Here is a 141,975-nt window from a genome sequence, read left to right on the forward strand (position 1 = left end):
AATGGCAATGCTTTCTATTACTGCAGATTCCTCTATGATTGCATACCTTATGGTCACAGTCATAATTTATTGCTTCTATAGTAGCATTGCAGCTGTTATCAAGACAGAACGTCCCAGAAGCACAGGGGGTACCATTTCTCACATGACTGACATCAGTTATTCCTGGGGAATAGTGTATGCCTAATCCCCAACACCAAACAGCTGACACCTCTGACTGAAAGAGTGAAACACCTTCCTGCAATCAGATAAGAGGATGTTGACACATTGCAGCCTTCCACGCTTTCGGTCATTGGCACCACAAGCACGGAATCTCAAAACCTATCATCTCTTGTACACTGTCCAAATCGTCTGCCTCTGCTATTTATTGTATAGCATTCATCATTACTGTTACCAGCGTGTCTTCCAAAGATTTCTCTGCAGGGCAGAGTGCGGTAAGTGCAGTTCCCACGATAGCAGCGGCCTTCTTCAGTACAGGGTGTTCCATCCTGCATATAAAAATCTGCTGGACATTGATTGGTTGTTCCAAAACAGTACTCCAGAAGATCACATATATTCTGGATTGTTCTGCAGAGTGTTCCAGGTTCAGAGTACATACAGTTTGTACAGCATAGTCCTGTATTACAAACAGCATCTCCCTGAAACTTACAGTCCTGTTGACAGCATTTCTTGTTATAACACTGCTTGAAGGAGCCACGTCACATTGCTCCCCAGCCCACACTATAGTGTTTCCACAATGAGGTTTTGTCAGACTTTCATTAAAATAATGCACTGTTAGGTTTAACATACAATTGCCCCATATTCCTACTATGTATTGCCAATGTGCAACGCAACAGTTACTGAAGGAATCTGACAAGACTGGGCATGGTGCCATGGAGGCAGGCTGTGCATCTCATGAAAAAGCAGGTAACATTGTTATACCACAGACTCACACTTCTCACAAGTAAGTTGTGCTGTTACAACAGCTAACATGTAATAATGCCTGCCTAAATAACCAACAGACAGTAGAATATTACTATCTTTACATACACTATACAGTTTTGGCTGAAAATAACCTTGTTGTGACCCATCATGATTCATCATGAAAGACATAGAGAGATATATAACTGGTAGCAAATTGTCTCCATGATAACGAGCATATGTACCACCTGGTACATTATAATTATTCACGACAGCTGGATCTCTTGCAGTGGACAGTAGCACTGCAGTGAGATAGTACCTTGTAAAAAGAGCTTGAGAAAAAGTGTCTATTTTACTACTCATACATATCAAGACTTCTATACACTTAGTTACATTATTGTATACACAATACATTGAATTAGAAAACTGAGCAAATCCTCTTAAAACTCCTTCATGTGCTGCAAAGAACCTAGGACTAGCCCTAGGGGCTATACTGACATTCATTAACTTCAGAGAGCAGTGGCTGCCTATCCTCCTCGTGTCCCGGTCTATACTCAGGACCTGTTGCATTGGCGTCTGCCACAATCTGAGAAACTACATGTTCAGACCTTTCAGAATACTTAATGGGTTTTATTTCATAGGTAAGGTCATCCAACTTCATGATACCTTTGAGACCCCCCATAGCAAGTGTCCAAAGTGATGGACAGAGGAATCTCCTCCAGGTAGCCGAGGTAGTAACAGTCTGAAGGGACGAAAGAGTAGTCCATCTGGAGGGCTCCTTGGTAATCCTGAGTCACCAGTGGCAGTTGTCTGGGCCAGATAATTTCTTGCACTGCATGTGGATAAGTGCCTCTGGCCCCCAAAACGCAGGCTTAGAAGAGCCAGCCCAGCACCTGCACGCCCTTGCCTCGGCGCAGCTCCTTCCTGGGAATCACCACCTCTGAAGGGCTGTAGTGCCCTGAAGGACATCCTAGAGAACACTGGACAGAAGCCAGCACTGCCCAGAGCCTGAGCAGCCAGAGGGCTGCCCTCAAGGTGACCTGGTCCTCTGCCAGCCTGGGGGCCCAGCTCAGGGATATCTGTCAATGAGAACTGTTCAAAGTAGGGTCCCAGAGCAGAGTAGCCGGATCTGTACCATCTGCTGTGGCCACTTCCTACCAAGGAGATATTGACAGACAAAAAGGGGTTGTTGGGTGGGTCTCCTAATGGGATTAGGTAACAATATCAGGACATGAGTTTGAGCAAGCTCTGGCAGTTGGTGATGGACAACTTGGAATGGAAGTTTGGAATGCTGCAGTCCATGGGGTCACAAAGACATGACTGAGTGACTGAACTACTAACAGTTGTAGGGCAGGGCAGAGGGTAGGTCGGGTTGTGAACTCAGCCAGGGCTGACGTGGGAGAGTGGAAGGGCTGTGTCCCTGAGTGCTACCGGGGAACAGAGGACTTACCGGGTCAGCATTTAGCGTAGGACCAACATTCCCCCAGTGCACTGTGAAACCCTTCAAAGTCCTCCATCTGATGTTCCCCTCATTACCAGACTGTGTTCCCCTTGCCCCAGTGGGTGAGGAGAGAGGATGCCCCTGAGCATGGGAGAGCCCCTGAGGGTGTTCCCTCTAGTCTTTGTCCAAGGAGCTCTCCTGGACTGTGAGAGGTTCCTTCCCCCTACCCTGGGCATGTGCTGATCCCCTCTCAGCTGAAGACACAGGGGACTGTCTCTTGGTGCCCAATATGAGACAACAAATATTTCACTCTTGTGAAAATTCTATACTTGTTTTCAGGGGAGGAAAAAAATCTACTACCAGGTCATGACCAGAAGAAAAACATGTCATGGTTCTCCAGATTAAGAATATTTCCCTTTGCAGTTTTGAACATACTCCCAACATTTAAACTGACTGTGTTGGGGGATGAACTTCCAAGGCAAGACATTTATTCCTTGCCTTGGTCTGGCAGGACTCCCTAACCGCCACCCCCCAATCCTACCTGGGCCTTCTCATCTTGGGTGGATCTAATCCATTGGCTAATTTTCCTCTCTGATAGCCTGAGACTTAGATGCTCTTTCACCTTCACATTAGGGTTTTCACAGAAGATAACTGAGCCATAGAAATCTAATGATGTTTCCCTTTCCCCTTTGTTCTGTGCATTCCCAGGGCTTCAGTGTTAAGTGCCCACAGTTCTGCTCTCATGAGAATTCCCATTGACCTTTCAAATATTAATTCTACACTTTTAATACGTACCCTGTACAAGATGTTCTCTTCTCCCTCTACTCAACATTTAATTATGCCTATGCACATGGCTTTTACTTGTTTGCTTCTTGTTTCATTCTTCTTTTCCATCTTCTATCTGGGCCCATTTTCTTTTTACTCTAAAATTATGTCTCATAGTCTCCTTTGCTGCCTGTCTGCTGACAATGGACTCTGTCTCATGTTTTCATACTTCCTCTTCCATTACTTTCCTCAGCATGAAACTTTCTAAGGTCCAGTGTCAAAGGTCCAGTACTGCAGACTTGCACTTCTTTCCCCGCCTCGTCAGAATTCGGAGGCCACACCCATTCTGTCTGCCCATACATCATGATGCGGAGTCTGACTTCTCTGTGGGTCTCCAAATCTAATATCATACACTGAGGGGTATGATAGTACCTTTTAGTTTATCAACTGTGCCTTGGTTATGCTGCGAAATATTCCCTTGGCATCTTTTTTGGGATGCTGGTGTGGGGAGCCGCTCTGCACAGCCTGCGGGATCTCAGTTCCCTAAACCCAGGCTCCAGTAGTGAAAGCCAGGAATCCTAACCACTAGGCAACCAGGGAACTCCCTCTCTGTACCCGTTTTGAAAAGAGAGTTTACAGTGAGTGGACATGGAATTTTGTCAAATGCTATTGCTGCATCTGTTGAGATGATCATGTGGAATCCCCATCACTTGTTCACGGTAGATGGCCCATGCAGACTCTTGGTGAATTTGGTGTGCTGAAAATTCTTGTATCAGTATAGAAATCTCATCCAAGACTATGAGTCTTGGTGCTCCAGGATTAGTGGTAAATCCAGCATGGAGGCTGTAGACAAAAGTGAAAATTTCCTATTGCAGACCAGTAACTCTGTGCCCTGGGTTCCCAGGCTGAAACAGGGAAAATTTCCTATTTCAGGCTGGCAACTCTGTGCCTTTCTTTTCCTTTCTCCCTTCCTTTCAACTTTTTCCCTTCAACTTTCAACTCTTCCTTTCTCCCTTCTTTACTTCCTTTCCCATATACATGGAAATCTGTACCTCTACCCTATACATGGAAATCTATATTACTAAGAGAGAATCCACAGAAATTATCTCCTACCTCCCTTCTTTGTATACACAGAAAACTGTATCTGAGTAACATAATCTACCAGCACCTGATGCTCACCACTCTGTTTGATCTTCTATGACAAAAAATCCAAAAAAGAATAAACATATCTCATAGATACGTTATGCCTGAAACAGGTGGGCTATATACAACAACAATCAGAACGTTGCAAATCGACTATACTGCAACATAACATTGGCATATTAAAGAGAAGGAAAGAGAAACAGTGCCTACTTTATTCCCCCTGACCTCCCTGGCTGGCACTGCTACCCCATCCCTGGAGCTTACTGCTGGGGTGAGTTTGACACAGCCTGGCAGGGTGCCCTTCATTGAACCTTTTTTAAATATTTACTATCTGCTATGCTGTGGCCTGGACCAGACTCCCCAGTGGGATCCAAGCCTCCAGGGACTTGGAAGCAAATATTACAAGCCCTGAACATGCCCTGGTATGAGGCATTCCATCTCAAGCCTCCTTTCTGGAGTGCGGCCTCCTAGGCACCTAAGCACACTCAGCAGGATGCTGTGGACCCAGTAGTAATTAGTCCGGTGTGTGTGTATGTGTGTGTGTGATGCTTTACTGGGGAAAAGTAATGAAACACAAGCCCTTAGGTGTTTGCTCAGGAACAATTCACTCTAATCCACAGCCCAGGATGCTGACTTTCCCAGGAACCAGAGATGTGCTTTAAAAAGTGCAGTCGCCTGTAAACGTCTCCTGTAACTACAACTTAACCAAAGAGGCTGACCAGTACCTCTAATTCACAAGCCCTGGGGTTTCTGTTAATGACAGCTGCCCATAGGAAATCTCCCAAGGTAGGGGATTGCAGGAATAAATTCCAAACACAACAGAGTTTCAAGAAGCCAACTGCCACAGTAAATTTTCTTCACACCCTTTAATGTAAAGGAAACAAGAAAGAAAAAAAAAAAAGCAAACCTCCACCCACAGGAGTAGATGCACAGCGTCCCTAATTGCTGCAGGTATGCCAATCAAAACAACAGTGGGAAATCGAATTCCACCAGTCAGACTGGCCATCCTCACGAGTCTACAAACAAGAAATTCATGAGAGAGCTGGCAGGTGAGGTAACCCCACTGCATGTTCAGTGGAAATGGACATTGACAACAGCCACTAGAAAGCACAGCCTCTCAAGAGAGCCAATCCCAGGATTAGACATCTCCACACCTGGGCCGATATCCTGAGAAAGTCATTATTCAATAAAACACATGTACCCCAACATTCACCGCAGCTCTACTTGCAACAGCCAAAACAGAATCTGCAAAATGTCCACTGACAGATTAAAGGGTAAAGATGTGTTACGTATAGACAATGGACCATTACTCAACTATGAAAAAGAGCCACTGAAACTATGAAATTATGCCAGGGGTCATGAAGGAGGAAACAGACAGCTGGACTCCATCTTAGGCCAGGCTGCGAACATTAGGCTACACATATGGTCACCCTCCCAATGGACTCTGAACTTTGTGCCCAGTGTCTATAGAAATGGTATACCAATGGAAAACCAGAACCCCTGGATAAAAGAGCCTCAGGACTTTTACTTGGACTCTCCGTTGCCTAAAAGAATATGCTAATTATCTCTATAACAGAACAAAGTGGTAAATGCCATTATGTTTATCAGGATATGACCACAGGCCTATTGATAAATATCCACTGTTTATCTAGTTTTGTGACACATGAATCATGGGTTTGATCGTATCTCTCTTTTACCTTGTCCAGACTAGTTTCAAGGAATTTGGGGAGGTGGGTTTGAGCAAGTACACTTAGGGTATATAAGGTTTTCACAAAAACTGGTCAGGGTTCTTGGCTAAGAGGAGACTCTGCCTTGGGCCCGCGGGTGTAATAAACTGCACTCCACCATCTGCATTGTCCTGAGTGAGTTTGTTTCCCGGGACGCATGGCTACAACATTTGGTGCATTGGCCGGGAAACTCCTCACTTTGAGGAGACAAGTCCCATTTGGGACTACTCCGAGGCCTTGCAGCTTGAATCTTATAGAAGGGGGAGGCTGCTTGCCTTTCTGGAAGGATTCTGCTTCTCAAAATGCCCGGACCTTTCACGTTAGCAGGTAGTGGACGGCAGCAGGGGAACTGAGTGCTCAGGTGAGGAGGAACCCACCCAGCAGGGTGGAAGAGGGGGCCTGATCACCCCCCTGGGAGGGACTAGAAGGAGCAGGAACCCACAGGAGCCTGGAATAGGCAGGAGGCGATTGCTTGGTACACAGGTGTGCTAGGGCTTAGGAAGGGAATTTGTGAAGGTCATTTAGGAGGTGTGTCCACGCTGTCTCAGGGAAAATTATTACCAGCAATCGCCAGGGGATTTTTAGGATAGGAAACTGGTCCTTGTGTGCTCATATTCTGCCCTCCCCCAGGAGGTGTCCCATCTGCTGTGAAATTCTTGACCCCCTTGGAATCGTCAGGTTAGAAGGAGGGGGATACATAAGTGAGTATGAATTGGCTTTTCCGGAGAAGGCCTGGGACATGGGATATTTAACCCATCTATGTTTTCATCCGCACCTGATCAAGTCCACCAAGGCAGAACGGACTTTAAGGGAGAAACAGTCTTGGACCACGTGGTGTTCTGGTTTGGCCTTGCTGACCGGCAGGTGAAGACAGGCCGATCCCCCTTCTCCCTCCGAGATCTGACAGGATTTGGATGAAGATGCTCTGTCCCTCCCCCATACTGGATGATGATGCGCCCGCCGCCCCAGCGCTCCACCAGGATCAGAGGCCACCTTAATGCCCGATCCATGGCCAGGTGAAGTTCCTGCAGCAGCCGCTGCTCCTCCGCCAGCTCTCCTGGAGTTCGTAGAGCCGCCGTTTTGGCAGGCTCCAATCCCTGTGTCAGAAGCCTCTGGCCAACACTTCCAGGATCCAGCTCCAGCCAACCGCCCAGGCTATACCCGCCTCTCTCGGTGAGTACTGACAGGAAGGGGAGGGAGACGTTGGAATTAAGCAGAGACTGCGCTCTGCCGGAGAGCCGCAGGGAATGAAAGAGAACAGACAATAGATTTACAATGCTAGCTGCTGCTCTGGGAAACCTCCTGTGCCCCAGGGACAGGACAGTCCTTCAACTGGTCCCAACAGAGGCCCTGGGCCTGTTACAGCCAAACCAGTGTGCCTGGTGGTGAGATTTGGGCCACTGGCAGAATGAATGCCCTAAGGCAAGGAAGGAAGAGGAAGCTCCCGCAGTTGTGGGGCTTGCTGGCTTGGAAAATTAAATAGGGCTGCCGGGGCTCAGAGATATCAGGTTCCCAAGAGCCCATGGTAGTCTTAAAAGTGGGGGACCAAAACATTGACTTCATGGTGGACACAGGAGAAGTGTCGGTAGTAACAAAACCTGTGGCACCACTGTCCAAAAAGACTACCACTGTAACTGGGGTATCGGGAGAACAGATGATTAAATCCTTTTCCCAGCCCAGAAAATGTCAGATGGCGGGGCACCAAGTGATTCGTGAATTCCTCTACATTCCTGAGTGCCCAGTACCCCTGTTGGGAAGAGACTTGCTCTCCAAACTAGGAGCACAAGTGACTTTTTCCCCTGAGGAGAGGCCCACCTTCCGGATGGGCACTATGACTTATTTGCTCTCTCTCTCTCAATACCCTCCCAAGATGAGTGGAAATTGTATGAGTCTCCGAAGGAAGAGCATGAGAGAGAGCTAACTCAATTATCCCCTGAGGTCTGGGTGGAAGACAACCCCTCCTTGCCCTCCAGGCTGGCTAAACATCAAGCCCCAGTGATAATAGAACTCAAACCAGGCACCATCCAGGTTAGAAAGTGCCAGTACCCGCTACCGATAGAGGCCTAGGCCGGCATACTGCCCCACATCAATAGATTGAAACAAGCGGGCATTCTAGTAGAATGCCAGTCGGCTGGAAATACACTGATCCTGCCAGTCGAAAAGGAAGAAGGACAGGACTATAGGCCTGTACAAGATCTCAGGCTAGTCAACCAGGCTATTGTAACTTTACACCCCACTGTTCCAAGCCCCTACACCTTACTTAGCCTCTTCCCACCGAGGACTAACATTTATAAAGTATAAACTTTATAAAGTATATACTTTACACCCCACTGTTCCAAGCCCCTATACCTTATTTAGCCTTCTCCTGCCGAGGACTAAAGTTTATACTTGCCTAGATCTCAAGGATGCCTTCTGCATACACCTCGCCCCAGCATCACAGCCGATCTTTGCCTTTGAATGGGAAGATCCAGTCAGGGGCACCAAACAACAGCTCACCTGGACTCCCACACAAGGGTTTAAGAACTCCCCAACCATCTTTGGGGAAGCCTTGGCTTCTGACCTGGACTCATTCCATTCGAAAGAGAATGAATGTTGGCTCCTATAATACGTGGATGACCTGCTGCTGGCTGCCAAGACCAAGGAAAAATGCTGAAAAGGGACAAAAGCACTGCTCCAGCTGCTGATGGAAGCAGGTTACCGGGTGTCGAAGAAGAAGGCACAGATCTGCAAGGAGGAGGTAAGGTATCTGGGGTTTGTTTTAAAGAAGGGCACACGGTTCCAGACCCTAGTTGGGTCCTATATACTGATGGCACTAGCCTGATAAAACAAGGACAACGGCTGTCGGGTTAGGCAAAGCAGAAGGGGTCATCAAGACTGAAAAGGGATGGTGGGAATTGCCAAGTGGCAAATTATTGGTACTGGAGGAGCTGGCACACACTCTGGTAAGCCAAACACACCAAGTGACCCATCTAGGCCATGCTGCCTGCTTACAGGTTAATGCTGCCTCTCGGGTATTCAGACAAAAACCTCCAGGTATTTAGCTGAAAGGCACACTGCCCCTTAAACACCTGGGAGTGGACTTCACTGAAATGAAACCTTACTGACACTACCATTACCTGCTGGTCGTGATATGTACATTCTCGGGAAGGGTAGAAGCTTTTCCTACCTGGACTGAAAGAGCATCAGAAGTAGCCTGATGTCTGCTTAGGGAAATAGTTCCCAGATTTGGATTTCCTACTGCATTGGATCAGGCAATGGCCCAGCTTTTGTAGCTGATTTAGTACAACAAGTAAGCAAAACTTTAAACATCAAATGGAAACTGCACACTGCATATAGGCCCAGAGTTCTGAGATGGTGGAATGAACCAACCGGACATTAAAGAGACTCTCCAAGTGGATCATAGAGACTGACTGCTTCTGGGTGGACTTGCTTCCGAAGGCTCTGCTCAGACACAGGATGACTCCACGGTCCCAAGGCTATTCTCCATATGAAATTGTGTATGGGAGGCCCCCTCCCATAATAAAACAGGTGTCAACAAATTTGCCTCAGGTAAGGAGGAATAGGATTTTGCAGCAGATGGAACTGGGTAAGGTAATAAATCGGGTAACTAAATTTGTACAAGAAAGGGTGCCATTCCCCCTGGGGGAACAGATTCATGAGTTTACGCTTGGTGACCAAGTATGGGTTAAAGATTGGAAATTTGATTTACTAGCCCCTCGGTGGAAGAGCCCTTATACTGCTATTCTAACTACCCCTACTGCAGTTAAAGTTACAGGTATTGCCCCTTGGATCCATCATACGAGGGTGAAGAGAGCATACCATGCAGACCCAGAAAACGCTGAGTAGACTGCACAGAGGGACCCCGCTGACCCTTGAGAGACTAAGACCATCCTTAAGAAGGAAAAGAAGATCCCGGACAAGCCTCTTGAGGATGAAGCCCCATAATCAACTCCTGCTGCTTGGTCTCGTCAACGTGCACATTCCTATGCCAACTTCCACAATACCTCCAACTGTTGGGTATGTGGGGCTATGTCTCTGTCTGTGATGGATGGACTTCCCTGGTGGCTGTCACTGCTCCACCAAGGAGATTTTAAACCACTCTGCTCTTTTCTGGGACACAATCATAATCTCTCCCTGCTCTCTGGGTGTAAGCCAGACCTACTGTCAATAGACTTGGGTCATGGGGTTACATTTGATATAAATGACAGTGTAACAAAAGCCTAACCTACAACAAGCCCCGGTAAATCCACCTTATTTGCATGCCAAGTGGACAAGATATGTGTTTCAATGGTATGAGTATATTGCCACCTTGTTCCTACCCTCTATAGGGACAACAGATATTATGTTTAAAGTAGAGGCCTTGACTAATTTCACAAAACAGGCCCTCCTAGATAGAACAAAAGCCAACCGAGCTTTAAATGAAGAGCAAATCCAAATGAGAAAAGTGGTAATTCAAAATAGAATGGCTTTGGGCATACTCACAGCTGCTCAAGGAGGGACCTGTGCTATAATTAAGGTTGAATGTTGTGTATCCATTCCTGACTTATCTGGCAATGTATCAACTGCTTTAGATGACACGAAAAACCAGGTAAAAGCAATGTCAAATGAAAACATTCCTTTCTGGACTTCAGTCCTATCTTGCGTGAAGGGTGATTGGTGGAAAACTATATTTACCATTGTTATAGTTGCCTTGATAGTTCTGCTTTGTGGACCCTGATTTTAAAATGTATTATGAACTTTGTAACCCAAAGGTTGATGTCATTCTCCCAAATTGGCGGCCTGAGAGCCAGGGTGCAACATATCCCTATGAGTGATGCTCATAATATGAGTTAAGAGCACCAAGAGCAGGGAATGAAGGAGGAAACAGACAGAGCTGGACTCCATCTTAGGCCAGGCTGCAAACATTAGGCTACACGCATGGTCACCCTCCCAGTGGACTCTGAACTTTGTGCCTGGTGTCTTTAGAAATGGCATACCAATGGAAAACCAGACCCCCACCACCACCCCACCCCCCGGATAAAAGAGCCTCAGGACTTTTACTTGGACTCCCCGTTGCCTAAAAGAATAAGCTAATTATCTCTGTAACAGAACAAAGTGGTAAATTTCCATTCTGTTTATCAGGGTATGACCACAGCCTATTGATAAATATCCACTGTTTATCTAGTCTTAATCAGCACAGTAAATACTGAATAGCATTATTGAACACACTGTATTCATCTATATGTGAAAGAGAAACCAAAAGAGAATAGATAAATGTCTATATATTAATATAACTGAATCGAGTTCCTCTACATCTGAAACAAACACAACATTAGAAATCAATTATATTCCAATAGAAAATAACAAGGAAATTACAGTTAAAAAAAAAAAAAAAAAAGTGCGGTATGGGAAAGTGCTGCCACCTTGTGGCCATTTTCTGTAACAACACCATGAAGAGCTGCACAGAAGCGCATTCACAAGGATTCAAGGTCTGTACTCCACACATGGACATCACCAGATGGACAACACCAAAATCAGATTGATTATATTCTTTGCAGCCAAAGACGGAGAAGCTCTATAAGTTAGCAAAAACAAGACCGGGAGCTGACTGTGGCTCAGATCATTAACTCCTTATTGTCAAATTCAGACTTAAATTGAAGAAAGTAGGGAAAACCACTAGACCATTCAGGTATGACCTAAGTCAAATCCCTTACGATTATACAGTGGAAGTGAGAAATAGATTTAAGGGACTAGATCTGATAGAGTGCCTGATTAACTTTGGATGGAGGTTCGAGACATTATACAGGAGACAGGGAGCAAGACCATCCCCAAGAAAAAGAAATGCAAAAAAGCAAAATGGCTGTCTGAGGAGGCCTTACAAAGAGCTGTGAAAAGAAGAGAAGCTAAAGACAAGGGAAAAAAGGAAAGATATACCCATTTGAATGCAGAGTTCCAAAGAATAGAAAGGAGAGATATGAAAGCCTTCCTCAGTGATCAGTGCAAAGAAACAGAGGAAAACAGCAGAATGGGAAAGACTAGAGATCTCTTCAAGAAAATCAGAAATACCAAGGGACCATTTCATGCAAAGATGGGCTCAATAAAGGACAGAAATGGTATGGACCTAACAAAAGCAGAAAATAGTAAGAAGAGGTGGCAAGAATACACAGAAGAACCATACAAAAAAGATCTTCAGGACCCAGAAAATCATGATGGCATGATCACTCACCTAGCAGCAGACATCCTGGAATGTGAAGTCAAGTGGGCCTTAGAAAGCATCACTATGAACAAAGCTAGTGGAGGTGATGGAATTCCAGTTGAGCTATTTCAAATCCTGAAAGATGATGCTGTGAAAGTGCTGCACTCAATATGCCAGCAAATTTGGAAAACTCAGCAGTGGCCACAGGACTGGAAAAGGTTAGCTTTCATTCCAAGCCCAAAGAAGGGCAATGGCCAAAGGATACTCAAACTACCTCACAATTGCAGTCATATCTCATGCTAGTAAAGTAATACTCAAAATTCTCCAAGCCAGGCTTCAAAAGTACACGAACCATGAAATTCCAGATGTTCAAGCTGGATTTAGAAAAGGCAGAGGAACCAGAGATCAAATTGCCAACATCCACTGGATCATAAATATCTATTTCTACTTTATTGAGTATGCCAAAGGCTTTGACTGTGTGGATCACAATTAACTGTGGAAAATTCTTCAAGATATGGGAATACCAAACCACCTGACCTGCCTCTTGAGAAATCTGTATGCAAGTCAGGAAGCAACAGTTAGAACTGGACATGAAACAATAGACTGGTTCCAAATCAGGAAAGGAGTACGTCAAGGCTGTATATTGTCACCCTGCTTATTTAACTTATATGCAGAGTACATCATGAGAAACGCTAGGCTGGATGAAGCACAAGCTGGAATCAAGAGTGCCGGGAGAAATATCAGTAACCTCAGATATACAGATGACACCACCCTTATGGCAGAAAGTGACGAAGAACTAAAGAGCCTCTTGATGAAAGTGAAAGAAGAGAGTGAAAAGGTTGGCTTAAAGCTCAACATTCAGAAAGCTAAGATCATGGCATCTGGTCCCATCACTTCATGGCAAATAGATGGGGAAACAGTGGCTGACTTTATTTTTCTGGGCTCCAAAATCACTGCATATGATGACTGCAGCCATGAAATTAAAAGACTCTTACTCCTTGGAAGGAAAGTTATAACCAACCTAGACAGCATATTGAAAAGCAGAGATGTTACTTTGTCCACAAAGATCCATCTAGTCAAAGCTATGGTTTTTCCAGTAGTCATGTATGGATGTGAGTTGGACTATAAAGAAAGCTGAGCACCGAAGAATTGATGCTTTTGAACTGTGGTGTTGGAGAAGACTCTTGAGAGTCCCTTGGACTGCAAGGAGATTCAACCAGTCCATCCTAAAGGAAATCAGTCCAGAATATTCATTGGAAGAACTGATGCTGAAGCTGAAACTCCAATACTTTGGCCACCTGATGCGAAGAACTGACTCCTTTGAAAAGATCCTGATGCTGGGAAAGTTTGAAGGTGGGAGGATAAGGGGACGACAGAAGATGAGATGATTGGATGGCATCACCGACTCCAAGGGCATGACTTTGCGTAAACTCCGGGAGCTGTTGATGGACAGGGAGGCCTGGCGTGCTGCAGTCCATGGGGTCGCAAAGAGTTGGACATGACTAAGCAACTGAACTGAAGTTGTCAACTTAAAAATATAGTCACAACCTGAAAGTAGAAAGTTATTTTACTTAGTGGGAATGTTTACAACTCCAGTACTGGGAGACAGCATCTCAGTAGCTCTGAGAAAACTGCTCCAAGGAGGTAAGAGGAGTCAGGCTATATACAAGTTTGCAACAAACGGAGCAGGCAGTCTGAACAGCAAAGATCAGATATACAGTTAAGGAATTTAGCATCTTGTGTATGGGAAGATGCAAGCCTCTGGGCGCACTGCATTCTTTCCTTTCTATGCACCTCAGCTGTCTGGGGTCAATCCTGTTTCCTACTTCACCTTGCTTCTTGCATTGCCCCAGCTCCTCAGCAATCACAGTGGCAGGTGGCAGCATCCTCTGGATTGCAGTTTGGGGAGCCCTCATTCACATTTGCAGGCCAGAAATTACTGATGGCTGTGACATTTCTTGTTTATTAGTATGGCAGGAGATATTTTCATTTCACAAAGTAAAAAACACCTGCCCTCCTAAGGCATGGAGAAATGCCTTAGGGGTAGTCATTGGAAAAGACTTCAAAGCAAGGCAGGCATTACTGAAGCCAATTTCAAGAAGTAAGTTTAACTCACATCCTTTAAGATAATCACAAGAAAAGATGTCAACATAACTATTTATTAGAGATGCAAATCTAAACTACAGCGAGATATCACATCACACCAGTCAGAATGGCCATTGCCAAACACTAAAAACAATAACTGCTGGAGAGGGTGTGGAGACAAGGGAACCCTCCTCCACCCATGCTCGGGATGTAAATTGGTAACAGCCTCTGTGGAGGACATTGTGAAGCTTCCTTCCACCATGAAAATGAGAATGATGTTAGAATACTCCATACACAAAAATAAACTCCAAATAGATTTAAAAATCTGTAAGGATGGATACTATGAAATTCTTGAGAAAAATATAAACAGGACACAATTTGACATGAATGCAGCGAGTTCTTTGTGGATCTACCTCTTAGAAAAATGAAAAATAAATCATAAATCAGAAAATGGGACCAAATTAACCTTAAAAGCCTTTGTATACCAAAAGGAAACCCTCAAGGAAAGACAAGGACACCCCTCAGAATAGGAAGAAATATTTGTAAAGGAAGAGACCCTTAGGGAATTTATCTTCAAAACATACAAACAGCTTATGAAGCTCATTATCAAAAATACATACAAACAAAGAAAAAAAATGGGCCAAAGACCAAAATGGATATTTCTCTGAGGAAAGCCTACAGATAGCAGATAGGCACATGAAAAATGCTCAGCATCACGAAATGTTGCAGAAACCGGTACTCGAGAAACTAAGCATCAGACTTGAAGAGTTGGAGAACTCAGGTTTATTACGCCAGTGGGCCCAGAGGAGTTACCACTCCAAGCTCTGAGCCCACACAAAGGGTTACAGAGTTTTTATACACGGACAGGCATGATTAAGCGGGTTTGCTGGGGCTAGGGTGATTGCAAATGGTAGGACAAGGGTGAGTGAGACAAGCCGCATTCTTCATTCAAGAAGAGGCAGAGTCCTCCCTTTTCAGCTGTCAGTAGGTCTAGCCCTCTCTTATTCTGCAAAACCACCTCTGCCAGGAAATCTAGTTGGTCCTGTAAGGCCACTAAAGATTTGGCTACTCTCTCAATGTTGTCTGTGAAGTCTGTGGATCAGTTCAGTTCAGTTCAGTCGCTCAGTCGTGTCCGACTCTTTGCGACCCCATGAATGGCAGCACACCAGGCCTCCCTGTCCATCACTGAAGTCTTTGGATAGTGAATGGTTAAAGGTGGCTGATGAAGCAATTCTTCCTATTCCCCTACCTGTCCCAGCCGTGATTCCTGGACCAACCAGTAGGGGTATAAACTGGATGGCTCTTTTTGACCACTGCGTATGTGCTGCCAGAGGTACATGTGAGAGTCTGGTTGTTAGGGACAATATTCATCTGGGGAGTGAGGAGCGCTAAGGTGCAGCTAGACTAAGGTGCAGCTAAGGTGCAGTTAACTGGTAGACATAAGCAGGCATCTGTCCCACAAACAAAGAAAAGGCCTTGGTGGGGGCGGCACCATATTGCGTTTGTGGGGGATGAGTGGGCCGCTCATCAATTAAAAGTTTGATTACATTTGTCCCTGGCTAAATTGCCTACAGATTCAGTTCCTCCATCATTTGTAAAGCATTCTGGAGCCTTTTGAGTTAACTCAGTTGCCCTTAAGACTGGCCCTTGTAAGGGTGGATCTACAGGAGTTCCCATGGTTCTTGCACTATTTAATGGTACGGGTGTAGCTAAGTACTGTGGAGCGCCTAAGCAAAACAAGCAACCCCTGGCCAGCTGGGGGTTGGTGTCATTAAGAAGGCGATGAGTTTCTTGAGAACCTAGTACAGACGGGGGTCTAAGGGGGATTTAACTGTGTAACCTGGGTCTTGCTGCCAACAGGCAGAGCCTGATTTTTTAGGGCAAAGTTGGTCCGTGATTTCATTTGTCTGCATTATTGTCCCTGTCTAGTAGGTTTTTTCCATTTATTTGGCAGACAGACACCTGTTCTGGGTTGTAACATCTGCGTGGCATTTGGGGGTGGATGGAGGCACAGGGGCCTGATGGCAACGCCATGGTGTCGAGATACTGCCCGGGGTTTGGATCCTCTGGTGGCAGAAAGGTAGCAGCAGCTGGGGGCATAACTGGAAAACATTTTTTCACCCAGGCCCCTGGATATACATCGAATGGTTATGGAGGCAGTAGGTGATTGGCCTATAGGATTGGCTATCTATACATTGTTCTAGCTGATGGTTGAGTAAGAGATTTTTCAAGGGTTGACTGTAATGTTGACAGGTGTGTGATGGATAAGGAATGGCACCACCTGTTAGAGCAAGGGACACTAAAAGGCTGCAAAGCAGCCTGCACATAACAGATAACTGAACACTAGCAAAAGGCTTTCTCCCCATCTTTGGGGTGTCACGGCTATAGCAACTAAGCCTATCGTGAAGGGGGGAGAGCTATACTGTGAGCAATTTAGTTAATAGGGAGAATCGATCTTAAGAGATATCTAATAAGAATGAGGCTTTTCACTACAGTGAGATAATAGACAGCTAGCCACAGCTTCTGACCCAAATCCTAGTCCTAGGGTGTGACTGAAGCTAGTCCAGTAGTGAAGAGCATAGCAATAATACCAATCAGGGATAGAGTCCAGGGTTGACAATGAAAATCCATTGATATTTTGATAGCCGGCTCCTCAAGCTTCCACCGTGCGTTGACCAGCCAGCTGCCAGAGTGTGGCTGGAGCAAGGCTGAAGAATCCTCAAGCTTCTGCCATGCATGGACTGGTCAGCTTCCGGAGTGACTAGAGCTGGGTTCAGTGTCTTTTGTGGGTGAGGGCCGTTGTTTTTGGAACCAGACCTTGAGGGGATTCTCAGGGTCCCAGACTGTTTTCCAGGTGTCCTCATTACAGGAAGCCACTGTCTTCTTGACTCTGGTGTGGTGGATCCAAGGGATGAGACCTGTAACTTTAACAGCAGTAGGGGTTGCCAGGATGACCGTGTGAGGGCCTGTCCAAACTGGCTGAAGTGGTTCCTTTTTCCAGTCCTTAACCCATACTTCATCTCCCGGCCGAGAAGGATGAACCCAGTTGCCCAAAGGAATGGGTGTCCTTTCTAAGGTTTCTCAGGCGATGTGGTGGAAGACTTTTCCCAGGGCCTGGAGGTGTTGGGACATCTCCAGGCCACCTAGTTTTTGGGGGTTTCCCTTGAGTTTTCCTATCACTGGGGGCATCCTCCCACATAAGATCTCAAAGGGAGAACAGCCTGAGGACCTCGGGGTGCATCGGGCTCAGAGTAAAGAAAAGGGGTACATGTCGACCCAAGATAACTGGGTCTCCTGACAGAGTTTATCTAATGTAGTCTTGAGGGTCCAATTCATGTATTCAACTTTCCCTGAGCTCTGTGGCCTATAAGCAGTGTGAAGCTTCCATTTGATTCCCATTTGTCCTGGATAAAGTTTGGATTATCTCAGACACAAAAGCTGGCGCATTGTCAGACCCTATGGAGAGAGGCAGCGCATGTCTCAGGATTATGTCTCTTGTAAGGCCTTGGCCACTTCTTGTGCCCATTCAGTGCAAGTGGGGTAGACTTCAGCCCATTCTGAGTAGGTGCAGACTACCACAAGTAAATACTTACAGCCCCTATAGGGCTTGACTTCAGTAAAGTCCACTTTTGATCTTCAAAGGACAGTGTCCCAACGGTCTGCACCCCTGGGTTGGGTCTTGGTCCTTCGCTGGCATTGTTTTGTGCACAAATCACACATCTCGCAATGATCTGGGCACACAGGGTTGGGAGCTTAGGAATGAAATAGTAGCAGTTCAGTATACTCTCCAGCACAGTTTTTCCTAAATGAGTTGTCTCATGATGTTGTTTTACCAGCTGGACTGCTATATTGCTGGGAACAAAGAGTCTTTGGTCTGGGAGCTTCCTCCAGCCCTCTTTTTCTTTTATTCTTCTCTCATTTAGAGTCCATTAATCTTCTTCCTTGGTGTATCTCGGGGACAGAGGCAATTCTGGCTTCAAGTGGACCTTAAAGATTGACTCAGGGCCCACTGTGGGGCTCAGTTGGGTCACCGCCTCCTTGGCTTCCTGGTCAGTCAACCGATTTCTTCTGCTGATCGGATCAGTTCCTCGCTGATGGCCTTTAAAATGGATGACTGCCACTTGGAAAGGCTTCCAGACTGCTTCGAACAGCTGAAGGATTTCCTTTTTGTTTTTAATCTCCTTTCCCCCTGCTGTCGATAGTCCCCTTTCTTATAAATGGCTTCATGTACATGTAAAGTAGCAAAGGCATACTTTGAACCAGTATAGATGTTGACTCGTTTCCCTCCGGCATGCCTTAGCACCTGGGCAAGTGCCCGTAGCTCAGCCCGTTGTGCTGACCACCCTGTGGCAAGGCCTCAGCCTTCACTCTCTCGTCAGTTGTTATGGCATAGCCTGCTTTGTGCTGCCCATCTTGGATGAAACTGCTTCCATCAGTGAACAGTTCCAGTTCCAGGTTCTGGAGGGGAATGTCTGTCAGGTCCAGCCTGCTCAAGTAAATCTCATCTATGACCTCCTCACAGTTATGACCAGGGGTTTCTGATTCCATAGGTAAAAAGGTGGTGGGGCTCAGCGTCCACATAGTCTCGAGTTGGACCCATGGGTTTTCACAAAGCAGTCCTTGATAGTGAGCCATCCTGGAGTTCGTCAACCACTTATGCCCCCGGCTGTTCTTCAGGGCAATAGCAGCATGGGGAGCGTTTACATTTATATTTTGTCCTAGAATAAGCTGATCTGCTTCTCTGACCAAAACCACAGTTGCAGCTCATGCCTGGAGGCATGGCGGCCAACCCACAGCCACTGGATCCAGTCGTTTGGACAGATATGCAGCTGGGCTGCCACAGCCCAACTGCCTGTGTGAGGACCTCCAGGGCAGTGTGATTTTTCTCATGTACAAAGAGGTCAAAGTCCCGTGTCACATCTGGCAGCCCTAATGCTGGAGCACTGGTCAAGAGTCTCTTTATCTCCTCGAAGGCCTTTTTCTGTTTAGGCCCCCACTCCAGGGGGTCCTTACCAGATCCTGCTGTGGCTTTAAACAAAGGCTTGGCAATTTCAGAGAAACCCAGTATCCAGATTCGGCAGAATCCAGCAGCCCCAAGGAACTCACGGACTTCTTTCTTAGTGTTCAGCCGAGGTATTGAACAGATGGCTTGCTTCCTCTCATGTCCAAGCACCTGATGCCCTTTTGTGATGACAGACCCCAGGTATTTGACCTCCTGTCTGCAGAGCTGAGCCTTTTTCCATGACACCTTGTACCCTGTGGTGGAGAGTGGAGCCAACAGGGCTTTGGTGCCTCTCCTGCAGTCCCCTTGGGTGAGGCTGGCTAGCAACAGGCCATCCATGAACTGGAGTAGGGTGCAGTTTAAAGTTTCTCCAGGAAAGGCAGCAAGGTCCACACTTAGGGCTTCACCAAACAGGGTAGGTGAGTTTTTGAAGCCTTGTGGCACTGGAGTCCAAGTAAGCTGTGTCTTTCTCCCAGTGTGGGTCTTCCCATTCAAAGGCAAACAATGGCTGGTTGGCTGGTGACAGCCAGAGGCAGAAGAATGCGTCCTTGAGATCGAAGCAGGTGAACCAGCTTACCTGGGTAAGAGACTCAGGAGAGAGTAGGGACCACCGGATGGATGGTGATCACTGCACTGTTGACTGTGTGGAGGTCCTGGATGGGGCTGCAGTCATTCCCTCCAGACTTTTTGACAGGTAAGAACGGAGTGTTCCAGGGAGACTGACATTCGATTAGGATCTCGGCATCTTGTAGGCGCTGGATGTAGCCCCAAATTCCCAGGCATGCCTCCCATGGTAATGGATATTGTTTTTATCTAACAGGAGTGGCTCCTGGCCTCAGGTTCTCCACAATGAGGGCATGGTTTTTGGCCAAATCTGGGGGCCCCTTCTCTGCCCAAACATCAGGGAATTCTTTTAGCAGTCTGGGGGGATTTATTTGTTCCTTCCCTGAGGAATAGAAATGCCATTCATCTTCCCTGGGCATGGTCACGGCCATCATCAGAGCCAATTGGCTCCCCAAGGTGAGGCTCGCAGGCTTTCTGGGGGGTAAAGGTGATTTGTGCCCCCAGTTTTGTCAGTAAGTCTCTACCCAGCAGGGGAATGGGGTATTCTGGTAAGTACAGAAATTCATGAGTCATCAGATGGCCCCCTCGCTGACACAAACCGGCCTTGCAAAATGAGAGGGCTGTCAAGTCCCCTATGGTCCCAACAATAGTTGCTATTTGGCCTGTGAGGGGAGCCACAGGTGTGGTTACCACGGAGTGCTCAGCTCTGATATCCACCATAAAATTCATTGATTGGCTCCCCTACTTTCATCATGACCTTGGACTCCCAGACACCCAGGATCAGGAAGTCCGGTCTTCCCTAGTCTGATACTGCTCCAGCCAGGTGGATAAGGTTTTGGACAGCCATCTCAGGCGGTACCTTTCTTTGTTGGGTTGACTGAACTTCTTCGACCCTTTAGATGTCCCTGTGCAATGGGGGTGCTCATTCCTCCAGTGTCCAGTCTCTTTGCAATGGGTGCACTGGTCGTAGCATAGTGGTGGTCTCTTCTTAGTTTCCCCTTTCCACAAGGGAACAGTCTGTTTCACTGGATCTAAGCTCCTCAATGCTGCTGCTAGCAGGGCTGCTTTCTGCTCATTTTTTCTGAGTGGTTGGGCCACAAATACCCTACGTTGTCCCTATTCGTTTGTGCAAAATCTTGGGGGTAGGGTCGGTGCTATTAGAAGCAAGGAGTCTGTATGGAAACTTATCTGAATGTCCTGGAGTCCCAGTGACTACCTGGTGTACTGCTTGGACAGTCAGCAGGTCAAGAGTGCCCTCTGGCGGCCATCCAACGTCAGTTCAGTTCAGTTCAGTTAGTCAGTCACGTGGGACTGAGAGGTTAGGCCTCCCTGTCCATTGCCAACTCCCGGAGTTTACTCAAACTCATGTCCATTGAGTTGGTGATGCCATCCAACTATCTCATCCTCTGTCATCCCCGTCTCCTCTTGCCTTCAGTCTTTCCCAGAATCAGGGTCTTTTCAAATGAGTCAGTTCTTCACATCAGGTGGCCAAAGTATTGGAGTTTCAGCTTCAACATCAGTCCTTCCAATAAATATTCATAACTGATTTCCTTTAAGATGGACTGGTTGGATCTCCTTGCAGTCCAAGAGACTCTCAAAAGTCTTCTTCAACACCACAGTTCAAAAGCATCATTTCTTTGGCACTCAGCTTTCTTTATAGTCCAACTCTCACATTCATACATGACTACTGGAAAAACCATAGCTTTGACTAGACAGACCTTTGTTGGCAAAGTAATGTCTCTGCTTTTTAATATGCTGTCTAGGTTTGTCATACGGAGAAGGCAATGGCACCCCACTCCAGTACTCTTGCCTGGAAAATCCCATGGATGGAGGAGCCTGGTAGGCTGCCGTCCATGGGCTCACTAGGAGTTGGATACAACTGAGCGACTTCACTTTATTTTTTCACTTTCATGCATTGGAGAAGGAAATGGCAACCCACTCCAGTGTTCTTGCCTGGAGAATCCCAGGGACGGGGGAGTCTGGTGGGCTGCCGTCTCTGGGGTCGCACAGAGTCGGACACGACTGAAGTGACTTAGCAACAGCAGCAGCAGCAATATAACCTTGAGTAAATAAGCAGGATACAAACTGAATATATATTATCTTTTAAAGGAAAAAAGCCTATAGGAAAACAATTTGGGGAAAAGTTTTCAATTAGCAATAATCGCGCCTCGGATAAACCTCATTGGCTACGATACTGCCACTGCGCAAAGCTAGGAAAACAATTTTGTTGTTACCAACAGTTATCTCTATATAGTATGATTCCAAATATTTAATGTTATTCTTTATATACATACATCGTTATTGTCAAATTCTCCACAATGAGCATGTATTAAGAATTTATATCAATCAAATAAAATTAGAGTATCAACCCACTTCAGTACATTGTGCATAATAAACCCTCTATTACTGCATGAATGAAAAGGAAACAGAAAGAATTAAATGAGATTTGTTACATTCTTACATAAAAATCTATTACAATAGAATTCAAATTTTATTTTTTAATCAAATAGTTTCTATTTCTTATTAGAAAACAAAGCTTTGATGAATATGGGCTAGAATTACAACAGGTAACATTATTGGCAAGTTACCACTGGCCAGGCATGTGCTAAGCATATCATATTCTTTACCTCATTTATTCCTCAAATTTATATTTTGAAACAAGATTATACCCAGTTACGGGAGAAATGGCAACCCACTCCAGTACTCTTGCCTGGAAAATCCCATGGATGGAAGAGCCTGGTGGGCTGCAGTCCATGGGGTCGCTGGGAGTCCGACATGACTGAGCGACTTCACTTTCACTTTCATGCATTGGGGAAGGAAATGGCAACCCACTCCAATGTTCTTGCCTGGAGAATCCCAGGGACGGGGAGCCTGGTGGGCTGCCGTCTATGAGGTCGCACAGGGTCGGACACGACTGAAGCAACGCAGCAGCAGCAGCAGGTTTGTCATAACTTTCCTTCCAAGGAGCAAGCGTCTTTTAATTTCACAGCTGCGGTCACCATGTGCAGTGATTTTGGAGCCCCCCAAAATAAAGTCTGCCACTGTTTCCACTGTTTCCCCATCCATTTGCCATGAAGTGATGGGACCAGATGTATAGCCCAATATATACCTAAGTCATCTGACTTAGTTTGTTCCATACCAATTCTTATTTTTTAGAGAAACTATATACTGGCATTGTCCATAAGGCACCCAGCCTAGTTTTCTAGTGTTATTAGACTGATTATCCATAGAATGATTTAATTGTTTCCAGTATAGAGGAGACTTTAAATGCGTGCAAGGTGCAGCTCCTGCAGTTAGAGGGCAAGAAAGCAAACTTAGTTACAGACATGCAGAGCCAGGAATGGCTTAAAATAAAAAAAAAATAAAAAAAAAAAGGAATATTCAGGTCTGCTCATTGTTTTCTTTATCTTCTTTGTTCTCAGGAAGGGGAAAGAGAAAAACTCATTTCTCTCTTTTTTATCCCTTTTCACTGCAACACAAGTACCTTAGGATCCAGCAGTCCCACAGCTGGGAATAAACCCAGAGAAAAAATTTTAAACATTTAAAAGACAAAGAAACCCCTGCGATCTCAGCCCAAAAAGGTACAATAGTCAAGTCTGGGAAGGAAGCTAAATGTAGAAATTACAGACGAATGGAAACAGAGGATGGGGCACAGGTACACAATGCAATATTTCTCAGTGATAAGGAAGTAGGAAATAATGCCAAGTCCAGCCACAGGAAATAAAGTAGGGATGATCATTCCGAGTGAAGTAAGGGAGACAAGTATCATGTGATTTCAGTAGGTGTAACCTAAAAATGGATACAAATGAAGTTCTTTCGCAAAGAGACACAGCCTCACAGATTTAGAAAAGAAACTCCTGGTCACCAAGAAAATCAAGATGCAGTAGATCGAAAAGAAAAAAAAAGTAGAAAACCCCACAAGATTGTAATTCACTCCTGTTCAAATTATAGGGTAAAAACAGAAAAATATGGAAAAAGAAATGTTGATTCTATCCCCCTCAGGCCATAGTTACCTGAGCTGATGTCACATCCCTGGAGCCTGACTGGCTTCGGTACCAAGGCTGGAGTGTCCTGGGGCTGAGGGAGCTGGGAGCATGTAGCAGGCAGTGTACCTCCACAATGAACCTGGAGTGCCTGTTGCCCTCTGCAGAGCCTCCATCCTTCAGAAACAAGTGGGAGAAATTAAGAGTTTGGAATTAACACATACACAGTAATATATACCAAATAGATGATTAAAAAGTAACTACTGAATAGCATAGGAAAGTCGATGAGCACACTGTAATCACCTATATGTGAAAATGAACCCAAAGAGAATAAACATCTATGCATAACTGAAACATGTATCTGTACAACTGAAACAAACACATCAGAAATTAACAATATTCCAACATAAAAATAACAAGGAAATTACAGGGAAAAAAAGAAGAGTGGGACATGAAGAACTGCTGCTCCCTTGTGGCCGTCTAATTTAACACCACCATGAAAAGCAGTACTCATGGGTATTTAATATGCACAAGGATCAAGGGGCTGAAGGTAAATAATACCTGCCTTCAAGAAATGTCCTAGGTGTCACTGGAAAAAAAAAAAAAAACTCAAAACAATGCAGGCATTCAAGTGGTCAATTTCAAGAGGTAAGTTTAACTCACACCCTTTAAAAGAATCACATGAAAAGATGTCCACATCACTAAATATTAGAGACATGCAAATCAAAACTACAATGAGGTATTTCCTCACATGGTTAACAATGGCCATTGTCCAAAAGTTGACAAACAATAAATGCTGGAGAAAGTGTGGAAAAAAGAGAACCCTCCCACACTTAGTGAAAAGGTAGATTTGTAGCAGTCACTATGAAGAACAGTGTGCAGGTTTTTTAAGAAATGGTCATGAGAATGAAATTAGAATATTCCCTAACAGCAAAAACTCCAAATAGATTAAAGACCTAAATAAAAGGACAGATAATATGAAACTCTTAAGGGAAAAAGCAGAACACACTTTGACATAAAATGCAGCAAGTTTTTCTTTGATCTACCTCTTAGAACCATGAAAAATAAAAAATAAATAAATGAAAAAAATAAAAATAAATGGGACCTAACTCCCCTTAAAAGTACTGGCACAGCAGAGGAAACCATAAACACAACAAAAAGACAGACCCCATAATGAAAGTAATATGTGCAAACGGAGACACCCACGAGGAATTTCTCACCAAAACATACAAACTGCTTATGCACCTCAATATCAAAGAAACAACCCAGTCAAATAAGGGCACAAGATTTAAATGGACCTTTCTCCAAAGAAATCATAGAGATGGCCATGAAGCACATGAAAAGATGCTCAGTATCTGTAAGTACTAGAGAACTGCGAATCAGAAGTGGCGTCATCTCACACACGTCAGCATGGTCAGCATAGAAAATCTATGAGAATAAATGCTGGAAAGGGAATGGAGGGAAAAGAATCCTCCTCCCTGTTGATTGGAATGAAAGTCGCTAAATCCACGAAGGAGAACAGGACAAAGGGTCATTAAAAACTAAAGAGTGAAGTACCGTAGGACCCAGCAATCCCAATCCTGGGCACAGATCCAGAGAAAACCATAACTTTAAAAGACAGAGGCACCCAATGTTCATGGCAGCACTATGAACAATAGCCAATACAGGGATGAAGCCTGAGTGGGTAAGCACAGATGACTGGGTAAACAAGATGCATACACGCACACAGAGCAGTTACAGCTCAGCCGTAAAAAGGGGGACATCATGCCACGTCCAGCAACAAGGAAGGAAGTAGAGATGATCATACTAAGTGAAGTAAGACAAAGGAAGACAAGTATCATATGATGTTTCTTGGAGGTGGATTCTAAAAATGGATACAAATGAACTTCTTTCCCAAAAAGAAACAGCATAACATAGCAAAGCACCTTATGGTTACCAAAAGGGAAAGGTGATGGGCAAAGGAAATGAGAAGGTGGACACGGACATACACACATGACTCTTTGTAAAATAATCAACAAGAACCCACTATAGGATGAGTACCCCGAATCAACACTGCATAATAAACTATATGGGAAGAGAACCCAAAAAAGAACAGGTACTATGCATCACTAGAGCATTTATGCATCACTATGCATGAGTGAATCATGTTGCTGTACACCTGAAACAAATAAACTCTACAACATTGTAAGTCACCTCTGCTGCTGCTGCTGCTGCTAAGTCGTGTCAGTCGTGTCTGACTCTTAGCGACCCCATGGACTTCAGCCCACCAGGCTCCTCTGTTCATGGGATTTTCCAGGCAAGAGTACTGGAATGGGTTGCCATTGCCTTCTCCGAAGTCACCTCTACACTATTACAAAATACAAATTACAAAAAGAGAATGCTGACTCTATTCCCTTTAGGCCTTAGTGATCTGGGACGCTGCCATATCCCTGAAGCCTGGGCAGGCTTAGGTCCCTTGGATGGACTGTCTTGGGGCTGAGGGAGCTGGGGAGGATGTGCCAGCTAATGAGCCCTGCCCCATGGACCTGGTAAGCCAGTTCCCCTATGCACCGGCCCACAACCACCAGATCCTGGCAGCCTCCTGCAGTCAAACTACACCTACTGCACCCAAAGGATGTGGAGCCTCTGGGCTGGAGGAGCTTTGAAAAGCCCCCTTGACTCCATGTTTCCAGGTGATGCAGTTCCCACCTCCAGATTTCTTCCCCACCTATGATTAAAGTACCCTCCACAGAGTAGTGTTGCAGGAATTGGGATGTGTCCAGGGGATAGGGATAAGGAAGGAAGAAGGAATTGGACACAAGCTTTGGGTATTTCTTCTGGCACATTCCACTTTAACGGACAATCCAGAAACAGGACTTTCCCTAAGGCTCTGGTTCCCCTAGTAACCAGGGTAGGGGCATGAGACATGTTGCCACCTGGTGGCCATTTCCCATAACAACTTTAAATCCTTTGCTCACCAGCATTGTGGTGCCACTAGGCTGCACTAGACCTGCGGGCTGTAAGTAAAAAACATCTGCTCTCAAGAAATGCCCTCGGGGACGTCAACAGAAAAATATTAAAAACAGAGCAGGCATTCAAGAAGCCAATTTGAATAAGTTTAACTCACACTGTTTAAAAAAAAATCACATGTAAAAATGTCAATATCGCTAAATATGAAAGAAATGCAAATCAAAACTTCAAGAAGGTATCACCTTGTAAGAGTCAGAATGGCCACAGATGGAAACTCTACAAGCAATAAATTCTGGAGAGGGTGTAGAGCAAAGGGAATCCTCCTGCACTGACGCTGGGGATGGAAATTGGGAGCAGCCACCGTGGAGAACATCGGGCAGCTTCCTTAGCGATGAAAATGACAATGAAATTAGAATGCTCCCTAACACCATACACAAAAATAAACTCCAAATAGATTAAAGATCTAAATAAAAGGGCAGATACTATGAAACACTTGAGGGAAAGAGCACATGCCTTGACATAAAATGCAGCAAGTTCTTTTTTGATCCACCTCATAGAATCATGAAAATAAAACAAAAATACACAAATGGGGCCTAACAAACATTAAAAACATCTGTAGAGCAAAGGAAACCATCAGTGAAAGAAAAAGACAACCCTCAGAATGGAAAAAAGTTCTTGCAAACAAAGATACCTATAGGGAATTTCTCTTCAACACATACAAACCATTAGTACAGCTCAATATCAAAAATACAAACAATCCAATAAAAAATGGGCCAAAGAATAAATGCACATTTCTCCAAAGAAGTCATAGAAATGGCCATAAAGCACATGAAACAATGCTCAGCATCACTGGTTCTTCAGTTCAGTTCAGTTGTTCAGTCGTGTCCGACTCTGCAACCCCAAGAATTGCAGCACGCCAGGCCTCCCTGTCTATCACCAACTCCTGCAGTTCACCCAAACTCATGCCCATCGCGTCGGTGATGCCATCCAGCCATCTTATCCTCTGTCATCCCTTTCTCCTCCTGCCCTCAATCCCTCCCAGTATCAGAGTCTTTTCCAATGAGTCAACTCTTCGTATGAGGTGGCCAAAGTATTGGTGTTTCAGCTTTAGCATCAGTCCTTCCAAAGAACACCCAGGACTGATCTCCTTTAGGATGGACTGGTTGGATCTCCTTGCAGTCCAAGGGACTCTCAAGAGTCTTCTCCAACACCACAGTTCCAAAGCATCAATTCTTCAGTGCTCAGCTTTCTTCACTAGTTCTTAGAGAAAGGCAAATCAAATGTACAATGAGGTATCACCTCACATTGATCAGAATGGCCATATTGAAAACCCTACAACAATCAAGTCTGCAGAGGGTGTGGAGAAAAGGGACCCCTCCTACACTGTTGGTGGGAACGTAAGTCACTATACCCACTAGGGAGAACATTATGGGGGTTCTTAAAAAACTAAACAAAGAAGTACCCAGTGAGCCAGCAGTCCCATACCTAAGCATAGATCCAGAGAAAACCAAAATTAAAAAGACACCTGCACCCAACGATCATCATGGTGGCACTAGGTACAATAACCAAGACACAGAAGCAGCTTAAGTGTACAAGGACAGATGAATGAAGACAGAAAATGGGGTACATATACACAATGCCAGTATTACTCAGATGTAAAGAAGGATGAAATAATGCCATTTCCAGTTACCGGGAAGAAACTAGAGATAATCATACTAAGTGAAGTAAGTGAAAGAGAAAGACAAGTATAGGATATTACTTCCTGTGGAATCTACACATGGATACAAGTAAACTTCTTTACAAAAGAGGAACAGCCTCACAGACTTAAAAAAGAAACTCATGGTTACCAAAAAAGAAAGGCAGAGGGACAGAGAGTAATTAGCTGGTCCAGATCAATATATACACCTTAAAAGAGATGCTAAAGGGCTCATAAGTCACAAGTCTAAGAGGGCTGTAAATGACACCTGTCCTCAAGAAATGTCCTGGGGTAAATCACTGGAAAAAAATTCTAAACAGGGCCAATTTTGAAGAAGCCAGATTGAAGAGGTAAACTGTTTTTACAAGATGTAAAATAATAATAAAAGCACATGGAAAGATAGTCCACATCAGTAATTATTAGATTAATGCCAAACAAAACTATGAGGTATCACCTCACACTGTTCACAATACCCATCATCGAAAAGACCTACAAAGAACAATTACTGCAGAGAATGTACAGAAAATAAAATCCTCCCACAGTCTTGGTGGGATATAAATGGTGAGGCCACGACGGAAAACATCATGGAGTTTCCTTGAAAAACCAAACATAGAGGTATCATATGACCCTGCAATCCCATTCCTCAGCTTAGGTCCAGAGAAAATCACCATTCAAAACTACACGTGCACCGTGATTTTCAGGGCAGCACTATTTACAACAGTCAAGTCACAGAATCCACCAAAATGTCCATTGACAGAAAAATGAAGACTACGTGGTACATCTAGACACTGGAATGCTGCTCAGCCATGAAACAGAACGAGATAATGATATTGGCAGTAGCCTGGATAGACCAAGAAATTATCATACTATACATACTTTTCAGAGAGAAAAGGACAAACATCCTAAGATATCACGTACAGGTGAAATCTATAAGTTTATACCAATGAACTAATTTACAGAATAGAAACAGACTCATAGACTGAGAAAATCAAATTATGACTATCAAAGGAAAGTTAGAAGGGACAGAGAAATTAAGAGTTTGGGATGAACTTATACATCAAGTTGATAATGAAAAAGGACCTACTGAATAGAACTGAGGACTCTACTGAACAAACTGTAATAACTTATATGAGGAAAAAAACAGAAAAAGAACAGATATACATCTGTGTATAACTGAATCCAATTCATGTACATCTAAAACAAACAAAACATCAGAAATCAACTCTACCCCCAATATAAAATAACAATAAATTACAGATTAAATTACACGAACTTGGTCTAGAGGAAATCAGACAGTGCTGACTCTATGAATTAGATATATGATATGCTGTGATATTAACATGACACCACCAAAGGTTTTTTCACTCAGCAGAATGCAGAGCAGCAACTCACTCAAAGGTGCCTGACCTCATGTGAATGTGACAATTTGAAGAAAAGAAAAAGGACCACAGGTTAATCAGGGCAACACCCCCAATTCAGATGTTTGAAATCTCAGAGTGGAATAGATACACTGAGGTAAGAACACATGTGGGGTCTCTGCACAGGATCCAGAGCCATGTGGATGGGGTGAGACCCACGTGGATGGGGTGAGACCCACGTGGATGGGGTGAGACTCGTATAATCCCCAGACCCTGCACCTGGGGTCACATGTCCACAGTCTCAGGGTAATACATCTCCCAGACTCTGTACCTGGGGTCACAGGTCCACAGTCTCCAGGGTGACCCCCACTCCCAGACCCTGCACCTGGGGTGGCAAGACCCTTGGTTAGGATACCAGGTCTCTGCTGGTTGGGCCCCTATGGTGGAAATGAGTGAGTTCCTATAACCTCCTGGCTTGGTAGATAGAAGTGTTGGGTTGGTCTCCTTCACCCACACTTGTTCCAAAGAAGTCCTCCTCTTTTCCCTTCGGTTCTATGTGATATTAACTGTTTTTACAGCTGTCATGATAATACTGAACACACTACCTTTGTGCTGGCAGTCTCGGTCTTTTGTTGTCCTGCTGAGGTGCTGTGAAAACACACCAGATGCTGGGCTGGAAGACGAGGGGCAGGTCTGGTCTCTGCTGAGTATGGACGGTCTACTGGAAGGAGATCACAGCAGCAACCTCACCTGCTGCTCACTGGCTTTTTGCCTGATTCATGTGCCCTGCAATCAGTTGTGAAAGTAAACCTGCTCCCTTCTTGCCATGCTCGTGCTGGTGAATTGGAATAATGACCAGATAGCTCACCTGAGGAGTCTCCAGGAGCCCCAGGGATGGGGAACCTTGCAGGGGTAAACAGGGAATAGGCACAGGCCTGTATGAAATGATACTGTAAAGCATTAATTCCTAAACACGAGGCAAGTGAAGCTCACATGTATTCTTCCCTTTTTCTTAGCTTTGAGTGAATGGTCTCCCTCTGTACATGATTCTGACCCATGCAGATGGGGTGAGACTCACACAGTCCCCAGACCCCTCCCCAACTGGGGTCACACGTTCCCTTGGTCAGGACACCATGGCTATGGTCGATGTGAGAGTTGGACCACAAAGAAGGCTAAGCACCAAAGAACTGATGCTTTCGAACTGTGGTGCTGGAGAAGACTGTTGAGAGTCCGTTGGATAGCAAGGAGATCAAACCAATCAATCCTAAAGGAAATCAGCTGTAAATATTCATTGGACGGACAGATGCTGAAGCTGAAGCTCCAATACTTTGACCACCTGATGGGAAAAGCTGACTCATTGGAAAAGACCCTGATGCTGGGAAAGACTGAAGGCAGGAGGAGAAGGGGGCAACAGAGGATGAGATGCTGGATGGCATCACTGACTCAATGAATATGAGTTAGAGCAAACACCAGGAGATAGTGGAGGACAGGGAAGCCTGACAGGCTGCAGTCAGTGTGGTCACAAACAGTTGGACACGACTTAGAGACTGAACAACAACAGCCAGGTAGCCTACCTGAAGTGTCTCGATGAGCCCCAGGGGAGATGAACTTGTCAGAGGGAAAGACTAAGAGCCCTACCTCAGCACTGACCCCTGGGAGGGCCATGGAACCCCACGGTTACCCAGAGAAACCCACCTCAGCTCCAGACCCCAGACATCTGAGCACTGACATTCAGACACAGGCACGGAGTTTTCCAAGACAGAGGCCAGGCCGGGTGTCTACCCAGGTTTCCGTGTCCTACTGCACAGAGAACCCAGTCAGGTATAAACGTTCTCACTGTAGAAGCACACAGTCTCATCTAAACATAATCAGTGTAGACAGGACTTGGAGAGGTCTGAATCTACCATATAGAAAGAACTTGGCAGTAGCTTAGGGCTGTACTCCCAGGAGGCACAGGTCACACACCTGGGGTCTCTCATCTTTGGACAGGGGGCTCACCTCTGTGTGGGAATTAGGATCTTTCTTGAAGAAATCATCACTGGTTTCACACTTCACCCACATCAGGAAATGGAACAAAAGCTTTGTCACTAAACATTTCATCGGATAAAACAAAACTGTAACCAGTTTCTGCGGACACATAGTGGTCAGGGACCAGGGGAGAGCCACGAACTTCCTGGAGCTCAGTCCAGTGTTCAGCAAGGACAGACCGGAAGTGGCCTGGCTGCAGCATCCCAGGCTCCCAGCAGGAGGCGCTGCAACAGTCACCCAGGCAGGACTGTCCTGCAGGGTCTGGCCAGGACAGCGGGTCAGTCCATCCTGATGGTCAGTTAGGGGTGGAGCGTGTTCAGGTCCTGTTTCCCCACAGAGTCATGGGGAGGGGGCCTGACACCTCCTAGGCTCCCGGTCAAGTGATTTCGTGCAAGGGTTGACGCCCACAGGGCCCAGCACTGAATCCAAGCAGAGAATTCAGGCAGAGGTAGGGCATAGACGCCTCAGAGCAGAGAACCCACGGGGAGCTCCCACCTGTACCTGCCTGCCCACCTCAGGCCCCAAACCCCCAGTCCACGACCCATTACCACACACATACACACACACACACACACACACACACACACATGCCACACATATGCGCTGAGCACCTACACCGTGCACACAAACAGTACATGTGCGCACACACAGGCATAGCACACACAGGGGGAATAAAATGAATACCCTAAAGCGTGCCTTCCTAAACACAAGTGAAGCTCATATTCATTCTTCCCTTCTTCTGAGCTTTGATAGTTTTCAAAATAAAAGGTTTATAAAGTAGTTCATGGTGAACGACTTTTGGTTCATGGGACTTTCTGAAGTTATTCCACAAATATTAAAGACGTGAGAGATAAATGTAGATATTCCATGTGTCCCTCAACAGAGGAATGGACAAGCAGAACATGGTCCATCCACACAATGAATGTTGTCCACCTGAAAGGAAGGCAGTGCTGACACATGCTACAGCATGGGTGAACTGAGGGCATTATGCTCCGTGACATAAGCCAGACACGAAGAGCAAATGATGTTTGAGTCCACTCATACAAGGCCCCTAGAGCAGTCGGCTCCATATTCACAGAAAGCAGGATGCTGGGTGTCAGGGGCTGAGAGAGAGGAAAGGGGACTGGGTGGCTCATGGGGACTGTTTCAGTTTTGCAAGGTAGAAGTAGTGGCTGAACAACAAGAAGAATGCCCACAAGCATGCACTGCAGCAGCATTAACAACAGCTGAGACATGGAAATAACCAAAATGTACATGGACAGATGAGTGAATAAAGAAGTCATATATACATAGAATGGATTATGATTCAGCCTTGAAAAAATAGAATGCCATTTTCAGGGATAATCTAGAATTATCATAGATTAATCTACAACAATCATAGTAAGTGAAGTACTTCAGAAGGAGAAACTGATACCAATGAGCTATTTTATAAAAGCAAAATATACGCAGTCTTAGGAAACAAGCATGGTTACCAAAGGGGAGTTATGGGTGGAAGGGATAAATTAGGACATTGGGATTAATGTATACTCACAAATACATATACAATATAGGATTAACACGGACGTACTTTAGAAAGGGTGGTGTGCTACACACCCTATAATAATGTGTATGTGAACAAAAAAGATGAATCAATATATGTATGGAGATAACTGATGAAGAGTCTCTCCACCTACAAACACAACATCGTAAGTCAGCTATCCTCCAAAAGAAGTAAACGTTAAGTTTAAAAAAAATAAAAAACAAGGATTAATGAGACACAAGTTTCTGGCATGTCTTAGAAGAAACTGTTAGGTTAGGTAGAATAGGGAAAAGGAGTCCAAAATGGCGGTGGCTAAAAGACAAGGAGGGGGAAAGCCCGTGAAAATAGAACAAAAGAAAGTCCGAGGACCGGAGTGAGGACCTCAGGAAAAACAAACAACACTCCTGGCTGGCCCAATTTACATAGGACAGGCCCAGGGAGAGATAAACAGATAAATGGAGGAGCCAAAGCTTGCTCGCTCGCTCTCTCTCTCTCCCGAGTGCTGGGGCATTCTTCTCTTTGCGTTTTGGGATCAACGGGCCCTCACGCCTCGAAGATGGATTTTCCTGCTATCTTCTAAATAAAATAGAGCTGTAACACTGAGCTGTAACACTGATTTGTCTAAGAGCTATAACATGGTTCATTTGAGACCTGAGAGCTATAACACGGTCTATCCAAGACCTGAGAGCTGTGACATGCCGAGGGGCTTTAATGTCCGTCACTCCAAATCTTTGTTGTGACGATACAAAGAACCGAGGAACATACTCTGGAGTGAAAAAACCGTGGACTAGGAGTAACCCTAAAGTTCTGGTTACTATAGTAACAGGAATAGAACATGAAGAAATCCTGTCTCCTTGTGGCCATTTCGCACAACAGAAACTTTAAAGCTATTGCTTATGCTGCAGTAAAATAAGAAAAACTTTTTTCTCTTTGGTCTTTTGATTCCTTCTCTACTTTTGCTGTTCCTGATCTACAGTCTGCATTGATAACTAAGTTTCCTTCTTTTCAGAAGACTAACCAATTGACTGTTTTGAAACAATGCAGGAAGGAACAAGAATATAGGAACCTTATACCTTTGTGGAAATAAATGTTTCTGGAAGGAAATAAAAAGATGGCTTTAATCCCCAAGCTGGCAGAGGAGAGAACGCACTAGGCTTGTGCCTCAAGAACTGTGTCTCCCCCAATGGGGAATCAAGGAGATCACACAGTTGGGCCTCATACTCAGAGGCTGTAGATAAAGGGCAAATATGTAAGGATCCTGTATTCTTTCTTTTTGCATTGTTTCAAAAAGAGTCAACAGGCTGGCATCAGGGAGCCCAGTATCTTGGGTCTAACAGGCGGTCCCAGGAGTTGGGTTCATTGCTTTTTGTGGACTGCACTGCAGCTTTCTTTCCTTAAGGCAAAAAGAGGGACAAACAAATGACAAGGGATGGTTTGCAGTGTAACATAAAATTAACCATCATTTAACTTAAGGATGTGACTAGCATGAAATTAAAAAATAATAGATGCAAAGTATGGTTCATGCACAGTTAGAGGGCACGGGGTATCTCTGGAGAAGGTCGTAGTAAACCAACTCCAGTATTCTTGCCTGGAGAAATTCATGGACAGAGGAGCCTGGTGAGCTACAGTCCATGGGATCACAAAGAGTCAGACACGACTGAGCAACTAACACACACACACACACACACACACACACACGCAGGTGCAGGACATAGCTTACATAATGGGTTAGTCTTCTGAAAAGAAGGAAACTTAACAGTGCAGACTGTAGATCAGGAATAGTTAAAATAGACAAAGATTCAACAGAGAAAAACACTATTTCTTATTTCACTGCAACACTTATAAACACTTCATATTCACAAGGACTGCTGGGCTCTAACATGGACGGAGGAGCCTGATGGGCTGCAGTCCATGGGGTCGCGAAGAGTCGGACATGACTGAGCGACTTCACTTTCGCTTTTCACTTTCATGCACTGGGGAAGGAAATGGCAACCCACTCCAGTGTTCTTGCCTGGAGAATCCCAGGGACGGGGAAGCCTGGCGGGCTGCCATCTATGGGGTCGCACGGAGTCAGACACAACTGAAGCGACTTAGCAGCAGCAGGAGCTGGGCTCTAAATGATACCAGCACTTTAAAAATGTCCATGGGTAACTAACTGAAAATAAATAAAAACTGGGCAGACTGTGAAGAAGAAAATTTCCACAATCAATTCCATACACACTGGTTAAAATCAAAGCCTATGAAAACGTGCTGCACATCAGGAATTGTTCAGTTCAGTTCAGTTGCTCAGTCATGTCCGACTCTGCGACCCCATGAACCACAGCATGCCAGGCCTCCCTGTCCATCACCAACTCCCAGAGTCCACCCAAATCCATGTTCATTGTGTCAGTGATGCCATCCAACCATCTCATCCTCTGTCATTCCCCTCTCCTCCTGCCCTCAATCTTTCCCAGCATCAGGGTCTTTTCCAATGAGTCAGCTCTTCTCATCAGGTGGCCAAAGTATTGGAGTTTCAGCTTCAACATCAGTCCCTCCAATCAATACCCAGGACTGATCTCCTTTAGGATGGAATGGTTGGATCTCCTTGCAGTCCAAGGGACTCTCAAGAGTCTTCTCCAACACCACAGTTCAAAAACATCAATTCTTCGGTGCTCAGCTTTCTTTATAGTGCAACTCTCACATCCATACATGACCACTGGAAAAATCATAGTCTTGACTAGACGGGCCTTTGTTGGCAAAGTAATGTCTCTGCTTTTCAATATGCTGTCTAGGTTGGTCATAACTTTCCTTCCAAGGAGTAAGCCTCTTTTAATTTCATGGCTGCAATCACCATCTGCAGTGATTTTGGAGCCCAGAAAAATAAAGTCAGCCACTGTTTCCCCATCTATTTCCCAAAAGTGATGGGACCAGATGCCATGATCTTTGTTTTCTGAATGTTGAGCTTTAAGCCAACTTTTTCACTCTCCACTTTCACTTTCATCAAGAGGCTCTTTAGTTCTTCTTCACTTTCTGCCATAAGGGTGGTGTCATATCTGAGGTTATTGATATTTCTCCTGGAAATCTTGTTAGAAACGTGCAAATCAAAACCACAGCAAGGGAACGCTCTGCACCTGTTTGAAAGGCCATCCTCAGTCTACAAAGGAAAATGGTGGAGAAGACATGGAGGAAAGAGAACACTTAGGGTGCTGATGAGATGTAAATGCTAAGAATTACTGTTGAGAGGAGTATGGAAATGCCTTTGTTAATTTTTAGTAAGATAAACATATTGATTCCAGATCAGGTCACAGGAGGACTTAAAACATGTCCTGCTCAGCATTCCCTCATTGTCAGCACCAGCAAGGGAAGAAGGTGCCTGAACAGCAGCTCTGCCCAAAGCCGGAAGACAGCCTCAGTGAGGGACACAGCAGTCAAGTCTCTTCCTCGTCAGGTGGTTAACGAGGCATAACTCATAGCAAAGCACTCCTTAACTCCAAATTTATTTTGCACAGAGACGAGGAAAGAATCAGACATAAACTATAAACTAAATCAAGTATCTCTATTTTTAAATTTAAATATAAAAAGTGAAGGATAAAATCAGTAAAAATTACACTTTAAGTGAATAAATTACAAACTAAATCAACTATATATTCTGACATATAAAAAAGAGGAGGATGGAAGCCACACAAATTACTGTAAGTGAGCAGCCTTTGACTATGTGGGTACCACCCAAGTTCTCCAGTCGACTCCACCGCTAGACTTGCCTGCAGACACCATCCGGGAACCAGAGCTGCTCTTTTCATCACACCAGAAGGAGCCTTCTTTGTCCCCAGGGTATGAAGAGAGCCCAAGTCTGTGCCTTCATGCACTTCTTCTGCCGGGCTCCAAGCAGAAGGCTCAGCCTGAGTTGCATTCTTCATCTTCTTCTCCTGCAGGTTAATGGCAGTAAAATGAGGCAAAGGAAGTGCCTAGAACTTGGACACCTCCCCTTTCTGCAGCTGTTTTATTTCCTTTTCTTTCTGTAAGTGACTTTTTTGAATCAAAAGAGAAAGAGCGTATTTCCACAGTTCTCCTCACCGGAATTTTGGGCTTAAAATGTACTCCATAGTGGGGCAATTGTTAAGCTCTTATCACTCCTGACTGCTCCTCATCCTCACCCTCTTGGGTGGGTTTTGGGGTTCTTGTCTTCCAAAGGCAGGAGTCCTGGGGACAGTGAGCGGAATTTCTTTCTTAACGGGAACACCCACAACACCTAACAAGATACAATAAGGGCAAGGCTTTGCATAAATTTAAAGTGTATCCTCCAATGTCCTCTTTGTTTCTCGCTGTTTGATTCTTTTCTCCGTTTCAAAATCAAAGCTAATAGGAACGGTGGGTGGCTTCTCTGGCAGTTTCTTAGGGAAAACGTGCCCACTGTAAAAAATTTCGGAATCCAGTTTCCATGCTTTAAATTTGTAGAGCCCTGCTTTACAGGATTACATTTTTTTGGATTTTGCATTTGTTTCCAACACCTCCACCACCTCTTGCTGCATTTTTATTCCCTTCTCTGATGCTTGTTTCTCAGTACTTTTTAGGATCTTCTGTGTATGGGAAGAAGAACCTGAAAAAGAATAGATATGCACTTATACATGACTGAATTAAGTTCCTGTACGCCTTATACAAACACAACATTGGAAATCAACTCAATTTCAATATAAGATAAAAATGAAATTGCACAGAATGAAAAAGAAAAAAGGGCCGTGAAAAATGCTGCCACCTTGTGGCCGTTTTCCATAACAACAACGTTGAAAGCTGTGCTGATGGGCACTTAATATTCAGAAGGGCCATGGGGTTGTGAGTAAACAACACCTGCCTTCAAGAAATGTTCTCAGAGTGTTCATCAAAACACCAGGCAGATGTTCAAGAGTCAACTGCAAGATGTTTCACTCATATCCTTTAAAAAAAATCACAGGAAATAATGTCAACCTTGCTAAATATTAGAGAAATCCAAAACTACAATGAGGTATCACCTCACACCAGTCAGAATAGCCATTGTCAAACACTCTACAAAGAACCAAGACTGGAGAGGGTGTGGAGAAATGAGAACCCTCCTCCATCGATCACTAATGGTCAGTTTTCATTCCAATCCCAAAGAAAGGCAATGCCAAAGAATGCTTAAACTAAACTACCACACAATTGCACTCATATCACATGCTAGCAAAGTAATGCTCAAAATTCTCTAAGCCAGACTTCAACAGTACATGAACCGTGAACTTCCAGATGTTCAAGCTGGTGTTAGAAAAGGCAGAGGAATCAGAGAGATCAAATTGCCAACAACTGTTGGGTCATCGAAAAAGCAAGAGAGTTCCAGAAAAACATCTACTTCTGCTTTATTGACTATGCCAAAGCCTTTGACTGTGTGGATCACAACAAACTAAGGAAAATTCTTCAAGAGATGGAAATACCAGACCACCTGATGTGCCTCCTGAGAAATCTGTATGCAGGTCAAGAAGCAACAGTTAGAACTGGACATGGAACTGAAGGAGGAAACAGACAGAACAGGCTCCATCTTGAAAGCAGGACTCCATCTTGGGCTGGACTGTGGACTTTGAGCTATATGCCCAGTATCTATGGAAATAACATACCAACTGGAAAACCAGAGCCCTCAGATTGAATAGCCCCAGGGCTTGTACCTTCTCTCCCTTGCCTAAAAGAATACCCTAATTATCTGTGTAACTGAATAGAATCATAAATTCTATTATGCTTATTGGGGTATGACCACAGGCCTACTGATAATTGTCCACCGTTAACTATCTAGGCTTAAGGCATACAAATCACAGGTTTAAGGTATACGAATCACGGATTAACTTTGATTGTATCCTTCTTGTCCTTTGTTCAGACTAGTTTCAGAGAATCTGGGGAGATGGGTTTGAGCATGTACACTTAGGATATATAAGGTTTTCACAAAAACTGGTCGGGGTCCTTGGCTAAGAGGAGACTCTGCCTTGGGCCTGCCGGTGTAATAAACTGCACTCCACTATCTGCACTGTCCTTCTGAGTGAGTTTTTTCCTGGAATGCATGGCTACAGTAGAAAAACAGTCTGGTTCCACATTAGGAAAGGAGTACATCAAGGCTGTATATTGTCATCCTGCTTATTTAACTTATATGCAGAATACATCATAAGAAATGCTGGGCTGGATGAAGCACAAGCTGAATCAAGATTGCTGAGAGAAATATCAATAACCTCAGATATGCAGATGGCACCACTTTTATAGCAGAAAGCGAAGAACTAAAGAGCCTCTTGATGAAGTGAAAGAGGAGAGCGAAAAAGTTGGCTTAAAGCTCAACATTCAGAAAACTAAGATCATGACATCTGGTCCCACTACTTCACGGCAAACAGATGGGGAAACAGTGACAGACTTTATTTCTTTGAGCTCCAAAATCACAGAAGATGGTGACTGCAGCCGTGAAATTAAAAGACACTTGCTCCTTGGAAGAAAAGTTATGACCAACCTGGCAGCTTATTAAAAAGCAGAGACATTACTTTGTCAACAAAGGTCTGTCTAGTCAAAACTATGGTTTTTCCAGTAGTCATGTATTGATGTGAGAGTTGGACTATAAAGAAAACTGAGTGCAAAAGAATTGATGCTTTTAAACTGTGGTGTTGGAGAAGATTCTTGAGAGTCCCTAGGACTGCAAGGAGATCCAACCAGTCCATCCTAAAGGAGACTCAGTCCTGAGTGTTCATTGGAAGGACTGATGTTGAAGCTGAAACTCCAATACTTTGGCCTACTTGATGTGAAGAACTGACTCATTTCAAAAGACCCTGATGCTGGGAAAGATTAAAGGTGGGAGGAAAAAGGGATGACAGAGGATGAGATGGTTGGATGGCATCACTGACTCAATGGACATGAGCTTGAGTAAGGTCCAGAAGTTGTTGATGGACAGGGAGGCCTGGTGTGCTGCAGTCCATGGGATAGCAAAGAGTCGGACACAACTGAGCGACTGAACTGAACTGAACTGATCACTAATGGTTAGAGGAAGGCAAATCAAAAGTCCAATGAGCTGTCACCTCACACTAGTGAGAATGGCCATCTCAGAGAATCTCCAACAATACATGTTGCAGAGGATGCAGAGAGAAGGGAACTCCCCTGCACTCTTGGTGGGAATGTAAATCGGTCCATCCATTAGGCAAAGAGTATGAAGTTTGTTTTAAAAAACTAAACATAGAAGTACCTTAAGATGCAGCAATTTCACACCTGGGTGTAGATATGGAGAAAACCAAAATTTGAAAAGACCCTACAGCCCTATGTTCACAGCTGCACTAGGACTATTAACAAGCTGCTGCTAAGTCACTGCAGTCGTGTCCAATTCTGTGCGAACCCATAGATGGCAGCCCACCAGGCTCCCCCATCCCTGGGATTCTCCAGGCAAGAACATTGGAGTGGGTTGCCATTTCCTTCTCCAATGCATGAAAGTGAAAAGTGAAAGTGAAGTCGCTCAGTCGTATCCGACTCTTAGCGACCCCATGGACTGCAGCCCACCAGGCTCCTCCATCCATGGGGTTTTCCAGAGTACTGGATTGCCTTTTCCGAGGACCATAAACAAGACACGGCAGCAATCAAAGTGCAAAACACAGATGAACAGATAAAGAAGATGGCAGACCTAGACATAATACAATATTCCGTTCAGCTCAGTAGCTCAGTCCTGTTCGACCCTTTGCAACCCCATGAATCGCAGCACGCCAGGCCTCCCTGTCCATTAACAACTCCTGGAGTTCACTCAAACTCATGTCCATCGAGTTGGTGATGCCATCTCATCCTCTGTTGTCCCCTTCTCCTCCTGCCCCTAATCCCTCCCAGCATCAGGGTCTTTTCCAATGAGTCAACTCTTCGCATGAGGTTTATTGGCGCTTCAGCTTTAGCATCAGTCCTTCCAAAGAAATCCCAGGGCTGATCTCCTTCAGAATGGACTGGTTGGATCTCCTTGCAGTCCAAGGGACTCTCAAGAGTCTTCTCTAACACCACAGTTCAAAAGGATCAATTCTTCGGCGCTCAGATTTCTTCACAGTCCAACTCTCACATCCATACATGACCACAGGAAAAACCATAGCCTAGACTAGATGGACCTTTGTTGGCAAAGTAATGTCTCTGCTTTTGAATATGTTATCTAGGTTGGTCATAACTTTCCTTCAAAGGAGTAAGCGTCTTTTAATTTCATGGCTGCAATCACCATCTGCAGTGATTTTGGAGCCCAAAAAAATAATGTCTGACACTGTTTCCACTGTTTCCCCATCCATTTGCCACGAAGTGATGGGACCAGATGCCATGATCTGAGTTTTCTGAATGTTGAGCTTTACGCCAACTTTTTCACTCTCCTCTTTCACTTTCATCAAGAGGCTCTTTAGTTTCTCTTCACTTTCTGCCATAAGGGTGGTGTCATCTGCATATCTGAGGTTATCGATATTTCTCCCAGCAATCTTGATTCCAGCTTGTGATTCTTCCAGCCCAGCATTTCTCAGGATGTACTCTGCATATAAGTTAAATAAGCAGGGTGACAATAGACAGCCTTGACGTACTCCTTTTCCTATTTGGAACCAGTCTGTTGTTCCATGTCCAGTTCTAACTGTTGCTTCCTGACCTGCATATAGGTTTCTCAAGAGGCAGGTCAGGTGGTCTGGTATTCCCATCTCTTTCAGAATTTTCCACAGTTTGTGGTGATCCATACAGTCAAAGGCTTTGGCATAGTCAATAAAGCAGATATAGATGTTTTTCTGGAACTCTCTTGCTTTTTCCATGATCCAGCGGATGTTGGCAATTTGATCTCTGGTTCCTCTGCCTTTTCTAAATCCAGCTTGAACATCGGAAAGTTCACAGTTCACGTATTACTGAAGCCTGGCTTGGAGAATTTTGAGCATTACTTTACTAGCGTGTGAGATGAGTGCAATTGTGCCATAGTGTGAGCATTCTTTGGCATTGCCTTTCTTTGGGACTGGAATGAAAACTGACCTTTTCCAGGCCTGTGGCCACTGCTGAGTTTTCCAAATTTGCTGGCATATTGAGTGCAGCACTTTCACAGCATCATCTTTCAGGATTTGAAATAGCTCAACTGGAATTCCATCACCTCCACTAGCTTTGTTCGTAGTGATGCTTTCTAAGGCCCACTGGACTTCACATTCCAGGATGTCTGGCTCTAGGTCAGTGATCACACCATCGTGATTATCTCAGTCATGATGATCTATTTTATACAGTTCTTCTGTGTATTCTTGCCACCGCTTCTTAATATCTTCTGCTTCTTTTAGGTCCATACCATTTCTGTCCTTTATCGAGCCCATCTTTGCATGAAATTTTCCCTTGGTGTCTCTAATTTTCATGAAGAGATCTCTAGTCTTTCCCATTCTGTTGTTTTCCTCTATTTCTTTGCATTGATCCCTGAGGAAGGCTTTCTTATCTCGCCTTGCTATTCTTTGAAACTCTGCATTCAGGTGCTTATATCTTTTCTTTTCTCCTTTGCTTTTCGCTTCTCTTCTTTTCACAGCTATTTGTAAGGCCTCCTCAGACAGCCATTTTGCTTTTGCACATTTCTGTTCCATGGGGATGGTCTTGATCCCTGTCTCCTGTACAATGTCACAAACCTCCATCCATAGTTCATCAGGTACTCTATCAGATCTAGTCCCTTAAATCTATTTCTCACTTCCATTGTATAATCAATCATAAAGGATTTGATTTAGGTCATACCTGCATGGTCTATTCAGCCATTGCTGCTGCTGCTAAGTCACTTCAGTTTTGTCCGACTCTGTGCGACCCCATAGACGGCAGCCCACCAGGCTCCCCCACCCCTGGGATTCTCCAGGCAAGAACACTGGAGTGGGTTGCCATTTCCTTCTCCAATGCATGAAAGTGAAAAGTGAAAGTGAAGTCGCTCAGTCATGTCCAACCCTCAGCGACACCGTGGACTGCAGCTTTCCAGGTTCCTCCATCCATGGGATTTTCCAGGCAAGAGTACTGGAGTGGAGTGCCATTGCCGTCTCTGATTCAGCCATTAAAAAGGATCAAATAATGACTGGAATCCCTTCCAGCCACAGGGAGGAAAGTAGAGGTGATCATTCTAAGTGAAGTAGGGGAGACAGGGCAAGACAGAATCATATGGTATCACTTCTAGGTAGAATTGAAAAATGGAGACACATGAACTTCTTCACCAAAGAGAAACAGCCTCACAGACTTATGGTTCCCAAGAAGAAACTTATAGTTCCCAAGGAGGAAAAGATGAGGGCAGGGAGAAATGAGCTGGTTCAGATTAACATACACACACTACTCTTTATAAAATCATCCACAAGGACTCACTGCAAAGCATAAGGAACCTCCTCAACACTCTGTAATAACCTATATGGGAAGAAAACCTTTAAAAACCAAGTATATGTCTGCTGCTGCTACTGCTGCTAAGTCGCTTCAGTCGTGTCTGACTCTGTGCGACCCCATAGATGGCAGCCCACCAGGCTACCCTGTCCCTGGGATTCTCAAGGCAAGAACACTGGAGTGGGTTGCCATTTCCTTTTCCAATGCATGAAAAGTGAAAAGTGAAAGTGAAGTCGCTCAGTTGTGTCCAGACTCTTAGTGACCCCATGGACTGCAGCCTACCAGGCTCCTCTGTCCATGGGATTTTCCAGGCAAGACTACTGGAGTGGGGTGCCATTGCCTTCTCCGAGTGTATGTCTAGGTATTCATGAATCAAGCACCTGGAAGGACATTACCCTCCCTCATTACTGTGCTCAGTCACTCAGTTGTGTAGGACTCTTTGCAACTCCATGGACTCTAACCTACCAGGCTCATCTGTCCATGGGATTGTCCAGGCAAGAATACTGGAATGGGTTGCCATTTCCTTCTCCAGGGGATCTTCCCCACTCAGGGATCAAATCTAAATCTCTTGCATCTCCTTCACTGCAGGCAGATTCTTTACTGCTGAGCCACATAAGGGAAGACACACTCATTATTAAATCGATGCAAATAAAATCTACACTGAGAATCCCCTCCCACTGGTCAGAATGGCCATGATCAGAAAGATCTCCAAAGAATAAATGCTGCAGAGGACGTGGGGAAAATGGAGTCCTCCTACACCCTGAGTGGGGATGCACAAGGGTGCAGCCACAATGGAAAACTGCATGGAGGTGCCTGAAAAAAGTAAACAAAGAGGAGCCATGGGATCCGGCAACCTCATTCTGGGCTCAGATCTGGAGAACACCACAATTTGAAATGACACGTGCACCCCTGTTTTCAGGGAAGCAGTGTTTATAATGGCCAAGACATAGAGTCCACCAAAATGTTCAGCAACAGGAACATGAAGACTGAGTGGTGCATCTATGCACTGGACTACTCCTCAGGCTCTGGGGGTGGAATCAGGATGGGGGAGCGTGGGCCTCTAACCAGTAGCTGGTTGGAAGAAGAGAGACAAATCCTGGAGGCAGGGGTTCCCTGAAGTCTGTGGGCCCCAGTGCCCTGATGGGCTTCATCCCCAGTGGGGATGTGGGCAGGGCCTGAGCCCCTTTGATGAAGCCACAGCAGCACTGGACTGAGAAGTCTCCTGAGGGTGCCTCAAACTCTGACAGTGTTTTACAAAAGAGCAAGAGGATGAAGCTGAGCTTCTGTGGGTCAGTCCTTCCAGCTCTGAATTGCTTCCAACAAGACCACTATCACCTGCATGTAGGTGCTATAACCCACCTGCCCCCTCCTGACCTTTCCTCTTCCTCCCAATGATTCCAGTGACATTTCCAGCCTGGATCCCTCCCCCAGCTCAGATACATCTGTTCATCCACTGCCTCCCCGTCACACCTTGGGGACTAACAGGCCCCTCAGAGGACTGTGATCCTGTTGCTCCCCACGCCCCGGAGGCAGCCCCACCTTCCTCGGCTGCTGAGCCCAGACACCTGGTGTAACCGAGCAGGAGCCTATGGGGCCTTCCCAGAAGAGACCCCGTCCCATATCCTCTGCTGTAGCTCCTCTCTGAAGTATGGAGATAACAGTATCTGAGGCACACTCCCTGAGTTGTTTTACAGATGCTAAAACCCCCACTGAGTGGAAGAAGTTAACTATTTGATGAGCATGAACACATAACCAGAGCTTCCAGTGCCTGAGAATTTGTGAGTTTAGCCACCTGTTACCTCACCAATCAGAGAACCATGCACCAGAGGGTCACATACTCTATGACCCCCTCCCTCATGTGGCCTGTACAACTACTTTGCTGAAACACTTCAGGGAGTTCAGGGTTTAGAGCACAAGCCACCTTTCCTCTTTGTATTGGTACTTTTAGAATTATCACTTCACTTTCCTTCACCACAGGCTTCCCTTGTGGCTCAGCTGGTAAAGAATCTGCCTGCAATATGGGAGACCTGGGTTCGATCCCTGGGTTGGGAAGATCCCCTGGAGAAGGGAAAGGCTACCCACTCTAGTATTCTGGCCTGGAGAATTCCATGGCCTGTATAGTCCATGGGGTCACAAAGAGTCATTCACGACTGAGTGACTTTCACTTCCCTTCACCACAACCTGGCACCAGTAGACTGGCTTTATTGCACTCAGGAGTGTGGGCCCAAGTTTGGTCAGTAACACTGGGGCCTCCCAGGCTCCCAATTCCTTATGCCCCAGTGACTGTCAGCATCTCCTCCAGAGCCCATGGCCAGTCCCCACACTAATTCCTCCCTACCTCTAAGCCCGCAGTTACTGGTTATATGATGGTATTGATGATGACATTCAGAAAAGCCAGCTTTGCAAGGTAGACACTTCTGGGCTTGACACTGGGACCCTTTCCATGGGTAGGATGGAGTGACTGCTCTCTCAGGCCCTATGGAGGAAGAGCTCACCTTCTGATGAAGCCAGGACTTGATCCTGCCCAGGGGATTCCATGGTCTTCATTCTCCCCAGACCCCCACCCACATGGCTGCTGTCTGTGCCAGTCTATATGGGACCTTGGTAATCTCCTAAAATGAGGGTGATTTTGTACACAGCTAATGGGTTGAACGGTGGCGTCAAAAGATGTACAAGACCGCATCTGGGAAAAGGGCTTTTGTAGATGCATTTAAAGATGTCAAGGTGAGGTCATCTTGGGTGTGGGTGGCCCTCAATCCAATTGGCTTACAGGTTCCTTGTAAGAGACAAAAGAAGGGAGATACAGACACAGAGGACAAGCTGCAGGAAGACAGAGGCAGAGATGGGAGGGAGGAAGCCACAAGCCCAGGGACTCTTGGAGCCCCTGAAGCTGGAAAAGGCAGGAAGGACCCTATCCTGGAGCTTCTGGAGGGACCTCAGCCCTGCACCACCTTGATCTCAGGTGTCTGGTCTCCAAGACTCGGGGAGGATGAACTCCTGTTGTTTTAAATCACCCAGCTTGTGGTCATTTGTTAGAGAAGCCACAGAGCAGCCACACAGACCCTGCTCTGTAGGATCCTAGAAGTGTGGGTCTCACCAAAGGCAGATGGAGGCTGGATTACAGAACCCTTAGAGTCAGCATTGGTCCCCCCAAAATCCTAAAGCAGTGGCTGGACACCAGAATGTTGAGGGGTCAAGTCTGAAGCCCATCCCTCAGGGTACCAGCTGCACACACTTCCCCAGGTTCTTACACTGTACACATGGTGTAGTAAGTATTTAGTCCTGACTGAGGACATTTAATGTCACCGTTCACATTGCTCATTAAGAAGTCACGAGTTACACAGGTGAAAACCCAGTCAGGACGCTTGCTACACCAATGAGCAATTCTGAAGATGGTCAGGGGTGGGGACTTAGGTGCAGCCAGCAGCCCTTCCTCCCTCCCCACCCCCTCCTCCACCCCTGTATCCCCTTCACCCCCTCCTACTCCCCTAAGAAGAGTCCTCATTGGGAAGCTGGGATAACAAGCAGAGGCATCTCTAAGAAAACCTTGGCTGACCCCCAGGCTAGCTGTTCCTGAACCTCATCCACCCTTCCCAGGTAAAACACCCGAATACGAGGAAAGACTTCACAGGCGGGAGCCACCCCAGCAACAGCACGCTTGCTGAGTGGGCTCGTGCAGGCCAGGCAGGATGGTCCTGGCCCCAGGGGCTCTTCTGTAAGCTTTCCATTTCCCTGCCTGAGTTATCCTCCCCATCCTGGCTCCCACTGCCTTTTCTCTTGTTTCCTCACCCCCGCCTGGGGAGGTCCGACAGCAGGTACAGGTGACACACCCCTTTCTTACCTGGTCTACAAAAGACCTGACCACAAACAGCAATCCACAAGGCCCTCTTGCCAGCCCAGCTCCACACTTTCAACAGAGTATGGCATAGAGTATAGCTGCAGGCACTCATACCCGCTTACATAGACCTCAACCTAGGCATATCTGGGAAGGGCTGGCCAGCCAGGTCAGATTAGCCAAATCCTCACCCATCAGGGGCTCACAGTTGCAGAAAATGGGCCTTGTTGTGCGTGCCAGGCACACAGTTGTGGGTCCACAACTGTCATTTTATCTGGCCCACGAGTAGGAGGTAATTTCAAGAAGACCCTCTCCTAAAGAGAGGAACCCAGGAGTCAGGGAGAGGAAGGGTGGTGGTGAAGACAGGGGCCCAGTGCCCGGGAGCAGTGGAAGCCTCTGGAACACCCATTGGAGGGAGGCTGCATAGTGAAGCCCAAGGTTACTCACCTGTCCAGGAGTAGCTGTTTGTTAGTTCAAGTCCTGCTCTGAGGGGCTCAGGGTCAGGCCTGACCAACAGGTGGGCTGGAAGTGCTCTGCAAAGAGGGCTCTGTGCACAGTTCCTAGGTCATGAGCCCTGTAGGTACCTGCTCAGGTGAGCCCCATATCCTGGGAGGAGCCGGCCCACCAGAACCCCGTGTTCCTGGGAGGGATGTATGAATGAGCATCCTATCTGTGCAGCCAGCACAGAGTAGCTTAGTGACTGACTCCCGTGTAGGCAGCGCTGGGATGAGATGAGAACCAGGACATGCAGTGGGGCCCCTGAACCCACCCTGGGCCCATCCAGAGTGAAGCAGTCAGTAGGCGGGTGCTGGCCACTGTGTTGTGTATGGGAGGCCCCACAGGTACCTCTTGTTTCTTCCTCTTGACACCACAGAGGCCTTCCCAGGACACAGCAGACAGCTTGCCCTGGGTGGTGGGAGCTTCTGGTGACTCTGAAGGGGGTGCGAGAGAGAAGGACCAGACAGGAGGGAAGTGGGTGCCCTGGCAGAGCCACGGGGCTCGGGACCCGAGGGGGCCTTTCTGGTCTGAGCTGAGAGTGGATGAGCAGGTGGTGAGTGTGGGCCAAGAAAGCAGCCCTGGTGACATAAGACTGACCCTGCTTCAGAGTGACAAGCCTTCTGGATGATCCCAGAGACAGAATGTGAGACAAGAGTCCTGGTAAAAGAAGATGAGTCAACCCCCTAAGAGGAGGCTCTGTGAGCTGCCCTGGGAGGGGTGAAGGGGACAGGTGTGAACCTCTGTGAATAGGCAGTTACCCTGTGCGGGCAGCGGGCACACACCCCACTCCGTGGCCGCATGTCTATCATTCTGGGTGGGTTACTTGGCTTCTCAGAGCCTCAGCCTCTCATCCTGCTTGTGGAATGATGGTAGCATGGACGGACTAGTCATTTGCTCAGGACAGGGCAGAAAAGGGTCTCATGGAAATTCCACAGAACACCATCAATATGGGACTCACAGCCCGCTTCCTGCAGGTCTGTCTTAGGAATCCAGAGAGCAAATGCGAGCAGACATGTAGCAGAGCCTGGGATGGGCTTGGTTTTGGTGGTTGGTGGAGTGATGCTCTCATCCCCAGGCCCTGCCAGCACTGGCCCTTCAGGCTTTGGCTTGGGGAGCCCGTGGAGTGTGAGTCCAGCTGTGCCCACCAAGGAAGCCTGGAGGACTTGGCAAGGAAGCACTGGTGTGGTCATCACCTGTACAGAAGCTTCCAAGCCAGGGTCTGCTGGGAACTCGTCTTGCACATGGGTTTCAAATCCAGAGCATACATCAGCTTCTAGCAGCTGTTTGTTTTCTAGAAACAATGTCCTAATATCCAGTATTACCACTGCCTGTGAAAAGACACGTCCGATCTGGCTCCAAGTGCTGCTTCTGGATCCCTCCTGACTGAAGGCCCAGCAGTCAGTGTCAGCGAGTCAGACTGCCAGGTGGTGTCAGGGGTAGGGGGCAGGAGCACACAGTCCAGGCCCATGAGGGGCCATGCTGTCCATAGACCAGGTGCTGTGCTTGAAGGTGTGCCCTCCCCCCACTCCATGGGACACAGACCACCATCCCCTTACAGATTGTTACCAAGTTAAGTCCTGTGGACCCTGCTCGGGCCCTAGCCTGGCCGAGGCTCTCTGCCTCAACAAGGAAGGTTTCCTTTCTCCAAGCGGGTTCAAGTAGGTGATTATGAAACCAAAGCCAAGACCAACACAGCACAGTCTTTACTCAGAGGTCAAAGAACAGAGAGGAAAGCAAGTTCACAGCTCAGCTTCTCGCCCTCTGCAGAGAGGGATTTAATTCTCCAGAGTAAAGAAAAGGAGGAGGACTGAGGCTAATGCTGGGGAGGCACATGCATCGGGAAGGGGAGAGGAAGGCCACCTCCTTTTTACTGTTTAGGTTCTTCCTGTCTGGTCACGGTCACTGGTAGACGTGTCACTGAATACGATAGATCAATTCAGTTCAGTTCAGTCGCTCAGTTGTGTCTGACTCTTTGCGCCCCCATGGACTGCAGCACGCCAGGCCTCCCTGTCCATCACCAACTCCCAGAATTTACTTAAACTCATGTCCATTGAGTTGGTGATGCCATCCAATCATCTCATCCTCTGTCATCCCCTTCTCCTCCCGCCTTCAATCTTTCCCAGCATCAGGGTCCTTTCAAATGTGTCAGTTCTTCACACTATGTGGCCAAACTATTGGAGTTTCAGCTTCAGCATCAGTCCTTCCAATGACTATTCAGGACTGATTTCCTTTAGGATGGATTGATTGGATCTCCTTGCAGCCCAAGGGACTTTCAAGAGTCTTCTCCAACACCACAGTTCAAAAGCATCAGTTCTTCAGCGCTCAGATTTCTTTAAAGTCCAACTCTCACATCTGTACATGACCACTGGAAAAACCATAGCCTTGACTAGACGGACCTTTGTTGGCAAAGTAATGTTCCCGCTTTTTAATATACGATAGATAATACAGTAAAATCAACATACAATGAAACTCAGGATCTGCTGGAGGTCAGAATAGGTTGCCATCTTGGTCCTAGCTGGCTCCATCTGGTTTTCTTTCTTTGTAGCTTCCTTTCTTCTCTCTGGACCCTATGATTTAAAGACTTCTGTTAACTCTTGCTAAAAGAGGTGCTTGGAGGGTTGTGAGCAAGGACACCCCTATTAAAGTGGGTTCACGGGTTTTGACCAAGGGCTGCAGCAGCTCTGACAACACAAGGGAGAGGCTGAGAGGGCAGTCAGTCTTACACCTGCCCTGGGCCCATGGCCAGATGTGGAGGCGGTTAGCACGGGGCATGAGGTCAGGGGAGGTTCTATGTTTACAGGGAAGAGGTGAACGTGGGTCTGTGGCAGTTTCGCAATGAACAATTCTCACAAACACACAGCATTGTTAAGAGACAATGCAGGGAAAGCTCTCAGAGAAGCAACTTCCTGAGAAAATGCTGAGCATCTATTTATTGGTAACTTATCTTGTAATCTTTAACTAAGAGCAGTAAAGCAAGACAGAGACCAGAATGCAGGGATTAAGGAGGCTTCCTTCTGGAGGTCCAGAGGTAATCACACGAGAGTCATCAAGAAAGGTCTTCGAAGATAAGGGAGCTTGTTCCGCATGCAGAACAGCATCTAACTAATGCTGACAGGTCAGCCAGAACGTCTAACTTAAGGGTAGGGGAAAGAGATCAGGAAGAGGGAGTGAGTAAGATTAAATTCCAGGAGACAATTTCTGAGAAAACAGTAAAACTTGGGATTCCCACATGGGTCCAGACACAGACTGCCTGAAGACCCTGCTACAGAATCCCTGACTCTTCCTGTGGATACTGGGTTGAGGGAGGAGGGATTCAGGCAGCAAAGCAGACATCCAGAGCTCTGGATGCTCGTATGGGGAAATGGGGGCACAGCAACAGGGGCTCAGCCTGCAAAACCCCAGAACCACTCCCATCAGCTCCAGAGCCGCTCCTGGAGTACCAAGGAGAAGCGGGTCTCCCACCTGCTAGATGTGGAAGAAGAGGTGGAGTCTGTAGGGCCACCTCACCTAATGGGAGGGAGGCTTTAGATCAGGGCAGGTGCTTCCCACCAGCTGCATGAGCTTCCTGGGGCAGATGGTCAGAACAACAGAACAACAGAAGCCTGTCCTCTCTCAGTCTCGGACACCAGACATCTGAGATCAAGGTGTCCCAGTGCAGTGCTCTCTCCAGAGGCTCCAGTGGAGAGTCCTTCCTGCCTCTTCCAGCTTCTGGGGTCTCCAGGCATCCCTGGGCTTGTGGGCCCCTCCATCCCATCTTCGCCTTCACCTGGTGTCTCCTCTGTGTCTCTGTCTTGGGGAGGGAAGGAGCCTTGCTCTCATGGTCCTGCCTCAGTGGACCTGGGGATGGTGGTGGAGGTTGGGGTGCAGCAGCCCCAGGATCTCTTCTGACAGATGCTGTCTTTCTGTGGACAAGTCTCCCCTCACTCCTCTATCCTCCCTAGAGACTCAGGAGCCCAAAGCATGGGGTACCTCTGGCACCAGGATCCACCCTAGGGAATTTCTCAGAAGCAGGGACCAGGCCTGGAGGCTGAGGGGAGGAGGGAGCTGGTCTGTTTATGATGCACCAAGGGGACTAGGATGCCTCGTACCCAGGAGGGCCTTGGACTCGGCTAACTACCACCTGGGATCTCCTGCCCCTCCCTGGTAGAGGGCCCCATGATGCACCCGGCCCCCCATCTGCTTCTGACCCCAGCTACAGAGTCAGGGATCCAGAAACCCCCTCCTCGGCTTCTTTTTACGTGGAGGCTCCCAGAAGTCCCTGAAGCTGTTATGCTGAAGGTGAGTTATGGTGAAGGATGAAGATTAAACTCAGTGAGGACAGAGGTGAGCACGGGCTCAGCAGTTGTGGCTGGTGGGCTCTGGAACACAGGCTTCTCTAGTTGTGGCACACGGGCTTAGTTGCCCCGAGGCATGTGGGATCCTAGTTCCCCGACCAAGGCGGGAAACCTCATCCCCGGCCTTGGAAGGCAGGTTCTTAACCACTGGGCTACCAGGAAAGTCCCTAAACTGTCATTTAAAAAATTTATTTCTGTTCAGCCTGACTGACTCCCACTATGGTCTTCCAGTTCACCATCCATTCCGCTGTGTCATCTAATCTGCTACTGTTTTCTTTAAGTGCATTAGTGATTTCATTCTTCAGCTCCATTGGCTTCTTAATATCGTCTCTGTTAAACTTCTGTGTTCACCCAGCCTTCTCCAAAGATCACTGAGCATCTTTATGATCAGGACTTTGAGATCCACTGGGTAGACTGTGATCCCCACTTTACTTAGTTCTTATTTTATCTTGATCCATTGTTTGGAAGACATTCCTCTGCTGCCTCATCTTGCCTAAATCTCTGTGCTTATTTGTATGTTATGTAGGTTGCTTATGCCTCCCTGTTATGGAGAAGTGGCCTCATACAGGAGACACTCTATGGGGCCCAACAACACACTCCCATCAGGTCACCTGTAATGGAGCTGTATGGTCTATGGGAACTCTATGTGGGCAGACTATTGTGGGCTCCCCAGCAGGCAGGACTTGGCCTTGGCCTGGGTGGCTACTGGGGATTGAACCCATGCCCTTCACCCTGTGGAGTTCCAACCACTGGATCACCAGTGAATTCCTTACAATACTACTTTTAAGGAAAAAACACGGGTTTTTTTATAGATATTATAGATATAGATACACCCAAAGATATTGGGTGTACATGCTGAAGAAGTCTGGGGCGGCAGACAGCAGGGGTACATAGGGATGAAATAACAACAGACCTCAAGCCCTCAAAACAAGATCACAGCAAAGTTCACACAAGGTCAGGCACCAGGCATCACGGTGAACTTTGATTTTTGGACAAATGGATATATGGCTGAGTAAGGGGGCACTTTGGAGAAGAAACAAAATAGCATAGAAATCAGCTACTTCCAGAGACTCAAGTCAATTGATTCTTTGTCTTCTCCTTCAATCCAGGACATTAAAAATGATCTATTAGTACCCTTCCTCTTTAACTTGGAGTCTACGTGTAACTTCTCCCTTCAGTCTCTTTGATCCATAATTTCACTCCTCAGTACCTACAGAAATATTTACTCATGTACAAAAGCACATCTAAAGGTACTCATTCACTCTGCACTTTAAATAGTGAAAAAATGGGAATGCCCTAATATTTACCAATATGGGAATGGAAAAAATATAGTATATCTATTTATGGAGTAAGTTTAACAATTCAAAAGAATGTTTTCCATTTACATACAGACTTGGAAACTTTCCTAAGACGCTATTATGAGAAAAAACAATGAGCAGAATAATGTTTCCAGTAGAATTAATGATGTAAAAATTATTCATATCTGTGAATATGCATGCCAATGCCTAGAATGAGGCCTAGAGGGATCAATACATTTTACTACTCTGAATAGGGTCCCCCTAAAATTCCCACCCACCTGGAACCTCAGAATGATGAAATTAGCCATGTGAAGGTGAGGTCATGCTACACTGGGATGGCCCCTAACCCATGGCTGGTGTCCTTGACTAACACACGTAGGGAAGACAGCGCATGAAGATGGAGGTGGAGGCCAGAGGAACTCAGGTCCACGCAGGGGATGAGAGCAGGGCTGGCACGACCAGGCGCCAGAAGAAAGGCAGGACAGACTCTCCTTCGCAGCCTCCTGGAGAAACCAACACTGTGACACCTTGATTTCAGACTCCAGCCTCCAGATTGCAAGAAAAAAACACAGCTTCTGTGGCTTTCAGCCAAGTGCTTTATGATAGCTTGTGACGGTAGAGATAAGAATATACACACACCTGCTTAGCAGCGGTTAGCACTGAGGAAGAGGATCTGTCCATGACTACATTGTTTGGCTATTATACGGTGAGAATTTACTCTCACGTGGCTAAATTCTTGCGAATAAAAAGAATAAATCACCCTCATTTCAGGTTGGAGGTTTCAGCTCTGCCACTTACAAAATATGAAATCTCGAACAAGTCATTAAACACGTGAATGACTGAGTCACTTCCTTTGTTGGTGGGAGGTGTCCACACACTTCTTCCCAGGTTGGTGCAGGGTTTCCCTTCCCTGGACACCCCACGATTCACATTCTTCCTCTGACATGGCTCCAGGGACTGTGCACGCCTGTCCACCCATGCTGCCAACCTGTCTCTAACCCATGTCACCAGCAAACCCATTTTACTGAAACACCACTAAGTGTTCCTTTCCTTTTTGAACACTTTCCAAAAAAAAAAAAAAAATCCTCATTACTTATTAAGCTAGACCCAAACTTCTGAGCCTGGATCAAGATCAACGTGCTGAGCCCCACCTCCCTTCCATCCGGGTGTGTGGAGGGTCCTTGAACCCTGAGCCTTGCCACTGGGTCTGCTTCTCCCTGTAAACAAACTGTCCTCATTCTCAGTCCCCTTCCAGCCTTCAGGCTGCTCCTGTGGGTGCACAGCGCAAGCATTTTCATTTATTTTCCTTTGAGTTCCTGTAGCACAAACCCTCAGTATCGTGTATTTTAATCAACCCCCATTAAATTAAAAAGTTCTTTTTGAGAGAAAGAATTGTATTCATTACTGTCTGGCATACCATTTCACAGAGTTGGTGATCAATACATATTTATCAAATAAATGAATAACAATTACAAAGCACTTGAGTTTCATGTAATTGATACGCATTTAAAATTTTTTCTTTTTAATTTTTGGCTGTGCTGGGTCTTTGTTGCTGCGAGAGCTTTTTCTCGTTGCGGCGAGCAGGGGTTACTATCTAGCTGGGGTGCACAGGCTCCTCACTGCAGTGGCTTCTCCGGTTTGGAGCGCAGGCTCTAGGGCGCGTGAGCGCCGTCCTTGTGGCTCCTGGGCTCTAGAGCACAGGATCAGCAGTTGTGGTTCACAGGCTTAGTTGCTCCACAGCATGTGGGATCTTCCCAGATCAGGGATCAAACCCATGCTTCCTGCATTGGCAGGCGGATTCTTTACCCCTGAGCCACTAGAGAAGCCCTGAAAGTTTTTAAAATTATAAACAGAAATGATATACAATCAGTACCTATCAGTATAGTCACATTAGCTGTAGAATATTGAAATAATTCCTGACCACAGCCCTTTGTTACCCAACTGCGTCTTGCTACCAGCACTGGCCTGGTCTCTCCTCCCCTGGGAGCACCCGGACTCTGCAGCTCCCAGCTAAAGGATCACTGCCTTGTGCAGCAGGAGCAATCCAGACCTGACCCAGCCATGAGTCCACCAGTGGCACCCGTTCTGACCTATCCAGACCTGTGTAGTGTCACTGCTAAATATTTTAATAATCACCACTTATTATAAATAAAATGTAAACAGCTTGAAAATGGTGCCTCTCCTCACTGCAGAATCTCTTACAATCTGCAGAGACAGGAACAGAAAAGGAAGATGATACTCTGTAGGTCTCTGAAGGTTTAGGGAGCATCCATTAGGACTCAGTCTTCATGTAAAACAGGAGATAGGCAGTCTCCCGCCTAGAAAGAAAAAAAGTGCAAGGGCATCACTGAGACGAAACATTCAGAGTTCATTACTACATCATTACTTCTTGATAGAACACCCATCAGAAAACTTCCCGGGTTACTGGATCAGGTCTTCATCAATCTATCAGCTCAGAGCAGACAAAACTGGGGACCCGGGTAAATAACTATTAGCTAACATCTCAAGCAGGGGTTGACAAACTATGAGCCCAGGAACTTAAGTAAATGTAACCGGAACAAAGCCACATATGCTCACTCATGTACCACCGGTGGCTGCTTTTGTGTTGCAGAAGCAGAACCAAGGAGCCGAGACGCAGACTGTGTATCCCAGAAACTGAAACAGTCACTCTCTGGCCTTTGACAGAAAAAGTCTGCCAAACCCTGATCTAAATAACGGGGGATCACTGACAACCAAAAGGTGACCAAGTGTATATCTAAGAGTGTATCTAAGGGAGATGCTTAGAAGAAAAGGAAAAGAAGCAGGTAGTGGGGGGCGGTGGAGGGGGGCAGGATTTCAAGCACAAATTTCACCCAATTTATCAGTTTCCAAGTGAAGACTTACTCGTGCGGCTGGGGCCACATCCCACACCACGCTTAGTGTGCAATGTCACCTCTAACCCAGAAGCTCTGCAGAAAAAACCTGCAAAGTCTCTGCTTTATCTCTGCCAAGCTTTTTCCTCTCCAGCCTCCCCTCTGTGTAGTAACTGATTTTCAACAATATATTTACTGTTATTATTGACTAAATTCAAGCCTCCATACCAGACAACGGAGGAGGACAAGAGTGATCCTTGCTTCCGAAGAGTTCATGGTTAACGTGAAAGAATGTTATACAGGTGAACAATGACCAAGCAGCGTGGTCCTGGCTGTGAAGAGGTGAGCACACGATGGAAAACACCTGAGAGGCTCCTGCACACCTGCCTGAATGGTGCTGGGAAGGCATTACAGGGCAGGTGGGCATAAGCAGAAGCACGGAAGCATGAAGGTGGTTTGCCTCAGGGACAAACTAGGAGAAGGGACAGCACGTTAACGCCAGGGATGGTGTGATGTTTGGGAGCCTCAGACACTTGAGCACTGCTGGGTCTAAACTGCAAGAGGAGGACCTCCCTGGCAGTGCAGTGGTTAAGACTCCACCTGCCAGTGCAGGGGACACGGGTCCCATCTCTGGTCTGGGAAGGCTCCGCGTGCCATGGAGCAGCTAAGCCTGTGCACTACAACTGCTAAGTCTGCAAGCTCTGGAGCCTGTCCTCCGCAACGAAAGAAGCCACCACAGTGAGAAGCTTGCACACCTGCAACAAAGAGCCCTGCTCACCACAACCAGAGAAAGCAACGAAGACACAGCATTGATAAAAATTTTTCTTAATTAATTTAAAAATACATATGTAATTTCAAACCTTTATCTATGAAAAAAGTTTAAAAAATAAACTAGGAGAGGAGCAGTGCAGTTGATGGGGCTGAAAAACGAGGCTGAGCATATTCTCTGGGCCTCCAAAGGTGAGTGGCAGCCCTTTCCTACAGCAACAGATGCCCTGAGTGAGCTCATGGGACCTACGACCCAGCCCTCCTCACCAGCGGTAGCTGTGATTCCCATAGGTACACTGGACGTCTTCCCAGGATACCTGCAAGGACAGAGACAAACCAGGTTAAGTGGCCAGAGAGTGATGGTGCTGCAGCTGCCCTCCCTCCCCTAGACAGTCCAGTCTGACTACTCCCAGGCCTGGTCACCCAGTGACAGGTGCTCGGCACACCAAGTCCCTCAGGTGCATTGTCTACACTTGGTTATGCTGGGCCCAGATTTTGTAACTCTTTCTAGAGCTTCTTGCCTTCATAGGTTAGTCCAGAGCACAAGGTTGCAGGGCCCTGAGCTGAGAATTCCAGAAACCGGGACGCTAAGCTAAGCAGACCGTAGCAGAGCTGTGAACCAGACGGGGCTCCATGCAGTAAAGGGCTTCAAATTTCACAAAGGCCCCCCCGCCACAGAAAACAGGACCTTAGTGTGTCTGGGTCACAGTGGCCTCCAGTCCTGGCTCAGAACCCATTAGAGATGGAGAACCCACGGCAAGAGGCAGTTTGGGAGGACGCTTCTCACCCAAGAAACATTGGAGTCGTTGAAGCAGAACCATTCTCCATCTTCAGAACTCCGGATGTAGGCACAGTAGTGACCATAGTCAGCGTTCCCCAAGTGGGCGATCACAGCAAAGAGCTCATAGTGCCCTCCACACTGAAGGACACAAGGATAAAGGGACCCCCATCACACCTCCTCTTCTGATCCTCTGCTTCTCAGTGCCTCTCTGCCAGGCACTGGTGTGCCCAGGGCCCCAGAAGACCATCTCTGACCACAAGATGCTCATACCTAATTACAGCACAGCTGTGAAGCGAGGTTTCACACCAGGTTTACAGATAAATCTGGGAAGCAGTCTCTACCCCAAAACAAGAAGGAATGAGCAGTTGAGAAAAGCTCCCCAGAGACAATGTGCTTAAACTGACCCTGAAGGATCTGTGGAGGCCCGGCAGCACGCCCTGGGGGAGGGTGGTGGGGGATGGGGTTGAGGGATGGGGCAGGGGTGCAGGGAGCCACTGAGGCCAAGTCAGGAGTCAAAACATCCCAGCAGTGGCAGCCTTGGAACGCTCTGCGCAGAGGAGCAGCAGCATCAGATTTGTGTTTGAGAACACCAGAGTGAAGGCATATGAAAATGGCTTGAGAGTCCAAGTGAGGCAGAGTCACAGCTGAGAGTGGAAGAAGTGGGGAGAGACTGACCACCTGCAAGAAGCACCACGAAATGACAACAAGCATTATAAACATGATAATTACTAGCTAGCTTCCAGCATTTGGCTAAGTCTTCACAAACATTACTTTTTTTTATCCCAAAAGTGAACTAATATTTTATTTTTCCATGATTTAAATACAATATTTCCTGGGAGCTCAGCTGGTAAAGAATCTACCTGCAATGCAGGAAACCCCAGTTTCTGGGTCAGGAAGATCTCCTGGAGAAGGGAACAGCTACCCACTCCAGTATTCTTGCCAGGGTTGCAAAGAGTTGGACATGACGGAGCGACTTTCACTTTCAAATATAATATTCTTCTACATATTACATCATAAAGCACCCTCAAAGAAAAAAATTACTTTGCATTGTGAATTAAATGTTTCTTATTCCTCCTGACCAATTAAAGAGTCATATCTAGATGCTGAGTCTATAATTTTTTTCTTTAGAAGCCTAAGGTTCATACGCTGTAAGAAAAATAATGAGCATAAATATATAATTTATGTGCTACAATATTAAGAGCATACTTGAATTGTTATGATAGGTGATAGACAAATGTATATATAATGTAAAATTTGAAAAGTGATATTTCCATTAGCAATACACTCAAATATTTTATGACATACTTGCTCAAGTGAACTACTTCAAAACAAGCTTAAACATTATTATTCTGGTTCTTTGTTAGATTTGTATTATTTATTGCTTTGCTAAAAGTTACAGCTTTTTATGATTTTACAGTGCCTTTAGCAGTCTCGTGATGACAATTTTATTAACTGCAGACATACTCACACACCTACGCTGTATATAAAAAATATGCCTAAATATGTCTAGCCACTGAGAGAAAACTGTCTTCACATCTTTCATGAGAAGTGTAAGAATTAGAAGCAGGAAATACTTTGCACTTCACTTAATAATACATCTTCAGGGACTTCCCTGGTGGCACAGTGGTTAAGAATCCAACTGCCGATGCAAGGGACACAGGTTCGATCCCTCGTCTGGGAAGATTCCACATGCTGCAGATCTAACCTGCGAGCCACAACTACTAAGCCCGGGTGCTATAATTACTGAAGCCCACGCATCTAGAGCCTGTGCTCCACAACGAGAGAAGCCACCACAATGAGAAGCCCATTCACCACAATAAAGAGTAGCCCCTGATCTCCACAACTAGAGAGAGCCAGTACAAAGCCACAAAGACCCAGTAAAGTCAAAATAAATAAAATTAAAAAAAAAAAAAGATGCTATGGGAACTTCCCTGGGGGTCCACTGTTTAAAATGATAATAATACATCTTCAAAACAAGACATTCAAGGCTCATAAGACAATATGGTATGTCTTCATCTAACATGATGCATTCTGAAATGGATTTTGCATCTGATGAGAGCTAATGACTAAATAGGATTCTATGTTTAGAGATAAATGTGATTCATATGCACCATTTCATTTAATATCCACAACGAACCTGTACACAGGGTGTTGGCATCAATCCCATTTTGCAGACATGGAATCTGAGCTCAAGGAGTAGAGTAACTCACATCAGATTCAGAGCTTATCAAGAGGTGGGACCTCCACCCAAGCCTGTCTGGCTCTGAAGCGCCAGCTTTTGACTCCAGTACTGAGGAAGTGGGGGACAGATTTGTGCAAAGTCAAGGAAAAACAGTAAGTCACTCGGCAACTGATGGATACGGTGGGGAGGAATAAGTAGGGGGCACTGCAAGGATGAACCCCAGATTCTTGGCTTGGAACTTAGGAAGACGTTGGTGCTATAAAGTTACACATGGAACAGAGGTGTCTGGGGATGAAGACAGCGAATTTCTCAGGACTCAGCTGGAGGTGGACACCCTGGTTTGGGGATCAAGAGTGAGACCTGGGTAGGGGACAGGGACTCGAAAGTCCTCAGTTTCAGATGATCGAAACCATAAAAACTAATGAGAAGACATTTGAACAATGGGAAGAAAAAGGAATGCGATGAAAATTAAATACCAATAAAAATGGGCAGGAAAGGATCCAGAAGCAGAGAAAGAAGCCCCAGGAGAGAGGCCTGGAGGAGACAGATTTGAAGCAGAGCAGAATCAGTAAGAGAGCATCACGGTAAGGGAAAGACCAGCATAGTCACCAGGTTTGGGGTAATTAACCCTGCTCCCTTTGGTCTCAGAAAGGCTAGATAAGAGATGATTCTCTGTGAAAAGGGAACAGTGGTGAGAGTCTTCATTTTGAGCAAGATCTCCACAAGAGTCAGGAAAATTGTACTTTTCTTCTCAATACAGTCAAATAATGTCCCTTACCTGAGACTCTGAAATGGGATTATGAAGGGGACAGGATGAGGGTGGTACAAACTGTGAAATGAAAATATCTTCTCCTATTAATAAACAAGGAATGTCACAGCCACCAGTGATTTCTGGCCTCCAAATGTGAATGAGGGCTCCCCAAAACTGAGGTCCAGCAGATGCTGCCACCCCACAGTGACTGCTGTGGGGGGGTGGGAGCAGGGGGATGCAAGAAGCCAGGCAAACGAGGAAACAGGATTGGCTGAGGTGCTCAGGTCACTGAGCTGCACATGAAAGGAGTGAATCCAAGCCCAGAGGCTTGCACCCATACACAGAATGCCAAACTCCTTAGCTTCATACCTAATCTGTGATGTTCAGACTGCCTGCTCCCTCCATTGCAAACTTGTATGTAGACTGACTCCCTGGTGGCTCAGATGGTAAAGCATCTGCCTGCATTGTAGGAGACCCGGGTTTGATCCCTGGGTTACGAAGATCCCCTGGAGAAGAAAATGGCAACCCACTCCAGTACTCTTGCCTGGAAAATTCCAGGGATGGAGGAGCCTGGTAAGCTACAGTCCATGGGGTTGCAAAGAGTCGGACACAACTGAGCAACCTCACTGGTTCACTGCCCTCCTGCCTCCTTGCAGCAGTTTTCTCAGAGCTACTGAGATACTGTCTCTGGGACTCTGAGTCCTAAACATTCCCACCAAATAAAAAACTCTCTACTTTCAGGTTGTGACTGTATTTTTTAGTCGACAAAACAAAGCTTTGTCCCTAAAAGGGAGGGCTCAAATCATTCTCTGTTCTCACGTGAGGACATTACACTGGGTTTTTAATATTACTCTGGGGCAAACTCTGGATGGAACTATCAGTTTACAGGAAATACAAGGAGAGAGGAAAGCGCCAAACAAGACCACCAGCCAATTCTGGGTGTACACAAAACCCTTCAAACAAATGCATCTCAAGGAAAAGAAAAGGAGAGAGAACAACAAAGAAACAGAACCTATGGAAGAAAGAAAGGCCAAGAGAGGGACGGAGCAAACCAAGGCAAATGCAAGTATAGACTTTATGTGGATCTAGATTCAAACACAGCAAACGACTTACAGGACAGTCAGGAGATCCACATACCGACTGGATATTAGAGGATATTACATAATCATGAGATGGAACTGGTCATGTTTGGAAAAAGTGTGCTTCTTCTTTAGAGAGACATGTGCTGTGCGCTTAGGTGCTCAGTCATGTCCAACTCTTAGAGACCTCATGGACTGTAGCCTGCCAGGCTCCTCGGTCCATGGGGATTCTCCAGGCAAGAATACTGCAGTGGGTGGCCATGCCCTCCTCAAGGGGACCTTCCTGACCCAGGGATTGAACCCAGGTCTCCAGCATTGAAAGTGGGCTCTTTACCGTCTGAGCCACCAAGGAAGCCCTAGAGAGACATAATGAAATACTTGCAAATGACATGCATGGCATCTGAGATTTGCTTCAAAATAACCCAGTAGAGGTTTGGAGAAGGAAGAGGATGGGGTGCAAATAAAGAAAGACTGGTTGTGAGTCTGCACAACTGTTTAGGCTGTTGGTAGATAGGGAGACATTATATAATTCCTCACACGTCTTTTCAAGGTAAAAGAATTTTAAGATACTTCATTAGGTAGGCTGTGCAAGTGGAAATAAGGAAACTAGAAGGAAAGAACAGAATCCTATGCCCCAAACAGGGAAGGAAACCCTATTATAATAGGAGCCACTAAAACACATGGTCAGGCCTCAATTTTTCAAAAAAAAACACAAACCCATAGTTGTAGAGCATGGATAGTAAACAGCCCAGGGGAACAAAACAGACAGTCCAAAAACTGACCCATGTATATATGGCAATAATTGTAGGATTTTAAACCTATGGAGAAAAGATATTTATGTCACTTTTCTCAGAATCTCCCAACAACTTACTAGCTCAAGACAACTGGATTCAACTTTACTCTAAATCAATTTGGCCCCAAGTGCTGGCTCCTTTAAGGCAAGTGTAATCTGTCGGGAGAAGGAAGCAAGGCTGGTGCTGCTTAGCACCCAGGATGTGGGTCGCCTGTGGCACACCCTACGTAAAAGGAAGGTTCTGAAGTATGGTTCCTTCTGTCAGTGCTGGGAGATAGCTGAGCACAAATCCAGTCATTAGAAATAAAGTCTTCTGAGTCTTAACAGAAATGCAGCTGCCAACACCAACGTTGGTGGGAATGTGAAGCGAACAGCCCCATGGCTGTTATTCGAGAAGACTCTAAACTCCTTATTGAAAGATCAGTGTTTCTTGAGTGTGTGAGTATGTTTCCACGAATCACACTAAGCGTTGGTGAGTGTTCCTCCCTGTGCGTCCTGAGCTCGGCCACAGAGGAGAGGATGGCGCCCCAAACCCAAAACGCATCTCTGGTGAGTGTGATGCTGGGCAGCTCAGGGGAAGGAGACAGACAAAGGACGTGGTGTCTGATAGGGGTGGGGAGGGAGACAGACAAAAGACATGGGCTCTGATGAGGCCAGGGTGTGTGTGTGGGGTGTGTGTGTGTGTGTGTGCGTGCGTGTTTGTGTGTAAGGAGCATGAGGGCCCTCACCTGCTCCTCAGCACTGCAGGGCTCCCCCTTTGTCTCAAGGAGCTTGGTTAGATCCAGATTCTGGGGGAAATATAATGAGTGGCAAACTTTTTCTGCCCGCAGGTTTCTGATGGAGAATCTCATGAGGTGGATGGTCAGTGTCTGGGGCAGATGGGTCAGTGTCAAGACCTGGAAAAAACACAGTCACCATGGAGATGAGTCCCAAGCACTTGAAACAGGTCAATTCCAAGGAGCACCAGGGCCAACAGGATGTTCTTCCTCCCCAAAAAGAAGGGAGTGGAACAGCACCCCTCCTCGGAATCTGCTGGGTCTCCCACAGAAGGCTTGAGCAGCCCAGGGCTCCACAGGGGTCTGTAGGGGACTGTGGAGTCTGCTCCCTGAGCCCAGGCGAGGGTGGGCCTGAGTGTGGCTCTTGTGTCCTCCCCACCCCTACAGTGATGGGGCCCCAGGAGCGCATCCACAGCTCTGGGTATCAGAAGCCCCCAGGATCCTGGACCCAGCCTGGCAGATTCCCTCCCTCAGCATGCCCCCTTCCCAAGGGCCCCCACCCCCCACCCCACAGTCCAGGGACGCCTCTGATCAGCAACGAGTACCTGCTTCCAGCGAGTCTTCCTGCCACAGCTCCCACAGAAGCACTTGTCTTTGCTGGACAGCTCCTGCGGCTGGAAGAAACAGTGGAGGGCATCCTCCTGCCCCAGAGAGCAGGGAAAGCCAGGGTTACTCCACCTGGGGTCACCCCTTTCCCCACAGACGAGGGTTCTCCTCAGGTTCCCCTAACATCAGCCCACGTGGTGCACGTGCCAGGATCTCAGAGAGGATCTACTTGTTGAGGAGCAGGAAGGACAAGGGGAGCAGGAGGAGAGACTTATTTTTCCTGCAAATCAAAGGAGAACTAAGCAGACCCATGCTTAGGAAATGGAAATTAGTTTTTAAAAGCCAAGGGTGCATTAAAGAAGCAAGGGAGCACTGACAACATTGGGCTGCAGGGAATAGCAAACTCCCCAGGAGGAACCTCACCAGCGTTTTCAGGGGCTTCCAGTGCATATCAAAGACAGACAGGGGGAGGGCCAGCATGCTGCTGTCTCTGCTCATCTCTGAGGTACATTCAAGACAGACAAAGGACTCCTTCAACCGGATGGTGTAGAGGGCTTGCAGCCTTGCCACCTGCAACGTGGGGCGGGGGGTAGGAGGAAGAGGGGCAAAGAGAGCCCGAGTGAACAGGTCAGCCACGTCCAGAGCTGGAGGCACCACACAGAGCTCCAGAAACAGCGGCTGCCCCTGCCCCTGCTCACTAAGGTGCAGAGAAGTCACAGCGGCCACACTGCACAACTGTGGTGAGCATTCTACACGTTTCCTCTTGGTTTCCATGTGCACAAGGACAGCATCCTCCCTTTCTGAGCTCTCTGTTCTAGGACTTACCAAGTCCACGTCTGTGATCTGGTTCTTGATCAGGTTCCAGACTGTGAGGTAGAGCTGGGCAGCATCGTGCTGGACAAACACTGGCCAAAGAGAAAAGCAACTCCCAGGGTAAGGGCCCAGGATGCCGGTCATGCCCTCCTGCCCCAGCTACCAGACTAAGAATTCATACCTGTTAACACCATTTCCTTTGTGATACTTATCACAATTTGTACTCAATGTTTGGGGGTTTTATTTTGTTTTGGCCTGTCTCTCCTCTCAATTGTCAGCTCCATGGAGGCAAAGACTCTGTCAGTCTCATTCCCTTACCAACTCAACAACCAGCACATAATCAGTGAGCATTACTTATTAGATCTTCCACCTAGGGATCGAACCCGGGTTCTCCTCCATTGCAGGCAGATTCTTTACCATCTGAGTCACCCAGAAAGCCCAGCTGAATGGTTAATCAATCCAAATTCCAAGTTAATAATCCCAAAACAGGGATTAACAGGCTAGTAGCAGGTTGAACTGATGCTGTCTCCAGAGAATTACTTTCAGCAGGCTGCCTTCCCCAGAGCCAACACAGGACATGAAGAGGGTCAAAGAGACGTCCTACCTCATCTGCCCATTCCAGAACCAGGAGTCCCAATTCATCTGAGACATACCGGGGCCCTGCCCAACCTATAATTTCCTTCACTCCTGCTACATGCAGGTACTGCACAAGCCAGAGAAAGTTCCTGTTCCCAGGAAACCTACATTCTAGCAGAAGGTGAGTATCCATGTACTCACATCTATGGACTCACAATTTAGAGAAGACTTCCCCAGGCATACAAACTGTTAGGAAAACTAGAGAAACATGAGCTATACCTGGGGCAGCAGAGAGAGGGTCTCTCTAAACCCACTCCTCCACACAAGCAACAAAACCAAGAGTTTACAAAAATCTTAGGAATTCAGGAAAAACTGCAGAGCAGGGACTGCAGCTTCCTCAACTTGGCTGGTTCCCACACATTCTTCAATGCTCTGCAGAAGGCTTGAAAACGAGAAGTCTTGCAGTTGCCACAGGTGACAGGCTGGGGCTGGACTGGGCACCTAGGAAAGCCCCTGGCCAGGAGCATTCCCACAATCTGACCTGTTTGCAGCAGCTCCAGGGAAAAGCCCATTTAAAGGAGGTTGCTGTTATTTAACCTGACTCAGAGCTGAAAGCCTGTAATATTCCCAGGGTGTCTGTGGAAAATGCTCAGCGACAATAAACAACTCAGTTACCTAAGGCAACCATGCCAGCTGAGGCAAGAAAAGCCTGGCCAGAAACTCAAAGGAAAGATCTTAAAGGGAATAAGATGTTCACTGCACACTTTCAAAGTGAAAGTGAAGTCACTCAGTCGTGTCTGACTCTTTGCGACCCCATGGACTGTAGCCTACCAGGCTCCTCCGTCCATGGGATTTTCCAGGCAAGAGTACTGGAGTGGATTGCCATTTCCTTCTCCAGGGGAATCTTTCCAATCCAGGGATCGAACCCATGTCTCCTGCATTGCAGACAGATGCTTTACCGTCTGAGCCACCAGGGAAGCCCTCACACTTTCAAAGGCTCTGACATATTCCTGGTGATCTGGAAGGTCAATTTCACACCCAGGACCCGAAAGGACCCCAGTCTCTTCCATCTGACTGATTTTAAGTTTCTGTGCAAGTATGAAATGAAGGCTCAAAGCATCACAAACTGCCTGGGCTTTGAAGATGTACCCAGTCAACACACAGGGCCCCTTGGCAAAGACTAGAAGACTTGTTAGTGCAAAGCATTTAAAGAAATTTCTAGCCAATCACTACCTGACACTTAGCTAACCACATAAAAACTCCCATGGCCGCATACCACAGGGAATATAAACGTTACAGAATTAGTCTTGGAAAGACTATATGAAGAGCCACAGTAAAAACAACAGCAAGAACATACCCCACTGTGGGGGTTTCTGATGTTCAGTGTTGTCACATTATCTAAAATGTCTAGTTTCTAACAAAAAATTACAAGACACACAAGGAAACAGAAAAATATGGTGCACACACAGGAAAAAGAGCAATGACTAGAAACTCACTGAGACGCCCCAGATGTACTAGACAAAGACTTCAGATTAGTTATTACTATATGTTCAAAGAACTAAAGCATCCAAAAACCCAAAATAACTAAAGAATGAAAACAATGTCTCACCAAATAAAAAGTATCAATAGAGAAAAGAAATACATAAAAGACCAAACTGAAATTCCTGACTGGAAGAGTAGAAGGACAGAAGTGCTCACCAGAAGTAGTCAAGAGCAGATCTGAGTTGGCAAAGGAATCATCAAACCTGAATATAGGTCAACGGAGGTTATCCAGTCTGAGGAATGAAAGGAAAAATGAATGACGAAAAATGAAGAGCATCCATTGGGTTCACTGATGAATTCAACCAAACACTTATGGGAGGAATTCTTCCAATTCCCCAAAATCTCTTCATAAGACAGAAGCAGAGGGAATACTTCCCAACTCATTCTATGAGATCACCTTCACCCTAATACCCTAATACCAAGCCAGACAAAAACATTCCAATAAAAGAAAACTACAGATCAATATCTCACGTGAACACAGATTCAAAATCCATAAGACAACATTAACAAATAGAATCCAAAAAATGTAAAAAGAATTCTACACCACAACCAAGACTTATCCCAGGCAAGACTAGTTCAACTGGAAATCAATTCATGAACCTATGACATCAACAGGCTCTAAAGAATATTCACATGAGTACATTAATAGATACAGAAAATCATCTGCCAAAATCCAAAACCCATTCATGATAAAAACTCTCAGCCAACTAAGAACGGACAGAACCTTCCTAAGATTGATAAAGAACATCTTCAAAAAACCTACAGCTAATATCACATTTAATAGTGAGAAACTAGCAGTGTTTCCTCCAAGATCAGGAAAATAAACAAGAACATTCCCTCTCACCACAATGTTGTATTGGAAGCCCTAGCTAATTAGAGAAGAAAAGGAAATAAAGGGTATACTGACTGGAAAGAAGATTTCAGAATGTCCTTCTTTGCAGATGACATGATCATTCACATAGAAAATGCAAAATAACCAAAAACTCCTGGAACTAATAAGTGATTATGGTTAGATTGCAGGCTACAAGGCAAATATACAGAAGTCAATCACTTTCTTATATATCAGCAATGAACAAGTGAGATTTTAAATTTAAAACACAATATAATTTATATTAGAGCACATGAAATGAAATACTTAGATATAAATCTCACCAAATATGTATAAGATCGATATGAGAAAAGCTACAAACACTGATGAATAAAATCAAAAGACCTACCTAATGGAGAGATATTCCATGTTCATGGATACAAAGACTAAAAATTGTCAACATGCCAGTTCTTCCTCCTAACCTGATCTCTAGACTCAATGCAACTCCATCAAGATGCCAGAAAGTTATTTCATGAATATTGATAAACTTATTCCAAAGTTTACCTGGAGAGGCAGAAGACTCAGAGTAGCCAACATAGTACTGAAGGAAAAAATCAAATAAAATCAGATGACTAATATCAAACTGCAGAGCCTCAGTTATCAAGACAAAGTGTATTACAAAAGAATAGAAAAATAGATCAATGGGACAGAATAGAGAGCCCCAAAATACATCAAAATAAACAATGTCAAAAGATCGAAAGATCTTGGGAAAGACTGAAGACAGGAGGAAAAGGGGAGGATGAGAGGATGAGATGGTTGGATGGCATCACCGACTCGATAGATGTGAGTTTAAGCAAGCTCTGAGGGTTGGTGATGGGCACGGCAGCCTGGCATGCTGCAGTTCATGGGGTCACAAAGAGTCAGATGTGACTGAACGACTGAACTGACTGAAACAATTGTCAACTGCTCTTTCACGATGGAAACCAGTGTTTTCACCAAATGTTGCTCAAATACCTGAACATTCACATGAAAAAAACCAATCTGGACACTGACCTTACATCCTAAAAAAGAAGAAAACGAACAAAATAGATAACAGACCTAAATGTAAAATGCAAAACTGTAAATAAAACTCCTTAAGATAATATAAGACTAAATCTACACAGCCTTGGGTTTGGTGATTATTTTTTAGATATGACAGCAAGGTATAATCAATAAAAGAAAGAACTGATAAGCTGGACTTCATTAAAATTAACAATTTCTGCTCTGTCAGGAGCATGAGAGAGCAAACTACAGATTGACGGAAAATATTTACAAAAGAGATATTTTAAGAAGATACTAAATACACAAAAAACTCTTCAAACTCAACACTAAGAAAACAAACAACCTAACTGGAAGGGCTGATGCTGAAGCTGAAGCTCCAATAATTTAGCCACCTGATGCAAAGAGCTGACTCATTGGAAAAGACCCTGATGCTGGGAAAGATTGAGAGGAGGAGGAGAAGGGGGCCACAGAGGATGAGATGGTTGGATGGCATCATCAACTCAATGGACATGAGTTTGAGCAAACTCTGGGAGATACTGAAGGACAGGGAAGCCTGGTATGCTACACTCCATGGGGTCTCAAAAGAATCAGATACGACTGAGTGACTGAATAACAACAAAAAAGGAACCTGAGCAGTCTCCAGTGTGAATCGGAGAGAGGAGATAAATATGTGAGGGAGATTAAGAGGCACAAACTTCCAGTTGCAAAATAAGTGAAGCACAGGTATTAAATGTACAGTGTGGGGAACCGAGTTAATCGTTATGTAGTATCTTTGCATGGTAACCCATGGTAATTAGACCTATGGTGTTCATTTTGAAATGTATAGAAATACTTAATCACTTTGTTGTGTAACATAAAAAAATGAGAATATTGAGAGACAAATGAAAATAAAAACACAACATACCAAAATTTATGGGCTGCAGTGAAAGCAAAGCTGGAGGAAAAATTCAGACTACAAATGCTTATTATGTTAAAAAAACAAGAAAGATCTCAAATCCACAACCTAACTTACAATGCATGGAAACACTTTGATGGAGTCCCAGAAGATGAGAAGGGAAAGGGTAGAAAACTTATCTCAAGAAACAGTGGCTGGGACATCCCAAATCCGGGGAGACATTCAGACATTGAAGTTCATGAAGCTTGTTGGTTCCCAAATATATTCCTCTCAACTAACTGTTCTCTAAGAAACATCATAATACTGTCAAAAGTCAAAGACAGGAACTCCTGATGGTGCAGTGGATAGGACTCAGGTTCAATCGCTGGTCTGGGAAGATCTCACAAGTCACACAGCAACTAAGCCCGTGGGCTACAGCATTGAGCCTGTGGGACAGAGCCTGGGAGCTGCAGCTGCCAAGCCCACGTGACCCAGAGCCAGTGCTCCACAACAAGAGAAGCCACCACAATGAGAAGCCCACACGCTGCAAGGAAAAGTAGCCTCCACTCCCCCAAACTAGAAAAAGGGCCCACGCAAAGCAACGAAGACCCAAAGCAACCAAAAATAATTTTTTTTTAATCAAAGAGATCTTAAAAGCCATATGAGAAAAGAAGCCTATCATGCACAAGGGAACCCGCTTCATAAGGTATCAGTACATTCTCAGCACAAACCTTACAGACCACAAGAAAGTAGGAAGGTATATACAAAGGGATGAAAGGAGAAACTGCTGATAAACAGAACGTTATCTGGGAACGCTGTCCTTCAGAAATGAAGGAGAGACACAGGCTTTCCCAGACAGAGAAAAGCTAAGAGATCATCACCACCAGGCCTGCCTCACAAGGATGGCTGAGAGGAGTTTGCCAGGCTGAAGTGAGAGGATGCTCACTGGAATAAGGAAAGAAACTAGACCAACTGAGCAAGAGAGGAGTACCTTCAACATGTGGCGCTGAAACAACTGGATACCACGTACAAAAGAATGAAGCTGGACCCCTACCTCACACCATTCACAAAATTTAACTCTAAGTGAAACACAGGTCTAGATCTAAGAGCTAGATGTAGGAAACCTGGAAGAAGACAAAGGAGAATGGTGAGCAATTATTAACGGGTAGAGGATTTCTTTGGGGGGACGATAAAAATTTGCTAAATTTAGACTGTGATGATAATTCCACAACTTTGTGAAATCCTAAAAACCTCTGAATTGTATACTTTTAAATGACTAAATTTATAGTATGTGATGTATATTTCATTTGAGTCTGTTTTAAAAAAAAAAAAAAGCTATTTAAGAGTTTCCTTTCATAGAACATGGTTTCTCCTTACAAATCCTGTATTCTGTTTCTTTAGGATGCTTTACCTGCAGCTGAACCAGCTTTGAGGAGACTCCTAGGCTGACTTACTCCACTGAGAGGCAGTAAAAGAGTGAGTTCGAAAGTAAAACATGAATAACGAAACGAACGCTGTCCCTGCGAGATGAGGGTTGTTTAAGGTATTTCAGATCCACACACAGGCGTCCAACACAAGGAGGGTTTCCTTCCTGTGCACTCAAGGGCCATCAGGCCCCTCCTTTCTTCCGCTCTCCTCTCTTCTGCTCCCTCCCCTTCAGCCCTGCAAGATCTCCCCTTCCCCTCAGAGCACCAGGCCAGGAGCCAGAGCAGGAGGACTGTCTTACTTGGAATGTTGTACTTCTGCAGACAGTAGGCCAGCTCCATGGGCTGCACCGCCTTCTTCCGGCTGTCCTGCATCTTCTCCAGCAGCAAGAGCAGCTGGAAGGGGACACTCCTCCTCTGCTCCTCAGCTCCGCCCGGCACCGTTATCCTGCCGGGTGAGAAGAGCCATGAACCTCCCTGTCCCCACTGTTCTCAACACCAGGGCCACACTAGAGTCACCTGGGAGAACCTTCAAAAATCTCCATGTCCGGGCCACTCTGCAGATGGACCACATCAGGATTTCTGGGGGCAGGGCCCTTTATCAAAATTTTTATTTCCCAGATGACTAAAATGTACAGACAAGGCTGAGGACGGCCATGTCAGCAAATCAGCTATAGAGTGTCCTCTCGAGACGGGGCACCCTCTCCCCACCCTGCACGAGAATCACACCAAGATGAAGGGCAAGAGCAGTAGGTCCTCGGTCCTCAGCACACGCCCAGCCTGAAGTCCTTCAAAGGGAAACAGCAAGTAAGGTCTAGTCCTGGGAAGGACACGGGAAGGAACGTCAGTGTATTCTGGCAATGATTTAATTACAGGCAACCTCCCGTGTCCATGAAACGGGAAAAGGAGAAAGCTCAAGGCAGAAAAGAATGAGCGATATAAGGTGTATTATGTGAATATGCACACACTGGCATGGTGTTCCACACAGTCACTGCTGGCTGAGCCTCAACGCTTCAGGGCAGAATGCACTGAGAAGAAGGGTTTTCACAGTCTGTGTACTGTGTGTTTATATATACTCTGCGTGTGTGTGTGTGTGTGTGTGTGCTGTTTGAGAAAAGTCAACAGACTCATGGACCCGCCCACTGATACTACCCCAACTTCCTTTTAACCAAATCAGTGGTTCTCAGTCTGACTGCATTTTAGAATCATCTGGGGAGTTTTCTGGAAAGTACCCATCTTGGGCCCCACCCTAGAAACCCATCCAGACCCCAAGTGAAACCAAATATCTGGGATGGGATCGGCATTTCACATTTTTTTAAACTTCCTAGATGATTACAATGTATAGTCCAGATTGTACAAAACAAGATCTCTTCTCTGGCAGCTTTTGAAAGAAGACTTCTCAAAGTCCAAATAACTGTGAATAACAGAATAAATGAAAACAAAAAACAATACACACATTTATCTGCCTTAACAATGGTCTTACCTCTTCAGTATCTTGGCGAATCCCACATTTCTAACAAGGACCTGGATCAGGGAGTTAAGACAGCATGTCTGTCCAATGTTGTGTAAACCGACCGGGCCTGCAAGGAGCAGAGGGAAGACGCTGAGAGAAAGGCCCTCCATGGAACTCAACAAACACCAAACATTCTTCTCGGCCCTCATGAGGACGTGAAATCCTACAAAGGACTCCCAGGAGCACAAAGAATTCACTAAGGAGGTTGCAAACAAATTGGAAACGAAAGAGAAACACCAGCCTCTGAAAAGTGAAACAACAGCCAAAGTCTCCACCGTCTAGGAGAGAGACACACCACAACGAGGGGCATCATTCGCTGTCAAACTGGTAACAGTGCAGCAGTAAGAGCAGAGGAAGAGAAGACTACAGAGAGCACCTGGGGGAGCTCGGAGCCCTGCCCGGCAGCTGCCCCACAGCGCTGGGTCACAGTGGGCATCCACGGGGTCAGGGCCAAGAACACCCTCCCAGACAACCTATTCCAGACCCTGGTGCAAACGCCCTACCCAGGCCCTACCACACGGTGGGAGGAAATCAAGAGAAAGCTTGGGGGACCCACTTCATCTGAACTCACCTCAAGAGGCTGCAAGCTACAGGGAACTTCTGTGGATGTGGGAAAACCAAGAGAGCATTTCTCTGAGCCACTAACCACCAACCTCCCCTCTCCCACCCACCCTGTGCTCAGCAGGCCCTACAAGGTGTGTCATTTAAGAGGAAGGGAGTCTACTTTCTCAGAGTTCCTGGGGAAAGGGCTCTGGTGTACATGCTAGGGCAACAAGAACCAGGAATCTGGTCCAGCAGGGCCACAGATGTCCACTCCCCACTCAGCAGAAGCCCCAGGTGTGCGGGATTAAAATGGTCCCCATTTTTCCCAACAAGCCTATGTGCTCAGGAGTCCCCACTTCACAGCTGCCAAAGTGGAGGCACAAGAGAGCAGGCCTCATGGACCACACGGCTCCACGGCTTCAGGGTCCAGTGGACAACCAAAGTGTTTCTATGCAGACAAAAGAGCAGAAGCGGGGTCTTGGCTGGTGGGCTTGGGCTTCCTCTGCCTCGTCCTTCTCAATGGGCTCTGCAGAGAAACGTGGAGACAGCCAGGATCGGCGGGGGTCCCAGCACGTACCCATCAGTGGTTGCTCCAAGGTCCCTGGACCGACAGCTGCTGCAGGCGTCTTCAGGACAGCTCGACCTCACTTCCCAGAAGAGCTCTCATGAGCTGGCCTTGGAGGCCCTCTGTGAAGAGGAAGAACATCTGTGTGACCAGTTTGGACTTCCAACAGCCAGTCTTAAAGGGTCAGTGTCCGGGGAGACCAGCCACAAAGCTCTAGGGCGAGAAACGACAACTCGGCGAGCACCATCCCCATGGTCCCTCGTCCCCACTGTCTCCTCATCAGGACCCACGGCCGCAACCTCTCCCCCTACCTCCAGGCTCTCTATTCAGGCAAACGGCTCCACATTCACCAAGGGTCCAGGCCATACACCTGGGTCTCCCTGCTGCTCAATCCCAGGCCCAAACTATCCCTGGAGGCCATCAGTGCCACTGCCTGAAGGCTGTCTGCACTTTGGACCCGAGGAAGCCTCTCCTGGTTCCTCAGTGGGGAAGCCAGGGTGCTGTTAACACCCCATGGGTGCGGTGCAAGGACCATCCCGATACCTGGCTCATTGTACCCTGATGTGGGAACAGCTATGTTGCCTGTGGTGGGGGGTGGTGACACCCAGACTCTGGCAGGGCAGGAGCCCTTCCCCAGGCCGACGGGTGTTGGTGGTCAACAGCCCCCCACTGAGGCCCCCGAGGAATTCACCCCAGTGAAGACAGCTGGCCCAGTCCCTCTCCAGGGGTTCGACAATGAGGGGCATGACGGCCTTACCACCTGCCTGAAGGTGTGATAGCTCTGAAGGGTCACCCAGTCCCGAGTTCCCCTCAGATCAGCTGAGGGCTCTGTTGCAGAGTCTGGCAGTTCGAGTCCCCCCTTTGCCCACCCTGCTGTGCTCACTTCTCCCTGCCCCCCACCCTGGTGTCTTCCCAAGGGAGCTCCCCAGCACACCTCTTCCACGATCATCTCAGCTGGGATTACACCATCAACGGAGGAGCAAGTCAATAGCAGGTCTGCAGTCTATTGAGTTTTCTTAGACAACACACACACACACACACAGTATATACTCTTCTTCTCAACAGGCTCCACCAAGAAATGCCGACAACTCAGCCAGCACTGACTGGCAAATGTCCTTGGGAACCCAAACCCCATGCCCATGTGTGCAGAGTCACATAATAAACTTTATCACACATTCTTTTCTGCCCTGGGCTTTCTCCTTTTCCCCTTCCGTGGTCACGGGTCACTGACAGAGGCCTGTAATTTTGTTGCTAAATCAGCACACAAGAAAATTTGTAAAGTGCTTAAAATGACTTGGGAAAATTCTTGTTGTAACATGAGATAGAAAAAGCAGTACATTATCAACCATTTCACAATGATTCCTAATATAGCAACAAACACTGTGGAATAATCTGGTTGTTTTCAATTATTTACCATTACTTAAAAAAAAAATACAGGGAATATCTTTAGGTATAAAACCTTTCTCTACCTATCCGATTTTTCCTCAGTCAAACCAAAGGTCACAGATGCAACAAAACCACAGCTGTAAACGAGGTCATGTGAACCAGAACCCACTTCCTCCAGACAGCACAGACTTCAGCTACCTGTGCATCCTCTCCAGGTATGCTTGGAATCTCAGGAGTCTCAGAACAGGTCCCAAGCACCGTACCCTGTCCGTACCTTCCCAGAGTGCACACGGGTGTCTGCAGGGCACTGCCCAACACAGCGATCCATGCACAAATGTTCCCTTGTGTCTACAAGCAGACTTGACATGGAAGTAGGATCCACGCCCAGGCCTCCCACTGCCTCCTGCCTTTTCATCTCACGGAGTTCTGCTGAAAGGGCTTCAGCTTTGCCAACAGCTCAGGGCTCAGGCCTGCCCAGAGTCTAAGCTGAGGCCACAACACATACTGTTTGCTCAATCATTCCCCTTGTTGTCGTTCAGTCGCTCAGTCATGTCCAACTCTTTGCGACACTATGGACTGCAGCACACCAGACTTCGCTGTTCTGTATCTTGCAGAGCTTGCGTAAACTCATGACCATCATTTCCCTATCCTGGTGCAAATAAGTCTGTGGCTTTCTAACTTACCTGACCATCAGATACAACCAGTCGCTAAATCAGTATTTGGGCGAGATTCTTAGAAATATAATTACAAGGTCACAGTGTACAAAGTTAAGGGTTTGTTTTTAAACATTTATTTGGCTGTGCTGGATCTTAGCTGTAGCATGAGGGATCGCTTAGTTGCAGTGGACAGGATCTAGTTCCCTGGCGAGGATTGAACCCAGGCCCCTTCATGGGGAACACAGAGTCTTAACCACTGGACCACCAGGGAACTCCCCCTAAGGTTATTAATAAACGTAGCTAAATGCCTTGCACCCATCTGCACTTTAGCCACTGGCTGAGAGGCCCATTAGGACTCAGTGTTTAAATGAAGTGACCTAAATTCCCTGATGTTCACAAGGACAAGTTTTGTGGGAAAAGTGGGTCTGGATCTGAGTTTATTATGAAGGAAAGGGTATGGTTTAAAATAAAGGACACCTTGGGGCAAGGCAGGTGATGTGCAAAGACACCCAATGGTTGGGGGAGGAGCAGGTGGGAAGAGTGTGCAAAGGACTCTGAGCAAATCTGCATAGCTGAATCCAAGTCAGGACTGGAAAAAATGTAGAGTTCCAGAATTTGAAGTTTTATAAAAAGTTAAGTGGTCACTAGTGGTCAGGGAACTGCAAACCTTGACCATAATGAGATAGCATTTTACACTGTTCAACTGGCATCGGTTAAGAATTCTGGGGACTTCCCTGGTGGTCCAATGGTTAAGTATATACCTTCCAATGCAGGGGACACAGGTTCAATCTCTGGTCAGGGAAGATCCCCCACGCCACAGGACAACTAAGCCCATATGACACAACTACTGAGCCCGTGCTCTAGAGCCAGCACTCCACAACTAGAGAAAGCCTGTGCACCACAACAAGGGCTCAGTTCAGTCACTCAGTTGTGTCCAACTCTGCGACCCCATGAACCGCAGCACGCCTGGCCTACCTGTCCATCACCAACTCCCGGAGTCCACCAAAACCCACGTCCATCGAGTCAGTGATGCCATCCAACCATCTCCATCTCCTGCCCTCAGTCTTTCCCGGCATCAGGGTCTTTTCAAATGAGTCAGCTTTTCGCATTAGGTGGCCAAAGTATTGGAGTTTCAGCTTCAACATCAGTCCTTCCAATGAACACTCAGGACTGATCTCCTTTAGGATGGACTGGTTGGATCTCCTTGCAGTCCAAGGGACTCTCAAGAGTCTTCTCCAACACCACAGTTCAAAAGCATCAATTCTTCTGTGCTCAGCTTTCTTTATAGTCCAACTCTTACATCCATACATGACAAATGGAAAAACCATAGCCTTGACTAGATGGACCTTAGTTGGCAAAGTAATGTCTCTGCTTTTTAATATGCTGTCTAAGTTGGCCATAACTTTTCTTCCAAGGAGTAAGCGTCTTTTAATTTCATGGCTGCAGTCACCATCTGCAGTGATTTTGGAGCCCCCCAAAATAAAGTCTGACATTGTTTCCACTGTTTCCCCATCTATTTCCCATGAAGTGATGGGACCAGATGCCATGATCTTCGTTTTCTGAATGTTGAGCTTTAAGCCAACTTTTTCACTCTCCTCTTTCACTTTCATCAAGAGGCTTTTTAGTTCCTCTTCACTTTCTGCCATAAGGGTGGTGTCATTTGCATATCTGAGGTTATTGATATTTCTCCCGGCAATCTTGATTCCAGCTTGTGATTCTTCCAGCCCAGCATTTCTCATGATGTACTCTGCATATAAGTTAAATAAGCAGGGTGACAATAGACAGCCTTGACGTACTCCTTTTCCTATTTGGAACCAGTCTGTTGTTCCATGTCCAGTTCTAACTGTTGCTTCCTGACCTGCATATAGGTTTCTCAAGAGGCAGGTCAGGTGGTCTGGTATTCCCATCTCTTTCAGAATTTTCCACAGTTTATTGTGATCCACACAGTCAAAGGCTTTGGCAGAGTCAATAAAGCAGAAATAGATGTTTTTCTGGAACTCTCTTGCTTTTCCGATGATCCAGCGGATGTTGGCAATTTGATCTCTGGGTCCTCTCCCTTTTCTAAAATCAGTTTGAACATCTGGAAGTTCATGGTTCAAGTAACAAGGGCTCAGTGCAGCCAAAAAAATTTGTGATTGAACCAAGTGTTGGAAAGAATGTAGATAAATATGATCTCTTACACACCACTTGGGGGTGTGTAAAATGGTACAATCACTTGGGAAAGCAATTTGGCATCATCTAGTTTCACTTAACTTCGACCCAAAAATTTTTAAGAGAAATTCTTACATGTGTCCCTGGAGACATATACAAGAAAGTTCACATCAGTCCTGTTTGTACAGCAAAAACATGGAAACAATCCAAGCACTTGGCCCAAAGGCAAAAGAATGAGTACATGGGCTGTAATAGATGTACACAGTGAAATAATACTCCTTAGCTGCACCTGAGTGAACATGTCCCGAAAGGGTAAATCTTAGAAACAGTGCTGAGTCAAAAGACAATTCTTAGAAGATAATATATAATATTTCTTTTGTAATTCAAACTCAAGGAAAATGAGATATTACATTGTTCAGGCATCAATGGGCACAGGAGATAAAGCTTCTTAAATGGATAACTATGATCAAAAAGGTCATTACCTCCGACAGGGAAGCAGAGGGAAGAGACAAGCAGAAAGCATGTACTTGCCAGTAATGTTCCAGCTAGGGGAAAGGGGTTCATAAACATTTATTTATTATTCACTAGCTAATGAATCAGAGAAGGCAATGGCAACCCACTTCAGTACTCTTGCCTGGAAAATCCCATGGACAGAAGAGCCTGGTAGGCTGCAGTCCATGGGGTTGCAAAGACTAGGAAACGACTGAGCGACTTCACTTTCACTTTTCACTTTCATGCATTGGAGAAGGAAATGGCAACCCACTCCAGTGTTCTTGCCTAGAGAATCCCAGGGACAGGGGAGCCTGGTGGGCTGCCGTCTATGGGGTCGCACAGAGTCGGACACGACTGAAGCGACTTAGCAGCAGCAGCAGCAGCTAATGAATTAATTGGAACTTGGAGTCAAGGGCAGTAGTCTGAGGAGACAAGACACAGGCATGAAGACACAGGTCTGACGTGGGCATGAAGGAGTCATTCACATTGCATAGCCCAGCAGGGCACATAGAGCTGACCTACTGCTGACAAATCTGAATCATAGATCACTCCCAGGATTTTTCCCAAAGACACTCAGTTTAATTAATTTAATTAAGAAGAACCCTAACCTTAAAGGCAGATTCCCTCAGAGCTCTGTCTCCAGCGAGAAAAGCAGAAGCCGAATCATGTGGATGTGTCAGCCTTGCCACCTCGTGGGATGCAGGGGAATGACCGCGTAAACACAGGCTGAAGACAGACTGCAGAGCAGCGTACCAAGTAGGCACACCAGAGCACACACTGAAGAACAGATAATAAAAGACAAAATACCAAACCCTAGATCTGACAGAAAGACCAGTCGTTCCCATCTACAGACAGAGCTCTGGACTAAAGTGGCACCGTATCCAAACACACACCAAACACTGTATGAAGACTTCCATTTTCAGATGGAGTAGGAAGTACCAGAGCATGACTTCACTTTATTATTATTCAGCTAAGATCCATCCACTCCTCAGCCTCAGCCTTTGAGAGGCCAACCACCAAACGCCCACCTCAGTGTCCCTCCTGGTGTCCCTGCACTGGCACATGATTGAATGGTCATTGTGGTCACCACCCAGGTGACCAGTGTGACAAAAAAGGGGGGGTCACCTGGATTAACTGTTAATATCTGAAGATCCAGTTGCAAACGATCCACACAACTTAGGGTAGAGAATCTCATATACTTTCTATGTTGAGACATTAAAGCATAATTTTCACTGCAAAAGAAAGATGCTGCAACAGTGAATGGTTTGGACCACTAATTATATGCATAAAATTATCTTAAAATATTAAAAAAGGAAAAGAAATTGAAAATACATGTAGTAAAGAGAGTGAATAAGTTTGCTAAATAGCTTACAGAGAATATTTTATCTTTTTTGGCTTACAACTTTATGAAAATTTTTTATTGGAATATAGCTGATTTACAAAGCTATGTTAGGCAATTTTATTACATTTTAAAGTAATTTAGAATAACAGAGTTAGATTGTAACAATTCTACACTTTGCAAAACTGTTTGGTATGTCAGACTTCTCATATTAAACAAAATAATCTCTAAGAATTGTATTTAAATTTTAATTATGTAATTCCAATTAAGTCATGAGTCTTTCAAGAAAAAAAACATATCTGCAAATTATTTTTTTTGCAAATACTTCAAATCTTGTGTAGATGAATTTAAACCAGAACATCAGTTTTACCAGTTATCATCAGGAGGAAAAACTCCAAAAATATCTACAAAAAATCAAGAATAAATCATTTTTCAATGCAGGTATAAGAAACAATATAAAAAAATCTGAAAAGAAACCAAATGCCAAAAACACAGTTTGTTCACACTTGTCAAACTTCAAAAATCAGACTATACACATGAATCAAGCACTCTTTTTAAGATCTGTTCTACTTGTGGAGGTTAAAAATGCTTGTTTGAATGATGACTTTAGATGGTTACTGAATTCAATGGTTGGAAATAAAAAGCTTGACTTTTGACAGTTACCTAAACTATGCATCCTAAGGACAACCTGCTCTGGAAAATATGTTTCTAGAAATAAATTTTCTGAATTATATTCTGCTGTACACATCAAATAAACAGTGATCATTTTAAATGTGCTACTTCTGTATCATATACACCAAGCATCTGAACAGGCAGAAACAACCAGAGCCTATTTTAAACAGCATGATGGGTTAATGGTGAGTCCAGTCAGATTCTCTCCTAAAAAGTTTGATTGAAGAATATTTATAGACTGGAAAACCAGTTTTTTAAATGTCAATGTCATACAGTTGTCATCAACAGTGGAGCAAACAAGGTGAAGGCTATGAATGGTTTGGCAGTCACAGACAAGTCAGGGCTGGCTTGATACGTACACAACCTGTGTCGCTGCAAAGACACACACAGAAGCACCCGGTCTGGTTTAACGCTCCCTTGTTGCAGTCTTGAAATTCTTCACAATTGTTTAATAAGGAGCCCCATGTTCTTACTTTACTAGGGGACCCACAAATCATATGGCAGGTCTGGCATACAATGTTTTGTTCACACCCTTCAGTATGTGTCCAGGAGGTAACTAGAGCACAGAAGAATGTAACAAGAAATCCTGGTCAGAGAAAGACAGCGAGACAGTTTTGCCATCCTTCATCAGAGATTTTGGAATGGTTTTGTCACAAACTTACTGTAAGATGTTCAAACACTACTGAAGAGCAGACACTATGTGATTAAAAAGCTACTCAAACAATAACACACACACTCACAGAAATACGCCCTAATGCTGTAGTTTGCAGAACTTAGCACCTGCAGCTTGTTCACTGGAAAGTACTGAAGAAGTAACCACACTAAAAGCCTTGTTGAGAATCCAAACGCTTCTCAGGGGACACCAGCTGGAAGATCCTCCCATTCTTCAACTCCAGCGATGTGCTGAAATTGGAGTGCATTTCAGCACAGGCAAGAAGCAGATGGCCTCACCTGTAATCAAACGTTGAGTTTAACACTCAGTCCTTTAGTGTTCTGCCAAAAGGTGTAAAAGCTTTTCTGAATATGTAGTAATTTCCAATGTGTTTTCTCAATTAATGGATATTGAGAGTATAATTCTTATCTGAAGGGGAGGTTTTCTTTCGTTTTGCTAAAATATTGGCAACCACTTGTCTAACATCTTGTCACTAGAAAGGCAGGTCTCTGGACCAGTGGCATAAGTACCACCTGAAGTCTGTTAAAGAGGCAGGTCTGGAATCTGCATTTTGACAAGATTCCCGAGTGAATGCGCCTACGGGCGCATTAAGGCTGAGAGGCTATTCTGGACAAGCACTGACCAAGTTCAGGCTTCAGGGGGCTGACCACCGGCACAGAGGTGTGCGTGCAGACCAGCTACCTTCAAGTCATTTCATGAAGACTGTTTTCAGTTCAGTTCCAGTATTGCTCTCCCTAAAGGGGCATGATTTCCCAGCTGCTTTATTTCCATTTAGGGCGTCAGCAGTGAAGATCTCATGGTGTCACCTGTGCAGACACAGACGAGGTGCAGAGCAGCAGCTCCTCATCCACACATGGCCACGGGGAGTGGACAACCACAGTCAGCCTGGGCGCACACTCGGCAACGCGCACCACACCTCAAAAACAACTCCAGTGGACAGCTGTCATTTCTGCAGCCCAGTACCCAACTTTTTGGTAGCAGACTCACTTTTTCTTTACAAAAACTCTCTCAACTTTCAGACTATGAAGACTGGGTGGAGCCCACACCCACTGCCTGGCTCAGAGGCCTGGCCTCGAAGGGCTCATGGTGGCTGTTTCGGCAATGGTCACACAACCCAATCAGGACTGATAATAATCAGCCTTTAGACTTCTTAGATGAGATTTTAGGCCAGAAGATTGTAAATCAGACCATCTTTCCCACTACAGGAAGAAAAAACCTCAGCCAATGAAAAGGGCCAATGACAGGTAACAGAACCAAGAGACGGAGAAGCAGACAGAGTCCCAAGACGGCCAGCTGAGGCCCTGGACCAACCCAGCCTCCAGATGCCTGCCCCCAGAGGTCTCCACTCAGAATCCCCTCTGCTGTTTTTAAAATTAGCCTGAAATGGGTTCCTGATACTTTTAGCTGAAAGACTACTGGTTAACATGACTCTGCTCCAGGACTCTGGCTTCAAGAAATAGAGATCCATACAAAGATCTATGTGAAGACTGTTCACCAAAATTCATTTTTACAGCCTATTTCCTTTCTGTATTTTACAAATTACATAGTATGAACTCAATTTTATAAAACAGAACTACACACATAGAGAAAAAAAGACTGGGACAAAATATATCAAAAATGTCATTAAAGAGTAATTCCAATTGGTTACAAATCATTTTTGTCTTTCCCTGGATTATTTTTCTTAATTTCTTACAATTAATATGATTTTAAACAAGCAATAAATCATTTAAGGCATAGATTTAAAATCTTTTAAGGGAGACTTTCTTAGCAATAGTGTTTCTATTCTAAGATCCAAAAAATTAGTGAATTAAGAATGAGAAGTTTTACAATTTTTTATCAATCCTTTTATAAAAGGTGAAGGGAGGAGAACATAATAAGCTCGGAAAATGCTAAATACAAGTGGCATAATTAACAGGCTCATGTTAAATGGCTCAGATAACACTCTCTCTTTTCTTAGTAAATATTTTCAATAGTCATAAACAGTTGTTCCTCTTATAAGGATCAGCCTAGGAAAGTTAAACTGACAAATGATGGCGGTTGACAATTCCATGAGCAAAACCTAGGACTTTGAGACACATCGAAGGAAACCTGATGAAACAGTAGGAAGGGATCAGCCTGTTTTCCAGAGACATTACTCTGCAGTCTGCCAGACCTTGAAAATACGACAGTAAAACCCAGTGGAGGTATCATCTGGAGAGGTGAGAGGCCAGATCCCAAAGAGCAACAGAGAGAGGCACGAAACTTCAGAGCTAGTCACAGAGGAGACAGGTAGGTGGGGCAAAAAAAAAGAGGAAAGCGAAACTTAAAGATCTGAGAAGGATGGGGAAAGTGAGCTAAGCAAGTGGTGACGGGGGAAAGGAGAATGGATATATTTTGAGGAATATTTTAAGGATGCTGAATTTTCAAACTCAATGCCTGACTGAAAAATGGGCTCCAACACAGGATTCTTAGGGCAGTGAGACTATTCCTATTCTGTCTGATACATGGTGGATACATGCCATTATACATTTGTCAAAATTCATAGAATGCACAAAACAATGAACCCTAATGTAAAGCACAGATTTTGGATGATAATGACCTATGTTCATAAATTGTAACCAACTGTTTACAGTGGAGGAGGCTGGAGGGGCAGGAGGTATACAGGAACTCTGTGTACTCAATTTTGCTGTGAACCTAAAATTGCTCTGAAAAATAGTCTCCTATTTAATAAAATTTTAGGTTGCAAAGAACAAAACTAACTTAACTCACTCTTCCTAAAAGTTTTACGCTTATAAGTGGGAGATGTGAAGGACAGAAACAGCCGGCTTAGACTAGCCACCATTGTAGCCACAGAAACAACTGGAGACTTCAGAGAAACAGCGTAAGACCCGATGTAGGAAACCTGGGCTGGCCCGGGGCTCTAACTGAGCTCTTCACTCACTACTAGACTCTCTGCAAGGAAAACCAACTCCGTCCTTAAATGCCTAAAGAGGAACAAAACCTACATGCCTGGAATGTGATGCAAGCCTCATAGTCCAAATCCAACCCATCATGGCAACAGATTCAGATCTCATATTTCATGTTTGTGTGTGCTTCTCCAGTAATGGTAATGTGCTGGGCACACAGACTGAAGCATTCCAGATGAAACCTCTTTGCAAGCTCATCACCATACTTAATATAAAAGCATCTATACTGTGCGACGAATTTTTATTGGTTAAAAAAAAAATTTTAAGTTTCTTTTTTTTCCAGTTCCTTGATAGAGATCCAAAAACCAGGATGGAGCTGTGTACCTGTCAGCTGATGGCCTGTCTGGTTCCTATGAGCACAGCAGACCTCCTAAATGTCTAGGCTGAAGCCCCCACCTCACCCTCACAGTGTGACACCAAATGCAAAGTATGTGTCAGTCGCTCAGTCATGTCTGACTCTTTTGTGACCCAGTCATGTCTGACTCTTTTGTGATACCATGGACTGTAGCCCACCAGGTTCCTAGGTCCATGGAATTCTCCAGGTGAGACTACTGGAGTGGGTTGCCATTTCCTTCTCCAGGGGATCTTCCCAACCCAGGGATCAAACCCAGGTCTCCCGCATTGCAGGAAGATTTTTCATTGTCTGAGCCATCAAAAAGAAATATTTTAAATATGTGCCCCTATTTCAACGATTTCAAAGTATAGCTACCTCAATGCCGTAAAGCATGAAAGTGAAGGCTCTGCTTTAATTTTCAAAACGCTTTAAGTCCAGATTTTCAGGGGTCACAGAATAGAGTTTTAGGTTTAAAGGTCTAACTTCAGACTAAAATATTCTGATTTGCACAATTTACAAAATCTTTAAAATTTCTCAGTCTGTATGCCACTGACCCAGCAATTCTACTTATAGGAACTCTCCACAAATATGCTCATATATTTGCACAACTATGACTATAAATGATACTGTTGTATCATCCATACCAGTAAAAACGGGAAAGAACCTAAATGTCCATGGAATGTTTAAATAGAAAGACGTACCTCTCATATTTTTCACCAGTTTTTAAAATGAGGTGGACCTACCGTATCTCTTGCCATAGAAACATGTCTATAATATACTGTTAGGTGGGGGGAAGCAAACTTACAGAGCAATTTTGGAGTTGTACATATAAAAATTTCTGGTAAGGTACCCAATAAAATGATAGCGAGTTAAGGATTAAAAGAAACCTTATTTCTATCTCACAGATTTGTCTGCATTTTTTGGAATTTTCCTTACAAGCTTCGACAGTTTTGCAATTTCTTCTTTAATTAAAGTCATGCAAAAAGTCTAAATCAGTACATCAGCGTGGGAAAACTGCATCGATCCAATACACCTATTAATGAATACAGACCATTATTATAATCCGCGGAACCCAAATAAATCCTGTCAGTATCCACGCGGCAATGAGCAGAGCCCCGCCTTACCTTCCGTAGAGAGAAAGTTTCCAGTAAGTAAGTACCACCAAACTTGCCGTAAGAGCCGCGAAGCTTCAGACCCGCGCTGCCAAGTCGAATGCGGGGGAAGTACAGCCACAGTGTGGGGCCCTCCAGGAGGCTGCGGGGCTGGAGCAGCAGGCGACGCCCGGTCCGCCCACTTCGGTCCCCCCGTCTGTCGCCGCGCCTCCCTACTCACCTCGGTCCCCTACTTCTGGCCCTCTGGGTCCCCGCGCACCGGGCGCCCTTGCACCAGCACCTCTGTCCCCGCCCACACCCTGGTCCCCGCCCCGTCCCCGCCCCCACCCTGGCGCTAGGCTTTCGTTTCCTGCGAACTGAAAGCGAAACTCAGCGGACGAAGCGCTCGTGAACGCGAAGTCCGTGCCTCCGCAGTTGGTTTCGTGTTTAAACGTGCGCGCGGTTTGCAGAACAAGGCCTAAACTGGTTCCTAGAATAAGCTCTTGTTTGGACATTTTAAGATCTCCGTAGTCATTTGGAGGTGTTTTACAATCGTTTGGCATTTCGTTATTACGTGGCAGCATTTTTTTTTTTCTTTCTTGAAGCAATGATGTAATTTCTTAAATTGGGTATCTTAAAATTGGATGGCTTGTAGATTCGATGACATACGGTAGATAGATGCAAGACGAAGCCCGCGGTCCTGGGGCGGCGCGGGGGTTGGGATCGGGGAACCCGCTGTGACGCAGAGCTGGTGGGGAACAGAAAGTGAACTGTTCCACCTTAGAACCTCACGTACACTGGGTCCCTGAGAAATGCCAGGCTCCCTACTAAGCTCTAAACCTAATTCAGTCTATATGACAGGTTCCTAATAGAGGCCCCATTTTTATTTCAGTTTTATAGGCGAGAATACTAATTTCCAGAGAGGCTAAGTGGGACTTCCCGGATGGTCCAGTGGTTAAGATTTCCCCTTCCAAAGCAGGGGGTCTGGTTTGGTCCCTGGTCTCCCTGGTTGGGGAGCTAAGATCCCACATGCCTCACGGCCAAAACACCAAAACATAAAACAGAAATGATAAAACACATTAAAAATGGCCCACATCAAAAAAAAAAAAAAAAACTTAAAAAAAAAAAAGAAGCCAAGTGACTTGACTAAGGTCACAAGATTACAAGGGGTGAAGCCAGGATTCCAGAGGGTCTTAACCCTAATTCCCACTGCCACCCCTTCACATGAAATGCCAGGTCGCTGAAACTAGGGGCTCACCAGATGGGCATGCAGAGAAGTTAAGGTTCAAGGACAAATGGACAACTTGCAGTTCAGTTCAGTTCAGTTGCTCAGTCGTGTCCAACTCTTTGCCAACCTATGGACTGCCTGTCCATCACCAACTCCCGGAGTTTACTCAAACTCATGTCCATTGACTCAGTGATGCCATCCAACAAACACATCCTCTGTCGTCCCATTCTCCTCACACCTTCAATCTTTCCGAGCATCAGGGTCTTTTCACATGAGTCAGTTCTTCGCATCAGGTGGCCAAAGTATTGGAGTTTCAGCTTCAGCATCAGTCCTTCCAATGAACATTCAGGACTGATTTCCTTTAGGACGGACTAGTTGGATCTCCTTGCTGTCCAAGTGACTCAAAGTCTTCTCCAATACCACAATTCAAAAGCATCAATTCTTCAGCACTCAGCTTTCTTTATAGTCCAACTCTCACATCCATACATGACTACTGGAAAAACCATAGCCTTGACTAGATGGACCTTTGTTGGCAAAGTAATGTCTCTGCTTTTTAATAAGCTGTCTAGATTGGTCACAACTTTTCTTCCAAGGAGCAAGCGTCTTTTAATTTCAAGGCTGCAATCACCATCTGCAGTGATTTGGGAGCACAAAGAAATAAAGTCTGTCACTGTTTTTACTTTTTCCCCATCTATCTGCTTTGAAGTGATGGGACCAGATACCATGATCTTAGTTTTCTGAATGTTGAGCTTTAAGCCAAATTTTTCACTTTCCTCTTTCACTTTTATCACTAGACTCTTTAGTTCTTCACTTTCTGCCATCAGCATATCTGAGGTTATTGATATTTTTCCCAGCAATCTTGATTCCAGCTTGTGCTTCATCCAGTCTAGCGTTTCTCATGATGTACTCTGCATATAAGTTAAATAAGTAGGGTGACAACATACAGCCCTGCTGTACTCCTTTCCCAGTTTGGAACCAGTCTGTTGTTCTACATCCAGTTCTAACTGTTGCTTCTTGACCTGCATACAGATTTCTCAGTAGGCAGGTCAGGTGGTGTGATATTCCCATCTGTTAAAGAATTTTCCACAGTTTGTGGTGATCCACACAGTCAAAGGCTTTGGCATAGTCAATAAAACAGAAGTAGATGTTTTTTTGGAACTCTTGCTTTTTCAATGATCCAACAGATGTTGGCAATTTGATCTCTGGTTCCTCTGCCTTTTCTAAAACCAGTTTGAACATCTGGAAGTCCACAGTTCACGTACTGCTGAAGCCTGGCTTGGAGAATTTTGAGCATTACTTTGCTAACATGTGAGATAAGTGCAATTGTGCAGTAGTTTGAGCATTCTTTGGCATTTCCTTTCTTTAGGATTGGAATAAAAACTGACCTTTTCCGGTCCTGGGGCCACTGCTGAGTTTTCCAGATTTGCAGGCATATTGAGTACAGCACTTTCACAGCATCAGCTTTTAGGATTTGAAATAGCTCAACTGGAATTCCATCACCTCCACTAGCTTTGTCCATAGTGATGCTTCCTAAGGGCCACTTGACTTCACATTCCAGGATATCTGGCTCTAGGTGAGTGATCACACCATCATAATTATCTGGGTTGTGAAGATCTTTTTTGTACAGTTCTTCTGTGTATTCTTGCCACCTCTTCTTAATATCTTCTGCTTCTGTTAGGTCCCTACCATTTCTGTCCTTTATTGAGCCCATCTTTGCATAAAATGTTCCCTTGTTATCTCTAATTTTCTTGAAGAGATCTCTAGTCTTTCCCATTCTATTGTTTTCCTCTCTTTCTTTGCATTGATCACTGAGGAAGGCTTTCTTATCTCTCCTTGCTATTCTTTGAACTCTGCATTCAAATGGGTACATCTTTCCTTTTCTCCTTTGCTTTTCACTTCTCTTCTTTTCACAGCTATTTGTAAGGCCTCTTCAGACAGCCATTTTGCTTTTATGCATTTCTTTTCCTTGGGCATGGTCTTGATCCCTGTCTCTTGTACAATGCCATGAACCTCCATCCATAGTTCCTCAAGCACACTATCAGATCTAGACCCTTAAATCTATTTCTCACTTCCACTGTATAATCATAAGGGATTTGATTTAGGTCATACCTGAATGGTCTAGTGGTTTTCCCTACTTTCTTCAATTTCAGTCTGAATTTGGCAATAAGGAGTTCATGAGCTGAGGCACAGTCAGCTCTCGGTCTTGTTTTTGCTGACTGGATAGAGCTTCTCCATCTTTGGCTGCAAACAATATAATCAATCTGATTTTGGTGTTGGCCATCTGGTGATGTCCATGTGTAGAGTCTTCTCTTGTGTTGTTGGAAGAGGGTGTTTGCTATGACCAGTGTGTTATTTTCAACATATTCAATGTTCAAACTTCACCAGTTACCCCAGTATTGTCCTTTATATCAACTCTTTTTCAATACAGAATCTAAGCCATAATCTCCTTCATTTAAGTTTTTTATTATTAAACTTTTTATTTTGAGATAATTGTAAGAAATCATGCAGAGAGATTCAAGTTTTCCCATCTAGTAGGACGGTGGCACATATTGAAGAGGAAATTTTTAAATTTTACATAACCTCCTCCTTCTGCCTCTGTAGCTCAGTTTGCCCCTTGCAAAGCCTAGATCACATAGGTCATGTAGTCTCAGAAAGTAGGGACTTGCGATAGTAGGAACTGGAGTTTATCTCACTCACCCTTGTCCTGCTCTTTGCAATCCTCCAGCCCCTGCAAACCTGGTTAATCATGCCTGTCCAGGCCAGGCATTCCCCTTCCCCCGCCTTGACTGTTGTTCCCCTGCGTGTGAAACCCCTTAGTTTAAACCAATTAATAGTGTTGCCCACCATAGTCTGTCTATAGAAACTCTCTAATCCCTTTGTTCAGGGCTCAGAGCTTGGAGTATTAACCCCTCTGGGCCCTCTGGCATAATAAACCTGAGTTTTCCAACTCTCTGAGTGTGGTGCTTAGTTTCTCAATTACTGGTTTCTGCAACAGTATCACAATCAGGATACTGACACCGATGCAACCAATGTTCATGCAGAACACGTCCATGGACTCAAGCATCTCATAGGTCACCCTTCATAGACACACCTACTTCTACCCCCCCCACCCCCAACCTCAACCTCTGCCAAACACTAATGTGTTCATCATTTGTATAATTTAGTCATTCCAGAAACTTTACGTAGGGTAATTCCCTACCAGTCCAGGGCTTAGGACTCTGTGCTTCCAATGCAGGGGGCACAGGTTCAATCCCTGGTGGGTGAAAACTGAGATCCTGTGATCCTCGGGTGTGGCCAAAAAAACACATTTGGATTTCATTTGGATAGAATGCTATCCAAATGAAATCACACAGCACATAATCTTTGGAGATTGGCCTTTTCACTTAGCTTAACACTCTAGAAAATCATCCAGGTTGTTGAATGTATCAGTAGTTTGCATCTTTTTATTTTAGTGGACTACAGTTGGTTTATCCATTCATCTGTTGTAGAATATCTGGGTTATTTTCAGTTTCTATCTATTACAAACAAAGGTACTATTAACAACTTTATGGGAGTTTTTTGTGTGGACCTAAGTTTTAATTTTCCTGGCATTATGTCCAGAAGAACAATTTCTAGTATAATGATACATGCTTAATTTTTAAAGAAATTGTCAAAATCTTTTACAGAGTGACTATACCATTTTACATCCCCACCAGCAGTATGTAAGTGATCCAGTTTTCATGCATCTCTGCCAACACTTAGTGTTATCACTATTTTTCATTTCAGCCATTCTGATAGGTTTATAGTAATATCAATCACTGGTTTCTCATCTAGTTTTAATGTCTCTTTAGATTCCTTTTCTCTGAAGTTGACTTTTTATTGTCCTATATGATATTGGCCTTTTTAAAAAAGTATATCCTTCTTGTTTCCCAAAATGTTCTTTAATTTGGGTTTATCGGCTTGTTTCCTACTGATAGGATTTGGGTTCCACGTGATTAACAGCCATGCTGTGTACATGATGTATCCTCTGTGCCTTTAGTCAGAGGCCATCCAGTGACCATTGGTCTTGCTCTTGGTGATGATAACATCCATCCCAGGTTAAGAGGATGCCCACCAGATTTCTCCACTGTAAAGGTAATCCCCCTTTAATGAGTAATCTGAAGAGAGATGCTTTTAGAATATGTAAATATTCTTTAACCCATGAGAATTATAAAAACTGCACACGAACACTCCATCTAAACCCCTGAACAAAGAAGCTTGCTTTAAAAAAAGAGTAGAGGTAGGGGTGGGGGCTGGGGTGGAGAGTAGGAGGCAGAGCAGAGAGACGAGATCAAACCTCAGCCTCTGGCAGCAAAGCCACATCCTTGGGACACCCAGCCTTCTTTTGAGTTCTTGCCTGAAAAAGCCTCAAGGCTGTCAAAATAATTTACTGTCTGTTCTAACTGATACCAGGTGGTATGCCCCAGTTTCTCAGAGCATTTATTTAAAAAGGCTTACAACTGAGAATCCTTTCTGTCCCTTGGAGATGTATCCGTACCTCCTTCAACTCATGAGTGTCTTTCTCAAGGACCTGAGAGGTCTCAAGGACCTCTGAGACGTGGACCTCTATCCCCAGTCTCTGTGGGGACAGAACCCTCCCTGGGAGCCCTGCCAGCAGCAGACGCAGCTGATTACATTTACAGACCACTGTCTGACTTTTCAGTTGAGCCTCCTCCCCACTCCACCTCCATTCTCTCCTTGAAAGACGCAGTCCCCTCTGTGCCAGTCAGAATGGAGTTCAGCTCTTTCCCTTACTGTCAGTGGTTACTGAATAAAATCTGTTTTCACTGTTTAAAGTAATAGCTGCCTTTATCTTCGAATTCCTAATGATTCTGCTGTGGTTCTTCTACATTTGTTAGTTGGCATTCTGCTAAAAACGAGGGCTTTCCCTTCCCCTCGTTCTCTTTGCTTTTCGGTTTCTTTGGATGCAAAAACTCGTTTATATTCAATGTGTACTTTCTTTGTCAATTTTGGTGCTCAATTGGCCACTAGGAGCTCTGTCAAACTGACTTCTCTGTCTTTATGACATATTTCCCATCATTTTTTGAGCACTTCTTTACCTTCTAGCCCAAGATATTCCAGGATCATCTTGTAGTAATACTTTTCTGACTCAGCCCTGAAATCAGCCAGTTCTCCAGTGAATCATAATTTCTTTTAGAGGGGAATGGTATTTAGAAACCAAGATATAAGCACTAGATGTTCTCAATGCTATGGTATGCCATTGGTTCTAAGTTCTTTCAATGGCAGAGCTAAGAAAACAAAATCGAGGACTTTCCCTGTGGTTCAGGGGTTAAGCCTTTGCCTTCCAGGGCAGGGGTTACAGGCTCGATCCCTGGTCAGGGAGCTAGGATCCCACATGCCTCTCGGACAAAAAAACCAAACCATAAAAACAGAAACAATATTGTAACAAATTCAATAAGCACTTTAAAAATGGCCCATATCAAGAGAAAAAAATCCAAAGGAGCAAACATGAGTTCATATTGAAGACTCCAAAGTTGAAATATGATCCACTGTTACAGAGTTGTTCTGTGCTCTATCCCATTTCGTAATTGTGTATTCCATCTTCTACTGAGAACTTTGGCTCCCATTAGTGTCAATCTATTTATTTCTTTGCTTAATCTGAGAACACACAGTGGGAGTTTCAGGATAGCTACACTGTCTATCAAGGACAAACTTAATAAGTTCAAGGTATTTTTTTCTATTTGTTATATCTTTATACAGAAGATATATAATCAAAATACTGTGTTCAGTGCCATGGATTATATTTTTTTCTTCTATGTGGTTGAGGTATTCATTTGATACACAGTTTAATGTATTTATTTCCAGTGAAGTAGTTTCAGGATTCTATCCATATACCAGGTGACTCTGCTATGCATGAGAGTACAGGAAAATAAAAGAAGATTACCATCAAGGGAACATTTCATGCAAAGATGGGCTCAATAAAGGACAGAAATGGTAGGGACCTAACAGAAGCAGAAGATATTATGAAGAGGTGGCAAGAATACACAGAAGAACTGTACAAAAAAGGTATTCACGACCCAGATAATCACGATGGTGTGATCACTCACCTAGAGCCAGACATCCTAGAATGTGAAGTCAAGTGGGCCTTAGGAAGCATCACTATGGACAAAGCTAGTGGAGGTGATGGAATTCCAGTTGAGCTATTTCAAACCCTAAAAGATTATGCTGTGAAAGTGCTGCACTCAATATGCCAGCAAATTTGGAAAACTCAGCAGTGGCCACAGGACTGGAAAAGGTCAGTTTTCATTCCAATCCCAAAGAAAGGCAATGCCAAAGATTGCTCACACTACCGCACAATTGCACTCATCTCACACGCTAGTAAAATGATATGCTTGAAATTCTACAAGCCAGCTTTAGCAATACGTGAACCGTGAACTTCCAGATGTTCAAGCTGGTTTTAGAAAAGGCAGAGGAACCAGAGATCAAATTGCCAACATCTGCTGGATCATGGAAAAAGCAAGAGAGTTCCAGAAAAACATCTATTTCTTCTTTATTGACTATGCCAAAGCCTTTGACTGTATGGATCACCACAAACTGTGGAAAATTCTGAAAGAGATGGGAATACCAGACTACCTGACATGCCTCTTGAGAAACCTATATGCAGGTCAGGAAGCAACAGTTAGAACTGGACATGGAACAACAGACTGGTTCCAAATAGGAAAAGGAGTATGTCAAGGCTGTATATTGTCACCCTGCTTATTTAACTTATATGCAGAGTACATCATGAGAAACGCTGGGCTGGAAAAAGCACAAGCTGGAATCAAGATTGCCGGGAGAAATATCGATAACCTCAGATATGCAGATGATACCACCCTTATGGCAGAAAGTGAAGAACTAAAGAGCCTCTTGATGAGAGTGAAAAAGTTGGCTTAAAGCTCAACATTCAGAAAACTAAGAACATGGCATCTGGTCCCATCACTTCATGGCAAATGGATGGGGAAACAGTGGAAACAGTGGCTGACTTTATTTTTCTGGGCTCCAAAATCACTGCAGATGGTGACTGTAGCCATGAAATAAAAGATGCTTACTCCTTGGAAGGAAAGTTGTGACCAACCTAGACAGCATATTGAAAAGCAGAGACATTACTTTGCCAACAAAGGTCCATCTAGTCAAGGCTATGGTTTTTCCATTGGTCGTGTATGGATGTGAGAGTTGTACTAAGAAAGCTGAGCGCAGAAGAACTGATGCTTTTGAACTGTGGTGTTAGAGAAGACTCTTGAGAGTTCCTTGGACTGCAAGCAGATCCAACCAGTCCATCCTAAAGTATATCAGTCCTGGATGTTCATTGGAAGGACTGATGTTGAAGCTGAAACTCCAATTCTTTGGCCACCTGATGCGAAGAACTGAGTCATTTGAAAAGACCCTGATGCTGGGAAAGATTGAAGGCAGGAGGAGAAGGGGACGACAGAGGATGAGATGGTTGGATGGCATCACCGACTCAATGAACATGGATTCAGGTGGACTCCGGGAGTTGGTGATGGACAGGGAGGCCTGGCATGCTGTGATTCATGGGGTCACAAAGATTAGGACATGACTGAGCAACTGAACTGAACTGAACCATCAAAAATGACAAGGGCTCTTTGAGCAAAGGAGAGGCTGAACATATGGTACCAGGGGCTTAGAAGGACAAAGCTGCATATGAGAAGAAGAGGAAACAAGATGTATTACAGAAATTCACTTGAATTCTGAGCATTCTATATGAAAGCAAAGACTGAAGATGACAGACTTGAAGGCGAGATCAAAGATGAAGACAAATAAAAGATTCTGGACAAGTATAATGAAATCATCAACTATCTCAATAAGAATCCAGCTGCAGAAAAGGAGGAATTTAAACACTAGCAGAAAGAACTGGAGAAACTCTGCCACCTCATCATTATCAAGTGGTACAAGGTGTAAGAGGCATGCCAGGAGGAATGCCTGGGGCTTCCATGGTGATGGAGTGCCTCCACTGGGCCCACTTTTGAAAGTGAGAGGCCAACCTGAGGATAAACACGTTAGCATTGTTCCATAGTAAAAGAACACATTTAAGGAGCCACATTTACAGCAAATTCAGTGACAGTCATTAAGGCTGAGTTACTATACTGAATTACTGGCTTTCCTATTACTTAGGGAATATGTGTACAGGGGAAGGAAATAACATTGCACACAATTAACACTGTTTTGTAAAATGCAGTGTATTAAAATCTGTATTTAAAGTTAATGCACAAAAATAAGCTTATTAAAAAAGAAAAAATTGTTTGGTTTTGTCAAAGTTTCAAAAGGAAAAGGAAAAATTGCTGCATGAGCTCAACAGAAGATGACAGAAGAAAGAATTGGTGAATTTGAAGATTGAGCAATATAAATTATCTAATATTAGCAGCAGAGAGACTACAGACTGAAAAATACTAACAGAGTCTCAATGGCTTGTGGTTGTTCAGTCACTAAGTCATGTCCAACTCTTTGCAACCCCGTGGACTACAGCATGCCAGGCTTCCCTGTCCTTCACTATCTTTCAGACTTTGCTCAAACTCGTGTCTATTGAGTTGGTGATATCTAATGATCTCATCCTCTGCCATCCCCTTCTCTTCCTGCCCTCAATCTTTCCCAGTATCAGGGTCTTTTCCAATGAGTTGTCTCTTCAGATCAGTTGGCCAAAGTATTGGAGCTTCAGCTTCAGCATCAGTCCTTCTAATTAATGTTCAGGACTGATTTCCTTTAGGATTAACTGGTTTGATCTCCTTGCAGTCCAAGGGACTCTGAAGAGTCCTCTTCAGCACCACAGTTCCTCAGTGCTCAGGCTTCCTTGGGGTCCAACTCTCACAATATGTACACGACTAGTGGGAAAACCATAGTTTTGCTTCTAGGGACCTTTGATGGCAAAGGTGGTACTATTAATATAATGAAAGATCTAACATTTCTGTCATTGAGTTATAAAAAAGAGAAGAAAATGTGAGAGTGATAACTATTCAAAAATATGACAAGTTAAAATTTTCCCAAATTTGGCAAAAGACATAAACCTGCAGATTCAAGTAACTGAGTGGACTCCCAAGATAAGCCAAAGAAATCTACATTAATATACATTGTAATCAAACTTCTAAAAACAAAAGAAGAAAATAATATTGAAAGCAGCAAGATAGAAATAACACCATATCTAAGGGACTTCCTTGGTGGTCCAGTGGCTAAGACTCCAGGTTCCCAATGCAGGGGGTCCGGGTTCCATCCCTTGTAAGAGAACTAGATCCCACATGTGGAAACTAAGAGTTCAAATGCCACAACTGAAAGATTCCAAATGCTGCAACTAAGACCCAGAACACGCAAACAAAATAATAAATAAAAATAAATATTTTAAAAAGTAATACTAAAGATAATTACATTGTATATGAGGGAGAGTAAAAAAGACTTAAAAGAAAGTTTTCTACATTTCATTTAAACTAGTAAAATGTCGACACCAGCAGACTGTGATACCAGTTTAATGTAATATCTAGGGCGACTGCTACAGAATATACACAAGGAGATACACTCTAAATCACTACAGATAAATCAAAATGGAATTCTAAAAAGGGTAGAAATGACCCATAGGAAGGCAAGAGAAAGAAAACAGAAAAAGAACATTAAAAAAGGGGGGGGGTTAGCAAAAATTAAATGGTAGATATAAGCCCTAACATAGTAATAATTATATTAAATGTTTATGATCTAAATACATAATTAATTTATGTATTTGGTAATTAAAAACAGATTGAGTGGGTTAAAAAAATGAACCAATAATATACTGCGTTTAAGAAACTCGCTTTAGGAAATTCCCTGGTGGTCCAGTTGTTAGGAATCACCACTTTCACTTCAGGGCCCCAGGTTCAATCCCTGGTCAGGCAACTAACCCATGATCATGCATCCCTGGCCAAGCTGCAAGCATGGCAAAAAAAACAAAGAAGAAACTGACTTCAAATATAATGATATAATGTATAATACTGCTTACATGTGGAATCTAGAAAAATAGTAGAGATGAACTTATTTGGAAAGCATAAAAAGAGTCACAGATGTAGAAAACAAAATTATGGTTACCAAGGGGGGAAGTGGGGGCAGGGGTGGGATGAATTCGGAGACTGGAATCAACACATATATACACTACTGTGTATAAAGCAAATAACTAATGAGAACCTACTGTATAGCACAGAGAACTCTACTCAGTGCTCTGTGGTGTCCTAAATGGGAAGGAAATCCAAAACAGAGGGGATATGTGCATATGTATAGCTGATTCACTTTGCTATACAGTAGAAACTGACACAGCAGTGTAAAGTAAATATACTCCAATAAAAATTAATTTTAAAAATATAATGGAAGATGGTGGAAGAATAGAACAGGGAGACCACTTTCTCCCCCACAAATTAATCAAAAAAACATTTGATGCTGAGTAAATTCCACAAAACAACTTCTGCATGCTGACAAAGAACATCAGGCACCCAGAAAAGCAGCCCATTATCTTTGAAAGGAGGTAGGAAAAAATATAAAAGATAAAAAGAGAGACAAAAGAGGTAGGGACGGAGATCTGTCTCAGGAAGGGAGGTTTAAAAAAGAGAGAAGTTTCCAAACACCAGGAAACACTCTTACTGGCAAGTCTGTGGAGAGCCTTGGAACCTCAGAGGGCAACATAACCGGGAGGAAAAATAAATAAATGATTAAAACCCACAGATTACATGCCCAACAGTAACTCCCAGCAGGAAAGCAGCACAGACGCCTGCATTCCCCACTAGCAAGCAGAGGCTGGGCAGGGAGGCGCGCTGCATTGCTCAGATTAAGGACCGGGCCTGAATGCCCCAAGGGCAATCTGAGGGAACTAACATGAGATAGCAAAGCAGACTGTGGGATAGCTACCCAATGAAAAGGCGAAAAGCCCTAACCTAAGACACTGCCAGACCCTCTCACAGAACAAAGGACTGACTAGAGCTAGCCGGCTGTGGACCGGCCCATCCCCCGCCGGAGACAGGTAGGCAAGGGCAGCCAGAGCCGGAAGGGGGCAATCACGGCCCCAGAGAGGCATCATCTACCAAACTGTAAGCAGGCTTCGTTGCTAACCAAGACTTCTTGGGATACTGGACAGTCGACATCCACCTGAGAAGGCACGCCAGTTGTACACCCAGAAAACCAAGCGTCAGGGACAGGTAAGGCAATAAGTTGTAGCAACCGTGCTCACCAAACACCTGGTCACCTGAGCTACTCAGACCTGGGAAGGGCACCAAACGCAGGCCCAACCGAGTCTGCACCTTTGAGGAGTACCCGAGTACCTGAACCTGAGCAGCTTAGACCTGGGAAGTGCATGCAGCCCAGGGCTGGCTTCCAATGGTTCCCAGCGGACCAACCTACAGCCTAAGCAGTGTAGACAGGGAAAGCACACACGCCATGAGTGGAGGCAAATCCAGTGTGGCCGAGACACTGTGAGAACTCCCCACACAAGCCAGTGTTATTGTTTGCAGCGTTCCTCCCTCCCCACTTCACGACTGAACAAGTGAGCCTAAAAATGTATCCACCATCGCCCCCTTGTGTCAGGGTGGAAATCAGACACTGAAGAGGCCAGGAAACACAAGAAGCTAAAACAACAGAGGGAACCCCCTTGGAAGTGACAGATGGAGAAGTCTTGAGGCTACTGTAAGAATAAGACTGAAAACCAGAGGCAGGAGGCTTAAATCCAAATCCTGAGAACACCAGAGAACTCCTGACTCCAGGCAACATTAATCGATAGGAGGCCATCAAATGCCTCCATACCTACACTTAAACCAAGCACCACCCAAGGGCCAACAAGTTTCAGAGCAAGACATACCATACAAATTCTGCTGCAATACAGGAACATAGCCCTGAACTTCAATATACAGGCTGCCCAAAGTCACTCCAAACCCATTGACATCTCATAACTCATTACTGGACACTTCATTGCACTCCAGAGAGAAGAAATCCAGTTCCACCCACCAGAACACTGACACAAGCTCCCCTAACCAGGAAACCTTGACAAGCCACACGTCCAACCCCACCCACAGCAAGGAAACTCCACAATAAAGAGAACTCCACAAACTGCCAGAATACGGAAAGGCCACCCCAACACAGCAATATAAGCAAGATGAAGAGGCAGAGAAATACCCAGCAGGTAAAGGAACAGGATAAATGTCCACCAACCCAAACAAAAGAGGAAGAGATAGGGAATCTACCTGATAAAGAATTCCAAATAATGATAGTGAAAATGATCCAAAATCTTGAAAACAAAATGGAGTTACAGATAAATAGCCTGGAGACAAGGATTGAGAAGATGCAAGAAAGGTTTAACAAGGATCTAGAAGAAATAAAAAAGTCAATATATAATGAATAATGCAATAAATGAGATAAAAAACACTCTGGAGGGAACCAACAGTAGAATAATGGAGGCAGAAGATAGGATAAGTGAGGTAAAATATAGAATGGTAGACATAAATGAAACAGAGAGGAAAAAAGAAAAATGAATTAAAAGAAATGAGGACAATCTCAGAGACCTCTGGGACAATGCTAAATGCCCCAACATTCGAATCATAGGAGTCCCAGAAGAAGAAGACAAAAAGAAAGGCCATGAGAAAATACTTGAGGAGATAATAGTTGAAATTTTCCCTAAAATGGGGAAGGAAATAATCACCCAAGTCCAAGAAACCCAGAAGTCCCAAACAGGATAAACCCAAGGTGAAATACCCCAAGACACATATTAATCAAGTTAACACAGATCAAACACAAAGAACAAATATTAAAAGCAGCAAGGGAAAAACAACAAATAACACAAGGGGATTCCCATAAGGATAACAGCTGATCTTTCAATAGAAACTCTTCAGGCCAGGAGGGAATGGCAGGACATATTTAAAGTGATGAAAGAAAATAACCTACAGCCCAGATTACTGTACCCAGCAAGGATCTCATTCAAATATGAAGGAGAAATCAAAAGCTTTCCAGACAAGCAAAAGCTGAGAGAATTCAGCACCACCAAACCAGCTCTCCAGCAAATGCTAAAGGATCTTCTCTAGACAAGAAACACAGAAAGGGTGTATAAACTCGAACCCAAAACAATAAAATAAATGGCAACGGGATTATACTTATCAATAATTACCTTAAATGTAAATGGGTTGAAAGACTGGATGAATGGATACAAAAACAAGACCCCTATATATGTTGTCTACATGAGACCTGCCTCGAAACAAGGGACACATACAGACTGAAAGTGAAGGGCTAGAAAAAGATATTCCATGCAAATATAGACCAAAAGAAAGCAGGAGTAGCAATACTCATATCAGATAAAATAGACTTTAAAACAAAGGCTGTGAAAAGAGACAAAGAAGGACACTACATAATGATCAAAGGATCAATCCAAAAAGAAGATATAACAATTATATATGCACCCAACATAGGAGCACCGCAATATGTAAGACAAATGCTAACAAGTATGAAAGGAGAAATTAACAATAACACAATAATAGTGGGAAACTTTAATACACAACTCACACCTATGGATAGATCAACTAAACAGAAAATTAACAAGGAAACACAAACTTTAAATGATACAATAGGCCAGTTAGACCTAATTGATATCTATAGGACATTTCACCCCAAAACAATGAATTTCACCTTTTTCTCAAGTGCACACGGAACCTTCTCCAGGATAGATCACATCCTGGGCCATAAATCTAGCCTTGGTAAATTAAAAAAAAAATTAAATAATTCCAAGCATCTTTTCTGACCACAATGCAGTAAGATTAGATCTCAATTACAGGAGAAAAACTATTAAAAATTCCAACATATGGAGGCTGAACAACGCGCTGCTGAATAACCAATAAATCATAGAAGAAATAAAAAAGAAATCAAAATATGCATAGAAACAAATGAAAATGAAAACCCAACAACCCAAAACCTGTGGGACACTGTAAAAGCAGTGCTAAGGGGAAGGTTCATAGCAATATAGGCACACCTCAAGAAACAAGAAAAAGGTCAAATAAATAACCTAAAGTGAAAGTGAAGTTGCTCAGTCGTGTCTGACTCTTTGCAAAGCCGTGGACTGTAACCCACCAAGCTCCTCCATCCATGGGATTCTCTAGGCAAGAATACTGGAGTGGGTTGTCATTTCCTTCTCCAGGGGAATCTTCCTGACCCAGGGATCAAACCCAGGTCTCCCGCATTGCAGGCAGACTCTTTAACCTCTGAGCCACCAGGGAAGCCCTGCACCTAAAGCAACTAGAAAAGGAAGAAATGAAGAACCCCAGGGTTAGTAGAAGGAAAGAAATCTTAAAAATCAGGGCAGAAATAAATGCAAAAGAAACAAAAGAGACCACAGCAAAAATCAACAAAGCCAAAAGCTGGTTCTTTGAGAGGATAAATAAAATTGACAAACCATTAGCCAGACTCATCAAGAAACAAAGGGAGAAAAATCAAATCAATAAAATTAGAAATGAAAATGGAGAGATCACAACAGACAACACAGAAATACAAAGGCTCATAAGAGACTACTATCAGCAATTATATGCCAATAAAATGGACAACTTGGAAGAAATGGACAAATTCTTAGAAAAATCAGAAACCTTCAAACCAGCAAACCTTCAAACCAGAAACCTTCAAAATCAGCAAACAAAAGCCCAGGTCCAGACGGCTTCACAGCTGAATTCTATCAAAAATTTAGAGAAGAGCAAAGCCAACTCTTTGCAAAGCCGTGGACTGTAACCCACCAAGCTCCTCCATCCATGGGATTCTCTAGGCAAGAATACTGGAGTGGGTTGCCTACTCAAACTCTTCCAGAAATTTTCAGAGGAAGGTAAACTTCCAAACTCATTCTATGAGGCCACCATCACCCTAATACCAAAACCTGACAAAGATCCCACAAAAGAAGAAAACTACAGGTCAATATCACTGATGAACATAGATGCAAAAATCCTTAACAAAATTCTAGCAATCAGAATCCAACAACACATTAAAAAGATCATACATCATGACCAAGTGGGCTTTATCCCAGGGATGCAAGGATTCTTCAATATCTGCAAATCAATCAATGTAATACACCACATTAACAAATTGAAAAATAAAAGCCATATGATTATCTCATAGATGCAGAGAAAGCCTTTGACAAAATTCAACATCCATTTATCATAAAAACCCTCCAGAAAGCAGGAATAGAAGGAACATACCTCAACATAATAAAAGCTATATATGACAAACCCACAGCAAACATTATCCTCAATGTTGAAAAATTGAAAGCATTTCCCCTAAAGTCAGGAACAAGACAAGGGTGCCCACTCTCAGCACTACTATTCAGCATAGTTTTGTAAGTTTTGGCCACAGCAATTAGAGCAGAAAAAGAAATAAAAGGAATTGGAAAAGAAGAAGTAAAATTCTCACTGTTTGCAGATGACATGATCCTCTACATCCTCTTTAGAAAACCCTAAAGACTCCACCAGGAAATTACTAGAGCTAATCAATGAATATAGTAAAGTTGCAGGATATAAAATCAACACAAAAAAATCCCTTGCATTCCTATACACTAATAATGAGAAAATAGGAAGAGAAATTAAGGAAACAATTCCATTCACCATTGCGACGAAAGGAATACTTAGGAATATATCTACCTAAAGAAACAAAAGACCTATATATAGAAAACTATAAAACACTGGTGAAAGAAATCAAAGAGCGCACTAATAGTTGGAGAAATATACCGTATTCATGGATCAGAAGAATCAGAATAGTACAAATGAGTATACTACTCAAAGCAATCTATAGATTCAATGCAATCCCTATCAAGCTACCAACGGTATTTTTCACAGAGCTAGAACAAATAATTTCACAATTTGTATGGAAATACAAAAACCTCGAATAGCCAAAGCAATCTTGAGAAAGAAGAATGGAACTGGAGGAATCAACCTGCCTGACTTCAGACTCTACTACAAAGCCACAGTCATCAAGACAGTATGGTACTGGCACAAAGACAGAAATATAGATCAATGGAGCAAAATAGAAAGCCCAGAGATAAATCCATGTGCCCATGGACACCTTATCTTTGACAAAGGAGGCAAGAATATACAATGGAGAAAAGACAATCTCTTTAACAAGTGGTGCTGGGAAAACGGGTCAACCACTTGTAAAAGAATGAAACTAGAACACTTTCTAACACCATACACAAAAATAAACTCAAAATGGATTAAAGATCTAAACGTAAGACCAGAAACTATAAAACTCCTAGAGGAGAACATAAGCAAAACACTCTCTGACATAAATCACAGCATGATCCTCTATGACCCACGTCCCAGAATATTGGAAATAAAAGCAAAAATAAACAAATGGGACCTAATTAAAATTAAAAGCTTCTGCACAAGAAAGGAAACTATAAGCAAGGTGAAAAGACAGCCTTCAGAATTGGATAAAATAATAGCAAATCAAGCAACTGACAAAGAATTAATTTCAAAAATATACAAGAAACTCCTGCAGCTCAATTCCAGAAAAATAAATGACCCAATCAAAAAATGGGCCAAAGAACTAAACAGACATTTCTCCAAAGAAGACATACAAATGGCTAACAAACACATGAAAAGATGCTCAACATCACTCATTATCAGAGAAATGCAAATCAAAACCACAATGAGGTACCATTTCACAGCAGTCAGAATGGCTGCTATCCAAAAGTCTACAAGCAATAAATGCTGGAGAGGATGTGGAGAAAAGGGAACCCTCTTACACTGTTGGTGGGAATGCAAACTAGTACAGCCACTATGGAAAACAGTGTGGAGATTCCTTAAAAAACTGGAAATAGAACTGCCATACTACCCAGCAATGCCACTTCTGGGCATACACACCGAGGAAACCAGAAATGAAAGAGACACTTGTATCCCAATGTTCATCACAGCACTGTTTATAATAGCCAGGACATGGAAGCAACCTAGATGTCCATCAGCAGACGAATGGATAAGAAAGCTGTGGTTCATATACATAATGGAGTATTACTCAGCCATTAAAAATAATACATTTGAATCCATTCTAATGAGGTGGATGAAACTGGAGCCTATTATACAGAGTGAAGTAAGCCAGAAAGAAAAACACCAATACAGTATACTAATGCATATATATATGGAATTTAGAAAGATGGTAACGATAACCTTGTATACAAGACAGCAAAAGAGACACAGATGTATAGAACAGTCTTTTGGACTCTGTGGGAGAGGGTGAGGGTGGGATGATTTGGGAGAATGGCATTGAAACATGTATATTATCATATGTGAAACGAATCTCCAGTCCAGGTTTGATGCATGATACAGGGTGCTCGGGGCTGCTGCACTGGGATGACCCAGAGGGATGGTACAGGGAGGGAGGTGGAGGGGGGGTTCAGGATGGGGAACACATGTACACCCGTGGCAGATTCATGTAAATGTATGGCAAAACCAGTACAATATTGTAAAGTAATTAGCATCCACTTAAAATACATGAATTAAAAAAATAAAAATATAATGATACAGATAGGTTGATACTAAAACTACAAAATATATGCCATGCAAACAATAATCAAAAGTAAGCAGCAGGAGCTATATTAATATCAGATAGATTTTAGAGCAAAGAAAATTATGAGGAACAGAAAGGAATATTATATAATGATAAAAGGATCATTGATAGTGTTAAAGCCTTTAACTGTGTGGATTCCAACAAACTGGAAAATTCTTAAAGAGATGGGAATACCACCTTACCTACCTTATGAGAACGCCGTATGCAGGTCAAGAAGCAAGGGTTGGAACCAGACATGAAACAACAGACTGACTCCAAATTGGGAAAAGAGTAGACAAAGGCTGTATATTGTCACCCTGCTTATTTAACTTATATGCAGAGTACATCACGCGAAATGCCGGGCTGGGTGAAGCACAAGCTGGAATCAAGATTTCTGGGAGAAATATCAATAACCACAGTTATGCAGATAGCACCACCCTAATGGAAGAAAGCAAAGAGGAACTAAAAAGCCTCTTGATGAAGGTGAAAGAGAAGAGTGAAAAAGCTGGCTTAAAACGCAACATTCAAAAAATTAAGATCATGGCATCTGGTCCCATTATTTCATGGCAAATAGATGGGGGGGGGGGGAATGGAAACAGTAACAGACTTTATTTTGGGGTTTCCAAAATAACTGCAGATGGTGACTGCAGCCATGAAATTAAAAGATGCTTGCTCCTTGGAAGAGAAGCTATGACAAACCTAGACAGCATATTAGAAAGCAGAGACATCACTGCTGACAAAGGTCTCTATAGTCAAAGTTATGGTTTTCCCAGTAGTCTTGTGAGAGGGATGACCATAAGGAAGTCTGGGTGCTGAAGAATTGATGTTTCCAAATTGTGGTGCTGGACAAGACTCTTGAGAGTTCCTTGCACAGCAAGGAGGTCAAACTAGTTAATCTTAAAGGAAATCAACCCTGAATATTCATTGGAAGGACTGATGCTGAAGCTGAAGCTCCAATATTTGGCCACCTGATGCGAAGAGCTGACTCATTGGAAAAGACCCTAATGCTGGGAAAGAGTGAGGGCAGGAGGAGAAGAGGGAAAGAGGATGAGATGGTTGGATGACATCATTGATTCAATGGATGTGAGTCTGTGCAAATTCCAGGAGATAGTGAAGGACAGGGAAGCCTGGCATGCTGCTGTTCATGGGGTCGAAGAGTTGGACACGACTGAGTGACTGAACAATAATAACAAAAAGGATCATTCTATCAAGACCTAGAAATACTAAATGTATGTGCACCCAAAAGTATGGATGCCAAATTTGTAAAGCAAAAACTGATAGAATTAAAAGGAGAAATAGACAAATCCATGTTTATAGTTTGAGATTCCTCTCAGTAATTGATAAAACAACTAAACAGGAAATCAGCAAGTATAACAGATACACTCTACAATGACAGCAGCCAACAGGATCTAATCAATATTCATAGAACACTTTATCCGTCAACAGCAGAGTACTATTTCTTGTCTTGTGCACAAGACAGACCACATCAGGCCACTGGCACAACATACCAAGCTTGTTGGACATACTGGCAGTACTGAGAAAAAAATTTATTGTACTAAATGCCCACATTAGAAAAGAAAAAAACTCTCAGATCAGTAAGCGAACCTCACACCACAAGAAACTATAAAAAAAGAGAGAAAAAAAGACTTCCCTGGTGGCCCAGTGGTTAAGACTCTGACTGCCAGTGCAGGAGACATGGGGTTAGATCCCTGGTCCAGTAAGATTCCACACGCTGAGGGACAACCAAGCCCATTGCCCTAGAGCTCATACTCCACAACATAAGAAGCCCCCAGAATGAAGAGCCCAGGCACTGCAACTAGAGAAAGCTCATGCACAGCAGTGAAGGCCCAGCGCAGCCATTAATTAAATAATTTAAAAAATCAAAGCAAGCAGAAGGAAGGAAATGATAAAGGGCATAGATCAATGAGATTAGAAACAGATACCCAAGGCAGGGTTGGGGGTGGGGGGGATGGTGGTGGTGGGGAATCAGTGAAATGGAAAGTTTATTCTTTGAAAATATCAATAAAATTGACAAACCTCAAGCAAGACTGAAGAGAAAAAGAAGACCAAACTGCCAATATCAGAAATTAAGGGATTCAACTACAGGTCCAGCAGATATAAAAGCATAAGAAATATGAACAACTCAATATACATAACTTTGAAAATTTATTTGAACAGGACCAATTCTTTGAACTGCATAAACTACCTCATTTCACCAATATGAAGGAGATAATTTGAATAATCCTATAACTTATAAAGAAATTCAACTTATAATTTTTAAAACTTCTAAAAAAGAACTATCCAAGCTCAGTTGGTTTCACAGAAATACACTACATGTTTTAAAAATTAACATCAATTGAACATGTATATTATCATATGTGAAATAGATTGCCAGTCCTGGTTCAATGCATGAGACAGAGTGCTCAGGGCTGGTGCACTGCGATGACCCTGAGGGATGTGATGGGGAGGGAGATGGGAGGGGGCTTCAGAATGGGGAACACATGTACACCCATGGCTGATTCATGTCAATGTATGGGAAAAACCACTACAATATTGTAAAATAATTAGCCTCCAGTTAAAATAAATTAATTTTAAAAAAATCAATTGTACACTTCCAAAAAAATAGAATAGGAGGAAACTTTTCCCAACTCATTTTATGAGATCAGTATTACTCTGATACCAAAATAAAAAACAGCACAAAAAAGAGAAAACTGCAGACCGATATCCTTCATGAATAGAGAGGGGAAAATATGTCACAAAATATTAGCAAATAGAATTCAGCAATATATAAGAATTCTACATCTTGACCAAGCAGGATTTTATTCCAAGGATGCAAAGCTGGTTTAATATTCAAAAATCAAGCTAAGCCACCATATTAGCAGGCCAAAGAAGAAAATCACGTGATCATATCAACTGATGCAGAAGAAGCATTTAACAAAACTCAATTCCTACTCATGATTTAAAACTCTTAGAAAGTAGGAACAGAGGAGAACTTACATGCTATATGATTCCATTTACACAACATTTTCAATGTTAAAAAATTATAGAGATGAATACAAAATTAACAGATTAGGAGTTGCCAGTTGGAGAAGCCAATGGCACCCCACTCCAGTACTCCTGCCTGGAAAATCCCATGGATGGAGGAGCCTGGTAGGCTGCAATCCATGGGATTGCGAAGAGTCGGACACGACTGAGCGACTTCACTTTCACTTTGCACTTTCATGCATTGGAGAAAGAAATGGCAACCCACTCCAGTGTTCTTGCCTGGAGAATGCCAGGGATAGGGGAGCCTGGTGGGCTGCTGTCTACAGGGTCACACAGAGCTGGACACTACTGAAGCGACTTAGCAGCAGCAGTAGTTAAGGGTGCTTAGGAGAAGGGCGAGAGATCTTTGTGGCAAGAGAACAGTTTTTGGTCTTGGTGGTGTATAGTTACACAAACCCACACGTTATGCAATGACATAGACATTCACACTCGTCGTACCAGAGTCACTTTTCTGGTTGTGATTTTATGTAAACTGTGGTCATTAGAGGAAACTGGGTTAGGTGTACACTGAACCTCTCTGGGGGTTTGCCTGGTGGCTCAGCTGGTAAAGGATCTGCCTGCAATGCAGGAGACCTGGGTTCAATCCCTGGGTTGGGAAGATCCCCTGGAGAAGGGAAAGGCTACCCACTCCTGTATTCTGGTCTGGAGAATTCCATGGACTGTATGGTCCATGGAGTTGCAAAGAGTCGGACATGACTGAGCTATGTTCACAACCTCTCTGTACTAACTTTGCAACTCTCCAGAATCTACAACTATTTCACAATAAAGCATTTAGTTTGCTTTTAATTCATGGGCCTTTTTATTCAGTTCAGTTCAGTTCAGCTTGGTCACTCAGCCGGGTCCAACTCTTTGCAACCCCGTGGACTTCAACATGTCAGGCTTCCCTGTCCATCACCAAGTCCCAGGGCTTGCTCAAACTCAGGTCCATTGAGTCGGTGATGCTATCCAACCATCTCATCCTCTGTCGTCTCCTTCTCTTCCTGCCTTCTATCTTTCCCAGCATCAGGGTCTTTTCAAATGACTCAGTTCTTGTGCTTGCTTCGGCAGCACATATACTAAAATTGGAACGATACAGAGATTAGCATGGCCCCTGCGCAAGGATGACACGCAAATTCATGAAGCGTTCCATATTAAAAAAAAAAAAAAAAAAAAAACAAAAAAAACCCAGTTCTTCGCATCAGGCGGCCAAAGTATTGGAGTTTCAGCTTCAGCATCAGTCCTTCCAATGAATATTCAGGACTGATTTCCTTTAGGATTGACTGATTTGATCTCTTTGCAGTCCAAGGGATTCTCAAGAGTCTTCTCCAACACCACAGTTCAAAAGCATCAATTCTCCTGCATTCAGCTTTCTTTATAGTCCAATTCTCACATCCATATATGACTACTGGAAACACCATAGCTTTAACTAAACAGACCTTTGTTGGCAAAGTAATGTCTCTGCTTTTAATATGCTGTCTAGGTTGGTCATAGCTTTTCTTCCAGGGAGCAAAGGTCTTTTAATTTCATGGCTGCAGTCACCATCCGCAGTGATTTTACAGCCCCCAAAAATTAAGTCTGTCACTGTTTCCATTGTTTCGCCATCTGTTTGCCATGGAGTGATGAGACTGGATTCCATGACCTTAGTTTTTGAATGCTGAGTTTTAAGTCAGCTTTTTCACTCTCCTCTTTCACTTTCATCAAGAGGCTCTTCAGTTCCTCTTCAATTTCTGCCATAAAGTTGGTGTCATCTGCATATCTGAGGTTATTGATATTTCTCCCAGCAATCTTGATTCCAGCTTGTGCTTCTTCCAGCCCAGAGTTTCTCATGATGTACTCTGCATATAAGTTAAATAAGCAGGGTGACAATATAGCCTTGGTGTACTCCTTTCCCAATTTGCAGCCAGTCTGTTGTTCCACATTCAGTTCTAACTGTTGCTTCTTGACCTGCATACAGATTTCTCAGGAGGCAGATCAGGTGGTCTGGTATTCCCATCCATTTAAGAATGCTCCAGTTTGTTGTAATCTACACAGTCAATGTCAAAGACCCTTGTTACAATTATACAGTGGAAGTGACAAATAGATTCAAGGAATTAGATCTGATAGGCAGAGTGCCTGAAGAACTATGGATGGAGGTTCATGACATTGTACGGGAGGCAGTGATCAAAACCATCTCCAAGAAAAAGAAATGAAAAAAAGCAAAAGGGTTTCTGAGGAGGACTTACAAATAGCTGAGAAAAGGAGAGAAGCGAAAGGCAAAGGAGAAAAGGAAAGATATAAGCATCTGAATGCAGAGTTCCAAAGACTAGAAAGGAGAGATAGAAAGCCTTGCTCAGTGATCAATGCAAAGAAATAGAGGAAAACAACAGAATGGTAATGACTAGAGATCTCTTCAAGGAAATTATAGATACCAAGGGAACATTTCATGCAAAGATGGGCATAATAAAGGACAGAAATGGTATGGACCTAACAGAAGCAGAAGATAGTAAGAAGAGGTGGCAAGAATACACAGAAGAACTATACAAAAAAAGATCTTCATGACCCAGATAATCACGATGGTGTGATCACTCACCTAGAGCCAGACATCCTGGAATGTGAATTCAAGTGGGCCTTAGGAAGCATCACTATGAACAAAGCTAGTGGAGGTGATAGAATTCCAGTTGAGCTATTTCAAATCCTGAAAGATGATGTTGTGAAAGTGCTGCACTCAATATGCCAGCAAATCTCGAAAACTCAGCAGTGGCCACAGGACTGAAAAAGGTCAGTTTTCATTCCAATCCCAAAGAAGGGCAATACCAAGGAATGTTCAAACTACAGCACAATTGCACTTATCTCACATGTTAGCAAAGTAATGCTCAAAACTCTCCAGGCCAGGCTTCAACAGTACATGAAGCATGAACTTCCAGATGTTCAAGCTGGATTTAGAAAAAGCAGAGGAACCAGAGATCAAATTGCCAACAACCACTGGATCATAGAAAAAGCAAAAGAATTCCAGAAAAACATCTACTTCTGCTTTATTGATTATGCCTTTTTATTGGGTTGCCTTAAATTTACCAATTAACAGGGAAAGTGATATGTCCATTTTGTTGAGATACTATCCAGTACTAAGGAATGAGTTTGCATTTGCTCAAGTCCATTCTTGGTTCTGAGTTTTAAGTTTTTTTTCTTAAAGATTTCTAAATATTTCTTGTTATTTCTAAGAGTTTCTACTTCTGCTGTTGTTTTAAATGGAGATTTTCTCTTCTGCTATATCCTTAGCTGGTTGTTGCTTTTGTAAAATGAAGGCTGTTAATTCTTGGAAGTTAACTCAATATCCAGCTCCCTTACAGATATCCTAAGCAGTCTTCTTGCATAGGAGTTTCCAAATGTACCATCAAATTATCTACAAATAGAGATAGTTTTACTTCTTCATTTCCAATTCTTCTTCTAATTACTGTTCTGGATCTAATTTCCTTAGCTAACACTTCAGTACCATTTAAATCGTCATGGAGGGGGACTTCCCTGGTAGTCCAGTGGTTAAGAGTCCACCTTCCAATGCAGGGGATTCAGGTTCAACCCCTGGGCAGGGAACCAAGACCCCACATTCCAAGGAGCAGCTAAGCCAGAATACCACAACCAAAGAAAGCCCACACCCCAAAACGAAGAGCCTTCGTGGCTCAGTGAAGACCCAGTGCAGTGAAAAATTGTTTTAAATTTAAAAACAAATACATAAATCATAGTGGAGATACTTGGTATTCTTCACCAGTGCCTCTTCTTAATCTTGGTGGAAGGCCTTCAGTGTTTCCCTGTTAAAATGCTGGCCTTTAGACTGATAGAATTCCTAACATTGAACCACGGTTGAATTCCTCTATTAAATCCCTCTTGGTTGTGCTATATTTTTTAATGTGATATGGACTCCATTTGCTGATATTTCACTCCTGATTTTTGTACTGACATCATGCACTTTTATCCCCACTGTAAGATCATGGAAGCTGCTTGGAGAGACTATGTCCTGTCTCAGGAACCTTGAGCCAAACAAACAGCCTTACCTTTTAGACTTAAGTGTCTAAGCCCCCACTACAATAGTTAGATGGTCACGTATTCTGGAGTTCCATTCTGCATATTCACAAAAAAATGTAGATAAGTGAGGACTCACCTTTAGCTCTTGAGGACACTGTGTTCGTGGTAATTGTGAAATGAAAACATCTCCTTCCATATTAATAACACGAAATGTCACAGTCATCAGTGATTTTGAAGAAGGAATTCATAGGGCCTGGACTCCATCTCAGGCCTGTTCATGCTGATCATGCTCGGCCACCTTTCCAATCGACTTTGAACTCTGTGTTTAGTGCCTATAAAAACGACAACAGAAGGCTAAGACCCCCCTCCAGACAGGGGAACCTTGAAGATCGTATCTAGGTTACTCATCGCCTAAGAAAAAACACACACTAATCACCCCTTCCTCTAGACAGGCCATAAATTTTTCTGTATCTATCAGAGTGTAACCTCGGATTTATTGATTATTGGCTAATTGCTTGACTGTTTAAGCACATGAGTACATAGCACATGAATGATGGGGTTATTGGGATTGTATTTTCCCTGGTTTATGTAAGTCTCAAGGAATTTGGAGTGGTGGGTTCAGACACGTACACATGGGGTATAAAAGATTTTCACAAATGCTGGTCGGGGTCCTTGGCTAAAGAGGAGACTCTGCCTTGGGCCCACCAGTGTAATAAACTGCACTCCACTACCTGCATTGTCCTTCTGGGTGAGTTTGTTTCCCAGAACATGTGGCTACAACAATTTCTGGCCTCCAATGGGAAAGAAGACTCCCAAAACTGCGATCCAGCAGATGCTGCCACTCCCCGCAGTGATTGCTGAGGAGCCCTGAGCCCAGGCCGCAGGCGGATCTGTGGCTGGCACTGCTCCTTAGGTCTGGGGTGAGAACACCATGGGGATTTTAAAAATAAAAGGCCTTGAGACAGTGGCCTGGCCCAGCCGGCCAGAGGGCGGGGTGGGGGCCAGGCAGGGACACTGGGATATCGATTCTCTATTCTCTGGGGCTGTCCACCCACAGGGAGCAACCAGGCCAGGAGAGGCCCCTATTCCCTGCCTCCCAACAGTGCTGCCCTCCCAAGGACACTCCCTCCTCGCCTATCCTAAACGTCATCTCAGATATTTATTCAGCACTTACTATGTGCCAGGACTCAGAGACCCTGGGCTGGGAACCTCCAGCCTCTCTTTCTCCCAGCTGTGCCACTCTCCCCAGAGCAGCCCTTTCCTCTATCTCTGACCTCAAGCCGGATGATTTATTGAGCACCTACTATGTTTCAGGCCTGTTCTGGCCATCTTCCTTTCAGCCTCTCTGGGCTTTTCTCCTTTTCTGCTCACACTCTCCCAGGCCTCTCCCTCATCTCAGGCCATTTCCTTCTGCCTCTCGCCCTTCTGGCCACGTTAACAGGAAGCAGCCTGAGAGGTCAAGGGCTGCTGGGCCTCCAGAGTCTAGTGTCTGCATACACAGGGGCCTGTTGACAGAGAGCGGAAGTGGGGGTGAGAGGGTAACAGGCAGGAAGACCAGGGGTCTCCAAACAGAGGAAACAGGCTGCAAGTGTCACGGTTTTTCTCTCTCTCTTAAGAGGCAGGAGGAAACAAACTAGTGTTGTATTTTTCCCCCTTATCTATACAAATTTAAAAAGAGGTTTCTCTTAAAATTCTGTGTTGCCATAATAACACCTGGTTCCACATGAACTTAACTTTCTCAAAGCTTGAGCTTAACTTTTCTCAAACCTTGAGCTAACCAATACATTTTTCTTATGGAAATGTTTGTCTTAAGCTAATGTATTATGTTAATGTGTTATGCTTTTAATTAATGTTAAAGTATTATGTTTTTACTCTAGACTCTGTCTTCAAGTCAGTTCACCTAAAGGCTCAGAACCAACTTGACAAACCAGTATGTTATACTCATACATTGTTCTCCTAATCTATGTTAATGAAACTATATCTTTGTTTGGAAATCTGCCTTTCTTCAAGATTCATGTCAATGGTTTTATGGTCCAGGATGACTCACCTGTTACCAATGTTATCTCAATGTATGTTGTGCGTGAGGGGCCTAGTGCCATTCTCTGAGTTTTGAGACATTTCCTTTCTCTAATTAGCAGACTGCTAGTAGCTATGTAACATCCGGCTAAAGACTAGCAGGGGGGCACTCTTTCTGCCCCCTTCTGATGTCTATGTCAGAAGCTTTCTCTCCTTTATACTTTAATAAAACTTTATTACACAAAAGCTCTGAACGATCAAGCCTTTTCTCTGGTCCTGGATGGAATTCTTCTCCTCTGGAGGCCAAGAATCCTGGTGTCTTTTGTGGTTCAGCAACAACCTTTCAGGGTGGTGGACTTCTGTTTATGAGAATAAGAAGGACCCCCCCAGGGAGGTGCCTTGGACAGGTGTCTTGGGCACCCCCTGTAGTCTGGTCTAGACCTCAGTCTCTCCCTGCAGGGGCCCCCAGGCAGCCAGCTCAGGCCCAGGTACTGCCCTCTCCCCACTGCTGGAGAAGGCCAGAAGGAAGGAGGACTGAGTCTTTTTGGAATAGCCAGGAATGTGGGAGTTGAGTGTCCAGTGTCCACAGGAACCATACCTGACTCCAGTAACCCAGCCCTCCTCCCTATCTGCGTGCCCTACCCCATTCTCCTCCCCATCTCCAAAGCCCTCCCCTGCTTTGCTGGTGGAAGGGCCTGAAAGAGTGGGGAAGGAGGAGGCTAGGTCTTATCCTGCCCCAGTGGGGCCACAAGCCTTCAGCTCTGGCTGGACCAGGCTCTGGAGGTCTCAGTCCCCCATCTCTGGATGGGGGTGATGGGCCAGTAACTCCATCAGCCTCATCTTGCACGCACCATGTTTTGCCCTGAGTCCTCCATGCTGGGAAGGATGGGGCAGGGCCCCCAGGAGGCTTGGGACCAGGCAGAGAAAAGTGGTACCAAGATGTCACTTCACACCTTCAAGAAGTATCACCCTCTGTTCAAAGCCCCAGGTCTGAGGAGCTGGAGTGGGGGCAGACAGAGGTGGGGTTGGCCAAAGTGTTCCGGGGGAAGCAAATAGTCCCCACCCTCCTCACCTCCAGGCAGTCCCTGCCTGTGGTTGCCCAACAGGAGGTACTGATCGAGGGCCTGAGGGTCATGGCCAGTGAAGAGGCTGGGCAGAGGGAGACCTGACTTTATCCTCTTCCCTCACCTAACCCAGAAGAAGATCAGTGACACCTGTTCTCTATCTCACCTCTCCCACATCCCACTCTCTTGCTCAGAGAACCTGGAGATAGACCTACAGGATACAGCATCCTTAGTGCTCAAGGCAGTCATCCCCTAGTGGGCAGTGGGTGCCCCAGGAGCCAGCTATCCCAGAGAAGGCAGTCAGGGAGGGCTTCCTGGAGGAGGCTACCCTCTCTACACAGAAGCCTAAAATTAGGAAGGATGTGCCTGACCTTGGAAACAGCTTGATCAAAGGCATGACATTTCCAGAGAAATGCTAGCAACATGATGGGCCTGTAAAAAGATGCAGATAAGCCAGCCAGGGGAGATTATGGGTGGAGTGGGGGACGAGATCAGTCTTCAGGGCCTCAAAGCCTGGACTTTCTGTGGCTCTGGAGCTCCCTCTTTTGCCCCAGGCCAGAGGTGGAAGACTTGAAAAAGACAGAAGACTTTTCAGTTCCTGATAGACCTGCTCTGAGCCAGAGCATCTAGGCACTTCCCCACAGTGGTGACCCTGGGCAAGTTATTAACGTCCCTGGCTTCAGTTTTGGGCTGTATAAAATGGGGTTAAAGAGAGGACCTGCATCAGAGGGCTGTTGGTGAATGGAATTAATTTAGCATAGCACTCAGGTGGCACCAATGGTAAAAAAAAAAACCCACCTGCCAATGCAGGAGACTTGAACCCTGGGTTAAGAAGATCACTTGGAAGAGGAAATGGCACCTCACTCCAGTATTCTTGCCTGGAGAATCCCATGGACAGAGGAGCCTGGCAATCCATGAGGTCGCAAAGAGTCAGACATGGCAACATCACACATAGCACAGCACCTGATACTGGGTGTGCTGTGTGCTAAGACGCTTCAGTTGCGTCTGACTCTGTGACCCCATGGACTGTAGCCCACCAGGCTCCTCTGTCCATGGGATTTTCCCTGCAAGAATACTAGAGTGGGTTGCCATTTCCTTCTCCAGGGGATCTTCCTGACCCAGGGATCAAACCCACAGCTCTTATGTCTGTTTCATTGGCTGGTGGGTTCTTTACCACTAGCGCCACCTAGGAAGCCCAACATAGGACCTGGCACTAGTGAATCTTTTTTACAAAATTTATTTGGCTACTTCGGGTCTTAGTTGCAGCATGCGTGCTCAGTAGTTGCCGAGTGAGGCTGAGTTGCTCTGCAGCACGTGGGATCTTAGTTCCTCAATCAGGGATTGAACCCAAGTCCCCTGCACTGGAGGGTGGATTCTTTACCACTGAGCCACCAGGGAAGTCCCTCATGAGTCTTTTCAAGCTAAATATTATTACTAATTGGGAAAAAGAGAAAGTTGGTTTTCCCCTGAGGACATGACGACAGGTGGGCGGCAGGTGTTTCACCAGAAGAGTCTACAGAAAAAGACATGGTCCTCAGCCCCTGGGATCCCCAGGCTTGCGGGAGCCAAGCAACCCTCGGGGCTCTTATTACAAACACCTGCTTCCCACGCCCAGTCTCGGACCTGCCAGGCCTGGGGTGAGACAGGCTGTGGGGTTTTTAAGGAGGCCCCAGGCCTGGGCCTTCTATCGGGCAGGTGTGGGGAACATTCCTCTCGGATGACAAGAATTCACTCCCACTGCTTCCTCCTCAGGGAGACAATTCCTTCAAAACACACTTTTAAAAAATTGTGCTGTTTATTGAGTACGCCTCACCTATTCTACAGAGAAGGAAATGGCAACCCACTCCAGTGTTCTTGCCTAGAGAATCCTGTGGACAGAGGAACCTGGGGGGCTGCTGTCTATGGGGTCGCACGGAGTCGGGCTCGACTGAAGCGACTTAGCAGCAGCACCTATTCTAAACCTTTTCTGTGTTAACTCAGACAATCCTCACAGCAATCCTGTGATGTGTAGGTCCTCAGGATGGCTCCCATCTTACTGATGGGGAAACTTGAGGCCTACAAAAGCTAGGAAGCTTGTCTAAGGTCGCAGGAACTCTGTGACTTGTTAGGAGTCAGATTGGGACTTGAACCTGGACATAAGCCCTTAACCATTGGGTTGTAGTTTCCCCACCTGCCTCCAGTCCCTGGGCTGTTTGATAAGAGTCCTCCAGGTGTCTTGGGTCAGAGCTGAGGGGTTCATATTTTTTGCTCCTTTGTCCTCTAAGGTAGCAGTCCCTAACCTTTTTGACACTAGGGACTGGTTTTGTGGAAGACAGTTTTTCCACAGACGGGGTAAGAATGGGGATGGTTTGGGGATGATTCGAGCACATTACACTTATTGCACACTTTATTTCTATGATTATCACATCAGCTCCACCTCAGATCATCAGGCATTAGATCCCTGAAGTTGGAAACCCCTGCTCTAAGGGTGTGACCTTTGAATCAAGAAATGACCAGTCTGCTTCAAACCACCTTGGGAAACAGAAAAATGGGATTCAACTTCCTGTGTCCTGCTTACTTCCTCTGGGTGGTACTCTCTCCCGGAACTGGTTTCCCTACCTCTAAATGGGGGTGCAGCACCTCCCTAGGTATCATCAACAAGTTAGAAGATCAAGGATGGGGAGGGGGGGTTGTGAACTATTAGGCTGTGGGTTCTTTTGGACCTGGGAGTGGCCAAGGTGGGGTGTGGGAGGATTGGGGTCAGTCTAGGAGTTGTTCAAGTCACCTACCTCCAGGGCTAGTCCTTTTCTTTTTTCTTTTTTTTATCTTCTGGCAGCATCACATGGCATGTGGGATCTTAGTTCCCTGGGATCGAACCCATGCCCCCTGCAGTGGCAGAGCAGAGTCTTAACCACTGGGCCACCAGGGAAGTCCCCAGGGGGTAGTCCTTTTCCAGCTGGTGTCACCAGGACTCCAGAGGCTGGGGGAGGCCACACAGTGGTGGGAAGAGAGGTTGGTGGGGAACCTGGCTTCTCCCTTCCTGCTTGGCACTCCAACATGCCCTGGCTGGCGGTGGCTCATGATTAATCAGCTTTAAGCCCTGGTTTCATCAGTAATCAGGAAACACACCACTAGAGAGCCTGGGGCATTTTCTGGAGGGTCCAGTGCCCTCCCAGAAACTGCGGAGCAGTGCAGGGGAGAGGAGAAGGAAGAGGTCCGGCCTCAGAAAATTTGCATAATGTATTCTTTTCTTTGAGGAGGCTGAGAAAACTTCAGGACCTGACATCCTGGAAACCATTCACTCATTCATTCTAGTTTACTGAACCCCTTACACTGCACCAGTTACCACAGACCCAGAGAAATAAAGTGAAGTTATCCAGAAGCTTCCTGATATGGAGATCACTGTATGATTGGCTAATTCCTGCACACTGCAGTGAGGTGTGGGTTTACCAAATTCAGAATCCACAGAGGAGAGAGCCATTAATCTGGGGTTGGGTGGTTGTGGCATGGATAGGGGAGTGGGGTGAGATATTGGCAGTTCTGAGGCCCACATCAGGGAAATGACAGTGTGGGCTGCAATCAGATCCTTCTGCCACTTCCGAATGGTTCTTCTCCCATCTGGGCCTCAGAATTCCCAGCTATGAACTGGACACAGTGATGGAGCCTTTCTCTTTGGGCTGTTATAAGAGTTAAAGGATTTCACTCACGTAAAGTACTTAGAACAGCCCCTGGTGTGTGGTCAGCACATGGGTCACAGCGTGCCTGGCATGCAGGGAGAGGGCTTTCTAGTGAAGGAGCCTGTCTATGCAAAGGCCCAGGAGTGTGCTGCACATGGGTGTGATGGACATCGGTTGGGTGGAGTGAGAGGTAGGAAGGATCACTGAAGTAGTGTCCTTTCCTGTGGACACCTTCCTTAGGGCAGTGGGGAGCTACAGATGGTTGTTGAGCAGAGGAGTGACATAGGCAGACCTGAGCACCAAGGCTACAGACTGGTGATGGGCTGGAAGGCCAGACTGGGGCAGGAAGACCAGTGAGGAGGTGGTGCCAGGGTCTTGGTGAGACATATGGAGGCCTGAATGAGTAGCTTTGGGGATGGAAAAACCTGGAGATGAGGACCAGTGTCAGGGGGACACATCACTGAACTGACGCGATGACATTGGGTTGGCCAGAAAGTTCATTTGGTTTTTCCATGACATCTAACATCATCAGTCTTCCCTGGTGGCTTAGAAGGTAAGGAATCTGTCTGCAATTCAGGAGACCCAGGTTTGGTCCCTGGGTTGGGAAGATCCCCTGGAGAAGGAAATGACAGTCCACTCCAGTATTCTCGCCTGGGAAATCCCAAGAACAGAGGAGCCTAGTGGGCTACAGTCTACGGGGCCACAAAGAGTCAGACATGACTGAGCGAGTAACATGCACAACATCAACAATACAATGAGTGAACAGACACCACACGGTGGGCTGGGGGGAATGGAGGAGTCCATGTGTGTTGGGAGATACTGATTCAGAATATACTAATATACTTAGGAGAGGGTACTCAGGAAAGGCCTTAAAGGGTGTATAGGAGTTGTCCAGGGGACCCATGAGGGAAGGGCTGCCCAGACAGATGGAACCAAAAGCAGGAGATGTGAAAGCAGTGAGTTTGGGGAGGAAAGAGTAGGGTTCAGGAGTTGGGGGGCCTTGGGTGTCATCTGTAGGCCACTGGGGTTGGGGGAAGGTCAGCAGACAGAGCAGTGGGAAGAGAATTTCAGCATCTCTGTTAGCTTCTCATGGCTGTTGAAACAAATGAGGTATAGCCTGGGTACCTTAAGGCATTCTGCTTTAAAACAGTAGTGATTTATTCTCTCACCGCAATGTGGGCAAGGCTCTGCTCCCTCACAAGGCTTCCAGCTTCCAGTGGCTCCAGGTGTTCCCTACTTGTGGCTGTAAGAGTTCAAACTCTGCATCTGTTTCCACATGGCCTTCTCTGTGTCAGCATCTTTTCTTATGAGGACGCTTGTGATTGGATTCAGGGCCCACCTGGATAATCCAGGATAATCTCACCTCAAGACCCTTATCTGAATTACATCTACAAGGACTCTTTTTACGAATAAAGTCACCCACAGGTTCCAGGTGAACCTATCTTTTGGGGAGTGGGGGTTACCATTCAATACACCACAAGGTCCTAAACTCTAATCCCAGTGCTTCCTCCCAGCTGGAGTCTTTCCTCTTTCCCCTTCTTCAGGGCTGCCGGTTCCTCCAGTCGTGCCTCAGGCAAGACGCCCCACTGTTCACCCTTTGATCCCCAGGGCCCAGAAGTGCACGGACACGTGTGCGGAAGTAGCTCCTGCCCGCCTCCCTTCTTCCAGCAGCCAACGCCCTGAGAGGAGGGGACCTGGCTAAACCTGTAGGGGTGAGCGCCACCTTGTGTTCATTTGGAGCGCTGCAGTCCGAGGCTCCAGCCCGGTCCTTGCCCTGCGGACAAGTGGAGCGGTGCGTCCGCAGAGTTCCGGCTGTTCCCCTGCTCCACACACGTGGGTTCTGCTGGCCTCGGTGTGAAGTGAGGGACATAGCCCGCAGACCAGGAGACCTCGGCTCAAAGAGGCTGTGACTTGCTAAGGTCTCACAACTTCCACTCCCGTCTGATTCCGAAGCCACACCGCACAAACTAGACTAGTGCACCGGGCTGGGGGCGGGACCTGTCCACCCGGGCGGCTGCGAGGCTTTTCAGGGTCTACGTTTGCCCACATGAAAGAGCGGCAGGGATGCACATGAGGCCACCCCCCCTCCCCCGGGCAGCCCCTTGCAGAGAAACCCGAAGAACCCAGAATTTAGTCTTTCACTGAAATGGTCTGTGGACCTCACTGCTTCTCCATACTTTCCAAATATTGGTCTTAAAAAACAAAACAAAGCAATTAGGTGTTTATTGTTTTTCTCTAAACATTTTCATGTGTGTGAACTATTTAATAACTTAAAAACATACTTACTGGTTTAGAAACTTTATGCAGGCTTCCAATTCTCCTCTGAAAGGCAATAAGCTGAGCTGTTTCTTTCACATTTCTTCCAGGAATGATCCCTGCATATGATTATATATGAGTATGCATATATACACATATACACGCCCTTGCATGTATATTCTGGAGAAGGCAATGGCACTCCACTCCAGTAGTCTTGCCTGGAAAATCCCATGGATGGAGGAGCCTGGTGGGCTGCAGTCCACGGGGTCGCTAAGAGTCGGACACGACTGAGCGGCTTCACTTTCACTTTTCACTTTCATGCATTGGAGAAGGAAATGGCAACTCACTCCAGTGTTCTTGCCTGGAGAATCCCAGGGACGGGGAACCTGGTGGGCTGCCGTCTATGGGGTTGCACAGAGTCAGACATGACTGAAGCGACTTAGCAGCAGCAGCAGCAGCAGCATGTATATTCACACACTTCCATTTTAAAAAAAGTGGCAAGCAATCAACATTCTACATTTGCTTTTGTCACTTAATGACACTTTTACATTTGATCCATATGATTGTGTGTGTGTGTGTGTGTGTGAATGAGTCATTCAGTCATGTCTGACTCTTTGCCACTCCATGGACTGTAATTCACCTGGTATGAATACTGGAATGGGTATCCATTCTCTTCTTCAGGGGATCTTCCTGACCCAGGAATCGAACCAGGGTCTCCAGCATCGCAGGCAGATTCTTTACCATCTGAACCACCAGATATCTATATCTTAAGTGTATACAGGGTGAACACAACAGGCAGCCAGCACCCAGATAAATACATGAACACACACACACACACAAAACACATGAACACAACCAGCTCCCCGTGAGTCTCCTCAGTGCCCCTTCCAACTCCCCACAAATGGTACTAACTGTCCTGACCGCTGAGATTTTGATGTCTTTGTTCTCCATGTAAATGGCATCATGTCCTCTTTTGTCCTCTTTTGTAGGCAGCTCCTTTCACTCAACATTTTGTTTGTGGGATCCAGTCACATTGTTGCCCATGGTTGTACATTATTTATCCTCACGACTTGTAATGCCCCACTGCATGACTACACCACACTCTATTTCATCTGTTTTACTATTAATGGACATTTGGATAGTTTCCAGGTTTTGCCCATTACAAAGAGTGTACTATGAATATTCTAGCTTAGTATGTGTCTTTTTGGTGAAAGTGTTGGGTCTACACCTAGAGGCAGAATTTCTAGGTCAAAGGCCTACATGTGTTCTGTTTTGGCTTCCCAGGTGTCTCAGTGGTAAAAGAATCCACCTGCAGATGCAGGAGACCCTGCAGATGCAGGGTCGGGAAGACCCCCTGGAGAAGGGAATGGATACCCATTCCAGAGATTTGAACCTGAGTTTGATCCCTAGGTCAGGAAGATCCCCTGGAGGAGGAAATGGCAACCCACTCCAGTATTCTTGCTTGGAAAAAATCCCATGAACAGAAGAGCCTGGTGGGCTACAGTCCATGGGATGGCAAAGAATTGGACACAACTGAGCGACTGAAGCATGCATCCACACACTTTCTGTTTTAGCACAAGCTGCTAAAAGGTTTTCCAAAGTGATGGTAACAGTTGAAGTTCCCACCGGTTTTGATTACTCCATATCTTCACTCACCCTTGATATTTTTGCCTTTTTCATTTTAGCCTATGTATAGTGCTATGGTATTGTGGTTTTAATTTGCATTTCTCTGATTACTAATGAAGTTGAATACACCTTTTCATGTATTTATTGGCTGTTTGGGTATCCACTTAGATCTGTTCAAGTATTTTGCCTATTTTTCTTTTTAAAAAGTTTTGTTGGCGTATAGTTGATTTATTTTGCTATTAGGATGTCTTTTCATGTTGGGTGTTTTTGTATTGATTTGTAGGAGTTCTATGTATATTTCAAGCACAAGTTTTTTTGCTGTATATGTTCATTACAAACATCCTCTCCCATTTTGTGGGTCATCTTTTAAGTCTTCAAAATGTATTTTTTGTTAAAGGAGGGTTCTTAATTCTGATATACTCCGCTAAAAAATTATTAGCTCCTTTGTTTATTGTTTAAGAAAACCCTGCCTCTTTCAAGGTCATGAAGATGTTCTCTTAACGCTTTCTTCTAAGTCTTTACTATTTCACTCTTTCACATTTAGGTATAATTTATTTATGTTTATGATGTGAGGTAGTGGTTACATTAGGCTGGAAAAATGGCCTCCCAATGCTGCTGCTGCTGCTGCTGCTAAGTCGCTTCAGTCATGTCTGACTCTGTGCGACCCCATAGACGGCAGCCCACCAGGCTCCACCGTCCCTGGGATTCTCCAGGCAAGAACACTGGAGTGGGCTGCCATTTCCTTCTCCAATGCATGAAAGTGAAAAGTGAAAGTGAAGCCGCTCAGTCGTGTCCGACTCTTAGCGACCCCGTGGACTGCAGCCCACTAGGCTCCTCCGTCCATGGGATTTTCCAGGCAAGAGTACTGGAGTGGGGTGCCATTGCCTTCTCCCAATGATGGGTACCTCCTAATTCCTGGAACTGTTACCTTCTATAACAAAGTGTCTGCAAAATGATTAAAGGTTTTGAGTGAGAAAGATTATCCTGAATTATCTAGTCGGGTCCTAAATACAACCATGTGCATTCTTGTAAGAGGAAAGCAGAGGGAGATTTCACACACACACACACACACACACACACACACACACACACATGGAAGCCCCTATGAAGATGGAGCAGACAGAGATAGATTTGAAGTTGCTTGCCTTGTGACTAGATTGATATAACCATGAACCAAGCAGTGCCTGCAGCTCCAGAGATGGGAAGAGGCAAATAACATTCTCTCTGACAGTCTCCAAGGTGTTGGCTCTGCTAATACCTTAATTTTGGCCCAGTGATACTGATTCTGAACTTCTGATCTCTAGGACTGTGAAGGTATAAAGTTCTATGGTTTTAAGCCACAAGTTTCTGGTAATTTTTTTACAGCAGCTACAGGAAGCCATTAGAGGGATCAAGATACATTTCCCCCACGATATTCTATCTAGTTGACCCAGCACCATTTCCTGAAAAGATCATCCTTCTCCCATTGCACTGCTGTGTCATGTGTGTGGGTTTGTTTCTAGACCGTTAGTCTGTTTGTCTGCTCTTGAACCAATGCCACACCGTTTAAATTCTTGTTCCTACAGTAGTTCTTGATGTCTGGTACAGTAAGTTCTGTGGTTTTGTGCTTTAATTTATTTTCTCTATGTCAATGGCTTTTCCTTTGCATCTCCATATACATTTTAGAATCAATTTGGTAATTTCAGGGGGAAAACTCTGGGATTTTTGAATTGGGATTGTGTTGAATCTTGCAATTAATTTGAGAAGAATTGATATGTTTATAATATTGAGGCTTCTAGTCCATGAAAATGATCTAGCTCTCGGTTTATTTAGATCATATTTAATTTCAAATAATGATGCTATTAAAAAATAAAAAATTGAGATACAATTCACATACCATACAATTCATTCATTTAAAGTAGACAGGGTAGGATTTCCCAGTGTGGCTAAGAATCTGCCTTCTGATGCAAAGGATGCGGGTTCAATCCCTGGTCAGGGAACAAAGACCTCACAGACCAAGAAGAGCCCACACACTGTAACAAAGACCTAGTGCTACAAAAAAAAAAAAAAAAAGTGTACAAGGAATTTCCTGTTTGTCCAGTGGTTGGGATCCTGCATTTTAACTGCTGAGGTCTTGGGTTCAAGTCCCTGGTTGGGGAACTAGGATCCCATGAGCCACGTGGTGTGGCAAATGAAAAATGTGTACAATTCAGTGGGGTTTTTTTTAAAGCATATTTACAAAATTGTACAATCATCACCACTACCTAATTCCAGAATATTTTTTTATCACTCCCCAAAGAAACTCCATCCCCATTGGCAGTCATTCTCTACACTCCCCTTCCCCCAACTCAGCAACCACGAATTTCTTTTTGTCTCTATGGATGTGCCTATTCTGGACTTTAAATATATAGAAGTGGAATCATAAAAAATGTGGCCTTTTGTGTTTAGCTTCTTTCACTTAGCATCATGTTTTCCAGGTTCATTTATGTTGAAGCATGTATCAGCACTTTCTCTCTTTTATGGCTGAATAATATTCCATTATTCAGGCAATGCCAAAGAATATTCAAACTACTGCACAATTTCACTCATCTCACACGCTAGCAAAGTAATACTCAAAATTCTCCAAGCCAGGCTTCAACAGTATGTGAACTGTGAACTTCCAGATGTTCAAGCTGGATTTAGAAAAGGCAGAGGAACCAGAGATCACAGTGCCAATATCTGTTGGATCATTGAAAAGGCAAGAGAGTTCCAGAAAAACATCTACTGCTTTATTGACTATACCAAAGCCTTTGACTGTGTGGATCACAATAAACTGTGGAAAATTCTTAAAGAGATGGGAATACCAGACAACCTTACCTGCCTCCTGAGAAATCTATGCAGATCAAGAAGCAACAGTTAGAATCAGACATGCAACAACAAACTGGCTCCAAATTGGGAAAGGGGTACACCAAGGCTATATATTGTCACCCTACTTATTGAACTTATATGCAAAGTACATCATACGAAACACTGGGCTGGAAGAAGCACAAGCTGGAATCAAGATTGCTGGGAGAAATATCAATAACCTCAGATATGCAGATGGCACCACTCTTATGGCACAAAGCGAAGAAGAACTAAAGAGCCTCTTGATGAAAGTGAAAGAGGAGAGTGAAAAAGTTGGCTTAAAACTCAACATTCAGAAAACTAAGATCATGGCATCTGATCCCATCACTTCATGGAAAATAGATGGTGAAACAATGGAAAGAGTGACAGACTTTATTTCTTTGGGTTCCAAAATCACTGTAGATGGTGACTGCAGTCATGAAATTAAACAATGCTTGCTCCTAGGAAAAAAAGCTATGATCAACCTAGATGGCATGTTAAAAAGCAGAGACATTACTTTTCCAACAAAGGTCCGTCTAGTCAAAGCTATGGTTTTTCCAATAGTCATGTATGGATGTGAGAGTTGGACTATAAAGAAAGCTGGGTGCCAAAGAATTGACGCTTTTGAACTGTGGTGTTGGAGAAGACTCTTGAGAATCCCTTGGACTGCAAGGAGATCAAACCAGTCCATCCTAAAGGAAATCAATCCTTAATGTTCATTGGAGGGACTGATGCTGAAGCTCCAATACTTTGGCCACCCGATGCAAAGAACTGACTCATTAGAAAAGACTCTGATGCTGAGCAAGATTGAAGGCAGGAGGAGAAGGTGATGACAGAGAATGAGATGGTTGGATGGCATCACCAACTCTATGGACATGAGTTGAGCAAGCTCCGGGAGTTGGTGATGGACAGGGAAGCCTGGCATGCGGCAGTCCATGGGGTCGCAAAGAGTCGGACACAACTGAGTGACTGAACTGAATATTCCATTGTCTAGAGATACATTGTTTGTTCATCCATCCATCAGTTGATGAATATTTGGGTTATTTCCACTTTGGGGCTGTTATTAATATGAGTAGAGCTGCTGCGAACATCATGTATACGTGTTTGCGCAGGCATATATTTTCAGTTCTCTTGGGTATTGTATATCTAGGAGTGAAATCGCTGAGTCATAGGGCACCTCTATATTTGATTGTTTGAGGAGCTGCTAAACTGTTTTACAAGGCAGCAGCACCATTTTACAATCCTACTAGCAAGGTGGCAGGGGTCTAATCTCTCCGCATCCGGCCAACACTTGTTACTGTTTGTCATTTTGATTATAGTCATCCTACTCGGTGTGAAATGGGACCCCACTGTGGTCTTTATTTCATTTTCCTAATGACTAACACATAATAATATTTTGTCTTTTTCAGCATAGTGGTCTTGCACACCTTTTGTTTGATTTCTTCCTAGGAAATTGATATTTCTGATGCTCTTATAGATGGCTTCATTTTTTAAAAAATAGAATTTTCTTATTTTCCAGCAATTTTAGGTTCACAGAAAAATTGAGAGAAAAGTACTGAGAATTCTCACCTACTCCTTGCCTTCACATGCATAGCTTCCCCTACTATCAACATCTCATTGTTTTAATCAATGAAACTATGATACATCATCACCCAAAGTCTGTAGTTTACATAAGGGTTCACTCTGGGTGTTGTACATTCTACGGGTTTTGACAAATGCATAATGACATCCATCCCTCATTATAGTGCCACGTAGAACACTCTCACTGCCCTAGAAACCCTCTGTGCTCCATTTACCATCCTTCCTTCCCCCAACCACTAACCATTTTGCTATCGCCATAGTCTTGCCCTTTCTAGAATGTCATAAAGTTGGAATCCCACAGTATGTAGCCTTTCCAGATTGGTTTCTTTCACTTAGTAATATGCATTTAACTTTCCTCCACGTCTTTTCATGGCTTGAGAGCTCATTTCTTTTTGGCACTGAATAATATTCCCTTGTCTGGATGCACCGCAATTATCTAACTGTTCACCTACTGAAGGACTTCTTGGTTGCTTCTAAATTTTGCCAGCTATGAATAAAGCTGCCATAAACATCCAGGTGCAAATATCTGTGTGCACTTAAGTTTTCAGCACTTTTGGGTAAATATTAAGAAGAAAAGTATTGCTGAATCATATGGTATAAGAGTACGTTTAATTTATAAGAAACTGTCTTATAAAAAAGCCATCTTCCGAAGTAACTGTGCCCTTTTGCATTCCCATCAGCCAAGAGAGAAAGCTCTTGTTGCTCACCAGCACTTGGTATTTTCAGCATTTTGGATTTTGGCCATTTTCGTAGGTGCATAGCAGTGTTTCACTGTTGTTTCAATTTGCAAACCCCTACTAACACATGATGTTGAGTGCCTTTTCATATGCTTGTCTGCCATCTGTACAGCTTTCCTGGAGGTGTCTGTTCAGATATTTTGCTACTTTTTTTTCAGTTATGATGTTCATCTTCTTATTTTTTGTATTTTAAGAGTTTTGTATATTTTGGGTAACAGTCCTTTATCAAATATGTCTTTTAACATATTTTCTCCCAGTCCTTGGCTTGTCTTCTCATTCTCTTAACAGTGTCTTTTACACGTTTTCAATTTTAATGAAGTCCAGCTTATCAATGATTTCATCACTTACGTCTTTGATGTTTTATCAAAAAAGTCATCATTGAACTCGAGGTCATCTAAATTTTCTCTTATATTATCTTTTAGGACTTCAGTAGTTTCAGTTTTAAAATGTTTTATTTTTGTGGTCAGAGGAGAGAAATATAGTTGATTTTGACCCTATTTCTAGTTTTGCTAAATTCACACAAATTGTTGAAAGATGTGTGTTAAAGTCTCCTACCATGATTATAGACATCTCTTCCTCCTAGTTTTGCTTGCACTTTTTTAAACCACCTACTCTTTTTCTTTTTTTTAATTAGTTATTTGGCTGCACTGGGTCTTCGTTGCAGCATGTGGGAACTTTAGTTGTGGCATACAAACTCTGCAATATGTGGGATCTCGTTCCCTAACCAGGGATCAAACCCCTGGCCCCCTGCATTGGGAGCACAGAGTCTTAGCCACTCGACCACCAGGGAATTCCTCTTCACTTGGTTAATTATAATCCACTACCAAAGTGGATTCCATGCTCACCTCAGTACTCCATTTATGAGTTCCTTTATTTATTTTTTAAAATTTATTTCTTTGGCTGCACTGTGCAGCATGTGGGATCTCAGTTCCCCCACCAGGGATTGAACCCTGGTCTCTGGCATTTAGAGCATGAAGTCTTAACCCCTGGACCACCAGGCAAATCTAACATTTGCCTTTATTTAGAGTTGCCTCTTAGCTGCTTGCACTCTAGCAGGAAGGGCTTCATAATTTTTTTTCAAGGGCACATATATGCTTTAAGTTTAAATTTAACAATACACAATTACCTCTAAAATATAAACATATAAAATAAAGCAAAACCAACTAAAACAATAGCAAGATATTCCAGTAGACTCCCCCTTGTACATAGTATTGGCTTTCATTACATCTCACCTTTGATCTGACTTAGAAACGATGACCTGTACTGAGATTTCATTCAGAAAACTGGTTTCCACTTCACCTCCGATAGACTGAGTAAAATGAGATTGCCTGCATCAAGTGTTGGGAAGCATGTGGGCCTCTCACAAACCACCAGTTGGAGTGGAAAATGGTCAAGCGCGTGGCAGGACTGCTTGGAAATCTACTGAGATTGTACACATGCCAACCCCATGACCAAGCCAGCCAACTCTTGGCTGCGAATCCAACAGAGGTGAATAAACATGTTCATTAGAAGGGCATATGAATATTCATAGCAGTGGTATCTGTAATAGCTCCCAAACAGGAACTACCCAGCTGCCCATTACACAGTATATTTACAAAACAGAACGCTATTCAGTGATGAGACCGGGTAATCTACAAATACACGACAGTCTACAAATTTAAGTACCTACTAAAAATATGGTGTTGTATCTATCACCTACTACAACTATATGTACCTACTACAACTCCTCCAACTGTGGTGTTGGAGAAGACTCTTAAGAGTCCCTTGGGCCACAAGGAGATCAAGCTAGTCAATCCTAAAGGGAATCAGTCCTGAATATTCATTGGGAGGACTGGCGCTGAAGTTGAAGCTCCAGTACTTTGGCCACCTGATGCAAAGAACTGGCTCATTGGAAATGACCCTGATGCTGGAAAAGATTGAAGGCAGGAGGAGAAGGGGATGACAGAGGATGAGATGGTTGGATGGCATCACTGACTCAATGGACATGAGTTTGAGCAAGCTCCGGGAGTTGGTGATGGACAGGGAAGCCTGGTATGCTGCAGTCCATGGGGTGGCAAAGAGTCAGACATGCCTGAGCAACTGAACTGAACTGAACTACACATATATGTACCTACATGGAAGAACCTCACTTCCACGTGGTGAATGAAAGACTCCAGAGACAAAGGAGCACAAGCTGGATGATTCCATTTCTACGAAGAACAAAAATAGATGAAACTAATCTGTGGCTACAGAAGACAGAAGAGTAGTTGCCTCTTTTTATGTTATCTTTTTATTTTTAATTGGAGGGTAATTGCTTTACAACGTTGTGCTGTTTTCTGCCACACGACAACATGAATCAGCCATAGGTATATGTATGTCCCTCCCTCTTGAACCATCCTCGTCCTATAGATCCCCATCCCACCCCTATAGAGCATTGGGTTGAGCTCCCTGTGTCATACAGCAAATTCCAACTGGTTATCTATTTTACGTATGGTTATCTATTTTACCTATGGCAATGTATATGTTTCAGTGCTACTCTCTTGGTTCATCCCACCTTTTCCTTCCCTGCTGTGCCCATAGCTCTCTATATCTGTATCTCTATTCCTATGCTGCAAATAGATTAATCAGTATCAGTTTTCTAGACTTCATATATATACGTTGCTGTTATTGCTTAGTCATTAAGTCTTGTCTGACTCTGCAGCCCGCCAATCTCCTCTCTCCACGCGATTCTCCAGGCAAGAATACTAGAGTGGGTTGCCATTTCCTTCTCCAGGGGATCTTCCCTACTCAGGGATCAAGCCTACATCTTTTATGTCTCCTGAATTGGCAGGTGGGTTCTTTGTCACTAGCAGCACCTGGGAAGTTATATATACATTAATGTACTCTATTCTTCTCTTTTCCAAAAGTATGGAATACTTCACGAATTTGCCTGTCATCCTTGCAGAGGGGCTACATTAATCTGCTTTATATTGTTCCAGTTTTTTAATATATGTGCTGCTGAAGCAAGCACGAGTAGTTGATTGGGCAACGGAAATGGTCAGTGTCTTGATCTGGGTGGTGATCCCCCAAGTGGAGACATAGGTCAAAGTCCTTTAAGCGCCCACTTAAGATCTGTGCACCTTGTCGTGTTTCATACCTAAGTAAACATTTTTCAGTTCAGTGCAGTTCAGTTCAGTCACTCAGTCGTGTCAGACTCTTTGCGACTCCATGAATCGCAGCATGCCAGGCCTCCCTATCCATCACCAACTCCCGGAGTTCACTCAGACTCACGTCCATCGAGTCAGTGATGCCATCCAGCCATCTCATCCTCTGTAGTCCCCTTTTCCTCCTGCCCCCAATCCCTCCCAGCATCAGTCTTTTCCAATGAGTCAACTCTTCGCATGGGGTGGCCAAAGTACTGGAGTTTCAGCTTTTGCATCATTCCTTCCAAAGAAGTCCCAGGGCTGATCTCCTTTAGAATGGACTGGTTGGATGTCCTTGCAGCCCAAGAGACTCTCAAGAGTCTTCTCCAACACCACAGTTCAAAAGCATCAATTCTTCGGCACTCAGCTTTCTTCAGAGTCCAACTCTCACATCCATACATGACCACTGAAAAAACCATAGCCTTGACTAGACAGACCTTTGTTGGCAAAGTAATGTCTTTGCTTTTCAATATGCTATCTAGGTTGGTCATAACTTTCCTTCCAAGGAGTAAGTTAACTTCATGGCTGCAGTCACCATCTGCAGTGATTTTGGAGCTCAAAAAAAAAAAGTCTGACACTGTTTCCACTGTTTCCCCATCTATTTCCCATGAAATGATGGGACCAGATGCCATGATCTTCATTTTAAAAAGCTTTAAAAAACGTTTTGAGGCATATAGTCACTTGACCCAGGACTTGGAGACTGAGTCTGCCATGCACAGGCAGAGCAGGCTTCATGGCTGACACCTTGCTCTAGCCCCAGTCACCTCCTGTGACAATATATTTTTTTAAATATCTAGCATAGTATTCGGAGAAGGCAATGGCACCCCACTCCAGTACTCTTGCCTGGAAAATCCCATGGACGGAGGAGCCTGGTGGGCCGCAGTCCATGGGGTCGCTAAGAGTCAGACACGACTGAGCGACTTCACTTTCACTTTTCACTTTCATGCATTGGAGAAGGAAATGGCAACTCACTCTAGTGTTCTTGCCTGGAGAATCCCAGGGACGGGGGAGCTGGTGGGCTGCCATCTATGGGGTTGCACAGAGTCAGACACGACTGAAGCGACTTAGCAGCAGCAGCAGCAGCATAGTATTTGCCACCCCCACACAGGCTCTGCCAGAAATCTGCCAGTCCTCCATCAAAAGGTCCTGCCCAGGCCCCGGCCCGCCCTGGCACCCTCAGTCTGGGTGAGCCAGTGACTGTATTGACCGATAGAGTGTGACAGCAGTGGCACTGGCTGCCTTCCAAGGCCAGGTCATAAAGGGCGATGGATTCCTCGGGCTCTCTTTGGACATGCCGTGTTGGAAGCTGGCCGCCCCAAGGCCGTGATGCTTAGAGACCATGTGGTAAGCCTGCTGAGAGAGAGAGCAAGGTGCCTGAGGAGCCCCAGCTGTCCAGCCTCTAGCTGCTTTTTGATCCCCACTGATGTCACATGAGCAAAGATGAGAAGCCCGAGTGCAGACTCATGAGCTACAAAAACGGTGGCTGTCTTTTGTTGTAGGCTATCTTTTGGGGTGGACTGACATGTACCAATAGGTAACTGGAACATCTGGTAACTTTATTCCTCAGGGCTTTTCCAGGCCCTCTCTCTGCCGCTCATCCAGGCACATCTGGGTACGCTCAGTTCCTTATTGCACAAAGGCATTCTCCTGCTTGTGATGCAGGAATCTTCTCCCCCATTCCAGACCCAGCTTCTGCCCTGCCTCCTCCAGGAAGCCTTCCTGTTTTTTTATAAGCAAGCTGATGGCGGGCTTCCCAGGTGGCTCTTGCGGTAAAGAATCCACCTCCAATCCAGAAGACAGACATAAGAAACACGGACTCGATCCCTGGGTTAGGAAGATCCCCTGGAGGCCGAAATGGCAACCCACTCTAGTATTCTTGCCTGGAGAATCCCATGGACAGAGGAGCCTAGCGGTCTACAGTCATGGGGACACAAAGAGTTGAACATGAGTGAACTGACTTAGCACACTGCAAGCTGATGGTGGGGGATGGTGATCATGAGGGCGGCCACACCTGTACGAGGCAGAGGGTATATGGGAACTATCTGTGCACCAGACTGTGTCTGAGTTCAAATTCCAGAGCTCCCACTTCCCAGCTGGGTGCCCTTGGGCGAGGTACTTAAATGGAGCCTCAGTGTTCTCATCCATAAAATGGGAGTAATAATTGTGGCTACTTCCCAGCTCTGTCTTGAGGATTAAAGGAATTAATCTATGGAAAGCACTCAGTGTGGCCTGGCAAACAACAAGCACGCTGAAATATTCATCGTCAAAACAACGCTATTTGATAGGTTTTATTCTCCCCGTTTTACAGATAAGGAGACTGAGGCACTGAGAGGGGTTTAAATGCAGGCTCCAGAGCCTGTGCCACACTGCAGGTTCATTTCATCAGGCTACATTTACTGCAGGGGAGTTGGAAAATGAGGCCAAGAAAGGAGGTTCCTGCTCCCCAAAGTACAGTAACAAATGAGAGGCCAAGTAAGAGTTAAACCTGGTTTTCTCGTCCACAGTTAGGTTGCTCACTCTCCCAAAAGCTTGTAGAAGTCAACAGGTTCCTGGCTGGGGCAGGAAGCTCAGTCTTTGGCCTCACCTGAGCCTAGGGCAATGACCGAGAGCGCCAGGATGCGATGTCACAGGAGCGGCCAAGAGGAGCTATCCCACATCCAAGGTCAGGGGCGATGGCCGAGAAAGCAATCCCACGTCCAGGAGCGGCAGCTGCGTGGGGAGGGCTGAAAGGAGCTTCGCCATGTTCAAGGTCAGGAGGGGCGACCTCCTCCAAGGTAAGGAGCAGCGGCTGCGCTTTGCTGGAGCAGCCGTGAAGTGATAACCCACGTCCAAGGGAAGAGAAACCCAAGTAAGACAGTAGGTGTTGCAAGAAGGCATCAGAGGGCAGAGACACTGAAACCATAATCACAGAAAACTAGCCAATCTGATCACACAGACCACAGCCTTGTCTAACTCAATGAAACTAAGCCATGCCGTGGGGGGCTACCCAAGACAGCCGGGTAATGGTGGAGAGGTCTGACAGAATGTGGTCCACTGGAGAAGGGAATGGCAAACCACTTCAGTATTCTTGCCTTGAGAATCCCATGAACAGTATGAAAAGGCAAAATGATAAGATACTGAAAGAGGAACTCCCCAGGTCGGTAGGTGCCTAATATGCTACTGGAGATCAGTGGAGAAATAACTCCAGAAAGAATGAAGGTATGGAACCAAAGCAAAAACAATACCCAGTTGTGGATGTGACTGGTGATAAAAGCAAAGCCCGATGCTGTAAAGAGCAATATTGCATAGGAACCTGGAATGTTAGGTCCATGAATCAAGGCAAATTGGAAGTGGTCAAACAGGAGATGGCAAGAGTGAACGTAGACATTCTAGGAATCAGCGAACTGGAATGGGTGCATTTAACTCAGATGACCATTATATCTACTACTGTGGGCAGGAATCCTTTAGAAGAAATGGAGTAGCCTTCATGGTCAACAAAAGAGTCCGAAATGCAGTACTTGGAGGTAATCTCAAAAATGACAGAATGATCTCTGTTCATTTCCAAGGCAAACCATTCAATATCATGGTAATCCAAGCCTATGCCCCATCCAGTAATGCTGAAGAAGCTGAAGTTGAACAGTTCTATGAAGACTTACAAGACCTTTTAGAACTAACACCCAAAAAAGATGTCCTTTTCATTATAGGGGACTGGAATTCAAAAGTAGGAAGTCAATAAACACCTGGAGTAACAGGCAAATTTGGCCTTGGAGTACAGTATGAAGCAATGCAAAGGTTAATAGAGTTTTGCCAAGGGAACGCACTGGTCATAGCAAACACCCTCTTCCAACAACACAAGAGAAGACTCTACACGTGGACATCACCAGATGATCAACACCAAAATCAGATTGATTATATTCTTTGCAGCCAAAGATGGAGAAACTCCATACAGTCAACAAAAACAAGGCCAGGAGCTGACTGGGTCATATCATGAACTCCTTATTGCCAAATTCAGACTTAAATTGAAGAAAGTAGGGAAAACCACTAGACCATTCAGGTATGACCTAAATCAAATCCCTTATGATTATACAGCGGAAGTGAGAAATAGATTTAAGGGACTAGATCTGATAGATGGAGAGCCTGATGAACTATGGACGGAGGTTCGTGACATTGTACAGGAGACAGGGATCAAGACCATCCCCATGGAACAGAAATGCAAAAAAGCAAAATGGCTGTCTGAGGAAGCCTTACAAATAGCTGTGAAAAGAAGAGAAGTAAAAAGCAAAGGAGAAAAGGAAAGACATAAGCATCTGAATGCAGAGTTCCAAAGAATAGCAAGGAAAGATAAGAAAGCCTTCCTCAGTGATCAATGCAAAGAAATAGAGGAAAACAATAGAATGGAAAAGAGATCACTTCAAGAAAATTAGAGATACCAAGGGAATATTTCATGCAAAGATGGGCTCCATAAAGGACAGAAATGGTATGGACCTAAAAGAAGCAGAAGATATTAAGAAGAGGTGGCAAGAATACACAGAAAAACTGTACAAAATAGATCTTCACAACCCAGATAATCACGTTGGTGTGATCACTGACCTAGAGCCAGACATCCTGGAATGTGAAGTCAAGTGGGCCTTAGAAAGCATCACTACGAACAAAGCTAGTGGAGGTGATGGAATTCCAGTTGAGCTATTTCAAATCCTAGAAGATGATGCTGTGAAAGTGCTGCACTCAATATGCCAGCAAATTTGGGAAACTCAGCAGTGGCCACAGGACTGGAAGAGGTCAGTTTTCATTCCAATGCCAAAGAAAGGCAATGCCAAAGAATTCTCAAACTACCACACAATTGCACTCATCTCACATGCTAGTAAAGTAATGCTCAAAATTCTCCAAGCCAGGCTTCAGCAATACGTGAACCGTGAACTTCCAGATGTTCAAGCTGGATTTAGAAAAGTCAGAGGAACCCGAGATCAAATTGCCAACATCCACTGGATCATGGAAAAAGCAAGAGAGTTCCAGAAAAACATCTATTTCTGCTTTATTGACTATGCCAAAGCCTTTGACTGTGTGGATCACAATAAACCATGGAAAATTATTAAAGAGATGGGAATACCAGACCACCTGACCTACCTCTTGGAAAGCCTGTATGCAGGTCAGGAAGCAACAGTTAGAACTGGACATGGAACAACAGACTGGTTCCAAATAGGAAAAGGAGTACATCAAGGCTGTATATTGTCACCTGCTTATTTAACTTATACACAGAGTACATCATGAGAAACACTGGGCTGGAAGAAGCACAAGCTGGAATCAAGATTTCTGGGAGAAATATCAATAACCTCAGATATACAGATACCACCCTTATAGGAGAAAGTGAAGAGGAACTAAAAAGCCTCTTGATGAAAGTGAAAGAGGAGAGTGAAAAAGTTGACTTAAAGCTCAACATTCAGAAAACTAAGATCATGGCATCTGGTCCCATCACTTCATGGGAAATAGATGGGGAAACAGTGGAAACAGTGTCAGACTTTATTTTGGGGGGCTCCAAAATCACTGTAGATGGTGACTGCAGCCATGAAATTAAGACGCTTACTCCTTGGAAGGAAAGTTATGACCAACCTAGATAGCATATTCAAAAGCAGAGACATTACTTTGCCAACAAAGGTCCGTCTAGTCAAGGCTATGGTTTTTCCAGGGTCATGTATGGATGTGAGAGTTGGACTCTGAAGAAAGCTGAGCGCAGAAGAATTGATGCTTTTGAACTGTGGTGTTGGAGAAGACTCTTGAGAGTCCCTTGGACTGCAAGGAGATCCAACCAGTCCATCCTAAAGGAGATCAGTCCTGGCTGTTCATTGGATGGACTGATGCTGAAGCTGAAACTCCAATAGTTTGGCCACCTCATGCGAAGTGTTGACTCATTGGAAAAGACTCTGATGCTGGGAGGGATTGGGGGCAGGAGGAGAAGGGGACTACAGAGGATGAGATGGCTGGATGGCATCACCGACTCGATGGACATGAGTTTGGGTAAACTCCGGGAGTTGGTGATGGCCAGGGAGGCCTCGCGTGCTGCGATTTATGGGGTCGTAAACAGTCCTACACGACTGAGCGACTGAACTGACCGACTAACTGAGCCTGGGTTTCCTCGCCTGCTCTGTAGAGTAAGAGGCCCCGCCCCGCTGGGCTGGATCCTGGGAAAGTAAGAGGCCCCGCCCCCTGGGCAGGTTCTTGGAGGAGTAAGAGGCCTCGCCCACTGGGCTTGTGTGAGATGGTCGAGTTCAGCAGGGTTCTGAGCTCTCTCTGTGAGCACTGCAGGCCAGTGGATGATTATTCACCAGCTTTCCTGGTAGGACCGCCCCCAAACCTCACCTCCTCCTCTGGGGTGGGGTCTGAGTCATGGGGACCACGGTGAGCAGGACTGATGGCTCGAAATGGTGCAAGTCCCAGCAAGTGAGGGGAATGAGGGCCCTGTGGGAACAGAATGTGAGATTTCCTGCCCCTGAGTCTTTGCGCTAGCTGTTCCTTCTGCCTGGACGGCCCTGCCCTCTCTTGTCTCTTCCCCAGCTTTAGGTTTTGATGACCCCAGGGCAGAAGACTTGTTCTTCTTACCTTTGGGAGCAACTTAGTCTGAAGTGCTTGGCCCAGGGCACAAAACAGAGACTGCGGACAGAGACTGGGCAGAGAACAGTGTGTTCAGGTGGGCCTGGGGGCATGGGGTGGAGGAGAGAAGCGACTCTCGGCAGGCAACCCCACACTTAGTACAGCACCAACAATATCGTCCATGTGACTCCACGTGCCTAGCTGTTTGTTAATTAGGAGCTAATTCTGGAAATTGTTTAATACATAGATGTCCTGTATATAATAAGAGCTCAAAACTATTTGGTATTGTTGCTGTTGAGTGCCAGCTTTGTGTCAAGCCTGTTACATACTCATTCATTTAATGACAGCCTTATTGTCTCCACTGTCCTGGGTTACAACCTCACTGGAGTGGTCTGGCTAGAATTTGAACCCAGTTCTGCAGAATCCCTCATTTGGTTCCAGCAGCCCCCAGAGGAAGGCACGCAAGTCAGTGGGGCCCCAGTGACTCAGACCTGGCTGGTCCCCTGGCCCGCCCTTTCCTCCTGACTCAGCCCAGGCAGTTCAGCGGGCCTTCCTCTGGAATTCAGGGCCCCCAGGCAACGTTCCTGAGTGGCTGTCTCCTCTGGGATACACTCCCCGGAGAGCTGGCAGATGGCTGTGTTCCCATGGCAGCCTCGGCTGTGTCCTGCATCCCCCTTGGGGTCTCCATCTTCTCTCAGGAGGGTGGTCAGTGACTTGCTGGGGTCGACATCTCCCTCCCAATTTCCCTGTGATGCAGAGGGGCAAACTGAGCCAGAGGGGACCCGTGGTGTGGCTGGGTGATACAGCCATGGTTGAGGGTAGGGGTAGGAGTAGGAGAAGCTCATATTCAATGTCTGGCTGCTTTTTTCTGTCTTTGCCCAGCCCTGGACCCCTAAACGGGACCCTTCAGCCTAGCCCAGCTCCCAGCCCTGGAGAGGCGAAGGTCAGGCACGCACAGACCTCTGTAACTGACCTGAATGGGGACAAGCATGAGTTGCCTTTCTACTCCGCTGCTGCCAAGAGAAGGTAGGGACATGGATACTCTTCTCCTTCTGGTCCCCCTGGAGTCTCCAGCTCAATAATGTGATGCTGGAGCATAGCTCCTGCCAGCCATTCCCTGCAGCCATTCTTCCTCCGGGTGTCCTGCGGTCCCTGTCTTCTGGAACCCAGGCTTACCCAGGCTACCAAAGCCTTGGCCCTCAGTTCCCCCAATTTCTATAAAATGGTAGTCTTATTTCCCCAGTTTCATTCAGATGTAATTTTGGAGGAGGGGGGAGGAATCAAGCCATTTTATCGAGGAAGGGGTGAAAGGCTTGGAGGACAGTGAGATCTGATGTCCTTCTGGGAGGGGTCTCCCCCAACCTCACAGTAGCTGAAAGTTCTTTCAGATATAATTGATACACAGCATTGCATTAATTTAAGGTGTGCAACACAATGATTTGATACATGTATAAATTGTGAAAGGATTGCCACAATAAGTTTAGTTCACATCCATCACCTCCCATTGCTGCAAATTGTTTTTTTCTTCCAAAGAGGACTTCAAAGATCTACTCTGGTAGCAACTTTCAGCTACACAAAAGAGTATTGTTAGCTATAATCACCGTGTTGTATATTTCATCCCCAGTGCTTATTTATCTTTCTAACTGGAAGTTTGTACATTTTGACTCCGTTCACTCATTTTTCCCTGCCCCCAGCCCCCACCCTTGGCAACCACCAGTCTGTTCTGTTTCCATGAGTTCAGTTATTTTGGTTTCCACATACAAGCGAAATCACACAGTACTTGTCTTTGTCTGACTTATTTCACTTGATGTAATGCCCCCAGGTCCATCCATGTTGTTGCAAATGGTAGGATTTCCTTCTTTTTTTTTTACAGCTAATGTAAGGTGATAGTTTTAAATACCCTTCTGGCCCAGATTCCTGTGATTGGTCAGAAAAGACTCCCCAGCCTCCTCCTTCTTCCCCACCTCCATGAAATAGGTCTCAGGGAAGCAGGGCCCCTCTGGCCTTCTGCACAGAGCGACCCTAGGGGGATCCTGGGCAGTGGGAGAGGAAGAGACATTGTTAGATGAATTCAATTGAGCATGTGCATTAAGGCCCCTCAGATGAAGCGTAGAGAAATGTTAGATTGTGACTTGGCTAGAATCACAAGCATGTGCTATACTGGGATTGAACCCCGGGGCAGTCTGGCTCTTGTGTCTTGAAGCCCATCAAAAGGAATTCTCCCCGTTGCCAGGTCCATTCATCAGTCTCCTACTGAATACTTACCATGTGTCAGGTCCCCTGCTGAGTGCTGCCACGTATGCATTGATGTGACCCAGGTCCTGCACTTGGTGAAGAGATGGCCAGACAAGGTGAGATCAGTCTGGAGGGTGGGGTGGGGAGCCGGGGTCCACCGCACACACACACATTTCCTGTCTAGCAGGCAAGAGAAATCAAGGCTCCAATTCCTGGAGTGCAATCAGAGGCTGCCTAAGAGGAATGGAGAAGGTGTGGGGCTGGGACCCTTCCTGAAGGAGTGAACGAAAAAGTGCATGCTTGCTTCTGTGGGCTTTGAGGCTGATTTGAGAGAGATGATAATAATCTAGTACAGCTGATCTTTGAACAATGTGGGGGTTAGGGGCACCCACCCCTTTGCAGTTGAAAATCCTCTTAGAACTTTATAGCCAGCCCTCCATATCCTAGGTTCTGCATTCTTGGATTCAACCAACAAAGGATGATATACTACTGTAGTACATACTTACTGAAGAAAATCTGCATATACGTGGACCTGTGCCAGTTCAAACCCATGTTGTTCAAAGGCCCACTGAATTACTACAGATAAAAGGGAACGTCTTGACAGTCTCCTGAATGGCCTTCTGCCCTGTATCTTTCCCCCATTCCCTGCCTTCTCTGATCTCCTCTCCTGTTCTACTCCACTTCTCATCCTCACTGTTTTTGGAACTTTCCAATGTACTGCTGATCAAGACATTTCTGTTCTTGGAGCAGAAGCAGGCAACAAACAGGTAAAGTCACCCAGGAATGGGGAGATGTCTGATGGAGAAAACAAGCAGAGTGGCTTGATGGGGTACATAGGAGCCGTGCAGGGTGAGCTCTGCCTGTGTGCCTGTTTGCTCCTGTGCCAAGGGAGGTGACCTTTGATCCAAGACTTGAATAACGAGAAGGAGCCCTCTGCACGAGGAGCTGAGGGACAAGCATTTCAGGCAGAGGGAACTGGCTGAACAGAAGCCCTGAGATGAGAAGAGCTTACCAGTTCCAGGAACAGAATGAGGCTAGTGAGTGAGGGAGGCAGACGGAAGAGATGGGGTGGGGCAACTGGCAGGGTCTAGGAGCAATTTACATTATATTCCAGTTTGGTAGGAAAACCTCTGGAGGGTATCAACTGTTTTTAAAGTGATCCCTCTGGCTGCAGAGTAGACTATAGTCTAGCACCCCATGAGTGGGCAGGTTAGTGGCTTGGACCATCAGCAGGGTCAGAGGTGGTGGGACATTGGATTGGTTTGCAATATGGGGACTTTGCTAGGAAGCAGGAAGAGCACTGATTGCCCAGTGCCCATTTCACAAATGAAGGAACTGTAGCTTACAGACAGCCTTTGCATAGGGGGAACCATTGTGTCCACTATACAGATGTAGAAATTGAGAGGGAAAGGAATTACCTCAAGGAGACATAATTAAAGTCAAATGTAGGCCCCTAGGGCACTTTCTCTGCTCCTAAACAGTCTTGCTCTCTAGGTGTGGCTGGAATTACTCACCACCTGCCTTCTGCAGACAAGGAAATTGAGGCTCAGAACAGCACTCTTGACAGTGAGCCTGGGTTAAGACCCAGGGCCCCTAATGTGAGGTCTAGACCCTCTGTCTCCCTACCGCAGTTCCTGCCTTCCTGGTGTGACTGTAGTGAAATGAATGTAGCAAACCCACCAAGGACCTAACAGGAGGTGATGTTGAATTGCACACTTCCACTCCCAGTGCTGGGGATGCCCAGGGACAGATGAATGAGGGGGCTTTGCCTTGTGGGGAGGGCAGCTGTGTGCCTTCCTGTCTCCCACTCAGCTGGAGCCCCACTGTGGGCACGTGTGTGTGTGTCGATTAGTGTGTGTAACTGTATGTGAGTATGACTGTGCTGCCCACAGCAACGACAGCCTCTCTGGGACTGCTGGGCATCCAGAGACCTCCTGCTGGTCACTTCTTTGTCCACTTACCTGCAGGCCCCTTGGTTTCTATGTCTTATCTCCAGGCTCTGCTTAGGCTTCTTAATGACGAAATAATTAACCACAGAAGCATTTTCTAAGACTTTCATCCCATTCTCCTGGTCAAGTTAAAAAGTATTCACAATGAACAGGGTTGCTAGTGGGAGGATGACAGGAAGCCAAGGGCCCCTGGGGCCACTGGGAGGAAGGCCTGGTGTGTGCCTGGGCTCAGAGCCTGGGGCTGGGCTCTGGCCTGGTCCCACTGCTTCCTCACTGTATAAATTTGGTCAAGTTCCTTGCCCAACTAGGCCTCTGCTTCCTCCTCTGTGAACTGAGGAATTTGCACTAGAATCCAGTACTTCCAAAGCATTTCCCCCCGATGAAAACCAGTGATCTCCAAAACAAACAAACAAAAAAAAAACAAAAAAATAGTTAAGTTTGGGAAACAACCGTATATAAAGGTAATCCCGTTTCTTGACCATGTTTCTTGGCCTTCATTTGTTGAAAACTTTTATTTCTTTGGATACATAGCACAAATGCACATGGCATTAAATCCAGAGAGCATGGAAGGAGTTTGGGGAACTCTGGGCACTGAGTTTCTTTCCTGCCCCTCTGCTCCTCACTTTCAGCAGGCCCCACTGGCAGTATCTAACCCATGGAGAGATGGTATTGCCATGCCAGCTGATGTGGGTGTTCACTTTATTGTGGTAAGTGACTACCACAAGGGGGTTGGGGAGTGTAGATTCCTTGCTTGGACTACAGCACCACTCCCAAGTGTTTCTGGGTCTAGCATCTAGAGGAACACCCTTTGGGAAATGGGTCTCTGGTCTTCATGTTCTCCAGTGAAACTATGTAGGAGGGACCTGACTGGTGTCTGATCTCTGAGAAGTCAGCCATAACTCCTGTCTTTTGTTGCCCACCCAGGTGCAGCCCTTTAG

The 141,975-nt window shown here is 45.0% G+C and overlaps 1 protein-coding gene and 3 non-coding genes across 9 annotated transcripts; 1 reads left to right on the forward strand and 3 right to left on the reverse strand.

The window, feature by feature from the left end:
- Positions 1–21,877: 21,877 nt before the first annotated feature.
- LOC112584855 lies at positions 21,878–22,011 on the reverse strand. Its single transcript, XR_003109241.1, has one exon. It is a non-coding gene; the product is annotated as a U4 spliceosomal RNA (small nuclear RNA).
- A 33,702-nt stretch (positions 22,012–55,713) lies between these two features.
- LOC102413296 (ubl carboxyl-terminal hydrolase 18) lies at positions 55,714–85,907 on the reverse strand. Of its 6 annotated transcripts, XM_006044517.3 has the most exons (11): positions 85,608–85,809; positions 73,848–73,957; positions 72,698–72,794; positions 71,517–71,662; positions 64,962–65,041; positions 64,560–64,706; positions 64,136–64,231; positions 63,543–63,710; positions 58,016–58,147; positions 57,496–57,545; positions 55,714–55,926 (listed from the first exon to the last, which is right to left on the reverse strand). In XM_006044517.3, the coding sequence occupies exons 2-11, from the start codon at positions 73,849–73,851 to the stop codon at positions 55,881–55,883; spliced, it is 966 nt and encodes a 321-aa protein (XP_006044579.3). In that variant the 5' UTR covers positions 73,852–73,957; positions 85,608–85,809; the 3' UTR covers positions 55,714–55,880. The 6 variants fall into 6 exon arrangements, with proteins under 6 accessions (XP_006044579.3, XP_025139278.2, XP_044797282.1 ...); XM_025283493.2 differs by lacking the exon at positions 58,016–58,147; XM_044941346.1 differs by lacking the exons at positions 55,714–55,926; positions 57,496–57,545; positions 58,016–58,147 and adding exons at positions 58,161–58,687; positions 79,129–79,297.
- A 22,500-nt stretch (positions 85,908–108,407) lies between these two features.
- On the forward strand, positions 108,408–108,511 carry LOC112584757. Its single transcript, XR_003109164.1, has one exon. It is a non-coding gene; the product is annotated as a U6 spliceosomal RNA (small nuclear RNA).
- Positions 108,512–130,008: 21,497 nt separating this feature from the next.
- LOC112584785 lies at positions 130,009–130,117 on the reverse strand. The gene has a single exon (XR_003109189.1). It is a non-coding gene; the product is annotated as a U6 spliceosomal RNA (small nuclear RNA).
- Between the last annotated feature and the right edge of the window lie 11,858 nt (positions 130,118–141,975).

The sequence above is a fragment of the Bubalus bubalis genome, chromosome 4 (assembly GCF_019923935.1).
Source record: "Bubalus bubalis isolate 160015118507 breed Murrah chromosome 4, NDDB_SH_1, whole genome shotgun sequence".
Classification (NCBI taxonomy): domain Eukaryota; kingdom Metazoa; phylum Chordata; class Mammalia; order Artiodactyla; family Bovidae; genus Bubalus; species Bubalus bubalis.

Bases quoted from the DNA above. Each gene is read 5' to 3' on its own strand.
- LOC102413296 (XM_044941345.1), bottom strand. The intron at 71,663-72,697 runs GTAAGACCATTG...CTCACCCGGCAG, and splicing joins TTCGCCAAGATACTGAAGAG to GATAACGGTGCCGGGCGGAG. The intron at 63,711-64,135 runs GTACTCGTTGCT...TGTTTTTTCCAG, and splicing joins GGAAGACTCGCTGGAAGCAG to GTCTTGACACTGACCCATCT.